Here is a 144179-nt window from a genome sequence, read left to right on the forward strand (position 1 = left end):
CCTCACTCTCTCACACTCCCTCACTCCCTCACTCAAGCACAAGCAAGAAGGCAAGAAACAAGAGAGGAAGAAGAAGAAGCTTTGGCCACACACAAGAATGAGCTTCTCATTCACTTTTGAACTTTATATACATGCCCTACTTTTTGGGCGGTCATCCCCACTTTTTACATGGCTGGCCATTAGCCTAGGCCTCTTTTCATATTTTCCACCGTTCTAACTTATCCCATTCCCATTAATGCATACAATTTGCATAGGAGTGAGCCCGGCACTCTTTTTACAAGGATTCGGGAGCACCTTCATATTTAATGGCGCGCTTTTACTCTTTTCTTTTCTCGAGGTGACACTGAAGCCTTCTGGAGAGGTTGTCATTCAAATTTTCAAGGTCTAACCTCCATCCGGGGTGCCTTTTCCTTCCATTGTCCTATGCCTTTTCGGTTATCTCCTTCTTCCATTTTTCCCGCACTTTTGCTCCATTTTTCGATCCTCTGTGCTGCGGTAAACATCCATCAACATGTTAGCCTACAAAGGTCAACTACATTGACGGATGCTAAAACACATGCTAGATGGTGGAAAGAAGTGCAACTTAGCCAGCAATGATGGAAGGATCTATTCAAAGAATCTCAAATGGAATACCTTGCGAGTACTTCAAGCGGGGTGTCTAAGAACATGTCTTATGTGACCGTTCCCTTGAATCCATTTGCAATGACAAATTCCAATGTGGCACATGTACCTCTAAATCCATATACCTCAATCCCGGCTTACATGATGGACACAAGCATGCCTTCTATGCCTCAGACTCAATCCACTTTAGATGAGGGTAAAGTAACAGAAATTACTGCAAAGTCACTAGGAAAATTAAAAGAGGAAATAATGGGTGCGGTTCAAGCACCATTGGAGGAAATTTATTCAATAACAACACAAGCTGCTAATGCACAACAGCCTTTAAGCAGCTCGACTTCAAATCCACCTAGATCAAATATATGGTGTGGTAAGTGTAATGGTTATGGCAATGTGGCTATTGAATGCCCAATGCCTTCACAATTAATGCTCAATCATCCTCCACTTTGTACCTTTTGTCTTGAAATGGGGCATATTCACACAAATTGTTGGCATAAACTTGGCTAAGAACAATAACAGGCTAGTGCAATGCAAAGAAATTACAATTACATGGATCACAACAACACTACTTACGAGATTGGGCCACCCACTCAACCCTTTAGGCCCTATGGATTGTCTACCCAAGACAAACCTTGAGTGCCACGAAACAATTACAATAGTGATGGAAATCGAGGAAGAAATTCTCCTTTCAGGAGAAACAATGGTAATTTCCATAATTTAATAGGGCAAAGTGGACAACAAAGGCCTAGAGGACCAATAATTTATTATCAATGCCAACAAGAAGGTCATATAGCTACCTACTATCCAAACACCTGTAAAAGTCAAGACTATACCCCTCTTTGTAGGAGGTGTAGGACATTATGGAGAACTGTCCTAAGTGAGAGGATAACAAAACTAAAGACAAAAGTAAACATGAACCTTCAACATCTGCTACAAATTTGGTTGAAATAGGTATGAAAGAGCAAGAGAGTAATTTTAAGTCAAAATTTTTGCATGCTAGGGTGACATTTAAGGTTGACCCCATGATTGCTGTCACTACTAGAGCGCAAAGGCAATAATAAAAGAATGAGCATGGTCTAGAGGAAGAGAGTCCACAATCAAAAGAAACCGTGAAGGATAAATCTAAGGATGTAGATCCGAACATAGAGCTTCTTGAATCGGATTCTCCTCTCAACAATCTTTTGATAATCCATTATTGCCCATGCCCCTAGCAAATCCTAAGTTCCAAGTAGGAGTAGCTCCTTTCCTGAAAGACTCGTGCCTCCAAAAGAAGAGAGCAAAGAGCAAGTGGAAATGGTGAATAATACCTATGATCTTTGGGCAGCATTGGAGGAAATAAACTTAACAATTAACCTGAGGTAGTTGCTTGAAATAGCCCCTATATGTCAAAGGCAGCTTTATCATAAGCTAGTTCAATGTAGGAGGAAAAGGATCAAGACTAACGCTTCTAAAGTAATTGCAAATGCATCCAAAAAGAAAACAACTAAGGAAGTAAAAATTGTAAATCTATTTGTGGATCCATGAGTACCAGTTATAGACACTACCATCAATAGACATTTATAGAATGAAGTACAATTGGATGGTGATTTAGTAGTCAATTTAAGACCAAATGATGCAAGAATTAGGGTTGAAGAATCTAGAACCTACTCATAGTTTTATGCGTGGTTGATCAAAGGAAAGTGACTTCTTTGGGATTACTTTGCAATGTGAAATCTGTAATTGCTCGACTAGAATTTCATGTGGATTACCTAGTAGTTCACTCATTGTCAAATATCTCTTCATATTCTGTGTTGCTAGGTCGACCTTGGTTATACCAAGCAAGGTGCACTCAGGATTGGTATAAAGGTTCAATTGTGATTGGTCCTTGAAATGATAGGGTCAAGATACAAGTTATTACAAAAGCGTTTTTAAGGGAGTTAGGAGATGTAGTTAGTGAGATGGATGAGAAATCCAATAGTGAATTCTATGATTCAAAAGTAGAGAGGACAGATAACGAAAGGCCTTATGCCTGGTTATTTAAAGCACAACGACCAACAAGAGCATAAAAAGTGGGGGTGAATATTGTGCATTAGCCTAACAAAGTAGAACAAGTGGGTATTGGTGAATATGCGGCTAATTTCTCATCAGATAATGACTCTAGTAGTGATATTACTCACTAGTTATCCACCTCAGAAGACACAACCCTAGATTGTTTAATGGTTTTAGCAAAGGAGGATAAAAATCCAGAGGATGTAATCCATGAATTCAATGATTTGAATGATTCATTTTTTGAAGCATGTCTTGGATTTTGTAAAAATGACGAAGAAGGTGATGTTGGGGATGCATTTTTTGCATATAATAGATCGAAAATATATTCCATTAATGACTTAGAAGAGGAGGAGAATGAGGCAAGAGCATCAAACTTAGACAAAGTTTCAATAAGCTCCTCAATAACTATGGAGGAAGCCGATAATGATCATGATGAATTTGAGGAGAGTTTAGTTACAACATTTCCTTATGAGGTAGGTATTCTGCCTTTTGGGTGTTCGAACAACTTCCAGTTGTCACTAAAAGATATTACTATCGTCAACTAGAAAAGAAAGAAAGAGAAGAAACATGGATGGGTGCAAACCTTTACAACATCTGATATTAAATAATGATGGAGATGACCCATCTTCGTTGGCTTTAAATAGATTCACATAGATTTTTAATGAATGTCATGGTAATTATGATAGGATAATCAAACAATTAAACGAGGCTTTGGAAATAGAACGTGAGGTAGCAGTGATAGCCATGAATGAAGCAATGAAGAAAATTACTGAGTTACGAAAAGAAAAGTGAGAATTCCAATTTAGGGAGAGGTGATATCTAGAAGAAATCTCACTTTTAGAGATGTATTTAGAAGAGCAAGAATATAAATTAAATAATGATGTGCAACAAATGGAGCAAATATCACTTATTCCTAGGAAATGCTCAATTGAATATGAGCAAACAAATGAATTTTATAAAAGAAGTAAATCTGTGTCTACTCCCGGAATTGGATTGCAAGAGAAAAATTCTACTACCACTCCTTGGCTATATCATTCCCTTAAGTGCTCTATGAGCAATAGGTAAAAGCCATATTATTATTTTAAAGGGAAGCTAGGGGGATATCATAGAAGGCAATTGAAATCAAGCAAAGCTCACTTGCAAATTATATGTGAGGCAGTATCACCCCATCCCAAAGAAATAGTAATGTATTTTATTGTTTATGGTTGGGGATGGAGAGTAACCAGAGCTTAGAGGATTTGAACCTTTGGCACCTAAGGACTTTCTCGAGCTAAAACATGTTATACACTATTTAGAGTGTTGGATTCAAGGTGAGGAAGATGAAGATTCTAGAATTTAGGGCCATGTAGGCATAGGCTTAGGCTATGGTAGGCAAACACTAGGTGCAACTTATGTTAAACTAAGGTATGCTAGACTACAATATGGCTATGGTAGGCTTAGGCTATGGTAGGTAAACATTGGGTGCAACTTATTCTAAGCTAAGTTATGCTAGGCTTAGGCTTTAACTTAGGCTATGCTAGGCATTTAGTAGTTTGTCAATTTCTTCTTTGAATGCGAGTGCATGTTTAGGATTCATAGCGTACAGTCGTTGTTTGACTAGGACTGCATCTTATACCATGGGAATAGAGAGTAGACTATGATATCCTGTTAGGGTGACCTTGGATGTGAAGTGCTCATGCAATCAAGGATTGGGGCAATGGCTTGATGTTCTTTAGCAATTGCTCAAAAGCAGTAAGAATTGAGATGGACACCTGGAATACCTCATCTATCAACCTGAATGCCATCACAACCTTGCTGAAAGGTGACACAAAAACTGTGCCTAATTATGGCCCACTCACTAAATTCATTTCTTGTCATGATGATGAGCGAGATTAGATGCATATCCTCACAACAATAACTTACCCTTCTCAAATGGTGAGGATAACTATAAACAAGTGGCCAAGGTAGCTAGTAATGTATAAACAAGGGAAAATAATAAAAACCCTAGGCTGCCAAACCTTGTCGACAATTCCAATTTGCATGATGGTAGGAAGCATTGAACCGATTCCTAACATGCCCTACCATGTGCCCACACATAAGCTGGAACTATTCAAGATTTTGGAATTCATGAGAGAAAAGTTGCATGACAACCATGGCATAAACCTGAAACCACTCAAAGAACTATTGGAATCTAGATGATGAAAGTGGACTAAGGTTCAAAAGTTGAACTTGCTATACAATCAAGCCCTCATAAAAAAGAATAGTAAGTTGAAAGAAGGAGTAGTGACCAATGATGCTCGTGACAAATACATGTTTTATTGCTCTCTTTTGGGCTTATCATAACAATCAAAACTATCTCGTGTCTTTCTCTCTAATTGTTCTTTTTTTTTTTTGGGGCAAATGATAGTTTGACATGTCGGCAAATGCCCTTGCACTTTAACCTTAGGGCTCAGTCACACCTAGGGGAGTGGGGGGGACCCTCACCCTCCCCACTCGCCTTGGGTGTGACATGGAAGTGACAAGGGTTATTTGAACCCCAGCTTTCCCCACTAGAATAGATAAAAAACAAAGTTTTAGTAGTGTGGTAGTGGGGTTAACCCTGTCAAATGATTTCTGTTGGTCCCTAAATGCACCTTTTAGCTTTTGGGCTAGTAGCCGGCACTTGTCCACCTAATCGCAAGCTTTGGTTTGACAACTTGCACAGCTTGCGCTAGAGTGTGACCGCTTTGTTTATGGGGCCAAGATAACCTACAAAAATACATTTTGTTAACCTTATGAGCCTTGGCACGACGGGGCCCTCACGTAGATGCTATGTGGAATGAAAGGGTTTAAATAGCCATGATCGAATGCTCGCGCTTTCATAAACAATTGGATTTGGAAAATAGTGGTGCCAGGTGTTAAAAACATTTTAATTAATTTTAAAATTCAGACCCGAGCTGTGACTCCGAAGGAGATTTGCTCTTTTGAACTGCGTCTGGACTGTGATCTCGCTTGGGGACGCGACAATGCAGCAGGTTGGGTGCCTTGTCTCGCAAGGCCAGCAATGGGTTCGTTTCTAGGAACATCTCTAACGCAGTCGTGGTTTGCTTCAGGGTGAAGGGTCGGAAACTGAAGTGACTTGGGAGGATCAGCAGAACATCAACACTTTTGGTCGCTTGAACAACAAATTTCACGAGATCCAAGATGATATCAAAGCGAAAAAGGTGTGTTTTCCATCTTAGATCCAAATTCTGTCAGAATTCCCAGCCCGGGACGTACCGCGTTGTCGTACTGTTTCTGAGCAGACAGGCAGTGAGCATTCGTCCCTTTATTTGTTGCTTTCTCTCTCTCTCTCTCTTACGTGGATGTGTTTTGTGCGTTGTATTTTGCTGCGAGCCATCTTGAGGATGCTCAAGCTGCATCATGTGATAGTGGGGAAAGTAGATGTTGCAGCTAGCTGCTAGCTAACCAGCGAAGTGCATGCTTTAGAGATGTATTTGACGGAGCATCATGTGATTGGTAACGACAATGACCGTGGGCTTGTCCACCTTGAGAGACTAGGAATCATTAAGCGCTTGTTCATCGTCCATATATTGATAGCAATCTCTATAGCATGGCTTTTTTGTTCACAATAATTGCAATTGGGGGGTCCCTTCCTGTGGGAGGAATCAATGCCCTCTACCTCATCCTCATCAAAATAGGCAGAATCAACTGACTGGTGTTTGTTGCTATGGCCATTACCACGCTTCATCCTACATCCCTCTTCATAGACCATAGAAACAAGGGATCCCTTTGACTTGGGGGGGTGGAAGCTACAATCTCCTGTTAAAGCATGATATGGAATACCACCAACTCAAGTAATCTCTTTTGAACCTTGACAGCAGTCTTGGAAGCATGAAAAGAATCTGGCAAATTTTGAAGAATTATAATGCCTTGGTCAGTTGACCCACGAGGTCTATAAGTTGTTGGACCTACTCGATGAAATTTGGGCTCTCCAACTTGAAATTGATCAACTTCTCTTCTAGCTAATAAGGGCGAAGGTGGTCTATACCAGCAAACTTGTCAACAAGGTAATACCATAACAAGGTTAGTTCTAAATGTTTCATCCCAAAATGTATCACCCTTGAGATATTGTGTTTCACCTTGAAAAAAATGTTTCTCCTCTTGTAGGTCCCAAGTGAAACGCTAGCTGAAATGGCTGACTAGTACATGTAAGAGAGTTTTAATACAACAATGAGTTATAGTGTACATATGTCATACCATGCAAATCCTTTAATGTCAACACATGATGTCTTTTCTTGGTGCATGTGTGTGTGCACATGTGGATATTAAAATAGAGTAGAGACCAACATAGACATCAAGCATTAATATGTACAATTCTTGAGACTCTTTTTTTTGGGGGGGAAAGGAGAGGAGGGTTTTGATTTTATAGTAGCGTGTCTACTATGGATGGTTTTGATTCTAGTCGGTAATTAATGATGGTTTTTAAAGTTTCAATACAAGTCAATAGTCTAATTTATAGAATAATGTAACCTTATAAATTAGACATGATGTAACAACGCATATCCTATATATAATTGGCGTAAAAAATTCCCTAAAAAAGGTAAGGAAAACCAATTTTTTTTGTCAAAGATCAAGTCTCATTCAAGTGGTTCACTTGAAGTGTTTAATGTCTTCGGAGTGTTTTTCTTCTTATGCATAAGGTAACCTTGGGAAAATCTATCTAGGCAACAACCATGCATGTGATATTGAAGGAATGGGCACCATACACCTGACTCTTGAAAATGATTAGAAATTGATCATTCATGATGTTAGGTATGTACTTGGCATTAAAAAGAGCTTGCTTTCTGTTAGGCAGCTAGACAGCAAGGATTACTTTACTATCTTTGGTGGTGGAATGTGGAAGATACAGAAAGGGTCTATGCTAATCACTAGAGATGGTAATAAGAGAACTCTATATTATCTCTATTGTAAGGTACTTCTTGGAAAGTTTGTTGTAGTTGCTAAAGTGCAGTCACACATGGAGTTATGGCATAAGTGTTTGGGATACATGAGCCAAAAGGTTTTACAAGCACTTTTTTCACTTGGAAGAGTTGATGTTAAAAACTCAAATCTTGACTTCTGTGATGACTATGTTTTGGAAAAATATATAAAGAGTTCATACTCTCATAGAGTCTCTAGGAAGGCATGTATCTTGGATTTAGTCCCTTCTGACATATGCACTATGCCAATAAAAACTCATAGTGGTTTTTATTATTTTGTGTTTTTAATTGATGACCATTCTAAAAAGCTATATGTTTACTTGCTTAAGCAGAAAAAGGGAGGTATTGGATACCTTTAATAAGTTTTATGCATTTGTTAGTACTCAAAAGGGTTTAAAATTAAAATGCATAAGAACAGACAACGGGGGAGAGTATGTATCTAAAGCATTCAATAAGTTTTGTGATATCAATGGGATTAAACGGGAGCTTAGAACTTCTTATAATCTGTTATTTAATGCTGTGGTTGAGTGAATGAACCGCACGTTATGTGAGAAGATTCGATGCATGTTGTCCACAGCTAATCTCTCGCAATCGTTTTAGGGAGAGGCACTTAAAATTGTGGTGTATATTTGCAATCGATCTCCACACCGTGCACTTGAAAGTGGCATCCTTGAAGGGGTTTGGTTTGGCAAACTTGCTTAATATGACCAATTAAGGGTCTTTGGCTAGGAATGCTATGTATATGTACTTGTTGATATAGCAGAACTAAACTTGACATGAAATTTCATAGAGACATCTTCATGGGTTATAGAGATGAAGGTGAAATGGGCTATAGAGTTTGGGTTCCAAGCATGAAAAGGGTGTTACATAATCAAGATGTGGTATTTAATGAGTCAAAGCTATTGAAAAATGCCACATCTAATGAGTTGGACAAAAAGAAAGTAAAATTTCAGCACGATCAACCACTTCAACAACCATTAGCCACTACTAAAAATACAGCTCCATTTGATGCTAATTATGATAATCAGTGTATCATTATTAAGCCATGTAAAAATGGGCAGCAAAGGGATGTTGAAAATCAGTTTGGGCAACAAAATAAGCATGCTGAAAATGAATTACATCTTGAAAATGCATTATAGCAACCTGAACATGCAGTTCAACAACCAAATAATGAGGTCATTGATATTTCTTTGGATGTGGATCCATTGCCCGATAACACAAATCATTGGATAAGAAGGTCTACATGTGTCAGGAGACCTATATAGAGGTTTGATCTCTCTTTCGATTGCATTTTGCTCACAGACGAGGGTGAGCCTCTTACATATAAAGAAGCATTATCATGTGAGTTAAAGAAAAAGTGGGAGCTAGCTAAGTAGGAAGAAATGAAATCATTGTTTCAGAATGATACTTGGGATTTGGTACCATTACTTGAAGATAGAAAATCTATTCTTAACAAATGGGTCTATAAAATCAAGTATCTGGATGGCAAACCCAAATACAAAGCCGAGCTTGTGGCTAAGGGCTATATACAAAAAGAGGGAATTGACTTTCAAGAAGTCTTTTCACTTGTTAAAATGATCACTCTTCGGGTATTGTTTGCTATCATAGCATCTATGGATTTGAACTTGATCAAATGGATGTTAGAATTGCATTGCTGCATGGTGATTTGGAAAAAGAGTTGTACATGAAGCAGCCAGAAGGCTTTGTTATGCCAGGAAAGAAGCACTTGGTGTGTAAGCTTAAAAGAAGCTTGTATGGTTTGAAACAGGCTCCTAGATAGTGAGTGGTATAAAAAGTTTGATGCCTTCATACTCTCACATGGGTTTAAAAGAAGTAATGTAGATCACTGCTTATATATAAAGAAGGCTGATGATGGAAGCCTTATTATACATGTGCTTTATGTAGATGATATGCTTATTGTTGGTAAGCATAAAAACCAAGTTAATGCATTGAAAAGACAGCTGAATTCAGCCTTCTCCATGAAGGATTTGGGTGCAGCTGAACACCTTTTGGGCATGTGTGTGACAAGAGATAGAGAGCAGCAGCTCTTATTTCTCTCACAAGAAAAGTACATCAACAAAGTACTTGATCATTTTTCTATGGCAAATGTTAAGCCACTCGGTGTTCCTTTACCACCATACCTTAAGTTTAGCAAAGCAGATTGCCCAAAAGATGATAAGGCAGCCAGCTCTATGAAGGTTGTTTCTTATGCTTCAACTTGTGGTTCACTCATGTATGCTATGGTTAACACCAGACTTGACATTGCTCATGTAGGGGTGTTGTGAGCAGATTTATGTCAAATCTTGACAAAGCACATTGGGAAGTAGTGAAATGCATCTTATGGTACCTTAAGGGTACACAAGGAAAATTTATTTGCTATGGAAAGGGTACATTGGATTTGCAGGGGTATTGTGATGCAGACATGGTAGGTGGCTTGGATACTTGCAAGTCTACTAGCGGGTACATATTTACCTTGACTAGTGGGGCAATTTCTTGGTGCTCTAGATTGCAAAAGATAGTAGCACTTTCTACCATTGAGGTTGAATATATTTTAGCCACATTGAAGCTTTGAAAAAAGTTGTTTGGATTGGTAATTTGGTCAAGGATTTTGGGCTGCCCACCAAACCACATGTACTTGGATGTGATAGCTAGAGTGCTATATGCCTGGCTGAGAATGCCATGTTTTATGCATGAAGCAAACATATTGATGTGCGGTATCACTTTATTGGACAGGTTCTAGATGATGGTCTAGTCACACTGACTAACATCAAAACACTGGATAACCTTGTAGATGTTCTCACTAAAAGTCTTGCAAAGGCTCAACATGAGCATTGCATTCGACTAGTGGGAGTTGGCTCGCTTAGGACCTTTAAGTGGGAGGTTGTTGGGTGTAAAGGCTCTTATGCTACTCCCGTGTATATATTACTTTACACACGTGAACACACCCTTGCGGATATAAGTGCACCGTACCCTAAGTATAAATACATTCTTTTATTCTTTGTGTGTACCACATTGGTATACACCCATCCCTCAACTCTTTACTCACTCATTGCATTGAATAGCTGCACGCATCTCAATTGACGTGTACGTTTCTCAAGTGCTTCCTCTTGTATTCTTAAGAGGAGTGTTGGCCTTCTCCTCATTAGGCTCTTGATACACTTGGTGATTCATGGATAGAGGGAGTCCTTGAGGAGTGGCAATCTTAGGATGGTCTGCGGTGATCTTGGAGGAACCAGGTACATTCCACCGAGCTTGTTTGTACTAACTACTATTTGATGACTTGTGCCATGCAGGAAAGGGAGGTCATCTCTATAAAGGAGGCTTTGTAGTTGCAACATTGAAAGAAGGCTATGGAGCAAGAGTGGGATACTATTGAGCAGAATGGCACTTGGGATCTTGTCTCGTCTTGCTCATAGGAAGGTGAATGGCACCAAATGGGTTTTTAAGACCAAATATCATAGTGATGGCACTTGGGATAAGCACAAGGCATGGCTCATTGTTGCAAAGGGCTTTGCCCAACAACCATGGGTGGATTTCCATGACACTGTTGCACCTATATCTGAGATGGCTATCATTATGCCTTTCTTGCCTTAGCCAGCCATAGGAGATGGGAGATTTATCAGTTTGATGTGAAGTTTGCCTTTCTTAATGGTGATTTAAAAGAGGAGATCTATATTGAGCAACCTCTTGGTTTTTCTTTGTTCGATGGACAGATGTACAAGTTGAAGAAGGCCCTTTAAAGGCTCAAACATTCTCCACGTGCTTGGAATGAGAAGATAGACTTGTTCTCCAAGGAAAGTTAGGGTATCAACGTTTTTCTTTCAATCCTCAGTTATATGTCCACATCAACATCCATTAGCATAGGGTTATGATCATCTGTTTCCAATTCCTAGCACTTTACTTTTTAGATAATGCATGTTAGCTATCCACATGTGAATGTTACTTTACACCTTGGTATGTTGTTGGCGAGAGTCCCATCCATTAATATTGTGCCTTACACACCCGCAAGTGTGTACATTTGTCTATCCTAGGATGGTTGTGTTGGGTATCCCCCTCACTCTCCTTGGACATAGAACCCCCATTCCGTTGGCTCCTCAAATGTAGGGATGTCTATCCTCTACTATACTGTGCCACCATTCATTCCGTGGGTCACTTTGATGCAAGGATTTTCATCCTCTGTTTGCAATGTGCCTATCCATCCTCCTTGGGCTAGTCATGTGGCTATCATCCCCATGCCGAGTTAGTCCACACTTATGGATCCAATGCGCACACATCAAGCATCTCTGGTGGACACTTTGGGATTAATTGTCAAGTGTAGTCCTTTTTTCCACCCTACCCACCCTATCCCTCACTTAGCACTATCACTTATGTTGCATGGCTGAGAATGCCTTTATGGACAAGACTCGTTTCAAGGGGTTGCATTTCACTACTTGGTCTAACCTCATGCAACAAATGGTTTGGGATCTAGTAGTTGGCTTAGAACCTATGCCATATGGCCCACCTTGGCCATATCTATCAATGGAGAGCTCACAAAGCTATAGCAAATATTGAGTTAATGTAGGGGTTACTTCTTGAGTTTCACTCCCAATTCTAACATTTTTCCCTAGCATCCGATCATTGGAGTCATCTCCTTGATGGCTATGTGGTGAGCAATCAAACTCGACCTATCAATGTTGATTATGAGCTACAGGAGTTTTCTATTAAAGGAAGGGGTGTCAGAGTGGAACGATGCAGAAATGTAGGACATAGACTGAGAGAGAGTGAACACAGAGAGAAGAGAGAGAGAGAGGAGACAGTGAAACGCAGAAAATCTGCAGTGTAGTATGCTGTATAGGAGTGCAGAAATATGCATGGGTGCAGAGAAAATATCTGCGTGTGTCTCCGCCTTGAAGACCTCGATCTTCGTCAGCCTGCGTGCCGTCAGTCACAACAAGCTGTCTTTGTCAGATCTCAAGATCTAAGATGTGTCCAACTGTTGGACCAGTTTGCTATAAATAGTAGAAAATATCATGAAAAAATAGGTAGAAACAGGTCGACTGCATTTAATGCAGCCGACTGCACAGAAAAATTGGTCGACTGCAAAAAAATCCTGTCCGATTGCTGCTTTGCCATGTGGCACTTGCGCGTGCTGATGTGGCTTCTCTGCACTGTCCGTACTGCTGATGTGGCACTTTGCTGTCCAGGAAATGACTCTCTAACACCCCCTCTCAGATTTTGGATAGGTCAAAAGACTGAGGGATTTGGCATGTCTCCGAAGAAGAGCCTGGGAAAGCACCTTCGCGAACAAATTTGCAAGATTATCCTTTGTCTTGCAATACTCCACATCAATGGTCCCATCCAGAAGCTTCTCCCGAATGAAGTGATACTGGATCTCAATGTGCTTCGTCAGGGCATGGAATACAGGATTCCATACCAAGGCAATGCAACTCTCATTGTCGCACTGCAGAAGAGTAGGATGAGTCTGGGGGCAGCCAAACTTCTACAACAATCTCCGAAGCCACACAACCTTGCATGTGGTGGAAGACACGGCTTGATACTCAGCATTAGTAGAAGAAAGGGCTACCGTGGGCTGCTTCTTGCCACTCCAAGACATAACACTTGTACCCAAGGTAAAACAGTAGCTTGTAGTAAACCTCTAGTGGTCGACATCGCCAGTCCAATCCGAGTCGCTCCAACCTGTAAAAACAAGATCTGAAGCATCTGTACATGCGGGATATGAAATCCCTAAGTCAGAGGTCCCTTTCAAATAGCGAAGAATTCTCAGGGCAGCCTGCCAATGCACCTGTTCGGGTTCACTCATGAACCCCGCCAAAAGACCCACAACAAAACAAAGATCAACATGAGTGTTGAGTAGCCAAATCAAGGATCCAATCAATTGATGGTAGCGGGAAGCATCCGTCAAGGGAGAATCTAAGTGTGAAGTGGCCTTCCAGTTCGGATCCATAGGAGTAGAAATGGTCTGACAAGTCTCCATCTCAAAAGTCACCAAGAGCTCTTGAATGTATCTCTGCTGAGAGATAAAAATCCCCCTTTGAGACTGATAAATCTCGTGACCCAAGAAGAAATGAAGAAGCCCCAAATTTGTCATCTCGAACGTCTGATGTAAAGTTGTCTTGGTCGCTTGGACCTTCTGTACATGATCCCTTGTCAGAATCAAATCATCAATATACAACACAAACAACACACGACCAGCCTTGGAAGTGTGCACATAAAGCTGCGGATCGGCCGTGGAGCATTGATATCCCAACTTTGATTGAAGAAACGAGTTAATCTTCTTGTTCCATGCATGCGGAGCCTGCTTGAGGCCATACAAGGCCTTCTTTAACCTGTAAACTTTCCGAGCCGAGGATCCAAAGCCAGGAGGCTGCTCAACATAGATCTCCTCTTGCAAGTCACCATTGAGAAAGGCCAGCTTCACATCCAACTGATAGACAGGCCATCTTCTATGGCCAGCCAAGGCAAGAACAGCTCAAATAGTTGCCATACGAGCAGTGGGAGCAAAAGTATCATGGAAATCAATGCCTAGGCATTGAGCAAAACCTTTAGCAACAAGGCGAGCCTTGTGCTTGTCCAAAGAACCATTGCTAAGGTACTTGGTCTTGAAAACCCACTTGACGCCAATCACCTTCTTGTGAAAGGGACGAGGCACAAGGGACCAAGTGCCATTCCTCTCAATAGCCTCCAACTCGGCTTCCATAGCCTTCCGCCACTAATCAGACTGCAAGCCTCCTTCACGGAAGTGGGCTCTCAATCTTGCATAACATGAGTCATCAAACAATAGTTAGAGCAAACAAGGTCCGTAGAATGTGCCCGATTCCTTCGTGACCTTCGGGGTCCATCCTGCGGTTTCCACTCCTCGGGGACCCCCTTGATCCTTGAATCTCGGAGTGTGTCATGGGCCCAACGAGGAGGAGGTTGGACCTCTCCTCGTGTCGCTCTCCATCTGCGGAAGACTCGAGAACATCCATTGGTGGAAGCTCCACTGGGGTGGCCGGTGGAAGGGAAGACTCGTGATCAGAAGAAGAATCTTCATCAAGAGGCTCTGGCGCCAAAGGAACTGTCTCGGGAGCCCGACTCTCCCCTATACCTCCAAGGACGGGGTGCTTCTCACCCCCCTCTATGGCCAGAATCTCCACAAACCGTACATCTCGGATCGTGTCGATATCCCGCTTGATGGCATCAAACAGACGATAACCTTGGAACTGGGAGCTGTAGCCAACAAAGACGTGTCGTTGGGAAGCCGCCTCGAACTTGTAACGCTGCGTCTTCGGGATGTGCACATAGGTGTCACACCCAAAGATTCGGAAATAAGAGACATCAGGCTTAGTCCCAAAGTAAGCCTTAAAAGATATCATTCTATCAATGACCGAAGTGGGGGATCGATTGAGGAAGTGAACTGCGTCAATCACTGCCTTGGCCCATAGAAACTGAGGTGTGTGTCGGCGCTCCATCATCGTGCTCGCCATCTCGATTACACTTCGGTTCTTCCGCTCCAAAATGCCATTCTCTTGAGGAGTATGTCAAAAGGTGACGTACCAGCAAGACAGTAGGGTTGGCGGGGAGGAACACGGAGTGAACTCGGCAAACATGGAGAAGAGAAGAGAAGAGAGAAGAAACTCTGATAAATGGAATGGTGAAGTTCTGAATCATGGAGTGAATGTGATACGAGGGAACAAGGGTGTTGTAGCACAAGGAAGATGATGAAGACAGCTACGAACCACGAACCACAATGTCCTCCTAAAGGGGTGTGAGGGTAGTGGAGAGGCTAGAGAGAAGAGGTGACGGACTGAATGAATCAACCGTAAGGAATGAATGAGAGAGTGGCCTATAAATAGGCCCAGCCAGTCTAGGATGGTGCCCCTTTTTGGGGCTGCAAACCCTAAACGCAAAACCCAGAAACGCAAAACCGCAAACTGCGGGTGAAGGGTTTCTCAACACCCCCTCTCAAGCCCAAAAAGGGGAACAAGAGAAGAGTGAGGTGGAGATGCAATGCTACATGCTGAAGAATGCTCATGCAACAGGTGTCACTTGGACAGTGTCCCTCGTGGGGAAATTGTTCACTTGCCCAAGCGCCCTAGTACAAAGATGATGAAAACATGCAATGCAGAGGAATGTCGGACTTTGTGTGGTGTCGAGAACCATAAGGATATGCCCGTACTCGATCTTGGGAGTGCTAGCAGTCAGATCAGATCCTGTTGGACAGATTTGTCCAGGTGCAGTCGGACTGCACAGTCGGACCGCCACGTGGCAGTCCGACCTGTCCTGTCAGTCGGCTGCATTTAATGCAGCCGACAGGTCTTTTTCTGGTGCCCAGATCCTGGCTATTTATAGCCGAGTTTTTCAGCAGTCTCCTATACTTTTCTGCTCGCAGATTACAGACTGATGGCTCGTGTAGATTCCGTCTCTGTTCACATATTTCTGACAGGAGACAGTGCAGACTGCACCGGACTTCGAGGTGAACAGCAGGTTGCATCGTCAAGGTGGAGACACGCAGTCCAGCGCACTGCGCCCGTGTACATATCTGCATATCTTTGTATACAACACACTTTATACAGCAGATCTTCATCTTCCACTGTCTCTCTCTCTCTCTTCTCTCTCTGCGTTCTCTCTCAGTTCTACGCTTCCGCACCGCTACACTCTGACATGGTATCAGAGCAGTGTTGAAGGGCTGATTGAGTGCAGAACCAACCTGAAGAGGAGTTTCTATCGCGACACAAGGCTGCGTTTTCAGTGTTTGAGGGCAGGCAAGAGGGCTGCGCCTCGGAACAAGGCTGAAGCAAGCGTGGGCGCACAGGAAAGGAGTCCAGGTGGTGGATTTGCTGCTGTTTACTGCTGTTTGACGAGGAGGAAGTTTGAGTTTTCAGCTTTCAAGTGCAGGTTTTGCTTTTTCATCGCCTCCGACGGGTAAAGAAGTTTTGGGATGCGGAAGAGTCCTAGCAGGCTAAGTTTTCACAGTCAGAGGGGGCTGCTTTTGCGTTTGTGAAGGCATTACAGGTGAAGATGTCTACAGAGATTGACTTGGAGTTCCAGACGATTATGGACCGGAAGGTGCCTGTCTTACCGGCTCTTCCCGCAGATCAGAAGCTCGATGGCGACAACTACCGCATCTGGCGCGTCATGATGTTGGCCATCCTTGAGTCCTATGATTTGGCGGAGCTTGTACAGGAGGAAATCGACTGGCCCTCAGTGAGAGATGAGTCCAAACTCTCTTCCGATGCTCGTGCGGAGTTGGCCAAGGCACAGTCTCACAGGGACAAATTGAATGCTAGGATTTGTTCCTTTCTTTTTCTGTCTTGTACTACAGTCGTGATAGCTCACATCGAGCACTTGACGGTGGCTCGGGAGATATGGCTGGAGCTTGATCAGATGTATAACCGGATGACCCTCATGAAGCGGGTTTATTTGGAGGTTCAGATGCGGACCTTGTCCGTGAACAAGTCTTCTTCGTTGCGGGAGCACATCAACAAGCGTAGACAACTTCAGATGCAGGTTCAAAATGCGGGGAAGCCGATTTCCTCCGAAGACATGGCGATCACACTCTTGTCCCAGTTGCCGCTACGATTCGGTGCTTTCTACTCCGCCCTTATTGCTTCGGGGCGTGAGTCCACTCTTCGGTGGGAAGAGTTGGTTCCTATGGTCTTGGACCAAGAGGAACAGCTTAAGGAACAGAATGCTTCCAAGTCGGAGGCATTGACAGGTCAAGCCTCTCAGAAGAAGGGGAAGGACCAAAAGAAAAAGAAGGGGGATAACATGTCAAAGAAGGACAAGGACAAGGACAAAGCATCCACATGCTATATTTGTGGAAAGACTGGCCATTGGAAGAAGGATTGCCCTGATAAAGACAAGAAGGACATCAATAAGAAGGACACGAAGGATTCTGGAGCGGTGGCTGCACCCTCATCAGCTGCATTTCTTCATCTAGCTGTCATTGAGGACTCTTCACCGAATGCTTCTGATGCTGCGATGACGGCTCCCCAGGCTCGAGAATGGATCGTTGACAGTGGTGCCTCCCGGCACATGACTCCTTCATCAGATGGTGTTGCCCAGTTGCGACCCTCGCGTGGGCAGATTCTCATTGGAGATAGCTCTTCCGTGTCTATTGTAGGACGGGGTGAGATGTAGCTTATTCCAGATGGACGTGGTGGTATCCATACCTCAGAAGTCTTGCATGTACCAGGTTTAGGGTATCATCTTCTGTCAATTCATAAGATTTGCTCCCTTGGACTTTTGGTGGAGTTTGACAGTGATTCGGTATGAGTCCTTGATCGTGGGTCAAGGAAGGTTCTATCATCCGGATATGAGGAGAACGGCATCTATAAATTGAAGTCTTCCATCGCCCTCTCTACTCTTCTTCTTACCTCTCACACACAGTCAGAGTTATGGCATGCTCGGTTTGGTCACCTCAACAATGATTATCTTCAAAGGGCGTCACGTGGACAGCTTGTTCGAGGGTTGCCGGATATAGTGGTGAGCCAGCAGCCATGTGTCTCCTGCATTCGTGGGAAGCAGCATAGGGATGCCATTCCCCACAAAGCTTCGCGGCGGTCTACTACACCGATGGAGCTTGTATCTACTGATCTTTGTGGCCCTATGAGGAACGAGTCCTTGCGAGGGAGCTCGTACTTTATGTTGATCGTAGATGACTACAGCAGGATGACATGGGCCTATTTCTTGGCATTGAAGTCAGAAGCTTTCTCCCACTTCAAGGATTGGCTTCTCTTTGAGGAGAACCGATCGGGCCGGAGATTGAAGACCTTGCGATCCGACAAGGGTGGTGAATTTGTTTCTAATGAGTTTGCTCGTTTTTGTGCAGATAAAGGTATTCACCAGGAGTTTGCTAATACCAACACTCCTCAAGAAAATGGCATTCTTGAACGGAAGAACCGCAGCGTGATCGAGATGGCGCGCACCATGATGGAGCACCGACAGACACCTCAGTTTCTGTGGGCCGAGGCTGTGGCTACTGCAGTCCACATCCTTAACCGATCCCCCACTTTGGCCGTTGATGGGATGACACCTTTTGAGGCTTACTTTGGGACTAAGCCCGATATTTCTTATTTTAGGGTCTTTGGGTGTGATGCCTATGTTCACATTCCCAAGGCTCATCGTGATAAATTTGAAGCAGCCTCCCGAAGACAGGTATTTGTTGGCTACAGCTCCCAGTCCCAAGGCTATCGTTTGTATGATCCCGTCAAGCGGGATGTGTACACCAGTTGAGATATTCGGTTTGTGGAGGTTCCGGCCATATCAGCGGGTGAGGAGCATCCCGTTCTTGGAGATCCAGGGGAGAGTTGGGCTCCTATTACAGTTCCTCTGGAGCCCGTGCCTTATGATTCAGATTCTGTTTCTGACACAGAGTCTACTGTTCCACCGGTCACCCTCGAGGAGTTACCACCGGTGGATATTCCAGAGTCTTCAGCTCATGGAGAGAGACGAGGAGAGGTCCGGCCTCCTCCTTGTTGGGCTCGTGACACACTCCGTGATTCAGGGATCGAGGGGGTTCCTGAGGAGTGGGGACCACAGGATGGTCCGCGACGGTCACGGCGGCACCAGGCACATTCTACGGAGCTTGTTTGCTCTAACTATTGTTTGATGACTCGTGTTATGCAGGATTGAGAGCCCACCTCCGTGAAGGAGGCTTTACAGTCCGCACCATGGAAGAAAGCTATGGAAGTCGAGTTGGAGGCTATTGAGAGGAATGGCACTTGGTCACTCGTGTCACGCCCCCCGAATAAGAAGGTGATTGGCGTCAAATGGGTCTTCAAGACCAAGTACCTTAGCGATGGTTCTTTGGACAAGCACAAGGCTCGCCTTGTTGCTAAAGGTTTTGCACAGCGCCCAGGGATTGATTGTCATGATACTTTTGCCCCCACTGCTCGTATGGCGACTATTCGAGCTGTTCTTGCCTTGGCTGGCCATAGGCGATGACCTGTCTGCCAGTTGGATGTGAAGTCGGCCTTCCTTAATGGTGATTTGAAGGAGGAGATCTATGTCGAGCAGTCTCCTGGCTTTGGATCTTCAGATGGGAAAGTCTATAGGTTGAAGAAGGCCTTGTATGGCCTCAAGTAGGCTCCGCGTGCATGGAACGAGAAGATTGATTCGTTCCTTCAGTCACAGTTGGGATATCGGCGTTCTAAGGTCGATCCGCAGCTTTATGTTCACACTTCCGAGGATGGTTGTGTGCTTTTTGTGTTGTATGTTGATGATTTGATTGTCACAGGTGATCATGCACAGAAGGTCCAAGAGATGAAGGCAGCTTTACATCGGACGTTCGAGATGACGGACTTGGATCTACTCCATTTCTTTTTGGGCCATGAGATTTATTAGTCTCAGAGGGGGATCTTCATCTCTCAGCAGAGATATGTACAGGAGCTCTTGGTTTCTTTTGCGATGGAGGATTGTCGGACCCTTTCTACTCCTATGGATCCGAATTGGAAGGCCACTTCCCATTCAGCTTCCCCCATGGCGGATGCCTTCCGCTATCGTCAGTTGATTGGATCATTGATTTGGCTCCTCAACACTCGTGTTGATCTTTGTTTTGCTGTTGGGCTCTTGGCAGGGTTCATGAGTGAACCTCAGACGGTGCATTGGCAGGCTACCTAGCGGATACTTCGGTATTTGAGGGGGACGTCTGATTTAGGGATTCATTATCCCGCAGGGACAGATGGTTCAGATCTTGTACTTGCAAGTTGGAGCGACTCGGATTGGGCCGGTGATGTGGACCACAGGCGGTCTACTACAGGTTACTGTTTTACCTTGGGTGCAGGTGTTATATCATGGAGTAGCAAGAAGCTTCCCACGGTAGCCCTTTCGTGTACTGAGGCGGAGTATCGGGCCGCGTCTTCCACCACATGTGAGGCTGTGTGGCTTCGGAGATTGTTGGAGGAGCTTGGCTGCCCCCAGACTCGTCCTACTTTGCTGCAATGCGACAATGAGAGTTGCATTGCCTTGGCACGGAACCCTGTTTTTCATGCCCGGACGAAGCACATAGAGATCCAGTACCACTTCATCAGAGAGAAGCTTCTGGATGAGACCATCACTGTGGAGTACTGCAAGACGGAGGACAATCTTGTATATTTGTTTACGAAGGCACTTCCCCAGGCTCTCCTTCGGAGACATTCCAGATCCCTCAGGCTTCTGCTCCGCCCAGGCTCTGAGAGGGGGTGTTAGCAGTTAGATCAGATCCTGTCGGACAGATTTGTCTAGGTGCAGTCGGACTGCACAGTCGGACTGCCACGTGGCAGTTCGACCTGTCCTGTCAGTCGGCTGCATTTAATGCAGCCGGCAGGTCTTTTTCTGGCGCCCAGATCTTGGCTATTTATAGCCGAGTTTTTCAGCAGTCTCCTATACTTTTCTACTCGCAGATTACAGACTGGTGGCTTGCGCGGATTCCGTCTCTGTTCGCAGATTTCTGACAGGAGATAGTACAGACTGCACCGGACTTCGAGGTGAACAGCAGGTTGCATCGTCGAGATGGAGACACGCAGTCCAGTGCACTGCGCCCGCGTACATATCTGCATATCTTTGTATACAACACACTTTATACAGCAGATCTTCATCTTCCACTGTCTCTCTCTCTCTCTTCTCTCTCTGCGTTCTCTCTCTCTCAGTCCTACGCTTCCGCACCGTTGCACTCTGACAGGGAGTTGGCTCCATGCTGACCAAGTGACTAAAGCAAGAAGAGAAGAGGAGGAGGAAGATGTAGAGGATCCCTAAGATCCAAGATTTCCACCGGAAAGGAAACTTGTAGTAAAGACCAGTAGACAGAGTGATTTGGAGAACCCGAAACACAACCTCGGGAGAGAAGCCACTAGCTCTGTGCATCCATGCTGGAAGGAATACGAAGGCCTTGTCACCAAGTCGTAGCTGAACCTGTGAGGTCTCTATCTAGGTGGTACTTGAAGATCCTGGGTATCGGTAGAAGAGATGATTGGTCGAAGACAGCTACTCCAAGAAAGTAGAGGATGGGTGAAGAACTTCGTGTGGAGTAGGTTTCCCGTCTGAGGTGGGAGGTGGAGGGGCCCCTGTTGAAGTCGAAGAAGAAGTAGATTCTCCCTTTGAGGGCAAAGATATAACATTCCCCTTTGAATGTCCGGAATCCAAAAACTCATGTATCACGGACTCCGAAATGTCTGATGACGAAGGAAGTGCTGCTGGTCGTGTCGAAGAAGGTATCTGGGGTGCCGAAGAGCTCCTAGAGGTAGCATCTCGAACTTGAGTAGTTGAGGGTGGGGAAGGGTGGGGCTCAGAATGAGCAAGAGGTGAGCAACAATCACTGTTTTTCAGTGGAGCAGTCTGGGTAGCCGAAGAAGAGGAAGGAGTCAAGCAACCACTGTCTCTCGAAGGAGTAGACTGATGAGGAGACGGTATCAAACAAGCATTGTCTCTCGATGGAGCCGATTGTAGATCCGTAGGTCGTGGAAGCCACAATACCTGAAAATAAGTGGGAGAAGGCTGTCGTTGGCATTGCGACGATCTCCAAGAGGTCGTAGCACCAATTGATCCTCCATGTGCTTGAAAGGACTTAGTGCGCATCGGATGTGTCTTATTGCCTTGAGCATAGTACTCTGATAACCGATATAGAACGATCTCTGTGGCCCAGAAAGGAGAGGTGGCACAAGGAGTGCTTGGTGGAAGATGCATATACTCTGGCGGGGTGGGGAGCAAAGGTCGAAGTCGGCAAGCATCTGTGGTGTGTCCGGTGATGCCATAGTAGGAGCACCCAGTAGTTTGGTCATTTGTTGGTAAAGAAGCCATGGATACCAGTGTGCCTTGCTAAGGAAGGAAGAGATCAGCCACCATTAACCACGAACCGTAATGTCCGCCTCAAGGGGTGTGAGGGCAGTGTGAAGCACGAACCGCAATGTCCACCTCAAGGGGTGGGAGGGTAGTGAGCTGCTAGTGGGAGGAGGATGTGACCAGGAGTAAGAGATTGCAGCCAATAGAAAAACGCAGGTGAGGAGAGAGAAAGACTAAAAACGTAGGCAAGACAGCTTGTAGGAGAGAAATACTAAAAACGTAGGCAGCAGGGGTGAGAGACTAAAAACGCAGGCAGGACAGCCTACAGGAGAGAGAAAGATTGAAAGCAGGCAACAAGAGAGAGAAAGACTAAAAACGCAGGCAGCAGGATTGTGATGACGTGGCAGGCTGTACAGCAGCAGGTCTGCACAGGAACAACAGTTGCTTGGCTGGAATCAGCTCCAAATTGCGTAAAGAGGGCTGGAAATCAGGTGCCAACTGATGGAGACAGCAATGGACAGCTTCGGCTGAGATGTCCTCTGCGAATGGGGTATGGGCAGCAAGCTGAAACACCTGAAATCTGCACAAACGAGATTGTTTTCTGAATGGAGAGTGATCAGCAACAGTCGCTTTGCTGTAAACAGTTGCAAACTGCGGGTGGAAGGCTGGAAACAAGCGCCAGATTGTAGATGACAGTAAGGGACAGCTGAGACTGCGATGTCCTCCGCGAAAGGGGTGTGGGCAGCAAGCTGAAAACACGTGAAACCTGCAAAAACGAGATTTTGATGCAGTCGAAGAAGAAGAGAAGTGGATGCCAAACCCGCCACCAGTCTTTGCCTTCACTGGAGTGGAGGATCTTTGCAGCTGTTTGAGCAGATCCAGCTCTGATACCATGTCAAAAGATGAGGTACCAGCGAGACAGTAGGGTTGGCGGGGAGGAACACGGAGTGAACTTGGCAAACATGGAGAAGAGAAGAGAAGAGAGAAGAAACTCTGATAAATGGAATGATGAAGTTCTGAATCATGGAGTGAATGTAATATAAGGGAACAAGGGTGTCGTAGCACAAGGAAGATGAAGCAGCCACAAACCACGAACCACAATGTTCTCCTAAAGGGGTGTGAGGGTAGTGGAGAGGCTGGAGAGAAGAGGTGACGGACTGAATGAATCAACCGTAAGGAATGAATGAGAGAGTGGCCTATAAATAGGCCCAGTCAGTCTAGGATGGCGCCCCTTTTTGGGGCTGCAAACCCTAAATGCAAAACGTAGAAATGCAAAAACGCAAATTGCAGGTGAAGGGTTTCTCTATCCTAACACAGAAGCATAAATAGAAACTGTAGGGCAAAGCACAAAGTGATAAAAGAACACAGTTAGGGTTAGGGTTAGGGTAACTCAGAGACAATGAACACAGTTAATAAATGAAATGATATGACTACTAACAATACGATGCTCATGCAGTAAACACACTATGCAGTGAATGAATACTGAACCTCGAACTCCTGTATCTCAAGGATTAGGGCAGGGATAATGAGCTGGAGAGTGTGTCGTACTCCGAAACGGATCTCGAATCACAGCAAGGCAGCCTCCAGATGTCAAACACCAACAAACGTAGCAGTGAGAAGCTGGATTTGATGCAGACAACAGTGAGGAGAGAGAAAGACTCGTAACGCAAGCAATAGGTGAGAGAAAGACTAAAAACGTAGGTAGGACAGCTTGCAGGAGAGAGAAAGACTAAAAATGTAGGCATGACAGTCTATAGGAGAGAGAAAAACTGCAGCGACAACAGCAGGAGAGAAAATTGTCAGGGCGACAGTTGGGGCCTGCAAACGCAGTAGTTTGCTGACGTGGTAGACTGTACGACAGCAATGCAGATAATTAGCAGTCAGTCACCAGGCAGAAACAACAGCAATCAGCGTGTGGAGGGCTAGAAACAGGCGCCAGACTGTAGTGAACAGTGATGGAAAGCAAAGGCTGAGATGTCCTCCGCGAACGGGGTGTGGGCAGCAAGTTGATAACACCTGAAACTTACAAAAACGAGATTCAGGGAAGAGTGGAGGGTTGGCTACCAATTTATAGAAAATTAGGGTTCTAGATCCTCTCCCACTTAACTCTCTCGATCCGCTCCCCGTAGAGCAAACAAGCTTCGTAGAATGTGCCTGATTTCTTCGTGACCTCTACGGTCCATCTTGTGGTTCCCACTCCTTAGGGACCCCCTCGATCCTTGAATCTCGGAGTGTGTCACGGGCCCAACGAGGAGAAGGCTGGACCTCTCTTCGGGTCGCTATCCATCTGCGGAAGACTCGAGAACATCCATTGGCGGAAGCTCCACTGGGGTGGCCGGTGGAAGGGAAGATTCGGAATCAGAAGAAGAATCTCCATTAAGAGGCTCTGGCGTCAAAGGAACTGTCTTGGAAGCCCAACTCTCCCCTAGATCTCCAAGGACGGGGTGCTTCTTACCCCCTTTTGTGGTCGAAACCTCCACAAACCGTACATCTCGGCTCGTGTAGATATCCCGCTTGACGAGATCAAACAGACGATAACCTTGGGATTGGGAGCTGTAGCCAACAAAGACGTGTCGTTGGGAAGCCGCCTCGAACTTGTCATGCTGCGTCTTCGGGATGTGCACATAGGTGTCACACCCAAAGATTCGAAAATAAGAGGCATTAGATTTAGTCCCAAAGTAAGCCTCAAAAGGTGTCATCCTGTCAACGACCGAAGTGGGGGATCGATTGAGGAAGTGAACTGCGGTAGTCACTGCCTTGGCCCACAGAAATTGAGGTGTCTGTCGGCACTCCATCATGGTGCGTGCCATCTTGATCACACTTCGGTTCTTCCGCTCCAAAATGTCATTCTCTTGAGGAGTGTTGGTGTTAGCAAACTCTTGGTGAATGCCCTTATCTGCACAAAAACGAGCAAACTTATTAGACATAAATTCACCGCCCTTGTCTGAATGCAATATCTTTAGTCGTTGGCCAGATCGGTTCTCCTCAAAGAGAAGCCAATTCTTGAAGTGAGAGAAATCCTCCAACTTCAATGTTAAGAAATAGGCCCATGTCATCCTGTTGTAGTCATCTACGATCAATATGAAGTACAAGCTTCCCTTCAGGGACTAGGTCCTCAGACCACAAAGGTCCATAGATACAAGCTCCATAGGTGAAGTAGACCGCCTCAAAGCTTTGTTGGGAATCGCATCTCGGTGCAGTTTCCCACGAATGCAAGAGACACATGACCAATGGCTCACCACTATGTATGGCAAACCTCGGACAAATGATCCTCGCGATGCCTTCCGAAGGTACTCATAGTTCAGGCAGTCAAACCAAGTATGCCATAGCTCGGACCGTGTCTGAGAGGTAAGAAGAAGAGAGGTAAGAGCTGTAGAAGACTTCAATTTGTAGATGCCATTCTCCTCATACCTTGTAGAGAGAACCTTCCTCGGTCCATGATCAAGGACTCGAACAACATTACTGTCAAACTCCACCAAGAGGCCAAGAGAACAAATCTTATGGACCAAAAGCAAATGATATCCCAAGCCTGGCACATGCAACACCTCAGAAGTGTGGGTACCACCACGTCCATTTGGAATTAGCTGTATCTCACTCCGTGCAGCAATAGATACAGAAGAGTTGTCTCTAATGAGAATCTGCCCACGCAAAGGTCGCAAATGGGCAACACCAACGGGAGGAGGAGTCATGTGCCGGAAGGCACCATTGTCCATGATTCACTCTCGAGCCTGGGGAGCTGTCATTGCAACATCAGAAGTCTTTGGTGTAGGGTTCTCAATGACCACTAAGTGTAGAAAAGTAGCTGATGAGGGTGCAGCCATTGCTTCAGAATCCTTCGGGTCCTTCTTCTTGGTGTCCTTCTTGTCTTGGTCAGGGCAATCCTTCTTCCAATGATCAATCTTACCACAAATATGGCAAGTAAGAGATACAGAGAGAATGTTGACATGATGGTTTGATGTAAATATTCACTATCTAATTCAATTATCTTCAAAAAAAGAAGAGAGATATTAACGTCTTCTGAGGCCAAAATCGGCCTATGAGACAAAACTATGTACAATGCTGGACGTCCCTAGATATCAAATTGTGACATGCTGTCCTTCTTGGATTTGTTGTCCTCCTTCTTCTTCTTTTGGTCCTTCCCCTTCTTCTGAGAGGCTTGACCAACCAAAGCCTCCGATCTGGAAGCATACTGTCACTTCAAATGTTCCTCTTGGTTTAAGACCATAGGAACTAACTCTTCCCATCGAAGAGTTGACTCCTGCCATGATGCGATAAGAGCGGAATAAAAGGTACCGAATCGAGGCGGTAACTGGGACAACAAAGTGATTGCCATGTCTTTGGAGAAAATAGGGTTCCCTGCATTTTGAACCTGCATTTGAAGCTGTCGAAGCTTGTTGATGTGTTCTCGAAGCGAAGAAGACTTATTCACGGACAAGGTCCACATTTGCACATCCAAAGAAACCCTCTTCATCAGGGTCATCTGGTTATACATCTGGTCGAGCTCCAGCCATATCTCTCGAGCTACCGTCAAGTGCTCGATGTGAGCTGTCATGGCTATAGTGCAAGATAGAAAAAGAAAAGAACGAATCTTGGCATTTAGTTTGTCCCAATGAGACTGGGCCTTGGTCAACTCCGCACGAGCATTGGAAGAGAGTTTGGACTCATCTCTTATCGAGGGTCTGTTAATCTCCTCCATCACAAGCTTTGCCAAATCATAAGACTCTAGAATGGCCAACATCATCACCTGCCAGATGCGGTAATTGTCACCACCAAGCTTCTGATTTGATGGAAGAGTCGGTAGGACAGGCACATTCTTGTCCATGATCGCATGGAACTCCAAATTAGTATCTGTAGACATGTTCACCTACAATGTCTGCACAATCGCAAAATCATCCTCCTTTGATTGTGTAAATGCAGCGTGTTAGGGCTCTTTCCTCCGCTTCCCGAACCTTCTTCAGCCGCCAGAGGCAATGAAAAGGTAAAATCTGCAGTGGAAGGCCTATCACACAGCCTTCCTCCCCTTCAAACAGCAATAACCTGCAGCAAATTCACCAGCTAGACTCCTTTCTCGCACGCCCACACTCGTTGCAGCCTTGTTCCGATGCGTAGCCCTCCTCCTCGCCCTCAAATGCTGAAAACGTAGTCTTGTGTTGTGTTGAAATCTCCTCTTCAAGTAGGTTCTTCAATCAGTCAGTCCGATTTCACCGCTCTAATACCATGTCAGAGTGTAGTGATGCGGAAGAGTAGGACAAAGACTAAGAGAGAGAAAGGAGACAGTGAAACAGAAAATTTGTAGTGTAGTATGCTGTATAAGAGTGCAGAAATATACATGGGTGCAGAGAAAATATCTACGTGTGTCTCCGCCTTGAGGACCTCGATCTTCATCAGCCCATGTGCTGTCAGTCAGAGCAGACTATCTTTGTCAGATCTCAAGATCCAAGATGTGTCCAAGTGCTGGACCAATCTACTATAAATAGCAGAAAATATCACGAAAAATATGCAGAAACAGGTCGGCTGCATTTAATGAAGCTGACTGCACAAAAAAACTGGCTGACTGCAGAAAAGTCTTGTCCAACGGTTGCTGTGCCACGTGGCACTTGTGGATGTTGACGTGGCTCCTCTGCGCTGTCTGTACTGCTGACGTGGCACTCTGCTGTCCAGGAAATGACTCTAACAAGGGGATGATTTGAAAGTCGAGTTGGTTGAATATAGGCAATTTCTCACCGGCTTTGCCACTACTGGCTCTCCAAAGTCAGACAATGATCAAGCTACTTTTTTTTCTTAAACAAGCTGCTTTCTAAATACTTCCACCTTTTGGAGCATATCATTTTGTTACCCTAATTGCCAACCTTTTATGAGTTCAAATGTTAGTTCTTGCGTTATGTGAGGTTGCATGATCAAGTCCACAAAAATACCTCTTCTCCATTCTCACTTTTAGAGGAAGCTTTGGTAACTACTACTTCAAAGGGGGAATTTGGAGGTGGGAAGAATCCTTTAGATGGGAAGGCAACCCAAAACAAGGGAAACATTGTTAGAGTGTAGTGATTGTGGATGCATATGACCGGACTGAAAAGAGAATAAACATGGAAAGAAAAAAAGAAAGAAAGAAAAAAAAGATGTATTTATGTTTCCAAAAGGCCAAAATGGTCTATGAAACAAAGAAATGAGTACATTTGACCATGTTGTCTAGACTCGAGAATAACAATGAAAATGAAAACAATTAACTATGTTTGCTACAAGTATAGGCTATCATCATGTACAAAATGATCTCTTGATGATCTTGCAGCTAACCTATATGATTCTACCTTAATCAATATGACTTTGTAAGAGCAATGTACCCTCCTTGAGGTAAGAATATCTGTCATGGGTTAGTCCAAGACATCGAGTCCACTAAGGGGAGGTACTCATCTTTGATGGCAAGCAATGATAGCTTGAATCTGCAGAAGGTAAGGATGTTGGGCATGGAGACAGGGTGGTGGGCGTTGTGCTCTATCAAGTGTAGTTGCTTTGGAGCTAGTACTAAAAAACTCTATAAGAATCCGCTGGTTTGTTGACTCTTCCTCTGTTTTTGTCTTGCTTCTTAGCATCTTCTCTTTGTATGTCTAGATCTCTAGTAAGAACAGTCCTAGGCATCTTTGGTTCCCATATCCCATCACCTTCTTGGGGGGGGGGGGGAGGGGTGTGTGTGTGTGTGTGTGTGTAAAGAAATTCTCTTAAACACAAAAAACGCAAAACCAATCGTACGACATAGCACAAACTGATGACACAAAACACAGCTAGGTTTAGGATAACTCAAAGATAGTGAACACAATGAATAAAGAAGTAAATAACTAGTGAATATACAATGCTCATGTAGCAAACACATTGTGTAGTGAGTATTGAATCTCGAACTCTTGTATCTCTAGGATCAAGACAAAGGTTATGAGTTGGAGAGTGTGATGTACTTCGAAGCGGATCTCGAAACATAGCAAGGCAGTTTCGGTGTGTCGAACACTAGCAAACACAGCTAGAGAGGTTGGATTTGATGCAAATAGGCAGCGGGGAGAAAGACTAAAAACGCAGGTACATGAGAGAGGAAAATTGGGCAACAGTTGGAGATTGTAGGTGATTGTGTAGGAAGTGTAGACAACAGTTTGAGGAGAGAGAAACTCAGCAAATGCAAAAGTCTGACAGGGAGCCACAATGTGTGAGTGATGGCGATAGTGCCAGTTGATGACATCAGCAATAAATGCAAGCTCTAGAGTGCAGATGTTAGCTCCAAGGTACTAGTTGATAGCTCCAAGATTAGGTGACAACCAATAGGGTGTAGGTAGAGATTGGAATTAGGTGCTAGATGATGGCATATAGCAAGGGGAAGGTGCGATCGTGATGTCCTCTGTGAACGGGTTGTGGATAGCAAAGAGATGGCTCTTTAACTGCAAAAACTAGATTGAAAGAGAGTGGTGGGTTGCATGCCTATTTATAGAAAGTTTGGGGTACCCACATTAGGGTTTGACATGTGGAACATAGTTACTCTCTAGGATTGCGTTTCTTTTGAAAATAATAAGGTTTCTCCATTCATTAAGCGTGTTTTAGAGTTGTTTAAGTCAGGTTAATGCTTTTTTAGCTTAACATCCCATCTTAGGCCCAAAACTGAGCCATGAGAAATAAACTCGTGTTTATTTTCTTTTATCCCAAGGCATTCCATCCCAAAGCAGCCAGGGCATTGAGCAAAGGATGTGCGGCGGTTGTCGAGTAACCTAGTAAGAGTACAGAGACGATGGTTATTTTACCAAGGGAGCCCAAGTGATCACCCTAGAGAGGCTAGGGTATTGGACCAAGGGTGCTCGTCAGCTGCCCACCAAGGGCCTACCAAATATTGCAAAGGTGGATGGAATTAGCAATGGGTTTTTTTTTTTTTTTTGAGGGCTTTGTTTTAGTTTGTCACAAGATTTAGCATTAAGTGAGGGTTTTAAATCAATATTTGTCCCATTGAGTCATTGTGCCTTAAAGTATGGGAAATAGGGATGGATAAACCCACTACCTTGATAAAACATGCAAAGCAATCCCACACACTACTAGGATAAGTGTCTAGGGATTACCTAAGGATGTGTGTGTGTGCCAATCATATGGAGAATATGTGGAGAGGAGCAATACATTGTGTGAGCAAGCAAGACAAGCATAGCCAGTATGCAAGCATAGGGAAAAATTGCCTTTCGAGATTGCCATGTGTAATGCTACGAGTATGGTGGATCTAGAGTCCACTGCTTCAAGGGTAATCGAAAAGGGATAAATGCGCACAGATACGTGTTTACATGAATAGAATGCCAATGCATGAGGTGATGCAAAGGAAGGTGTAAGTTTTGATACTCATGTAGAATGCGATGTAACATATATTCATAATGTACAATACAAAATAAATAAATGTGTGAGTGAAAAAACTGTAAGTATCATCACTGTCACTATCAAGAGAAGAAAACCGTCCCCTCTTAAACTGGAAGAAGGGAGAGGAAAGCACCTTGTGCTCGTGAATTTGAAGTAGAGGAGAGTGTACCCAAGTAGATCTAAGGTAGAAGATATTGTAGAATCGGCTTGCCTTGGTCAAAAGATTTACAAAATTGTCATTGGACGGCACAAACTCTAGGTGAATAGTGCCTAGCTCAACTTGCTCTTTGGTGAAGTGGAAGTGAATCCACCACGTCGTGTTTTAGGCGTGATGATCGGATTGTCCGCAATAGCAATGACACTCTGGTTATCGCAATAGACAAGTGTAGGCGCCTCACAAGGAAATGGAAGTGATGCTAGCAAGTTCCTTAGATATATATCTCAGTGGTATCATTGAAGAGAGCCCGATACTCTACCTTGGCCATGGAACCAGCCACCTTCTCTTGCTTATTATGGCTAGCCTAAGAGATGGATGTCATGCCTAAGAGATAGCCTCTATGGGAGTGTTGGGTGTTAAGATCTCTCACCTAGTTGAAATCAGTGTACCCATGCAATCATAAACGATGACCATAAGTTAGTCTATAATTATAGGTACACCTTAAATATCTTAACACACGAAGACAAGCAATCCAATGAGACATTCTAGGTATATTAAAATATTGACTAAGCAAACTAACTAGGTATGCAGATGTGGCCTAGTATAAATCAATCAAAGTAGTTTTTCTATAATAGAGTGATAGGTGTGAGCATCAAAAGGCTAACCCTGGGTATCCTTATTGAGATGGACAATGGGATCAAGAGGGGTGGCGATAGGTTGTGTTTGATCAGTGTAAAATTATTCCAGCAGCTGTAGGACATACTTTTATTGTGACAGAAAGATACTTCCCTCAGATCGAACAATCTTTATTTCCAAGAAATAAGACAACAAACTTAAGACAATCATCTCAAATGTAGCGCAAAGCTTTGCCTTGATTTTTGTTATGGCTTCAAAATCTAAGCGAGTGAGGACGTACAATATGATATATTCAACCCCTATGCTTGTGGTGTGCACATATAGATTTGGAACATAGGGGATAGAATGGTATCCATGAGTCTGTAAAAACTGGTCCATCTTGTATGGTACCAAGACCTTGGCACTTGCTTTAGCCCATAAAGAGCTTTTTGCGAGTGAAAGACCTTGTCATTTCAGTCAACGGAAGGAAAGCTGGGGGGTTTCTTCACATAGATTTCCTCCTTCAAATAACCGTTCAGAAAGGCACATTTGATATCCATCTTGTAGATTGGTCAACTTGGTGAGCGGGAGTACAACTAACAAACGAAATGATGTTAATTGAGTGGTAGGTGCGAAGGTTTCTTCATATCAATGCCATGCTTTTATGTGCAATCTTGCACCATAAGGTGAGCCTTGTATTTGTTTAAAGTACCGTCAACCTTTAGCTTGGTTCTAAAAATCCACTTTGTCTTGATGACCAGCTTGTGACGAGGATGATCCACCAAGGTCGAAGTTCCATTTCAGTTGATACTATCAAGTTCCTTCTCCATGGCCTCATGCCACAAAGGGTCTTGAAGAGCCTCTTGCCAACTTTTCAGCTTGGAATGTGCAATGTAATCAGTTGTAAACAACGATGCATATGAAGCTTGAGGGGCGAGCCGAGCATACTTTCTAGGGCCCTCCAAAGTGAAATCTGGTGTAAAGATCCTCGAATCTTGCACAGTCTGTTGGTACTAGCGAGGTAACGGGTCTTGTGGAGGGGCCTTGGAAGCTCAAGTGTCTGTAGGAAGGTCAGGAGTGGATAGTAGACCTAGCTTAGAAAGCACAATCTCATATGTCTTGATGATCGCTTTGTTTGTTCGAGGATCGAACAAACGGTAGGCTTTCACTTTTGTCAAAATAGCCCACAAAGATCAAGAGATCAGCTTGAGGGGTGAGCTTTTCTATCTTGTCATTTGAAGTGTGCGTAAGCACGACTTCTGAAGACTTTGAAGTGCATAGCAGCTAAGAAACACGTTTCTTTGAATTTGAAACTTACGAAACGTTTCTCAAAGTACGAAACGTTTCTGAGAGTAAAAAACGTAGGCGTTTTTAACTTTTTTTATTTTTTTGGTGAGTTGGAACCCAAAACATGGTTTTTTTGACAAAAACTAATGGGCAATGTTAAATATGATGATGATGATGTGTAATGACTCATGAGGGCTTAAGATTTTGGATGAGAGATTGATTTTTTTGGTGATTTTGTTTAGTTATTGGACTTGATCAGTCTAGTATCTATTCTTGTCTTGAGATTTGAATATTATACGACTTTAGTCTCATTTATGAGTTATTTATGATATATTACAATTCATTTTTGATTTTGACAATTTGTCAGTTTGTTTTGAAATGAGAATCATGATGTTGCAACTTGACTCAGTCCATATTATAGATAGACTATTTATATTTTAATTTCAATTTTCTTTGTATGATATATATTAATCATAATGTTTGAGTTCTAAACCATAGTATGGCTTGTCCAAAGACTAACTTTGACATAAGTGACAAGTCAATAATGGATCATGGATATGTAACGTATAATGTATTATTCTCAATTGACTCTATTATCACTTAAGCTCAATTAGCCATTCTTTGTTTAAGACAGAGTTCCATAGAGGTTTAGAACCTCTTTCCCCAGCCAAAACTATTAAAAATCCCTATATTAAAAAACCCGTGTTTCTTATTTTACCCCCTCTTGAAAGAAACTTACGAAACACGTTTTTGACGTTTCTAGTAAATATGCTGAAGTGAAACAATAGGCCAAGAGCCAAAAAATGCCTCGTATGGAGTCTTTTTAGACATCACCTCAATCAGACATCAGTTAAGGATGTACATTGAAGTGTAAACCTCAACTCAAGGGCGCTTAGAGAGCTCTGTCATGAACATCATAGAGCATGCCATATTCATGATTGTTTGGTTCCTACGCTCTACAACTCCATTATGTGTTGGGGAGTTGGTAGAGGTGAGGTGGCATTGCCATGCCCTTCTCCGATAGAAACTCAAAGAACTCGTGGAAAGTAAACTCACCACTAGAATCACTCCTCATAGTACCCACATGATGACCAGTTTGGTTATGAATCAACATCACCCAAGCACTGAAATAAGTGAAGGCATCGGACTTGTGCTTGGAGAAGTATATCCATAGGCTATATGTACCTAGAGAAATCGTCCACTATCAAAAAGTACAGTGTGCCATTCAAGGCAGCAATGGATGTGGAAATACAAAGATAGACTATATGAATGAGCCTAAGGGGTTTCTCAGTATGGGTGGTAGACTGCTGAGGGAAGGGTGTACAATGTTGCTTACCTAGCTGACATGCTTTATAGACCTCTCGAGATAGTTTTAGGCATGGAAGGCCCTTAACCATCCCCTGGTATTATAGACATGTTCTGAGCAAAAATGCCAAAGATACTTAGAGTCCATGGGCTTCCTTGTGGTGGCCAAGATTTTGAAGCGATATGACTTTGAATCATTGGGAACTAGCTCGGTAAAAAAAAAGGGTCATGTGGTAAAGCCCATTAAGCTATGCTTTGCCACAAGCAATCATTAAACTAGTTTGAGAGTCTAGGATCTTGACTGTGGTCACTGTGAGAAAATTGCTCACCCCAATTGGCAAAGCTGCTAAACAGGCAACAAGTTCACCCCAAGTTGGGAGACATGATAGATGTCATCTAGCAACGCTAGATTCGGACCCTAGTCAGTGGGAAAACTGATGTGGCCTTGGGCCTAAATCTTGACCGAGGAGTTATTTCCTATGCGGAATCTCTCGCTTGCAGGGGCTCGGAAATGAAAATGTTCTCTATAGGAGCTGTGTGATGAGTGGCTCCATTGTCCATAAGCCAAATAGGTGCTGATTTGCTTGACTGTGGCGAGTGGGCTTTTGCAGTAACCTCGTTGGGAGGCAACTCATAGATGTGAATGAGGCTTGTATCCAACGGCTCTAAGGAGACGATGTGGGCCTCTGTAGACCAATCAGACAAACCCTTTGGAGCTGAGTAGTTCGCTGAGCTGAGTAGTTCATCGAGTGTGATGGCTGACTGGTGGTAGTGTGGGTCTGGCCTTGCTACTGCCCATACTAGGGGTTACCACCACCCTACTTCCCCTATTGGGGGTTACTTGATTGGGGTGCGGGGGGATTGATTCTTGGAGTTTGGTTGTGTGCCTCTTGCCTCAGATCGACACTCATCGTCATAATGGCCAACCTTTTGATAATGTTGACAATACCTATTCTTCTTAGGTACATTCTACCATCCAAGCTTAAGAGTGTATTGTGTGGTTCCTTGGGACTCACAAGCCTTGTTTTGATTTTGGTTTTTATTTGAATTCTGTTTGCCTTTGCTTTGTTGCCTCTTCTAAGAAGATGCAATGAGAGCCCCTTTTATTGAGGATCTGTCATGAAATTGATCGAACAACCGTGCGTAACACAACATGTTGGGAATAAAGGGCCATCGTGCCTTTCATATGTGCACGGGTGTGAACACATCCTTAGCACATTGTACTTTCATACATATATCTATCTAAAACCTAAAGTGGTACACTTGTCATTGTACCGAAAAAACGTGTTCACTCTCTACTCTGCTCACTCGCACTCTCTCTGTCTTCCTCACTGAGCATAAGGTCTGTCTACCTCTATCTCCATGCCTAATCGATTCCTTCAAATTGGTATCAGAGCGTAAGGTGCTGAGCGTGCTGCAGATGATCGTCAGTCAAGCTGAGGCAGTCGTGAGCTGCAGAAAGCGGACAGGCTGTGGAGAGTGTGTGAGGGTGAGGCTCCGACTGTGCGGCAAGGCTCGGGCGAATGTGGTGGAACTGTAGACGTGCTGCCTTGAGGTGGCAGTGAGACCTCTCGTCATCGGGCGAGCGTGACGGGACCAGCAGGACAGGCAAGGACAGGCCTGACGGGGCGCGCAATGCCAACGGGCAAGGACAGGCCTGACGGGGCGCGCGATGCGTGACGGGACCAGCGGGACAGGTCTGATGGGTCAACAGACCCGTCATCCAAATCTTTTTATAAAATCTTTTTTTTTTAAAACTCCTCTCCTCCGGGCATTCGCGCGCGCAAGCATAGTGTGCAGATTTGTGCAAAATTGAGCCAGAGATTTGGGGCTTTTCCCAGATTTGGGGAATTCGATGCAGGACAAGTAAATCTGTCTCAGAAATTGCAGGAATTTGTGACATTTTGTCCAAGACATTTGGGGCTTTTAATGTACATGTGCAATTTGGGCTGAAATTAACTCAATTTCTCGACATTGAAGCACATTGGATCCCATGCAATTTGGGGCTTTTGCGATTTGGGCAAAATTTGTGCAGCATTTGGTCATTTTATGTACATGCAGGTTGAATTCCGCGAAATTTGGACATCAGCACTTGGTGAAATTTGGGGGTTTTGTTGAAATTACTTTATTTTGGCAAAATTGGACAGTCCTATGCATGACAAAGGAAATGCAGATGTGTGTTTGATGCTTTTGAGCACAAAATTTTGGGGCTTTTGACCGTTCGTGTCAAAAATTATGCCCGTGGGTACACGTACAACAGAAATTGCAGCTGAAATTTTGGGATTTCTCATGTAATGTGATGCACATGCCCTTTGGAACAGCTGTAATCAGTTGGATAATGCTGTAGCACTTGGTTTGGTGCTTCTGAAAACTGAATTACAGATCTGAAATCTGCACTTCTGCGTGGTCATTTATTCCTGATTGGTACATGTTTGTACCTTGGTCACTTGGGTGACAATTTGGGCCTGCATTTACTGGTTTTTTGGTCACTTTTGAGTTGAAAACCATGGCTGGCAGCAATGACAGCAGTAATTTGATGCATATAAAGAAGCTTGAAGGCGCACATAATTTTGCAGTGTGGCAAAAACAGTGCTGCAATATCCTGTTACAAAAGAAGCAGGCAAAGCCGATCAAAACTAAAGGGGCAAAGCCTGCGGACATGGATCAGGACGATTGGGATGAGTTGAATGAGCTTGCACGCTCAACCATAGAGCTATCGATTTCTGATGCCTTGCTCTTCAACATTGAAGGTTTGGATTTTGCATATGCTATATGGACTAGACTGGAAGAATTGTATGCACAGAAGAGCGCTGCAAGTAAAGTGTATTGGTTGAAAAAGCTTATGGATTTGCATATGAAAGAAGGTACAGTAATGTCTACTCGCTTGAGTGAGTTTAACTCCATTTTCAGCTAGTTGGTTGCCTTGAAGTTCATGATTGATGAGGAATTTAAGGCTACTTTTTTGCTTTGCACTCTACCAGAGAGTTGGGATACATTCAGGACTGCTATGAGCAATTCTAATGTGATCCTTTTGTATGCTGATGTAGAGAGTGCTCTACTTATGGAAGAGATGAATCGGTAGAACAATGCATCCAGTAAGTCTTCCAGTGCTTTGCATACTAGGGGCAGATCACAGCAAAAGGGCAAATATGATGGCAAGGGACGCAGTAAATCACGTGGCAAAGATGTTGAATGCCATCATTGTGGCAAGAAGGGTCACTTTAAACATGACTGCTACAAATGGAAGAAAGAGAAAGGAAAAGGCAAGAAGATAGATGATTGCAAGGAAGAAAAGAAGGATAGTCAGCCTAAGAAGAGCAGTGTAAAAATTGAAGAGGTGAATGTAGTCACTCATGACAGTGACAGTGGGAGTGATGTACTCTTTGTCTCTTCATATTTTGGTTCACACGCTCTACTTGCAGATACAGATGATGACATGCATGCTTGGATTCTTGATTCAGGTGCTTCCTTTCATGCCACCCCTCATCGTGAGTGGTTTTCCGCATATACAGGGGGTCGACATGGTGTTGTCCATCTTGGGGATAACTATGCATGTGAGATTGCAGGTATTGACAGTGTGCAGTTACAGTTTCAGTATGGCTCTGTCTTTACACTTTAGCATGTACGGCATGTACCTCAATTCAAGCAGAGCTTGATCAACACAGGGTAGCTAGATGATGATGGTTTTCATACCACCTTTGGTGATGGAAAATGGAAGATCTGTAAGGGATCTAGGGTTATTGCTAGAGGTTGCAAGAGTGATACGTTGTATCCACTTCATGTATCTAGTGTGCGCGACCATATTGTTGCCGTGACCGAGGAGCCAAGTGTTTCTTTGTGGCATGGCCGGTTGGGACACGAGTCAAACAGGAATGAAAGTGCTTTCTCGTTTGGGTTACTTGCCTTGTCTTCATTTTGCTGATTTTGAGCACTGTGACATTGTATTTATGGCAAACATGCACAGACTTCTCACAAAAAGTCTCTTTCTTTGAAATCTTCTCCTCTAGAGTTAGTACATTCGGATGTATGTCAAATGCCAAGATTATCTTTAGGGGAAAAGAAATATATTGTCACCTTTGTCGATGATGTTACACGGAAAGTATGGGTTTACCCTATTCGTAGCAAGGATGAAGTGCTTGATAAGTTTATAAAAAATTCTTGGCATTGGCTGAAAATCGGACAGATAAGACACTTAAGGGTCTTCGCTCTGACAATGGTGGGGAATATGTGTCCAAAGCCTTTCAGGCATTTTGTGACAGCAAAGGGATAAAGAGGGAGCTCACTGCCCCTCATAATCCACCCCAAAATGGAGTTGCAAAGCGTATGAATTGGACCATACAGGATAAGGTTCGTACGATGCTGTCTCATGCTGCATTACCCCATGGTTTTTGGCAGAGGCTGTTATGACAGCCGTTCACTTGATTAATCAGTCACCAAACAGGTCTTTGGGAGGGGGAGTTCCCCAAGAAGCATGGTTGGGCAAACCACCTTCATATGCTCATCTGAAAGTGTTTGGCTGCGAGGCTTTTGTGCACATTTGTAAAGAAAGACGCAGCAAACTTGAGCCAAAGTCCTGTAAATGCATTTTTCTAGGATATGGTGACGAGGGTGAAATGGGGTATAAATTGTGGGATCCCGAGAAAAGGAAAATAGTACGCAGCAATGACATTATCTTCCGGGAAGATCGCATGCACAAACAACCCGAAAAGACTGAGGAGGTCCGTAGGGTTGTATTCCAGGAAGAAATACCTTTTGGACAGCAAAATGTGCCCGATGTACAGCAGCAAATACCTGCTGTAAATGAACCTGTAAATGCAGGAAATGATGCTGGAAATGATCAGCTAGCTATTGCCCATGAAAATGAGCCATTACATGTGCAGGAACAGCTAGGACAGCAATCTATTAATGCTGATTTGCAGGCTGAAATGCCAGGACAGCATGCTGAAAATGGAAATTTGCAGGAACAGCCAGCAAACAATGACCATTGGTTTAGGAGATCGTTTAGGGCTACTTGACAACCTGACAGATTTGTTCCTGGTGCAATTAATGTAGCTGAGTATATCATGTTGACAGATTGTGGTGAACCGTCTTGCTTCAAGGAAGCAATGGACAGACGGGACAGCAAGAAATGTATAAAGCCATGCTGTCAGAGATGGAATCTCTTGAAAAAAATGGCACTTGGGACTTGGTGCAGTTGCCTAAAGGGCAGAAAACCCTGCCATGCAAATGGGTTTACAAAATGAAGGTCACTTCTGGTTCCTTACCTAAGTACAAAGTAAGGTTGGTCGCAAAGAGGTACAAACATGAGCATGGAATTGACTTTGATGAGATTTTCTCTCCTATAGTTAAGATGACTACATTGAGAACCATTTTGGGCTTGGTTGCAGTTGAGGATATGGAGCTCATACAGATGGATGTAAAGATTGCGTTTTTACATGGTGATCTGCATGAAGACATATATATGCAGCAGCTTGAAGGGTTTGTTGAAAAAGGGAAAGAACAAATGGTATGTAAACTCAAAAGGAGTTTGTATGGGCTGAAACAAGTACCAAGAGAATGGTATCATAAGTTTGATACATTCATGCAGTCCCAAGGCTTTCATAGAAGTCAAGTGGATCACTGCTTGTACACCAATAAGGCAGCAGATGACAGCCTGATTATCCTGGTTTTGTATGTTGATGACATGCTGATTGCTGGTAGGGATACTCATGCCTTGGATTCATTGAAGCAAAGTCTTCATGGCAGCTTTGACATGAAGGATTTGGGTGATGCAAATCACATTGTTGGCATGCGAATACTCAGAGATAGATCTAAAGGTTTACTCTATCTATCTCAGCAGGAGTATATCTCCAAAGTTTTGCAGTGTTTCAATATGGAGGGGGGGGAAAACAATTGGGGTTTCATTGCCTCCATATGTGAAACTCGGTGCAGAGGACAGCCCTATATCTGATGATGAGAAGACTGAAATGGCCAAGATACCATATGCTTCAGCTGTTGGCAGTTTGATGTATGCTATGGTTGCTACACGTCCTGACATTGCTTTTGCAGTGGGAGTGGTTAGCAGATACATGGAAACCCCTGGCAAGAAGCATTGGGATGTAGTGAAAGGTATTATGAGATATCTCAAAGGCACAAAGGAATTGTGTATCTGCTTTGGAAAGCAGAAGGCATCTATTGTTGACTTTACGGATGCAGACTATGCTGGTCATGCGGATTGCAGGAAGTCCACTTCTGGGTATCTATTTACTTTCACAGGAGGAGCGGTCTCTTGGATCTCTAGGCTACAAAAGTGTGTTGCATTGTCTACTATAGAGACAGAGTATATAGCTGCCATTGAGGCATGCAAGGAGGCTTTATGGCTTTTACGTCTGGTGGGAGAGCTTGGCATCACAGAGTTACCTGTTCTCCATTGTGATAGTCAGAGTGCTATCATGCTAGCACGGAATCTTGTCTTTCATACAAAGACAAAGCACATACAGGTGAAGTATCACTTCATTAGAGATGTACTTGATAGCAAGAGCATTGAGCTTGTCAAAGTGCATACAGATGATAATCCTGTAGACCTTCTCACGAAGGGTCTTCCAGCAGAGCGGTTTGCTCATTGCTGACAGATGATGGGAGTTGGATAGATATATTTATTGTACATACTTAGACTTAGCTGATTCTTTTCTCCTCTTAAGGCACATTGCCTTTAGGTGGGAGGTTGTTGGGAATAAAGGGCCATTGTGCCTTTCATATGTGCATGGGTGTGAACACACCCTTAGCACATTGTACTTTCATACATATATCTATCTAAAACCTAAAGTGGTACACTCGTCATTGTACCGAAAAAATGTGTTCACTCTCTACTCTGCTTACTCGTACTCTCTCTGTCTCCCTCATTGAGCATAAGGTCTGTCTACCTCTATCTCCGTGCCTAATCGATTCCTTCACAACAATTAACACTCAAACTCATAAAATGTGGACATCTGAGGTTGTGAAATCACATGTTGCACAAAATGGAAATATTTTCTTGGCGGCTTATTAAGGAACAGTGTAACTTGATTGTCAGAAGACTTAGGAGCCCCAGTGGTTGAAAACTTAGCGAGAACATGCCGATACTCAGCCAACTTGACTTTCAAGTCATCTTTGTCTATTAGTTTTAGAGCTCATAATCCAAATTGATGCGATGTGTCCTATCCTGAGTTGCTTAACAGTCAGTCAAGTGTGACCAACTCTCGAATGTGAAGTTGAGAGTGAAACTTAGGCAATAAACCATGCATGAGTTCGACAATAGCGAAGGCGTTATGAGCCTTTCATGAGTGGATGAGCTTGTATGAAACAAATGTAGAATTAGGTTGGCGTTCCAACCCTTGCACTAAATCTCATAGGTTCTGAGAATCTAAGACAGGACTCATCAAATTCTACCAAGTGGTGTAGTTTGACTTGTTGTAATGAGTCTTGTCATTAAAAGCATGCTTGGCGGATGGGAAGCTAGAACCATGAGGTGTCTGTGAAGATGGATAGGTGGGGTAGGATGGAGGATAAGATGGTGGTGGTGGTAGTGGATAAGCAGGAGGAGGGGGGTAATTGTGGATAGACAAAAATAGGCTAATGATGTTCAATGAGTGTTGATTGATGTGGAGGTATCGAAATTGTTATAGTTCCATATGGTACCAAAGGTGGAGGTGGAGGCATTGGGGTATGATAGCCTTGTCCAAATGTTGGATGGGGCACAACATAATGTTTGAATGGTCCATTTGGTAAAGCCATAGAGGTAAACAATGGTACCAAACGATCCACACTCGAGCATGTTTGGGATGCACTTCTAAAGGGATAACCCAAAAGTGTGTGTGTGGGAGGTCGAGCTTTCGTCATAGGTACACCACCCAGAAGCAGATATGTAGAGATCCTAAAGCTGCCTAAGTGTGCAGAACTCTCCTGTGGTATGTGGTGGTAAATGTGGTGCACTTAATGGAAGTGGAAAGGAAGGTGCAGCGGAAGATGAGGGAGTAATTGGTGGGAGCCCAAATGGATTAGTGATAGATGTTGTGGGAAACATGGTGGGTTCCTTTTGTCCATTAAATGCATTAGATGAAGATGTACCTACTTCAAATTGACCATGAGAAACAAAATTGTTGGAAGGAAAAGGAAGGGAAGAAATACTTATAAGTTCTTCTTTCAGCTTTTTAGTTTTGAGTTGATAAAGAAATACATGTTTTTCTCATTACTCAAAAACCAAAGGTTATTTTGAAGAGTCCCTTCTTGATTAGCATCCATCGATCCAATACAAAATACAGAATCAGTTGGCATAGAAATTGACATAATAGGGTTCGTACTGAGATTCTGAAGGTCATGCAAGATCATTAGTTTTGTACACCGAATCTAAAGGAGATAACTCAGGCTTATCTTCAACCTCCTACTGAAACCTATGCATAAGGATGAGATCATACTCAGCGGTAGAAATTTGATATGGCCTTTGGACTCCATGGTAGCGTGATGCTTCTCCGCCCATGTTAGATCGGGCAATAGTAAGTTGGGAGGCCCACTCTTGATCGTTTCTATTCATGTTTGGATGTGGAGATTGGAGTGGTGGTGTGAATGCATTCAAAGCCATTTGACCCTTTTGTCGTTTTTGCTTTTGCAGATGAGCTTTTGGATCAAAGGCCAAGGTTTCTCTGAGAGTATCTAGCTTTGATATCATGTGAAGAAATGCTCTAAACACAGAAAACACAAAACCAATCGTACGACAAAGCATAAATTGATAACATAGAATATAGTTAGGGCTAGGGTGAGTTAGAGACAATGAATACAATGAATAATCAAGTGTATGACTACTCAATATACAATGCTCATGCAACAAACACACTATGCAGTGAATAGTGAACCTTGAACTCTTGTATCTTTGGGATCAAGGTAAAGGTTATGAGCTGGAGAGTGTGTTGTACTCTGAAATAGATCTTGAAAGGTAGCAAGGTAGCCTTCGCCTGTCAAGCATCAACAAATGCAGCTAGAGAGGTTGGATCTGATGCAGATAGGTTGTGAGAAGAGAGAAAGACTAAAAACGTAGGTAGCTGTGGAGAGAGAAAAACAAGGCAATAGTTGCAGACTGTAGGCAATTGTGCAGAAGGTGTGGGCGACAGCTATAGGAGAGAAACTTAGCAAACACAAATGTTTGATAGGTGGTGACGATGTGTGACTAATGGCGACAAATTCAGCTAATGACATTGGCAATAAACACAAGCTACAAAGTGTAGGCGACAACTCTTGGGTACTTGGTGTCATGAGGACATGTATTTTTGAAACCTCACTTAACATGTGGATTATTTTTTAATCAATACGAATGCTCCTGCCACTTTTAATCGGATGATGGATCGTATCTTCAAGCCATATAGATTATTCGTGGGCACTTTCTTTGATGCAATGATTGTCTATTCAAAGAATGAGGCAGAGTCTAGAAAACAATTGGACATTGTGTTCCATGAACTGCGTGACCATAGGCTGGTTGTCAATGACAAGAAAAGTGAATTCTTCTTGTATGAAATCCACTTTTTGGGACATATTGTATCAGCTAATGGTATTCGCATGGACCCTACAAAGGTCAAGGCAATACGATCACAGCCACCTTTGAGGAATGTGCATGAGATCTGCGGCTTCTTGGGTTTAAGTTCTTACTACAAGAAGTATGTACACAGGTTTGCTGAAATTGCATCTCCATTGAATGCCTTGCAGAAGAAGGATGTGCCATTTAGATGGACAGTAGTGGAAACTTCAGCATTTGAAAAGTTGACTTTAGATCTTGTGCTTATGTTGCCCGATCTAAGGAAGTCATTCATAGTTCAATGTGATGCATGTGGTAACAACATTGGGGCTGTTCTTATGCAGGACGGTTGAGTTGTGGCTTATGAGAGCCGAATTCTCCACGGTGCAGAAAAGAATTTGTAGGTCTATGAGAAAAAGCTCTTGGCTATAATTCATGAACTATCTACGTGGAAACATTATTTGTTGGGGGCTGATTTTACAGTGTAGACAGACCATCAAACTTTGAGGTACTTTTTGACGCAGACAAAGTTGTCAGAGAAGCATATGAGATGGGCAAACTTTCTCTCTATGTTTCATTTTAAGATTGTATATATTGATGGTAAAAAGAATGTTGTGACTGATGCACAATCACATAAGTCACAAATTTCAGCCGTTAGCATGGTTTATCACATTGAGTTGGATGCCATGGAAGAGCAATATGCTACTGATTTGGACTTTGCTAATGTTTATGATCAGCTTTGCAAGGGCCAAAGGCATGAACACTTTGTGCTAAGAGATGGATTTTTGATGATGCATGGACGACTATGTATCACAAAGCAGTTAAGGCCTAGAGTTATCTCTGAAAGTCATGTTCCTCTGTATGCAAGACACAGATGTATTGATGCTACGGTCAAGGTAGTGGAGCATTTTTGTTATTGGCCGGCTTTGAGGCACGATGTAGAATAGTTTGTTAAGACATGCATCGTATGCTAGAAGGTAAAGCATGATAGGAAAAAGATGTCGGGTTTATTGCAGCCCTTGCCTACTCCAGATAGGCCTTGATAGAGCATTGCAATGGACTTTATTTTTGAGTTTTCTACGACACCTACAGGAAATGATGGGATATGGACGATCATTTGTAGGTTTAGCAAACAAGCCCATTTCATTCTGGTGAGGAAGAAAATAAAGGCTGATCATATGGCACGATTGTTTTTGCAGCACATCTTTAAGTATGATGGTATGCCAGAGTCCATCATTAGTCATCGAGAACCCTGGATGACCAGTTTATTTTGGAAGGGCTTGTTTGAGAATATAGGTACCACGCTGAAATTCTCATCATCCTTCCATCCGCAGATAGATGGTCAGTCTGAGGAAGCAAATTTCACAGTATTCGATCTTTTGAGGTGCTATGTTTCAGATCACAAGACATAGTGGGAGCAGTATTTGCCCTTGGTTGAGTTTGCTTACAACAACACAGTGCATAGTTCTACGAGCAAAGCTTCATTTAAAGTGGTGGAGGGTGGCAAGAGGGTACCACCTATTCTGCAAACTAAGGATAAAATCTTTGAGGTTGATCGTTATGTGAAAAACTTGGATGTAGCCTATGCAAAGATAAAATATGCACTTTAGAGATTGCAAGAAAAGTAAAAGAGAACAGCTGATTACCACAGACGTGCTTTGCAGTTTGCAGAGGGTGATTATGTATTGCTGCGTTTTGAAAAGGCAAGGTTGAAAAGGATGAAAGGAAGAGAAAGATTGTATCCGAAGTTGAGTATGAGATACTATGGGCCCTTCTAGGTGTTGGAAATGATCAACAATGTGGCATATCGATTGAAATTACCTCCACATTGGCAGATACACAATGGCGGATACACAATGCCTTTCATGTCAGTTTATTGAGGCCTTTTCATGGTGATGTGCTAGAGGATATGTTTGCTGAAATTCAACCTGAGGTTGAGAAGCTAGATGAGATTTTGGTACTTGAGCAGATTTTGGCATATAAGGAAAGAAAGGTCAAAGGTAAAGTTTCCAGGAGATACTTGGTCAAATTTCAGAATTATTCACCAATGGATGCCAAATGAATGGAAGAGGATGACTTGGCAGACCATCCTCAGTTGTTGCAGCTTTACCTAGATGCCTTTTTTAGTTAGAGCCAACTTTAGTTCGGTCTCCGTCAGGTTCAACAAAGCAAGGGTCCGGAGTATTGCTTGATGCTCAAGGGGGAGGAAGCACTTCCCTTTCTCTAGTTAGGGACAACTCTTGTATGTAGTGGATCTCGGATGTATTCAGCATGCATCCAAGGTACTGCGCTGACAGTATGTTTGCCATGAGATCACTACTTAGTGTACTTGAGATGTATGCAGATGAGTATGAGTTTCATCCGGGCACTGGAACTATACTTTTGCATCAGCTTATGATCAATTTAGCATGAATTTTGTCTAAATTTTGAGACAAAAATTCTGATCAGTTTCATTGCTAGTCAGTTTTTGCAATGGGTTTGTGATTAGTTTGGGGTCACATTTGCAGTAGTTTGTGATTAGTTCTCAGATCAGTAGGTGATCAGTTTATGATCGGATTATACTGAGTTTTCAATGGTTTACATCTAGTTTCATGGACAACAACATATGTTATGATGCGATTGATGTTTTAGCCATGGTTTATGCTTGGTTTTCGCTATATTATGGTTTGGTTTTTGCCAAATGAGTTGAGCTCATGAGAAATGGACGTGTCACATGATAACTTGGCAATGTTTTTGAGATTCTTTGTGAGTCTTATGCTATGTTATGTTGGTTGGTAATTTTCAGTATATGTTGGGCATAGAAATGGTTGAACAACAATGTGTAATGTTGTGTTGACTATGATGCCCTATGGAAATTCCAGTGTAGTACTTTGCTTTTGATGTATTTGGCAGTGCAATCAAGGACGATTGCAGGGATTTCAAGGGGGAGGGTTTTCATGAGGACATGTATTTTTGAAACCTCACTTAATATGATGGCAACTTAGGTGAGCCATTTGACGCCTTCTCTAGTGAGCGCAGCTATCCACCTTCTAATGTATCCCGGCTAATGATGAGGAGTCCTCATGAGTCATGAGTCAGTTTGTATTTTGTCATTTTGAGTCCTCTTATGAGCATTGAGTGATAGCATATGCCATGGCAAATGCCCTTTTGTATCTTTTGAAGTACTCAATAGAATATGTTACATGAGTCTAGTTTCAATGCTTATATGGCCTTGTAATTGTTTTCTAAATTCTAATTCATGAAACTTTGGGCTTTCCATTATCGATCTTTAAGTTGTAGATTTTATATGTGTACGATGATTTAATATATAATTTTATGTGTAATTTCTGTTAATGAGAGTACGAAAGAACGTATTTTATTCTTAAATGTTTTTTGTACATTCCATGGACCATACCGTACATATTCACGTACTAAACATATCATACTAAATGTATAAAACCACCTTGGTTAACATGGCTCCTCAATACTCAGATTGTTTTGTGCTTCACTGTCAGTTTGCTTACAAGGTCAATGAGTGAATCCATGCTAGTTCATTGGCAAGCTGCTATGAGGATTTTGCAGTTCTTGAGGGGGACCCCTGACCTAGACATTTATTATCCAATAGGTATAACAGATTTAGCCTTCATTCTACAAAGGTTGGATGGATTCAGACTGGGCTGGAGATGTCAACCCAAGAGGTCAACAACGGGGGTTATTGATTTACTTTGGGTGCAGGTGCTATGTCCTGGGGTGGTAAAAAGCATCCCACAATTGCCCTATCATCTACATAGGGGGAGTATGGAGCGGTATCTTCTACCACTTGAGATAATGTGGCTTTATTGGTTGTTAGGAGAACTTGATTGTCTGCAGATGGGTCCTACTACACTTCATTGTGACAATGAGAATTACATTGCTTTGGCACGGAATCTTATATTCCATGATGGGTTGAAGCACATTGAGATACATTACCGTTTCATTTAGGAGAAGATATTGGATAAGCCTATTGATGTGGTGTATTGTAAAATGGAGGATAACATTGCAAACTTGTTAGTGAAGGCTCTTCCTTAGACCCTTCTTCGACAACGCTCCAAATCCTCAAGCCTTATGCTGCGTCTAGGATTTGAGGGGGAGTGTTAGAGATTTAATTATCCCAGCATATGCAGTCTACACTCAATTTAGGACAGATTTATGCATTTCCACATCAGATCGAATAATTTTGAGCAATGGCTGACTGATCGTAGCACTTTGGTCACATCTTACAGTGCCGGGCAGTGCGGGCAGATTAGGCAATGTGCAATGTAGCAAGGCAGTATTTACAATGCAAGCAATTTATTATTATCTTATTGTTTGTGTGCAGTCATCCTCCTTTGCAGCTATTCAACCAGTTTTTTACTAGCCAACCAAGCATATTTTATTGTTTATTTTCTGCCTATTTGGGCACTTTAGCCTGGGAGTCACACATCATTTAGTCTTCATGTGTCTAGGTTGAGAGAGCTCCAGCGAATACAATCCACAGGCTGTTGCATCAATCTACTCCCTTTATTCAACATTCATTCGCTGTAGATTTCTACGTTCTTCTCTCTTTCTCGCTAAAAATGTGTTAGCCTAACTTAAACAGCCCCAAAAGACTTAATTAATGAAGAAACCTTATTATTTTAAAAAGAAACGCGATCCTAGGAAGTAACTGTGTCCCACAGGTCAAACCCTAATTTGGGTGCCCCAAACTTTCTATAAATAGGCATGCAACCCACCACTCTCCCTTAATCTCGTTTTTGCAAGTTTCAAGGGCCATATCTCTGCTGCCTACATCTCGTTCATGGAGAACATTGTGGTCAAACCTTTCCCTTGTTGTATGCTATCATCTGGCGACTAATTCCAATCTTTGCTTGCACCTTGTTGGCCATCACTTACATCTTGGAGCTATCACCTAGTATAACCATCCTTCCTTCCGTGGATGGGTGGTAAATCCCCGATTACAACTTAATTATAGCAGCAAACAATTAATGCAAATCCGAAAATATAAATTTACCTATTGATCTTGGACAATGCACATCCAATTGGCCCCAAAATTGGCACCCTTTTAGGTATTTCTTTAGCTTTATTGAATAAGAAGTTGATTTACAATGGGATTCTCCCAATCCCTTTTGGTATTCCAACTCCCCTTGCTGTTCATAATCACCAGCAAGTCTTTAATTTGATTTGCCCCTTGATTTGGGCAATCATTGGTCTTCACCCGCTTTGGTGGAGATGGAAAATGCCCCAAATTCAATGGTTGGCTAGTCCTTCACTTGAATTTAGTTGAAATTCACCTTCAACCTTGTTGAATCCAAGTCTTGGAGCTTCCAATTTTTGGCACGTTTCCCAAGGTTGTTGCTAAACCCTAATTTCTGCTGTAAATTAGGATTTATAGCAAAGAAATTTGCAATTTCTCGGTCTCCAAGGGTCCAAATGCTGAGATATTGGGAGCAAGGCTGTGAAATGGCTGGGAGATTAGAAAGAAAGGTGTAGAGAGAGAAAATTTAGAGTTTTGTCGTGAAGAATGACTGAAAATCAGTCAAATGCAGCTGTTGCCCTGCCACAACAGCTTGTAGATGCAAAGAATTGAAGAGAATCAGTTAGTTATTGCTATTGCCCTGTCTCAATAGCCTGTAGATGCTGTCACTTGCTGTTGATTGGTCTTCTCCTGCCCTTGGCTGCCTCAGAAGATCCTCCAATGGCTGCAAATCATACCAATAGCATCTCCTCCCTCTCTCTTGCAGGTTGAATACACTACATATGTCTCTCTCCAGTCTCTAAAGGCTTTTTTCAGTCTTGTATGGGCATTCTTGACAAGTGGCAGCCTTCCCAAATGGTTTTTCCATCATTATCCATAATTAACTATTAATTTTTCAGTCTTTAAATATTGAAAATTAATCTAGTAATTATTTTGGTGCCCTAAAAAAAATCTGACTAGCCAATTATTAAATTGGCTAGACAACTTCCATTCCCAAGTGTCTCTGTGCCATCTTTGACCATTAGATTGGCATTAGGTACCATTAAACGCTACTTCTCTAGTGTCACCAATTGACACTTATGGCCAAATGAATGACCTAGGTCAACAACTGACACCAGATACCACCAAGTACTTGTGCAACATAACTTATAGTAACTTTTGCCTTTGACATCCCGTGATTTTTTCGGGTCCTGGGCTCATAAATTTACTTTAACCCCAATTGCACCTCACATGTGCAACATTTACTTAATCATGTGATTAAAAATTAATCCATACGTTAAGTGAGGTTTCAAAAATACATGTTCTCATGACAGTCCTTCCCCTTGAAATCCTTGCAATCATCCTCAATTGCACTGCCAAATGCATCGAAAGCAAAGTGCTATACTGGAATTTCCATAGGGCATCATAGTCAACATAACATTGTGCACTGCTGTTCAACCATTCCATATGCCCAACATATATTGAAAATTACCAGCCAACATAATAGAAGACTCACAAAGAATCTCAAAAACATTGTCAGATTATCATGTGACATGTCCATTTCTCATGCGCTCAACTCATCTGGCAAAACCAAACCATAGCATAGCATAACTAAGCATAAACCATGGCTAAAACATCAATGGCATCATAACATATGCTATTGTCCATGGAACTAGATGTAAACCATTGAAAACTGAGCATAATCTGATCATAAACTGATCACTTGCTGATTTGAGAATTGATCACAAGTTGTTGTAAATGTGACCCCAAACTGATCACAAACTCATTGCAAAAACTGACCAGCAATCAATGCAAAAACTGATCCAAAAAGTGACCATAAATGGTTCTCAAGCTAATCAAAAACTGAGCTGAAACTGATAAAAAAATTTATCTCAAAATTGAGGCAAAATTCATGCCAAATTGATCATAAGCTGATGCAAAAGTATAGTTTCAATGCTCGGGTAAAACTCATACTCATCTGCATACATCTCACAGTGACTAGTATACTAAGTAGTGATCTCATGGCAAAATTACTGTCAGAAAGTATCTCAAAGTTTGATGGTCTGTCTGCACTGTAAAATGAGTCCCCAACAAATAATGTTTTCACCTAGACAATGCATGAATTACAGCCAAGAGCTCTTTCTCATAGACCTGCAAATTCTTTTCTGCACCGTGGAGAATTCGGCTCTCATAAGCCACAACTCAGCCGTCTTGCAAAGCAGCCCCAATGCTATTACCACATGCATTACATTGAACTATGAGTGACTTCCTTAGATCAGACAACACAAGCACAGGATCTGAAGTCATATTTTCCTTCAACTTTTCAAAAGCTGAAATTTCCACTGTTGTCCATCTAAATGGCACATCCTTCTTCTGCAAGGCATGCAGTGGAGATGCAATATCAGCAAGCTCGCGTATATACTTCCTATAGTAAGAATATAAAACGAAGAAGCGGCGGATCTCATGCACATTCCTCAAAGGTGGCCATGATCGTATTGTCTCAACCTTTGCAGGGTCCATGCGAATACCATCAGCTGATACAATATGCCCCAAAAAGTGGATTTCATGCAAGAAGAAATCACTTTTCTTGTCATTGACAACCAGCCTATGGTCACGCAGTTCATGGAACACAATGTCTAAGCGTTTTCTATGCTTTGCCTCGTTCTTTGAATAGACAATCATGTCATCAAAGAAAGTGCCCACGAATCCTCTATGTGGCTTGAAGATACGATCCATCATCCGATTAAAAGTAGCAGGAGCATTTGTGAGTCCAAAAGGCATAACAAGAAACTCATACAATCCAAAAGATGTCCTAAAAGCTGTCTTAGGCACATCTTCTGGTTTAATACGTATCTAATGATATCTACTTTTCAAATCTATACGGCTAAATATGGCTGCCCCTTGCAATCTATCCATAACATCATTGATCCGAGGAATCGGAAAGCGATTCTTTATTGTGAACTTGTTCAGAGCACGATAATCAATGCAGATACGTCATGAACCATTCTTTTTCTTTGCACCAAAAGCACCGGAGAACAAAAAGGAGATGAGCTGGGTTGAATCAACTCTTTTTCTAACAACTCATTTACCTAACTCATAATCTTCTCCTGTTGGGCTGCATAGACTTTGTAGGGTGGCTTATTAGATGGGCTACTTCCAGGGATAAGATCTATGCCATAATCTTCTAACCTTTCAGGCGGTAGTTGCCCTGGAAGTGACTGAGAGAAGCAATCAACATACATTTTCAGAAATGACATGTGATCCTTCTCTAACTTAGACATGTTTCCAACATTCTCACTATCATCTTTATCCTTAGTAAAAACCAAGTACGTTGAAAGATGATTTTTCATTACTTTGGAGATGGCAGTTGCAGATACAAGAGGGACAGATTCACCTTTCAACTTTACATCAAGTGTGAGTACCTTTCCCTTATGCTGAATAGTGATCTTTTTTGCACGAGAATCAATCACTGTATGCATATGGTGACACCATGGCATACCAAGTAATACATCACAACCCTCAAGTGGAGCAATGAAGAACTCTTCGCTATCCACATATCCTTGTATATGCAATTGAAGTTTTCCAATGAGCGGTGTGACGGGCTCTGCATGGCCTTTACATGCCATTCCAACTCCTCCCATGGGTCCCATCTCATCCTCTTTGATGCCTAGACGGGTCGCCATGTCAACAGAGATGAAGTTGCCTCGTGCACCATTATCAAAGAAAATCAATGCATGCTGATTCCTAATTTTCCCCCATGCTCGACACAACTCAGTAGCATCATCATTGGGCTCATCACTAACAACATCGGGCACCAATCCCATTGATGTTTTGGGCTTCTTTCCTTTAGAATCTCCTTGATTTTCTGAATTTCCAGCTTGCTGTCTATTGGGATAGTCCCTTGCAATGTGACCCTCCTGTTCACAAATAAAACATTTATTTGCATCCTTCAATTCCCTACGTTATGCCAAAGTTTTCGAGTCATTTCTTTGTTGTTTTGGCCTCTTTTCAGGCTGATTTTCAGGTTTGCCTCTTCTTTGAGCTTTAAAATAACTTTTTATTCGGCTTTTCCCCACTGTCTAGGAAGCCCAAATCCTTCCCACGCAGCAAAGCATCGGCTGTAGCAGCAATCTCTATAAGTTGAGATATGCTAGACACGATGGATTTAACAAAAATCCTTGATTCCTTTGGGTAGCCCACAAACATATTTTTCCACTTGCTCATGAAGGGGATGGGGCGATATAAGTAATAGGCAGCAATGCATTTCAAAACTTCTTATTGTATTGCTCCAAATTTTTACATTCCTTAGCATTTAGCTGTCATGATGTCTGCCTCAAAGGTACTTGTCAACCAATTGGATGCAAACATTTGCTTGAATTGTACCCACGTTGACGATGCTCTACCTTGCATCAAAAGAGTGAACCACCACTGTAATGCATTCCCTTTCTGGCTGCCTTTCGAATCTTTGAGGACTCTGTGAAGTTTCTCCCTGAATAGGCTGCATCAAATTGCTGAATGAAAGTCGAAGCTTTTAGCCTATCTTGTACACCGCTGAAGGACTCAAACTTCACTCCTTTTCTACCCTCATCATAGTCTTTTGCTACCCCTTTGGGTGTCAAGTTGTCATACATTGGTTGTTGCGAATAGGGTGCATTTGTTGAATTTACATCAAAACCAACGCCAAACGGAGCATTTGCATGACCAACATTCATTCCTTGAGCCCCATAAGCATTCAGGGGTGCAGATGTAGTACCAAATATACTAATTTGTGTCCCAAGGATCAAGCCAATGCTCCATACATAGGGTTTTGCATATTTCCAGCCATACGCGAATACATTGGGCCTTGCACACCAAGCATTAATTGCTGCATACCATAGGGATTTGTGCCATACATTCCCATATGCAGTCCTTGTTCAACCATAGCATGAAAAATCGTGCTGCTTCCACTAAGATATCCTGGCTGCCCCATCATAGCATGCATGCCCGACTGTCCAAAATCCATTGAATTGGCACTTTCGTGATGGCCTCGCTCCTTGCCCCATAGGTACCAACTGTTTTATTTCATTAGCATCTTTGGGAGCTTCAAATGAAGGGTTTGGCATTATCATCGGTGCATCTTGCTGTCTCGAAGGTGTAGAAGACGTATTCTTCTTCACTGTCCTTCTTTGGAGCATTAAAAAATCAGGTAAATTGAGGATCCTTTGCCAATTCAGCAAAGAGATTTGTTGCTGTCCTCATCCGATTCTTGAATTGGTCATAAAATTCCTCTTCACTTTGCTGGTCATTAGCCTCCTTATGCCCTGAAGGCCGTGCATCTTGCCCAATAGCAACATCTTTAGTTTTCTGTCCATGGTTTGAGCCTTGTCCAAGGTCAGTCATTGCATTTCTTTCATTCTCATGTGACCGTTCATACTGAGAGGCATCATCATTGCTTGAATCCATCTCATTGTATGAAGACATACTGCTGTAATTTCTCAGCTGAGAGTAAAAATCAGCACTAGCATAAAGCTTTGGCTTGTAATTAGGTGCCTTGGGCCCACCTAATCAAGGGATTGAGTGGTGTCCTGGAAACGAAACCATATAACTAGCCTTCCTTCTGTGGATGGGTGGTAAATCCCTGATTATAACTTAATTACAGCAGCAAATAATTAATGCAAATCTGAAAACACAAATTTACCTACTGATCTTGGACAATGCACACTCGATTGGCCCCGAAATTGGTGGCTCTTTCGGTATTTCTTTAGCTTTATTGAAGAAAAAGTCGATTTACAATGGGGTTCTCCCGATCCCCTTCGCAAAATCCAAACTCCCCTTGCTGTCCAAAGTGACCAATAAGTCGTCAATGTGATTTGCCCCTTGATTCGGGCACTTAATTGGCCTTCACCCACTTCATAGATGATGAAAATGCCCCAAATTCAATGGTTGGCTAGTCCTCCATTTGAATTTAGTTGAAATTCACCTTCAACCCTGTTGAATCCAAGTCTCAAAGCTTTCAATTTTTGGCACGCTTCCCAAGGCTGCTGCTAAACCCTGATTTCTGCTGTAAATTAGGGTTTACAGCAGAGAAATTTGCAATTTCTCAGTCTCCAAGGGTCCAAATGTTGAGATCTTCGGAGCAAGGCTGTGAAATGACTGGGAGATGAGAGAGAAAGCTGTAGAGAGAAAATTCAGAGTTTTGTTGTGAGGAATGATTGAAAATCAGTCAAATGCAGTTGTTGCCCTGCCACAACAGCTTGTAGATGTAAAGAATTGAAGAAAATCAGTTAGTTATTGCTGTTGCCCTGTCTCAACAGTCTGTAGATGCTGTCATCTGCTGTTGATTGGTCTTCTCTTACCCTTGGCTGCCTCAGAAAGTCCTCTAATGGCTGCAAATGAGACCAGTAGCATCTCCTTCCTCTCTCTTGCAAGCTTGATACACTAAAAATGCCTCTCTCCAGTCTCTAAAGACGTTTTTCAGTCTTGCATGGGCATTCTTGGTAAGTGGTAGCCTTCCCAAATGGTTTTTCCATCATTATCCATAATTAAATATTAAATTTTAATATTTAAATATTGAAAATTAATCTAATAATTATTTCGGTGCCTTGAAAAATAATCTGACTGGCCAATAATTAAATTGGCTAGACAACTTCCATTCCCAAGTGTCTCTGCGCCATCTTTGACCATCAAATTGACGTTAGGTACCATTAAACGCCACTTCTCTAGTGTCACCAACTGACACTTATGGCCAAATGAATGACCTAGGCCAGCAATTGGCACCAGATACCACCAAGTACCTGTGCGGCATAGCTTGTAGTAACTTTTGCCTTTGACTTCCCGTGATTTCTTTGGGTCTCGGGCTCATAAATTTACTTTAACCCTAGTTGCACCTCACATGAATACAAGACACATGGGGAGTGACTCACCCCAATCTTTAGCAATCATAGTTGCTTGGAGTTTCGGAAATGGTGAAAGGTAAATGTATTTCGGAGTTGTGAAACAGAGTTTTGGCTTGAGACTGAAATGGCAAAATGGGGAAATGGATTTTACGTCTATTAAATATTTCTAGGAATATTTTAATATTAGACATAGATAAAGGGATAATACCATTTATATGTTGGACCTCTACACCAAAACACTTAAAATTCCTCAACAATGTAGAGTATCTATGTAACGTTAGAAGATATTTAACAAGTGGACATGATTCTACCAAAGATTTAAGACAATACGATTATAGAATCACAATCCATGAGTTGTTAGATTTATTTATCCCCATGTGTGAACACACATTATTATGTATAGAAGTGCGTGTTCAAGTGTGAACACCTTTTACACCACTTAGCATTTAATAAGGGTCAAATGTGCATGTGGATACCTCGGCCTATATATTTAGGTCCTATCACTTGTACTTTCATCACAAACTATCACATCAATCTATTCAGCTTGTTGTGTACTTGGAAGAGTTCTTTCTTTTTCTTTTGTAATATGTGCAAGTGTTCTCTCTCTCTCTCTCTCTCCACCATGGAGCTTCACCATCCATAGCCTGCTAGTCTATCTTTACGAGCTCCATACCAAACAATGATATTAGCAGTCCATCTGATCAGTCCCGGTGCTATTCATAATATAGCAGTAGATTGAGGAAGAGCTGAAGCTTGAAGAAGAAGAAGAAGAAGAAGGAGAAGTCTGCCTAGTCTTGAAGAAGAAGAAGAAGAAGAAGCAGCAGCAGCAGCTTACATGGCCTGTCCCACTTGTTCATTTGTGTGCCTTGTGAACATAGTTGCTAGGGGTTTTAGAAACATGAGGTATGAAATGGGTTTCCAAGGTTTCATACGAGTTTCCTAAAACTTAAAAAACGGGTTTCCTTCAAGATCAAAATTATTTAAACTGTTTATACATATAAATATACTTTAAGTACAATGGGCCACAACAAAACACATATTGCACACGATTCAACATTGTGTACAAAATCCAAGCGGACAATCAATAGACCAACTATTTATAGACACAACATACCATATTTCACGATTCATCATGTAAATTTCATAAATATAAAAGAAGCATGATGCCATAGATTAAAAATTGCTTAAACATACAAATTGCAATCAATTAATAATAATCCATGTCTCTATAGGACTTCAAAATGAATCCATGGACCATGTGACATGTCACATGAATCATAAAATTTCTATTAAACATGTTCAAACTTTGAATCCATCTCTCTATAGGCCAGCTTTGACTAGGCAAAAAAGACAATTCGATCCCACATGCAAAATTGGGCCAATTGTAATCTTCACGAATTAGTTTAAATTCAGATGTTTCCTACTTTTCAGAAATGGCTAGATGTTTCTAATGTTTCCTACCTGTAGGAAATGTGTTTCTTGGCAACTATGCTTCCGAAAGCTTCAACTCTGATGTGCTGCCCAGTGATTGTCTGCCATCCCTGGCCATGTGACTGATGCAAGTCACGTGTTGCTTGGTGACAGTGTTGCTTGGACACTTGATCTCTTTCAGCCCTGCTGTGCACACATTTGGATTCATGCTCCTTGACAGATAAATATGTCCTCTGTAGCAATTGCCTTGCTCTTGCCAATCGACACATGCCTTGTCAACAAGTGTTTGACGACTTGCCTGCTGTCTGCTTGTTGACTGCCGACCAGAAATAAGGTTCTGCTTAAAACCTTATTAATTAGAGTTTAAAACTTTTACTTCAAGGGGTAGGTCACGTGCAATGTGGATATTTTCAGCAGTGATAAAACATTCTTCAAATTTCATGCTTTTTCAATTTGAGCCCGAATTCTCAAAATTTCTTCTCCGGACTAAGAGGTAGTTCACACGAAATTGGGGAATATTGATTTTTAATCCAAATTTATCGTCATCCACCCAATAAAACTGGGGCTTTTCAAATTTGAGCTTGCTTTCCTGAAATTCTCCATCAAAATTTGATACTTTTTCAATTTGAGCTCTCTCCATGGCATCTACCATTGGGATGTTGAGATATGGCATCACAATTGAAAAATTCTTGGGCATTGGGTTTTCCATCTGGAAGATAAAGATCCAGAGAGGGTGCATGGAGAATCCTCTGCACTAATGAGCCGGAGCACGTTCGGGGCAATACACAACTTCATCAAGAATGGCTTGAGAAGAGTGAAAGTACACTCGCCATCATTGGGCTCGGCCTCTCTGACAACCATCTTCATCACCTTGATCTTACAAAAACGGCAAAAGAGGTACGAGATGGCCTTCAAACCACATTTGGAGGAGATATTAATAATTCCAAATTATTTGTAAAGACTCAGCCTATATATTCAGGCCATAGCACTTGTACTTTCATCACAAACTATCACATCAATCTATTCAGCTTGTTGTGTAATTGCAAGAGTTCTCTCTCTCTCTCTCTCCACCATGGAGCTTCACCCTCCATAGCTTGTTGGTCTATCTTCATGAGCTCCATACCCAACACGAGTTTCAAAAACGTTCAAGATCAAGATTTAGAACTCAATATAAGAGACTGCAATATGCCATGGTCCATGAATGATGATTACAATGTTAGCAGTCATGTTTGTTATGCTTTGTCATCTCCTGCTTGTGAGCCTCAGTCTGAGTCAGACGAGGACTTTTGGAGCTCTGACAGGTTTGTCATGTGTTTTGATGGGGGAGGCTACTCATTCTAAAGTGGCTATTTGGGTGCATCTCTTTTGTTTGTCGGGTTCCAATGTGTTTTCCATGGGCAATTCTTGCATTTCTCATGTTGTCCACACTTGTTGGACATTGTGCTTACCAGTCGGATTTTTTGGTGGCCATTTGGCATTTTTAGGCATTTATTATGCCATGACCAGCATTAAATGCTGGTCAGCCAGCATTTATGGCATTTCCAGATTTCAGTAGGCTAGTTTAGGGGTTTTGTGGCTATTTATAACCATTCCCCACTTGGCAGCATTCAGATCATCATCATCATCCTTTTTCCCTAGCAGGTGCACACTTCGACTCCCTCATCTTCCTTCGTCTCAGGTATTGCCGTCATCGTCAGCCTGATTTGGTGCCCTCAGTGATGTTGTGGGCTGCATGCAAGGATTGATCGGTCCTCCTTTTGTATTCAGCATTTGTTCCTTGTTTAGTGCAGGTTTCTCTTCTTCTCTTACAAATTGTCTCTCTCTCTTCCTTTGTGTTCGAGTTCCTTCTTCCATTGTGCACTCTCACATGGTATTAGAGTCAAAAGAGAGGACACAGAGCTGTGGGGAGCTGCAGCACACCATTTATTGCTGAGACGACCACTCCAGAGTGTAGGTGACCATCCTAGACTGCTCCTGACACCTCCCAAATCTGCGTTTTGCTGTCATGTAGCTAGTTCCCTTGTAGGCGGCCTGTTTTCTCCCCTCTTTTCCTGTGTTTTGCTGCCAGCTATTGTCTGCATTAGCGTTTTGCGTGAAGGGATCAGTTATTTTCCTTTAGGTGGATCCTCTACATTGAATCCTTCGAGATCTTGTAGCTGTTTTTCATTGTTCGAGGGCTTATGTCATCCAAATGTAGTTTTTGTGGGTGTTTTTGTTGTAGGATATCGAAGATGTCTTATCACTAGTTCTTTGCTAATTCAGAGGATGAGGTCTTTGTCCCTTCCTCTAAGAGATGGAGAGATTTTCGTGCTAGTTCATGCGACGAACGGAGGTCACTAGGCCCATCTGTTTAAGAATCCTCTTTTCCCCATTCTCTCCATGTTTCATAGAAGGCCTGTTTTGCTTGCCTTCACATGGCATTCATGGCACCCTCGATAAAGGTGCATGTACTCCCTTGTTTGCCTAAAGAAGACCAGCTTGATGGTTCCAACTAATCGCTTTGGTCGTGTAAAGTGGAGTGTATCCTTGATACCTTCGATCTTTGGGAGTTTGTTACCCACCCTATTCCGTGTCGAGTGGAGTATCCCATAGTTGGATCATCAATGGATCGTGTAGCCTTATGGGATCGGCTTAACTCTAGAGCTAGATCTTTTCTCTTTATAAGCTTGTAGGATTCCATCCTAGTGCATGTGTGCAAGTTGTGAAAAGCAACGGAAGTGTGGACAAAGCTTGCTTCTTTGTATCATCAGAAGACATTTGCACATCAGATTACTCTCGAGAAGAAATTACGGATGCTCCCTGTTGATGGTTCTCCTTCCATGAAGTTTCATATCAACAGGTTGGAGGACATGAGGGATGAGCTTCCATTCCTGGGCAGGATGATCTCTTTAGAGAATATGGCTATGATTCTTTTGGGTCAGCTACCATCACCCCAGTTTGATGTCTTCTACACCAACCTTCTTACATCGAGGACCCGTGAGAAGCTTCTATGGGAGGAGCTTGCCCTGCTTGTTTTGGAGCATTATAAGCACCCCAAAAAGATAGCTAGTGGATCCACCTCCACCAAAGCTTTTGTTGCAGGTTCGGGAGGGGGAAGAAGAAGAAAGAGAAGTCAAAGGCTACAAGATAGGAGAGTTTTTTAGGCTTTGACTCCAACTTGGAGAAGCCTAAATGCCCATATTGTGGGAAAGGGACACATCCAAAGAAGAAATATTGGAAGAAGTACCTTCATCTTCGTCCAAAAGCGAATGATGGAGCTAAAATATTCAAGCCTTCTACCTCTACTCTAGTAGTTACCCATGAGTCAGTGTTTCTTCATATTGTTGATTTGGAGGAGCCTTCTTTTGTGGTTGCCTCATCTTTTGAGAGGCCTTGGTTGGTTGATAGTATAGCTTCTAGTCATATGATTCCACAAGGTGATTTGTTGTAGTTTCTATGCCCTTTTGAGGGTTCAGTCACTATTGGTGCCACTGTTTTGATGTCTATTTGTGGTGTTGGCACTTTGCCTTTATTTCTTGACTGCGCGTTGAGCTCCCTTTCACAGGCCCTTGTCATTCCACTTCTCTTTATAGCCTTACTAGGCTTTATACTTGGGTTGTCTTCACCAAGTAGGCCGTTTGTATTGAGGATTCTACTATAAGGGCTATTATTGTGACAGGTTGGCAAGAGAGTGGGCTTTACAGGGTCCATTCCCTTGCTCTTATGTAGGGTTCTCCGAGGTAGTTATCTATTGCTACACTTGTTCCCACTTGTGCACCATCTTTTCCACAGGTTCCTTTCCATTCCCCACCCCCTCCTTCGGTGGTTTCCTCGTACCCCCAATCCCTTTCAGAGGGGGACGATCCCAGTGGTGCGGCTGTGGATTTCCTTGCCCCTAGTGTTTCGAAGGGGGTTTTCCAAAATCATGAGGAGCTTCTTCATCGGCAGTCTTCATAGATAGACTTCATCGACATTGGCATTCCTCTTGCCACCCCAGCATCTGTTTCTTCTTTGGCCTTCAACCACATCCAGGATCTGAGAGGGGATGTTAATAGTCATGTTTGTCATGCCTTGTCATCTCCTGTGTGTGAGCCTCAGTTTAAGTCAAACAAGGATTTTTGGAGCTCTAATAGGTCTGTCATGTGTTTTGATGGGGGAGGCTACTCATTCTAGAGTGGCTATCTAGGTGCATTTCTTTTGTTTATTGGGTTCCATTGTGTTTTCCATGGGCAATTTCTGCATTTTCTAGGTTGTCCACACTGGTTGGACATTGTCCTTACCAGTCGGATTTTTTGGTGTCCATTTGGCATTTTAAGGCATTTATATTTTGCCATGACCAGCATTAAATGCTGGCCATCTAGCATTTATGGTATTTCCAGATTTCAGTAGGCCAATTTAGGGGTTTTGTGGCTATTTATAGCCATTCCCGACTCGGCAGTCATTCAGATTATCATCATCGTTCTTCTGTAGCAGGTGCACACTTCGACTCTGTCATCTTTCTCCGTCTCCGGTGTTGCTATCATCACTAGTTTGATCTGGTGCCCTTAGTGATGCTGTGGGCTGCGTGCAGGGACTGATCGGTCCTCTTGTATTCAGCATTTGTTCATTGTTTAGTGTAGGTTTCTCTTCTTTTTCTCTTGCAGATTGCCTCTCTTTCTTTGTGTTGGAGTTCCTTCTTCCATTGCACACTCTCACAGACATGCCATGACTCACGATTGAAGACTCAATGGTGAATAACTATAGACTCATATTATGTCACGTGGTCTCAAAAAAGAGAGTAGTCAATAAACAGTGCATGAAAAATAAATATAACTATGATGTATCATGTATTAGTGTCAAGACTCAAGTGATTACAATATCTTGTCCAAATGCCAATGAACCATGAACAATGAACATGATCAACTAACAAGTCTTCAAAGCAAAGAAGAGAAGAATAGCCCTCCAAACTTGCACTTCTCAAATGAGAGAAAAAGACACCAACTAGCTAGGATCAAATTTTTAAATGATTACCTAGTTGCTCCTTAATCTAATCTCGTTTTTGATTAAGGGACAATTGGTGACTTAGTCATTAATTATAAGTGAGTTGCTTATTGAATCAAACTTAAGCTTAGGGCTTGGTCTATAACTTTAGTGAGCTGCTTATTGAGTGAAACTTTCAAATGATCAGTAAACCTAAGTTGTAAACTTTCAATTAATGAAAGTTTCACATGGTACATTGTTCCTTTTGCCCTATCCTTGTGCCACAGTTTTTATACTTGTCTATTGCATGCCTCGGTGTCAAATCCTTCACTATTAGTGCAATGGTCACCATGCCAAAAGCTAGGGGTACCAAGGCTAGAATTCATTTTTGATTAAATCATTAAGTTCATTTCTCATTCTGGTGACGTTGTTCCTTCTTTCTCTTGCATTTCTTTCAATCCCCTTCTCTATTTGCTTCGTGTTCCCTTTCCATTCCATTGTGCACTCTCACACTTTCTCTATTCTTTATCTAGGTATTGCACAATTAAATTCGAATGTTGTTGTACATTTAGCGTCTCTCTTTGTGGCCCTAGCAATTCTTTATACCTTACGACTCACTTTTCCATTCAATCAAGTACTTGGATCATCAACAAAGTCGCAAAGGAGGGGGACCCTTGCTTTTGATGAACTAGGGAGGGTGATATAGTGTGTTGGAGGGTGATGACTCACATAACTAGACTGGAGGATAACACTACTCTTGTGGGTAACTTGGGAGGTGCATTGTGCACGGGTGTGCATTCTTGGTATTGAAGCACTAGGATGTGATGTGGTATACATATCATAATGTGATTTTCAGCAACCTGTTGATCATAAGAATCAAGCCTATAAAGGCCTTTAGTTAGGGTACAGGTCAAATACAAATGCAAGAAAAACTCAGCACGTAATAAGCCAACAAATGAAGAGAGAGAATACAAAATCTAGAAAGGGGTGCTGAACCACTTGCACTGATAGCTTGCTGCCGGCTTGTGTAGCTGAGTGGAATAAAAATTTATGCCTTTCTCTTGCTGTTCAAAAGCAATGAAGAGAAAGAAAGTGTGCTGAAATTAAAAATTTAAATTAATGTATTTTGCATGGGGTTGTCGATGGATGAGGAGAGTCTGAAATTAAATAATTCAATGCTGAAGTTTTTCTGAAATATAATAGCAGTAGATGTTGTTGCAAATTGCCAAATAAGTATGCCTCAATGTAATAATTTGAGTTGAATGTGTCAGAGTGCAGCGGTGCAGAAGCGTAGGACTGAGAGAGAGAGAACGCAGAGAGAGAGAAGAGAGAGAAAGAGACAGTGGAAGATGAAGATCTGCTGTATAAAGTGTGCTGTATACAAAGATATGCAGATATGTACACGGGCGCAGTGCGCTGGACTGCGTGTCTCCACCTCGACGATGCAACCTGCTGTTCACCTCGAAGTCCACTGCAGTCTGCACAGTCTCCTGTCTGAAATCTGCGAATAGAGATGGAATCTGCGCGAGCCACTAGTCTATAATCTATGAGCAGAAAAGTGTATGAAGACTGCTGGAAAATCAGCTATAAATAGCTAGAAAATAGGCGCCAGAAATAGGTAGGTCGGCTGCATTAAATGCAGTCGACTGTACTGCAGTCAGTCGGACTGCCACGTGGCAGTCCAACTGTACAGTCCGACTGGACTGTGCAGTCCGACCAGGGCGATGATCTCTAACACCCCCTCTCAGAGCCTGGGCGGGGCAGAAGCCTGAGGGATCTGGAATGTCTCCGAAGTAGAGCATGGGAAAGTGCCTTCGTAAACAAATCTGCAAGATTGTCCTCCGTCTTGCAGTACTCCACGGTGATGGTCTCATCCAGAAGCTTCTCTCTGATGAAGTGGTACTAGATCTCTATGTGCTTCGTCCGGGCATGAAAAACAAGATTCCGTGCCAAGGCAATGCAACTCTCATTGTCGCATTGCAGCAAAGTAGGACGAGTTTGGGGGCAGCCAAGCTCCTTCAACAACCTCCGAAGCCACACAGCCTCACATGTGGTGGAAGATGCGGCCCGATACTCCATCTCAGTAGACGAAAGGGCTACCGTGGGCTGCTTCTTGCTACTCCATGAGATAACACCTGCACCCAAGGTAAAACAGTAATCTGTAGTAGACCGCCTGTGGTCCAGATCACTGGCCCAATCCGAGTCGCTCCAACCTGCAAGAACAAGATCTGAACCATCTGTGCCTGCGGGATAATGAATCCCTAAATCAGATGTCCCCCTCAAATACCGAAGTATCCTCTGAGCAGCCTGCCAATGCATCGTCTGAGGTTCACTCATAAACCCTGCCAAGAGCCCAACAGCAAAACAAAGATCAACACGAGTGTTGAGGAGCCAAATCAAGGATCCAATCAACTGACGATAGCGGGAAGCATCCGCCATGGGAGAAGCTATGCCTTCCAGTTCAGATCCATAGGAGTAGAAAGGGTCCGACAATCCTCCATCGCAAAAGAAACCAAGAGCTCTTGTACATATCTCTGCTGAGAGATAAAGATCCCCCTTTGAGACTGATAAATCTTATGGCCCAAAAAGAAATGGAGTAGACCCAAGTCCGTCGTCTCGAACGTCCGATGTAAAGCTGCCTTCGTCTCTTGGGCCTTCTGTGCATGATCACCTGTGACAATCAAATCATCAACATACAACACAAAAAGCACACAACTATCCTCGGAAGTGTGTACATAAAGCTGCGGATCGGCCTTAGAATGCCGATATCCCAACTGTGTGACTGAAGAAACGAATCAATCTTTTCGTTCCATGCACGCGGAGCCTGCTTGAGGCCATACAAGGCCTTCTTCAACCGGTAGACTTTCCCATCTGAAGATCCAAAGCGAGGAGGCTGCTCGACATAGATCTTCTTCTTCAGATCACCATTGAGGAAGACCGACTTCACATCCAACTGGTAGACAGGCCATCTCTTATGGCCAGCCAAGGCAAGAACAGCTCGAATAGTCGCCATATGAGCAGTGGGGGCAAAAGTATCATGACAATCAATCCCTGGGCGCTGTGCAAAACCTTTAGCAACAAGGCGAGCCTTGTGCTTGTCCAAAGAACCATCGCTAAGGTACTTGGTCTTGAAGATCCATTTGACGCCAATCACCTTCTTATGCGGGGGCGTGGCATGAGTGACCAAGTGCCATTCCTCTCAATAGCCTCCAACTCGGCTTCCATAGCTTTCTTCCATGGTGCGGACTGTAAAGCCTCCTTCACGGAGGTGGGCTCTCGATCCTGCATAACACGGGTCATCAAACAATAGTTAGAGCAAACAAGCTCCGTAGAATGTGCCTGGTGCCTTCGTGACCGCCGCGGACCATCCTGCGGTCCCCACTCCTCAGGAACCCCCTCGATCCTTGACTCACGGAGTGTGTCACGGGCCCAACGAGGAGGAGGCCGGACCTCTCCTCGTCTCTCTCCATCAGTGGAAGACTTTGGGATATCCACCGGTGTTAACTCCTCGAGGGTGACCGGTGGAACAGTAGACTCTGTGTCAGAAACAGAATCAGAATCAAAAGGCACGGGCTCCAAAGGAACTGTAGTAGGAGCCCAACTCTCCCCTGGATCTCCAAGAACGGGATGCTCCTCACCTGCTGGTATGCCGAAACCTCCACAAACCGCACATCTCGACTAGTGTATACATCTCGCTTGACGGGATCATACAAACGATAGCCTTGGGACTGGGAGCTGTAGCCAACAAATACTTGTCTTCGGGAAGCTGCTTCAAATTTATCACGATGAGCCTTGGGAATGTGAACATAGGCATCACACCCAAAGACCCTAAAATAAGAAATATCGGGCTTAGTCCCAAAGTAAGCCTCAAAAGGTGCCATCCCATCAACGGCCGAAGTGGGGGATCGATTAAGGATGTGGACTGCAGTAGCCACAGCCTCGGCCCACAAAAACTGAGGTGTCTGTCGGTGCTCCATCATGGTGCGTGCCATCTCGATCACACTGCGGTTTTTCCGTTCAAGAATGCCATTTTCTTGAGGAGTGTTGGTATTAACAAACTCTTGGTGAATATCTTTATCTGCACAAAAACGAGCAAACTCATTAGAAACAAATTCACCACCCTTGTCGGATCGCAAGGTCTTCAATCTCCGGCCCGATCGGTTCTTCTCAAAGAGAAGCCAATCCTTAAAGTGGGAAAAAGCTTCTGACTTCAATGCCAAGAAATAGGCCCATGTCATCCTACTGTAGTCATCTACGATCAACATGAAGTATGAGCTCCCTCGCAAGGACTCGTTCCTCATAGGGCCACAAAGATCCGTAGATACAAGCTCCATCGGTGAAGTAGACCGCCGCGAAGCTTTGTGGGGAATGGCATCCCTATGCTGCTTTCTACGAATGCAGGAGACGCATGGCTGCTGGCTCACTACTATATCCGGTAACCCTCGAACAAGTTGTCGACGTGACGCCCTCCGAAGATAATCATAGTTGAGGTGACCAAACCGAGCATGCCATAGCTCTGACTGTGTCTGAGAGGTAAGAAGAAGAGTAGAGAGGGCGGTGGAAGACTTCAATTTATAGATGCCGTTCTCCTCATATTCGGATGAGAGAACCTTCCTTGACCCACGATCAAGGACTCGCACCGAATCACTGTCAAACTCCACCAAAAGTCCAAGGGAGCAAATCTTATGAACTGACAGTAGATGATACCCTAAACCTGGTACATGCAAGACCTTTGAGGTATGGATACCACCACGTCCATTTGGAATAAGCTGCATCTTACCCCATCCTGCAATAGATACGGAAGAGCTATCTCCAATGAGAATCTGCCCACGCGAGGGTCGCAACTGGGCAACACCATTTGATGAAGGAGTCATGTGCCGGGAGGCACCACTGTCAACGATCCACTCTCGAGCCTGGGGAGCCGTCATCGCAGCATCAGAAGCATTCGGTGTAGAGTCCTCAATGACAGCTAGATGAAGAAATGCAGCTGATGAGGGTGCAGCCACCGCTCCAGAATCCTTCGTGTCCTTCTTGTTGGTGTCCTTCTTGTCTTTGTCAGGGCAATCCTTCTTCCAATGGCCAGTCTTTCCACAAATATGGCATGTGGATTCTTTGTCCTTGTCCTTCTTTGACTTGTTATCCCCCTTCTTCTTCTTTTGGTCCTTCCCCTTCTTCTGAGAGGCTTGACCTGTCAGTGCCTCCGACTTGGAAGCATTCTGTCCCTTTAGTTGTTCCTCTTGGTCCAAGACCATAGGAACCAACTCTTCCTACTGAAGAGTGGACTCCCGCCCCTAAGCAATGAGAGCGGAGTAGAAAGCACCGAATCGTGGCGGCAACTGGGACAAGAGTGTGATCGCCATGTCTTTGGAGGAAATCGGCTTCCCCGCATTCTGAACCTGCATTTGAAGCTGTCTAAGCTTGTTGATGTGCTCCCGTAACGAAGAAGACTTGTTCACCGACAAGGTCCGCATCTGTATCTCCAAAGAAACCCTCTTCATAAGGGTCATCCGGTTATACATTTGATCAAGCTCCAGCCATATCTCCCGAGCCACCGTTAAGTACTCGATGTGAGCTATCACGGCTGTAGTACAAGATAGAAAAAGAAAGGAACGAATCCTGGCATTCGGTTTGTCCCAGTGAGACTGTGCCTTGGCCAACTCCGCACGAGCATCGGAAGAGAGTTTGGACTCATCTCTCACCGAGGGCCGGTCGATCTCCTCCTGTATAAGCTCCGCCAAATCATAGGACTCAAGGAAGGCCAACATCATGACGCGCCAGATGCGGTAGTTGTCGCCATCGAGCTTCTGATCTGCGGGAAGAGCCGGTAAGACAGGCACCTTCCGGTCCATAATCGTCTGGAACTCCAAGTCAATCTCGGTAGATATCGTCACCTGTAATACCTTCACAAACGCAAAAGCAGCACCCTCTGACTGTGATAACTCAGCCTTCTAGGGCTCTTCCGCGTCCTGAAACTTCTTCACCCGCCGGAGGCAATGAAAAAGAAAAACCTGCACTTGAAAGCTGAAAACTCAAACTTCCTCCTCGTCAAACAGCAGTAAACAGCAGCAAATCCACCACCTGGACTCCTTTCCCGCGCGCCCACGCTCGCTTCAGCCTTGTTCCGAGGCGCAGCCCTCCTGCCTGCCCTCAAACGCTGAAAACACAGCCTTGTGTCGCGATAGAAACTCCTCTTCAGGTTGGTTCTGCACTCAGTCAGCCCTATAACACTGCTCTGATACCACGTCAGAGTGCAGCAGTGCGGAAGCGTAGGACTGAGAGAGAGAGAACGTAGAGAGAGAGAAGAGAGAGAAAGAGACAATGGAAGATGAAGATCTGCTGTATAAAGTGTGCTGTATACAAAGATATGCAGATATGTACACGGGTGCAGTGCGCTGGACTGCGTGTCTCCACCTCGACGATGCAACCTGCTGTTCACCTCGAAGTCTGCTGCAGTCTGCACTGTCTCCTGTCTGAAATCTGCGAACAGAGACGGAATTTGCGCGAGCCACCAGTCTGTAATCTGCGAGCAGAAAAGTGTATGAAGACTGCTGGAAAATCGGCTATAAATAGCCAGAAAACAGGCGCCAGAAATAGGCAGGTCGGCTGCATTAAATGCAGCCGACTGTACTGCAGTTAGTCGGACTGCCATGTGGCAGTCAGACCAGGGCGATGATCTCTAACAGAATGTTGCCTTGAATCAGCTTGAACAGGCCTAGGGATGATGTCCTCAATGTGTGGAGGCCAAAAAAGAGATTTGGAGCAAAAGCCTCAAATTTTGGTGAGCGTAGTGTGGGCAATCGTGAGGACAGTGTTAGGATGGGTAGTTCGGAGTCTCAGAAAGTGAAGTTGGGCAAAAGTTGAGTGTGGGGAATCATGAGGACAGTTTTGGGATGGGTGGTTCAGAGTTTGAGAAAGTGGAGTCGGGCAAAAGCCCTAATTTTAACTCCAAACTGAAGAAAAATTTAATTGAATTTGTGCTAGATGTCACTTGATGTTGGGGGAATTCACAAATTGAACTCTGATCATAGCTTCAATCATATTGGTATGGTTGGTTGAACTGGACATGAGAAATTAGTGATTTCATATCCATATTGTCTTAATCGTTATTATTGGGGTCCAAGCATTAAAAATATGCCACTTTTTGCAAAAATCTCTCTTATGCATGACGTTTAAGCTTCGATAACTCTTGGGATAACCTATATTTCCTTGTTTATTTTTGTAATAAGTTAGGGTCACATACGATTCTACCCCTTGGGTGAAATCATACTCCAATCATACTTCCATGTATGTATACATTGGCCGTAGGGAAGAAACTATGACCATGAATTCAGTGAATTTCTCTGAGATTGATGAGAGCCCCTATGTTGGTGGTGAAATCAACAGTGATCTGAAAATGTGAAAACGACCTGCTGTAGATGAAAACACAGATCAAGCTCATGCAAAAATGAAAAAAGGCAGCAGCTGGAGTAGGTATGATGACATGGTAGTCAGGGTTGCCTGATCAACAGTCTCAGAGTGAACCAACAGCTAGGTGATGATGAGCAGGGGTGCTGGAAAAAGCAAACACAGCCTGATTGGATGATGGTGAGAGATTGCAGCAGTGACCAGCAAGCAGGGTGCCAGCAAAGCAATGAAAGTGCTGGTGTAGAAGTTCTCCAGAAGCTGGTGACGACAGGTTGGTGACAGCAAGTGCAGTGGGTTGGATGAATATATCAGCAGTTGAGAGTGACAACTTCAGTGTGTCAAACGAGTGTTGAACTAGTTGTGCAGGCTGAAGTTGATTATGATGGAGAATACTAGGAGCTGAACAGTGTGTCGAACAAGTGTTGAACTAGTTGTGCAGGCTGAAGTTGATGATGATGGAGAATACTAGGAGCTGAAGATTCATTGAGTGGTACGAGTGGGGGTGCAAAAAAGGATACCAAGCACATTAGTGACTTAACACACTCTCTATTTTTAGAGATGGAATGAACCAAAGTTTAGTGTTTTGCTAATGGGACACTGATGTACACTTGTGGATTTGAGTTTTGAGGTTTAATGAGCTTAATGAAGGTTTAATGTGTAACACATTAGTTTTAGCTTAACAAAAAGAGCAGAGTGTGGCAACTTGCAAGAAATGGCAGTACTGTAGGTTTTAACTCAGAACGTGCAGGGTGGTGTCAGTAGGTTCAGGGAAGTAGGTAAGGCGGCACTATCCTTGGTGGTGTTGGAAGCTTTGCTGGTTGCAACAGCTACTGAAGCGGCAGGAATGGGCTTCGAGGCAGTGTTTTGGATTGATGTAGATGGCCCTCAACTCCTGCTGGTGGAAATGGTTGTATAGGTAGCAATTGCTGTGAATCATTGAGAAATGACAAATTGGTTGCCAAGAAAGATGAAAGCTGGCAGAGTGGCAATGGCTTTGAGTGGTAGCCAGCTGTGGTGTGTCACTTGATGCCAATGGCTGTGAGGTGGGTGGTTGAGAGCAATGACTATGGTGGAAATCGGATCTGATACCATTGTTGGCGTATGTGTGGAGTAGAGAGAGAAAATTGTAGCACAATGATACTTGATCACATTGGACATTAACATAATCAATTTATAAATGAAAGTATAATTGTCAGATGACCACAATGGATAAGGATCACATTGATGTGCTAAAAATGCACAGAATGGGTATCAATAGAAAACCCTAGGACTAAGCATCTTAACCGTCATAATAAACCCTAGCCCTAAAGGGCCAAGGCTAATTGTGCAAGGTTTCCTAACTGATAGATTAGGCTAGTGAGGAGGCCCAAACTAGGGGATAGAGGGCATTGATGCGGAGGCTTTGAGATGGCCAACACTAGCAGCAAAAATGCAGTAACCTGAGAGAAGATTTGTGAGTAGGGGATTTGTAGTAATGAAGTCAATGTTGGATAGCAACATGGAACCAAAAACACAGTTTGTAGATGTTGGGGATGATTGATGACAACAGTTAGAAATGGTATGGAGGGCTGAGAACCAAACACAGGCAACAAATGGTCCTTTTGGTGCAGGGTGGCAGAAGTAGGTGGCTGGTGGGAACACTGGCAGCAAGGTGAAGAGCGGCACTACTAGTAGTTGGGCAGCAGTACTAGCTGACTGCCAGAACCTCGAAGAGGCTAGCGACAACTCTCGTAGTAGGGGCAGAACCTTGACGTGAGGAATGATGATGGAGAGCTTAGGACGGCATGGATGTGATAATGGATGAACAAGGATAATGATGGATGCCGACATGTCCTAAGTCCTTACATAGGGGATTTTTGGGTGTGTTCTACTGCCAAAATAAAATGCCGTTTTGATGAATAGATCTTTTTGGGACTGTTTATGTGGAGCTAAATTAGACTAAATGCATGGCAATTTTGTGTTAATTTAGTGGCTCAACATATGGTAGTCATTAGTATTGACACAAATCTTGTTGCATAGTCCAACCTAGGCTTTTGGGCAAATCTCTTGATAATGAGCTGATGTTTTGTCAGTCCAAGATCCCAGCAACCATGCACTTGGTATTATAGACCCGTCTAACACCAATGAGCTTGATGGAGTGTATTCAAGAAAGAAAATGCTTTAACTACAGTGGGAAAAGGCATTTTCTCTTTCAGATATTGCAAATCCCAGCTTGACCCTCCAAAAGCTCGACATGTGAAGGCGGTTAGTGGTGGATAGATTTAGATCAAGGATACTGGTGGTCAACCAAAGAATGGTTGAATGATGGGAATTGTTGGAAGATCAAGAATCATCAAGCTTCGATTCTCTTAGATTCTGCTGCTTCACACAATATACCTTCTCCAAAGATTGCTAACCTTGGGTATTCTTGTAGTGCTAGAAAATCTTGGTTGTGCAGATGTCACAGCATAGAAGAATCTAGGCTATCGAGATGACCCCTTGGCAACATGGGCTTTGTGCTTGTCTAAGGCCCCATTACCCATGTTTTTTATTTTAGACATCAAATGGATACAAATTACCTTGCACCTCAGCCATTACGTCACATATTTTAAAACAAGGTAGATGTGACCACATGAGCACTGAGGATGAAACCAGAATTTGGAGACAGCAGCCAGAATGTGAGTGAGCACAGGTGGCTATCTAGCCTTTGTGGCTCCAGACGTGCACGCAGGTATGCACACATGCATGAACACTTAATTGCATGCATGCTTGCTTGTTGAAGTGGAAGTTGATCACAGACGTGGAAAGCTGCTCAAGCAGATATGAAAGGATATTCTGAAGGTCAAAAAAGCCAACGTAAGGGACTGACCTGCAAATTTGTATGGTGAACATTCACTAATTGGCATCTAAATTGCTTAAGCTAGAAGAATTTTTCCAAATTTGCATGCCTGATTTAACAGCCAGATCCAGGTAGTTGTGGATTTGAAGTCCATTGGGTAATGTCTGTCTAGCCCAGGATCCATTTGGGTCAAAAACTTGGTTCGTAAATTTGTTTAGTATTTACTCACTTGTGATTCTTCCATGTTTATGGTCTTCTATGTTTGTATATTAACTATTGATATTAGATGTAAGACAGATTTTCGGTTTCATGTGCTGGGTAACGTTTCTTTTGATGTCTCATCGAGTTGTGGCTAAATCTTGTACTTCTGACAGACCAAGCACATAGTAGCTGAAACAAAATCAAAATCATTTATCTGATATCTGGGGAAAACGGCATCTCTGAGCCAAAGCATTTTGCCAAACCTTTCAGATCAGTTACAGATTTGTATTCACATATATATCCAGGGTATACATGCTAACCAGTGGGACTCTGCATCATGCAATAGGTTGGGTACTTCTTGGTACAACTGTTACAAAAGCAACTACACATTAAGTTGTAATGTTCTGTGTTTTTTTGATAGAAATTTTAACATTGGATTATTGTATGAAATTGAGTTGGCGTTGGGGTGGATGTTATCTGTTAGTTTATTACTGGATGTGTATCTTGCTGCCAATTCTGCTTCTTTCTTGTGTTGAAGATCCTTTTCATGACCATTGTAGGAGATGCTGGAGAACTTGGAGGATGCAAGCAATGAGTTAATCTTATCAGATGAAGATGTCATCAGATACCAGCTTGGTGAGGTGTTCGGTCATATGGACAGAGATGAAGTTGAAGGCAGACTAGAGGCATTAAAAGAGGAGAATCAGAAGGTGCTTGAACAATTGGAGGAAGAAAAAGATGCAGTCCTTGCTCAGATGGCAAATCTCAAGAAGATCTTGTATGGAAAGTTCAAGGATTCAATCAATTTGGAAGAAGATTAAGACATTCTTTGAATTGTATCTTGTGATCTCACCTTTTCTCCCAATCTCTACTTCGTTGCTTGAAAGAAATACAAAACTATACTTCATATTCTCCTTCCATGCGAAAGTTTCTAGTCTAAATTTGTAAGGAGCTAAGCTTCTGACATTATTGAAGCTTCCAAAAAGATTAGTAATAAAAGATCCCAGTTAGTGTATCTGATCCAGCTGACAACTCCAAAAATAGGAGTAGAAATCCGAAAGAAGAGAGTTACAGCTTGCTTTGTCCGAGGAACTTTTGCATGCTGTGGTTTTATGGAAGTATATCATAGCAAGAAGTTTTCAAACCGTCAAAATCCATTTGTTGAACCTTAGTCCCTGATCATGGTAAGGGATGGAAGTTCTGGCAACTTTTATCTTATCGTGATTTACAGCACCTTCAAGGCCACGTGAATCATGGACAGGAATGAAGAATTTGTTTACTACATTAATTTAGTCCAATGCTAATGTTTGTTCACAAGAATGACCCTAGAGTCATTTTTTGTTAGTGTTGTCTTCACCTGAAAAACTGATTAATCTGGAGTATGAAAGTGCTGCATTGCGGTTTTAGTTGTGGGGTATGAAGTTGCTGCATTGTGGTTTAGTTTCTATTGTTGTGCTGCATTGTTGTTTAGTCATGTGGTATGGAAGTGTTGCATTGTGGCTGAGTAGTGGATGTTTCTGTGTGAGTGGGGATTTTGGATATCCAAATTTATCCATCTAGTTGATCTCCCATTGAGCAGGGTCAGGGTATGGAGAATCTAGAGATAGTCATAGATGTGCCATATTGATGAATAAGATGGGGTATAGTTGAACTAAGGGAGGAGGAGGGGTGGTTTCTCTCAATGGGTTGAAGTGTAAAGGAGTGGCAACATTAATTGGAGGTAATTCTTGCTTGGAAAATGATGATGTGAATTGGCTAGAGAGGGTTCATGTAGTGATGTTGGGGATTCAAATGTTTGAGAGGTTGTGGTGGTGTGTGCTCACATGAGAGAGGATATAAATATTCAAGGTAAATGACACTTGGCAAAATGTAAATTTCTTGTTGGTGGGATAATGAAACTGGTGGGTCTTCATATAGAAGCTATCCTCGTAGCCAATAAACATTTGAGGTTGAGATTTGTAGTCATGCTTTTTCTTGTTATTTAATCTGTTAGTATTAATTTTGGGATCAAACATACATTGAGAGAATTTAGATTAATTTTATCACATCCTAACTAGATAAAAACAGGGGAAGACAATCTAATTAGTGAAAAGCTCTCATTTTCTTTGAGCTTATGGAACATTTGCAAGGGTTAAATAAGACTTTCTCATTGCTACATGTCTCTCTCTGTCTTAAGATTTTTTGGCTCTCTCCTTTCTCTTTTTATGTAAATATATGCACTATTGGAAGAAGCTTGGCATGTCAATTGGATTGGAGGAATCAAGAAATGTGTTATCTCAATTCGAATGCTAAGGCCACATTTTTTGTGTTTACACTTGTCTCATAAACATACCTTTGAATGTTGTTGTCTCTCTCTATTTCACATACACTTTTCATTTCAAGTGACGTAGATAAAGTTTCAGCCAAAAAGAGGAGTATGTATTCATATAGCAATGGAAGAATTGTATTTTACATGAAGAGGAAAGAACCACAAGCTTCACAGAATATTTATATACATTGGTAATCTATGATGCATTGCAAAAGTTCAAACTCATAGATGCTTAATCTATTTGTAGAAAATCATGGTTATTAAGCCTTTACAACTACCTTTCGAGTTATGCAAGTTACGCGATGTGAAGTATGACTTCGTCCTAATGATGTCCATGCTTTATTGTTTGGTTCAAAGTACTAGACATGATAGCGGTGCGTGGTTTTGGAGTGTCCCGTTGATCAAGTTGAATGTTAAGAGATGAAAGTTAGAAGCACATTGATATATTGTAGATTGAGGGTTATATCCAATAGATCAGTTAGTAGGTCAACTATCCAAAATTTAGGTGATTCTTGATACACTTAGGTTTATTAGACATGGAAACAATGAGTTGTTGGGATGTTGTAATTGTTTGCACGCTCAACATGAATAAGAAGTCCATAAAATGAGACATGATTCATCAAAACCACTTTGTTGAAGAGGCAAAATATATACAAGAAGCAAATAGATTAGTTAATGTAGAGATAGAGTTGTAATTAGTGAAGGAGGAATTAGGGAAGCTATAAAAGAAAAAGATAAAGAAAAATAATTGATTGGCTAAGTTGAAAGTCTCATGAACTTTGCTAGATTTAAGGTTGAAATAAAGGTAATCTATATATATTGATATTTTTTCACCAAAGGGTGGGAGTTTTAGGCAAAGAATAAAGAATTGTACGACATGAGTTGACTTTAAAAAAATTTACTTTAGGAAGTGAATAGTAAGCCAAAATAGAGCAAAACATTATCAACTTCATGAATAATCCAACTTCGTTCAATAGAAAATGGTATAGGGCAATTAGAAAAGTGGTGGTGAAGAATCTCTGTAAACATTGTCTATGGGATTTTGTTCTTTCTTGATTGTACACCATTGCAAAAGAGAGGTAAAGCACAATCTAGCAATCACAAAGCTTTTGGGTATCTATAGGTACCTTAAAGATTTAGTGACATTTGCAAAGGTGAATATGCTTGCTTTTGGGCAAATTGAATTCAATAGTGTTTGGGTGGATCATATGAGGGTGAAAGTTACAATGGCGCATGCTTATAATACAACTCTAGGGAGTATGGATAGGAGACTTAACTTTACATTAAAATTGAATGAGATGGAAATATCAAAACACCAGAAAATAAAATGTGTTAATATTGCATTCACAAACAAATCTCTACAACATGCAAGAGATTTTTCATTCTAGAGAGAGGCTTCACATATTTGAGACTTACTTACTTGGATAGATTTTTCATTCTTGTCCGAAGATGACTTATGGTGGATAGATGTAGCATTAGTTCCCAGCAAAAATCCTTAGCGAGATGTTTAACACCTTTTGCAAAAGATAACTTCGATGTAAGAATATCCAAATGCTGTTTGATATGAAGATTCTCATTAGTATAAAGAGAGCTTGTATAATACATGTGGTATGGAGAAGTCAATCAAGCAACCTTTTCTGTTTGAGTGATTTGATTTTGTACATATATACGATTTCATTTACATGATTTTGTAGATAAGTCAATTAAAAAGCATGATATTTTTACAGATTTTTATTTTCCCTTCCTCATCTTTCTTTTTTTCTTCAAGCAAGAGAGCATTCCCTTTATTGTGCATGAGATATATTTGTGTGTTGTGGCCTTGCGATGGAGGGTTTTTCATAGGAGAAGAAGGCAAGGCATAAGCATTGAGGGGCAGCTACCATGACCCATCATAGATAGTTGATTATTCTACGCACATACTTTGATCAATGTCATGAGTATTGCATAGCAATGAATCCTCAAAAGTGTGTATTTGGGATGCCTCATGGTTTGCTATTGGGTCATGTTGTGAGTGCGGCTGGTATTGCCACCAACCCTGAAAAGGTGGTTGTTATTGTGGCCCTATGCCCACGCACTTGCCCTAGGGAAGTTCACAATTTTGTTTCATCCGTAGGGTACTATCGGTGATCATTAATGTATTGGCTGAACGTTCGTTACCCTTGACGAATCTTTTATCTCACAGCCATATTTTTGAATGAACAAAAGCATGCAAAGTGGTGTTTGAAGATGTTAAAATGGAATTATCCAAAGCGTTGGTTGCAGGCTTTGTTATATCAAGAGGTAGGGAAGAAGAGGATGAAAGCGCTACATGACCTTCGTGCTAAAAGATATAAATTTGTGAAGGGTCAGTTGGCCCTATATTATGATACACGTCGCGAGTTATTTCCAAGCAAGTTAGAACCCACTTCTTGAACCTTTGAATCCTGTAGCAACATAGCCAAATATCCTAATAACAACATACTTTTTGATAAGTATAATTTTGTTTCTATTTAGAGGCATGTGCAAAATCCTAAAAATTTTAAAAAAGTTTAGAGAACATTTAATAGAGCAATATCAACTTATTTGGATACTTTATATGATACGTTAAAGTGGAGCTTATGCTTGACCGTCAAGACCCACAGACCGCTTATTATTTCAAGTGTTTCAAGCGAGCGACTAATGGCTATCTCTCACCTAGCCGTACACGCTCTCAATCCTACGAGTGTATTGAGCTTACCTTGATGCCCGATTGAGTAGCCTCCTCTCTCAAGTACTCCGGTAGTGCCACGATTCGAGATACAAGCTCAAGCAAGCTCAATCCTCTACCTTCATGCTCTATCCTCCATAGTCATGAACGCTAAACAAGAGAAGAGAACAGAAGAAGAGAGGAGAAGATGGAGAGCTTCTCCATCACAGTCCCTCACCCTCACACACTTACTTCCTCACACTCTCACACTGCCTCTCTCAAACACAAGCACAAGTAGCACAAGCAAGGAGAAGAGAAGAAGAAAGCCACTTTAGCCACACACCAAGAATTAGCTCGTCCATTCACTTTTTGGTTTTCATACATGCCCTTATCCCTTTGGGTGCCCATCCCCCTTTTATGTGACTGGGCATCTTGCCAAGGTCATCTTTTCTTATTCCCTTCTATTTACATTAAACCTTCACCTATGCTCGTCTACTCCTTATAATTTGCATAGGAGGGATCCTGATGCTCTTTTACAAAATTTGGGGGTGCCTTTGCATTTTAAAATGCGCCTTTCCCCTTTGCCTTCTTTGAGGTTGCCTTTGTGCCTTTTGCCTTTTCTTCTCTTATTTCCTCTGTCGGGTCTAGATTTTTGAAATTTCTTGGATTTATTTTTGCTTCCTTTTTCCTTGTCTTGGATTGGGGTTAACATTACCTCCCTCATAGTTGAGTGCTTGTCCCATGGCACTTGTGGGTCTTTGTTGGTGAGGGCTTGATGATTGAAGGGTTGTCATGTGGTTGATGATGGGGCTCTTGCGGCGGGGATTTGACATGGAAGAGAAGCATGCTAGAACAATCGAGGCTTTGGAGATCGAGGGTATAATGAGTGGTTTTGACGAGGGCCTTCGAGGTTAGTGGTTGGTCACATTCCTAGTTATCTGAAAAGGAAAAGAACAGTGCATTGCCTAGGGGGTGTGTCTAGCTTATCGTGTGGCGCATTGTGTCCGTGCTAGTGGAGCTAGGAGCTGGGTCGATGCGAACCGCATACAAACTTGGGGTGTTGTCCCACAATTGAGGACCCAGTTTGTGCATAGGGGAGATGCGGTGGTGGGTGTAGCTCAGGGAGACAGATCTAGGTGAGCGTGAACTCCCTAGTTATGTCTTGCTCTTGATGTTCCCTTAGTGTGAAGTGAGGAACAAAAGGGGCTAGGGGTTAGACATAGAACCGGTCAACTGAGGCCACTAGACGTGCCTAGCTTGAGGACCCCTAGGTGCAGTGATTGTGACGCTTAACAAAAATGAGATGTATTGTTTTCTTTTTTGCTGTTTTGTTTTTTTTCTTTTGTATTTTCCTTCTCTTTTCTTTTTAATTTTTTTAAAAATAAAAATAATAAGTATGCAGAGAACCAGTTCTTATGATCATGGTCATGGGAGGAGGAGGCTGGGGACTTAAGGGACTTGCCAAGAAAGTACTTGCCCTACATGTATCCTTTTGAGTTTGTATGTATGTTGAGAGGGGTAGTGTACAGGAATGGGTGGTTGCATTTAGTGAAGCAGCTGCCATTCATGTCCTATAAGAAGGCCATGCAAAAGGATGGAAGGAGGGCGGCTCACATCATTAACCTAGCCATGGAGTAACTATCTATGTCGGCATTTAGATTAAAAAAATAGGAGCGGAAGGTGGTATTCTTGTGATGTAGGCTACTGTTTAAGTAGTACTCTAAGAAGCCTAATATAGTTACAAGTTATGATGAAGGTGGGATCTAGGTAAGAAGAAAACTCACTAAGAAAATGGGCAATTGAGGTCCATAAGTCATCCTTGGAAAAGGTAAGGGCTTCCTTCGACTTAGTGGCATTTCACCCATGCTTCGGCCTCCTGTTTTATCTCCTCTAGGCTCTCACTCTGCCTTTGGGCTAAGGCCGCTATCATTGGCTCTTGGTCTCTCCACTTTTAGGTAAGTTTTTCCTTCTCCTCCAAGTACTCGATTTCTCTTTCCAGCCTTCCTTGCTCCTCTATCTCCATTAGCAATCTATACCTCATTTCCGCCATCTCTCTTTGATGGTCTTGACAATCTCTCTACTTCTCTCGCTTGCAAGCTGATCCATGGCTTCTTGAACTCTTCTCATCTACCCTATTAGGTCATGTTGCATGATTAGTAGCTTGTATTGTCTTTGTAAGCCAATTAGCTCTTGCATTTCTTCTACAAGCCTTTCTTGCCTTTTGTCTTGGTCTCTTTCTTTGGCCTTGAGCTTTGCTTTCAGCTCACTTATCTCTTTTTGATAATTGGCCACTTGGCAAGTCCTCTCCAGTTAAAAGGCTACCAATGTTTTTCAACTTCCAACTCTGCCACTGTTGTTTTATTTTCTTCCTTATCCCTCTCTAGCAATGAAAGGAGCTCTTTGATGTACTCATCATAGCCCAGGGATGGCGGAATTGCTTTAGGGATGGGCATTGTGGATGCCTTTGTTTTTTTCTTCTTTGAGTCTTTTCTTGATTCACCATTTGCAGTAGTTGATGTTCTAGTTGTTGGGGCTTCTCCGCTTGAATTTGGAGCTACCTCTTGCGCTTTATTTACTAGGAATTGCACCCAATCCATGAGATTGCTCGCATCCATCGTGGTTGAGGTGCCTTGGATGGGTGTGATAGTTGGGGTAGTAGGCACGGGAACATATGTAATTGGATGTAATGGGCTCTTGCCCTTGCCTTTTGCCATTGTTTGTTAGGAGTTAGTCCTTGTTCATGTTGAGCATGGCATAGACATCTCTCTTTGGTGTCCTCTCCACCTTTTGTGCTAACCCCAGTGCCTTCTCCACCAAGGCCTTGCTTAGCTCTACGAGCACCTATTTGGCCTCTTCGCCTCTTCCCACAAACATCTCAACGTACTTTGCTAGGTTGCACTGTTCTATGATTCTTCTGGTTGCTTCCTCCTTGGCCACCACCTTGTCGACATTATGAATGGTCTTGAACTTTAGCTGATTATAGGCTTGGTTCTCAAGGAGGGCGATGTTGTATCGTCTTCTCTCTTATTCTATGAACAGAAGTTGATGGCGCGGTCTTGTTGTCCTGCCATTTCTAGCTTCTGTCGTAGCACAACAAGCTTCCATTAGTTCATTTGCAAGATCATTTTCTCCCCAAGAAGACAAAGGGATTGCAACACAATTTTCACTTCAAGGAATTCATTTATTCCAAGCAAGCATTTCCTCCTTATTCTTTTTAAGTATAAAATCACTTTTCTCTTATTTTTGCTTTTACGTTTTAGTTTTGAGGTTTTCTTACTGTTTCTTTTTCCTTTTCGTACTTGTTTTGTTTGCTTTTTGGTGTTTTGATTTCCAATTGATTTCCACCTTATCCCCTCCCCCTCAGGAATGATGTGAATCCTTTTGAGGATTATAGGTTGAAGGGTTAAGGGCATTCAACGCAAGCTCAAGGTGCTTTACTTTCTCATGAGCCAAGCATAGAACTGTAGATTATACTCCAAGTTAGCATAGCGGACTCTCCACCATTATCTAACCTCAAACATTTTATGTAGCATCCAAACTACTTTTCAACCATAGATTTAAATTCCAAGAACTTTTCAAATGCTTCACTTTTATGTTGCATAAAGTAAACCCAAGTCACTTTGCTAAAATCATCAATGAAAGTGATATAGAATCTACATCTTCTGCTCATGGAAACATTCTGACATGGGCCCCAAATATCTGAGTGTACCATTTCCAAAGGATAGCTGCTTATTCTCCCCCTCTTTGGAAATGGCAATCTGGACTACTTTGCCAAATTGACAAGCCTCACATACATGATCAAAATTCACATGTCCAAAATGCGGTAGACCATGAACTATCTATCTTGATTACATTTGCTTCAATATTTGCAAATTGACATGACCAATCCTCCTATGCCATAATTCCACATCCTTATCGTGCCCATGCCCTCTCTCAACAAACATAGAGTTTTGAATCATTGGAGTACTTGCATCCAAAGCAAACAATCTCCCTTTCTTTTTACCACAATCTCAATCGATGCTAAGTTCTTAGCTATTGTGGGCACATAAAGTACATCACCAAGCTTATTCTCAGTACCATATTTAGTAACAAGTGGCACACTACCAATATGAGTAATTTTATGTAAAGTATCATCACCAATGGCAACATATTCCTCATTCTGCATCTACTCCTTGTTATCAAACCACTTAGCATGATGAGTCATGTGGTTTGTAGCTCCTGAATCCAAAAACCAGTCATTCTCACGAGGAGAGTGAGTCATGCTCCCAAGCACATGCTCCATAGCAAATAGGTGATCTCTAGGCGATCCACCTCTAGGTCCATAACCTGTATTACCATAAGTGCCTGCATAGTGGCCATATTGGGTCCTTCCATGACCCCTAGACATGGCATTATATTTGTGATAACAATCCCTCTCAAAATGACCAAATTGGCATTATATTTGTGATAACAATCCCTCTCAAAATGACCAAATTGGCATTATATTTGTGATAACAATCCCTCTCAAAATAACCATATTGGGTCCTTCCACGACCCCTAGACATGGCATTATATTTGTGATAACAATTTCTCTCAAAATGACCAAATTGCCCACAATAATGACAAGTGCCATCTCTCTGTGAAGGACTAGATCGTTCTCTACCTCTAGGGAAAGATCTCCCCCTGCCTCTATGCATGAAGTCACCACGACCAAAGTTACCTCTTCCACAAGCAAAATCATCATTACCATGACCAAGTAAAGAGCCTCTCACTCTAGATGAGCTGCCATGACCTCTATGGTGATAGAAAACACTGACTCCACCTGCATTTTTGCCACTGCTAGATGCATTCAATCCCAACTTGATTTCTTCTGTAAAAAGTAGCAATCCAATAAGCTCCTCAAAGTCAGGCATAGAGCCTCCTTTAACTAAAATAGAGGTATCCAAAGATTTGAAAGTTGGTCCAAGTCCATTTAGTGTCACTGACACTAAATCATCATCATCAACAGGTGCATTAATGGATGCAAGGTCTTCTGCAATTTGCTTGATTTCTACCACATAGTCACTAATACCGAGATTTCCTCTCCATGCACCATGTAATCTCTGCTTGAGTTGTATCTTACGAGCCTCTATACATGTTCCATATATTTTTTCTATGATTTCCCATGCCTCCTTACAAGTACTTGCCTTTTTGATATGAGGAATCAAGGTTTCTAAAATACATATGGAGATCCAATGTAAAACCTTCCTGTTCTTCCCTATCCAATCCTTGTACGCTTTCTTTTGCTCTTTAGTTGGATGTTTAGGAACTTGTGGACATTCATCATCAGCTGTTATGAGGTCCCATAGACCTCTACCCACCATCAAAAAATTCTCCATCTTGTAAGACCAAACACTATAATTGTCTTTGGTCAATTTGTCTCCCACAATTTGAGTGATCTGTGTCATGTCAAACATTATGGCTACTGCAAATTTAGAAAAAATAGCAATAGAAATTGTCCACAAATGGTATTCAGCAGCATGCCCAAATCCGGAACATCAATGGTCCAATCCGAGACTAAAAAGCATAAAAAATAGCCCAAAAATGCATGTAAAAATAGCTTCCAACAATATGACTGTCATACATGTGTCCAAGAATTATCATATGCATCCATCCATGATGCGAACATGTCATAAATTCAATTCCCAATAAGAAACATCCAAATTGGATCCCAAACGATCTTCGTATGACCTAAAATGCATCAAAACACGGGTCTAAAATTGACCATTTTTCCTGCAATTTTTATGCAGTTTTTTGTGCCAAGCTAGAAGTACATATCAAGCTGAAGCTAGAAAAATTTTTCCAAAATTTTTTTTGAGCAAAAATATGCCTCCAAATAACCTCCTGTAAGTTACATAGAAACTGCTGTTGACTTCTACAAATTCCCAGAACAGATGTTGAGTAGATTCTTCATGCATTTACAATCTTGGCTTTATTATAGGAGCCATATCTATGGGGTGCATGTGGACTATGGTCTCCAGCAAAAATGCAACCGCCTTCATGATCTGGTTGCTTTTTATAGGAGTGCCTCATAATAACACGAGCACTCTCCTTTCTACACTCTGCTGTGCTACTTGGACAAACCTTCTTCCATCAAAAACAACAATCACCCTGGTTGCTTTGTAATTCACCCTAATCAGAAACCATGCCACTTCTTAAAGTGGCATGTTTTGAATATCTCCCACTCTTTCTTCTTCACCTTCTCCATACGATCTTTGTTGATCCCCAAAGCAGCTACAAGTGAACGATTCTTTGGCATGATCTGTATCACTTCTCTCTCTTAGCAGTGTTACCTCGAATGAATCAACAAAGACTTTGTAGTAACATTTTATCAATGCGCATTTTCTTAACCTGTGTAAGTCCACTATCAAGGCTTGGTTACGAGTCAAGGCAACTGGAGAAGATGAAGGGATAAGAATCCAAGGATGAGATGTGGATGGACTGGTAATGGCGATAGCTCTAAACTTCAAAAGCACAGAAATGTTCAATCAGAAACAAAGGCTGCTTCTTCTCCTTGTCCTTCACATTGACTATGTGGTAATCTTGTCTTCTTCTCCTCAACACCATAAGAGATGCTCCAAGCCCTGCAAAATGATTTCATTTTCTTCACTAGATATCCAAAATGGCCCCTTTAGTAGCCGTTATTCTGCTGCCCTCTCTTTGAGTAGCTCACAAGGCACTTTGTGCAGTGACTTTGACTCAGCTCCCCAGCTCCTCTTTACGTGATAAGGCTACTTTTAGCCTGCTTATCTCTCAGCCCTGCTCCACAATTAGCCTACAACCTCTTGATGATTTGCGGAAGGCTACCCCCCAATAGTCTCGAGCTTATCTCTCAGCTCTGATACCAACTGAAATAGAGGGGGAGAGATGCGCAACGGAGAGTGACAACATCCGATATGGAGGCTCTCATGTTCATCTTCTTCTCTTTTTTTCTTCTTCGATTCTCATTGTCTACTACAAGTGGTATCCTCCAATGATAGATACCATCAACTTAGGGACACTTTACATATGCTTCTACTTTAGATACATACAACCATAGGATATGACTTAGGATATGTCATATTTATCAACAACCCCAAGTTTGGAGTACTGCATGGCTTAGCACACTCACTCATACCCCCGTTTCTATGATTCTCTTTCTAGTGACACCCCCTAGGGCTAAGACTAGCAGGGTTGCATGCATTTCTATGCCTTCCCAAAAGGCATTAATGTGCAAGGATTTAGGTATGGAGTGCAGCGTCAGAATCGGTATTTGAATTTTTGCATCGTGCTCAGGAAAGTCTATGGTAATTGGCTCATTTGGTTCTTCAACCCACTATTTCAGCTCTAGCCATAGAGTTGGATGCTGCCTAAGTAGGTCGCCTAAGCTTAGAGTTACAAGGGTGGTCACCAATGTATTGAGGAGGTTGGTAGTCACTTGCCTCTCTCCTAATTCTACGGTTCTTGGCCAATGGCCCTATTTGATTTGTTGGCCCGAAGCATTTAGACTTTGTTTAGGTGGCCCAACTTGTGGTGCCATCACCTCCCTTGATCTTGGTCATGGGAGAGAGATTGGCATGCTTATGCTTGTCGATCTCGTCTTCTAGTATGGGGTCAATGTCCTTTAGGTGCTTTTGGGCCTCCTTCACCCACTCTTTCACCTTCTTGATGGCTTCGAGTTGGCACTTCAAGGTACTCCCCGACCTTAGCACTTCCCAAAGTTTTGATTTTTCATCCTCTGGGGTCGATGTTTCTTCCTCTGTGTCAATGACTTTCCTTCCAACCAGTAGTGTTGTGGCACTTTTGATTTTGAGGGTGACCTTAGTGTCTGGTCTTTTCTTCCTTTGCCTCTAGCTCTTCTTTCCAACTGAGGTTACGTCAAGGTTGCTAGGCTCTAGCAATGATATGCCAGCTTGCTTCTTCTGTGCGCAGGTCATGACATGCAATGGGATAGGCGTGGCCTTCCCATCGAGTGTCTCGACACCAAATAACCCCAATGGAACCAATGGCTCATTTGTTGAACCAGAAGATGGCCTCCACTTAGGGCAATCGACAAAGAGATAAGTGATTCCACACTTAGCGCATCATCTCAGTTCAGCCTTATCTCTATTTGCTTGCTCCCTCTCGAGGCAGCACGAAGAAATGTGTCTTGGGTGACCGCAAGTCCAACACATGATTGCCTCTTGGGTCTGTGCTCCTAGGCCTCTGCCTCTCCCTCTTCTTAATGCCATCACCGGTATTGGTCGATAGTCAATAAGGATTGAATTTCCTTTCTCATTGTATGACACGTATCGCTGCTTTCTTAAGGCTATAAAGACTCTTTCTCAACTTACACACTAGGTGTTCCTTGACTTTTTCTTCAAAGATCTTACAGTGTTGCATATAAATCTCATCATGCAAGTCTCCATGTAAGAAAAATGTCTTGACATTTATTTGATAGAGGTCCAAATTGAGTTGTGCAATCAAAGCCAAATTCAAGCATAGGGTAGTCATCTTGATGAATAGAGAGAAGATTTCATCAAAGTCAATACCATGCTTCTGCTTAAAACCCTTAGCAATCAATCTGGCCTTATAAATTGGCTTGGAGCATCTAGGGGTACTCTTCAACTTGTACACCCACTTGCTTGAAAAAGCATGTTTTTCACCAATGAGGCTACTTTGACTGCATAGCGCTCTTCCAAGAGTAAGTATTACCTCTACACATGGCCTTATCATATGTAAGAGGCTTATCAGCATCTGTCACCATAGGATAATCCATAGAGGGTGCAAACCGATCAGGTTGATATCTATCTTTAATAGACCATTGCAAAACAAGTTGAGGGGCTTGTACATCTTGTTTAACATCATGGTTCTGGGCATTTGGAGCATCGACTACTATAGATTGTCTAGCTGACTATATAGTAATAGGAGGCTCCTCCTAAAATATCACTCTATGTACCTCAACGGCTTGCTTAGGCTGCTTACACATTTTCTTCTCATGAAAACCAACATCATAGCTATGGATAATCTTTTGAGTCTATGGATCCCATAGGTGATAGCCCATCTCACTTATATTCCCATAGCCAAGAAAAATGCATTTCATGGACTTAGGATCCGAATTATTACACTTATCCTTGGAAACATAGCAGAAAGCCTCACAATGGAAGATACGCAAATGACCATATGATAGAGGTTTTCCAGATCATACCTCCTCTGCAATCTGATAGTCAAGAGCAGTGCATGGAGATTTATTAATTAAATGTATGACAATAGTAACTACCTCACTCTAAAAGTGCTATGGTAAGATTGCCTAGCTAAGCATACTATGAATTCACTCTTGAATTGTCCTATTCATGTGCTTAGTCTCATACCATTTTGGGGTGGTTGTATAAGGGATTCAACTGACGCTTAATATCCCTCTCATCACAAAACTGATCAAATGCTTTAGAAACATACTCACCCCCATTGCTAGATCTTAGGTGTTTCAACCTCCTGTACGCAAATTGGTTCTCAACAAAAGCAAGCCAATACTAAAATTTAGCCAAGACTTTCTATTTGTGCTTTATGGAGTATGCCCAAATCTTATCTAAGTAATCGTCAATGAAAGTAATCAAATATTTTGTGCCACCTAAAGACTTGCAAGGCATAGGTCCACAAATATCAGAATGAACAAGAGCTAAAGGCTCACCCATACACGTAGTGCTTGTGAATTACGAGTCTGCTAGCTATAAAGATAATGATCACAAGAATCAAAACACTTATAATCAAGGGGCGAAAGATATCGCAAACAAGTAAGCGTTTTCATTCTTTTTAATGGCATGTGTCCAAAGCAATAATACCATAATGATACATGTGGTATTGCAACCACTACCAAAACATGATCAATATCTAGATACAAGAAAGGGGTAAAGAGTGCCAAACTTGACACCTCATGTAAGGACAATATTCTTGTGGGTAAGCTTCCATGAAAAATCACCAAAAGAGATAGCATAACCTGCATCATCCAACTGTCCAACTGAAAATAGGCTTTTAATAGCCAGAGTCAAAACATGGCATACATCATGTAAAGTAAACATACTACCTGAAGAAAATTGTACCTGGATATCTCCAATACCAATGATATCCAATGCCAAGTCATTACCCAATCTAACAGATCTTGTCATGCTATAGTAGGAGTGGAACCACTCTTGGTGAGAAGTGGTATGAAATGAAGCCCCTCAATCAAGCAACTAACACTAAGCATAGGTAGATGATGCATTAGTCAACTACGAAACATTAAGAGGAAAAGCTGTAAGTATGTAATCATCATCAGAATCAGTTTGCATGACATTAATCTCTTCAATCTTGACATTGGACTTGCTAGGGATCATTTTGTGATCATCTTTATTTTCCTACACTTTATCGTTTCCCTTTTCTTTGTGCTTCTCATTATGCATTTTATTCCTAAATCCCATCAGGTTTTGTTAATGCTTAGCAAATTAACATCCATAGCTATTTGCCAATATTGTATAGTAATCATGTCGGTGTAATGTTTATGATATCCTTAACTTTCTCAACAATATTTGATGCAAAGGATTTGTAACTAGTGGCATTAGGAGCCACCTCCACGCTAGGTTTTACAATCTATAATGGGATTGGTGGTTGGAGAGATCCTTGGTTCATGATGGGACATTTCCTGTTTCTCATAGTGTTAACCTCAATTCGAGATGGCGGAAAAATGAAGGAAAAAGTGAAAAAAGGATGGAAAAAGAGGAAAGGCGTAGAGGCGGCCCCTAAAGCTAAGCTGAGGCAAAAATCACAATTTTAAATGAAAGGCCCCTCAAAAAACTCAAAAAACTCTTGTAAAAGAGCGCTAGGCTCCCTCTTGTGCCATTTGTAAAAGAATAGATGGGTATAGGCTTAGGGCATGAAGCAAGAAGAGGGAATTAGTAAAAGGAACCTTGCCACAATGGCCGGTCATGTAGAAAGGGACGGGTGTCCATGGGATTTTAGGATTTTGTATATAAAGTTGAAAAGTGAATGAGAAGCTCATTCTTTGGTGTGTGGCTAACAAGAGTCCTCTCTTCTTCTCTTCTTCTCTTCACCTTGCTTGTGTGTGTGCTCTTGAGAGAGGGAGTGTGAGAGTGTGAGGGAGTGAGTGAGTGTGTGGGAGTGAGGGATCAAGACGGTGAAGCTCTTCACCATCTTCTCTTCTCTCTTCTCTTCTCTTCTCTTTTCTCACGTGCGCGGCTATGGTGGATGGAGCTTGGAGATGGAGGAGGCTTGAGCTAGCATCTAGAATCATGGAGCTACTGGCGTGTGCGAGAGAGGAGGCAACTCATTTTGGCATCATGGTAAGCTCACTATATCCCGAGAGGATCGATGGCGTGTTGACTAGGTGAGAGGTAGCCATGAGAGCTTGCTTGAAACGCTTGAAACAATAAGCTGTCCGTGGGTCTTGGTGGTTGAGTGTGAGCTCCCACTATATTTTGGTTCCGTTGTGTCAGGACCAACAGATTCAAGCTTGAGCACTTGCACGCTTTATATCGAGCATCGAAGTAAGGGATTTATCCCTGAAACGGAGCTTGAGATAGGTAGGAAGTTTGGGTTTTTTGATCTTCAAAACAAGTAAGTATTTTGGGTTATTTGTTGGTTTGATGATTGGAAAAGATGGAGAAATCATTTTAGTTTTTTGCCTTCGACCTTTGTTGCATTTAGCGTAGGTTAGGATTAGGAAATCATATAGGAAAGCATAGGGTTTGCTGCTGTAAAACATGGCAAAACAGGGCACAAATCATGCAAAAATGGGAAAAAAGAGTGCTTGGGATGTTTAATGTTTGTAAGTAACTGATTGGGGACATCAAAAACTTACAGGGGAAGGGGTTTAAGAGTCAAGAGGTCAAGGAAGAGCTCATTTCATACCCTCACATTGAGAGAGAGAGAGACAAAGAGAGAGAGAGAGAGAGAGAGAGAGAGAGAGAGAGAGAGAGAGAGAGAGAGAGAGAGAGAGAGAGAGAGAGAGAGAGAGAGAGAGAGAGAGAGAGCTCTTGGAGATTCCATTCCATCTTGCCGCTAGGGAGTCTACCGCCCATTCCAAGTATATCAAGCCCTTCCCCTTATGCCTTGGTACTGATATGGAAGCTCTTGTGTGATATGATTGCATGTGTCGTAAGATTTGAGAAAATTACTGACTTCGCTGCTGTCATCGCATGCCGGTCGGCCCGTCCGAGTGGCCGGTTTCTGGGTCGAGTCCCAGAATTGGCCCTCGGTCCACTTACACTCGACAGACTTGGCCCATTAGTCGATTCGGCCCGTCTGAGCATATCACTTGACCCACTTGCGACTCGGACCTCGGCCAATCTACCCCATTCGGCCCTCGGCCCTGTGTCTGAACGAACCCACTTGGCCAAAAGTTCACTCAGCCATATCGAAACTCGGCCCTCGGCCCGTGTGCCTCGACCTGTTCGAATAGACCCCCTCAACCTGTCCGAGTGAATCTCCTTGGCCCTTCCAAATCACCCCGTCCGAGTCACCCTATCCAAGCTTCCCATTCGGCCCTCGGCCACGACAACTTGGCCCATCCGAGCGACACATTCGGCCCACAATTTCCATTCAGCCCTTAGCCTGCCCAAATCCATCACTTGGCCCTTGCAATTCAGACGAGTTGGGCCGAGTCAGGATTTTTCCAAATTTTCAAGAAATTAGAATAGACCCGGCAGTGTAAACCTTCGTGAGTCCTCCAGATGCACAGAACTCAATTCTGATGCGGGGAATAGACAAATTCGTAGGACATAGCCACTTAGAAGATCGAGTAGGCTATTGCGAGATCCAGAGTCCTAGTGACAGCCAGTTGAGCCAAAGACCCTGAACAAACCTAAAATGGGTAAGACAACGCAGCGAGAAACCCTAAAACCTAACAAGACGGCCAGAAGTGGGTCAACAAGCCTATCAAGCCTAAAACAAAGCGAGAGTGCATAAGTGGCTTAGATACTTATTTTCCACGCTCACCCTGAATTTTTGCACTTAAAGTACACTTAAGGACAGCTGAAAGCCTGATTAAGCACAAGTGCACGGGAAAGCACACACACACACACTGAGTAGAGATAAATTGAGGATTGGATGCAATAAGTCAAGGAACTCACTCAGATAAACACCTCAAGGAACTCACCAATAGGAGAAGATCCCAAGACATAGAGGAATGACCAAAGCACAGAGTAGGACCAAGCAAGCGATGCTAGAGAAGTAGGTCTGACCAACTTGCTCAGCCTGATCGACAGCTTGGTGGAGCATGAGGATGTGATCATGACAGAGAAAACCTCAGACTGTTGGCCGAACGAGAAACTCGACTTAGGAGTTTTTCCAGAGGCAATTCAATAGCTAGTGAGAAGCTACAATGCGCACACTCGGTATGAGCACCGCGATAGAACGACAGAGGCCATCATAACAGACTTGAAAGAGGAATGGAAGCTAGCCCACAAGGCGCTGCAAGGCATAGTGAAATACAACCAAGACCAGCATGCTAGGAGCTTAAGGAAGAACACAGAATCGTGCGAGGTATAGCGGGTGCTGAACCTAGTAGGTGGAAATCGGACCGCGATCATGAGAGAGCCCTAGAAGGAGACTTGACATTGAGTGAGCTTCTCATGAAGGGATTGCTTGACAACACAACAGCGGAGCAGAGTGCTGCAGCACTAGCGACATCATTACTAGTAGGATTAGGAGCAAACCAAGGCTCTAACGGCCAATCTAAAATCCCAACTGTTGCAAAGCAACTGGACAAGTACCAACCCCACAACGATCCATACAGCTTTGTAGAGCAATTCGAGCAAGTCTACGAGGCCAACGGCCTGACCGACTTGACTCAACGCTCTCAAGCATTGAGGCTTTGCTTAGGCAACAAGGGTAGGACTTTGTACATGAGTCTAGATGCTGGAGAACAAGCGGACTTTAACGACCTCAAAAACCTCTTCATCAAGAGATTCTTCCAGCCCGGATACTCTGAAAATTTGCTAGTAAGTCTGATGAATGTCAAGCAGAAAGAGAAAGAGGACATCTGTGACTATGCCACCCACGTGAGGAGCCTCTTCAAGAGAATCCCCATGGGCGAACGACCTACCGAAAGAGCGGTGTCCACCGTGCTTATCAGTGGAATATAGAGTGAGAAGTTGTATAAGGCCTTGGCAGGCAACTTGAGCTTGCATCGAGACTCACTAGCTAGGGTGTTTGAAGAGGCCATTCGAGTAGATGACCAGCTGAAAGAGTGGAGCTCCAGGATCTCAAATTCAAAAGAGACCAACTTGTAGAGTTTAGAGAGAGCATCTGCCTCTAGTGAACAATCAAGTCCAATGGCCCAGGACAAAGGGAAAGCCATTGAGACAAACTAAGACTTGGCTGAGGTAAAAATGGAGATAGCTAAACTGCAGGATATATTGAGACGAACAACGCGCCCACACATCCAATGCGTGTATTGTGGCAGAAACCACTTGTTGATCGAGTGTCAATAGCCTAGGTCACGACCTTGCGCTAATTGTGGTAGATTCGGTCACGACATCGCACATTGCAGATTACCGAGAAGACTTCCATACTCACAACCATACAACCAGCCATATCTAGCGAGTAGACCCCAACAATTCTTCGGAAGGGGAGCGCCATTGGCCCTTCATGCACCTAACGACATTAAACCGACTGTTCCTAGAATGGACATAAACCCTACAAGCATACCTAGACCTCCTGGTCCCTATGTGACCCATCCACCAAGTGATGCTCCAGTCCACTATGTGAAGGAGCCAAATGAGGAAGAGACTTACGTATACCCATACATCCTGCATGATGATGAGGGCAACACAGTCCCTATGGACTATCGACCAGTACCGGTGATGATGTTAGGAAGAGGCCGAGGTAGAGGCATAGGAGGGCAAACGTAGGATCCAATCATGTGTTGGACTTGCGGTCATCCAGGGCATGTCTCATCATGTTGTCCTAAAAGGGAGTGACCAAATAGAGACAAGGCAAACCTAAGGTGCCCTAAGTGCGGAATCACTCATCTCTTCATTGACTCTCCCAAAGCGAAAACCATCCTCAAGTTCAGCCAACGTGCCATCTATCCCATTGGGGATGCTCGACGTTGAGAACCTTGATGGGGAGGCCACACCTATCCCATTGCGTGTCATGACCCGAGTACAGAAGAAGCAGACCTGCCAGGTCCTAGCAACCTCGATGCAACCTTAATCGGGAAGAAGAGCTGTAGACGGAGAAAGAAGAAACCCGAAGCTAAGATCATGCTGAAAACTGAGAGTGCCACGACTCTACCTGCTGGAAAGAAGGTCACTAACACAGAGGCAGAAACCTCAGCTCCTAAGATATCCGAAAAGGGAAGTGCTAAGGTAGGGGAATACTCGCATTCGAAGTGCCAACTAGAGGCTATTGAGAAAGTGAAGGAATGGGTAAAAGAGGCCCAAGAGCACCTAAAAAATGTTGAGCCCATCCTAGAGGATGAGATCGAAGATCTCTCCAGCATAAGCACGCCAGTCTCACCCCCTCGACCAAAATCGAGAGATGTGATTGCGCCACAAGCGGTACTGCTTAGGCAAAGCCTTGACGCTACAGGCCAACAAATCAGCCACGACCATTGGCCATGGAATAGGAGAAAGACGAGCAGCCAATGACCTCCTTACCATGCTAGTAACCACCCTTATGACGCTAAGCCTGGGAGACCTGCTTAGGCAGCATTCCACCCTATGGCAAGACCTAAAGCAGTGGGTTGAAGGATCACGAGAGCAAGTTGCTGCAGACCTGCATGACTATGATGCAGAGACACAAATACCGAGTCTGACGCTGCACTCTGTGCCTAAGTCCTTGCACGTTAATGCTTTCTAGGAATCAAGATGCATGCGATCTCACCTGTCTTAGCCCTAGGTGACACAATGAGAAAGGGGATCATAGACACAGGAGTGGGGGTTAGTGTACTGAGCCACGCAGTGCTTCAGACTTGGGGAAACCCACCTGTTGAGACTGCCAGGTTCAATGTCACACTACCAAACGGTATGAGAGTGAAACCATTCGAGGTACTTAAAAATTGGCTGGTGAAAATTGCAGACGTCCAGTTCTCAGTTGAATTTATAGTCATGAAGGAACTGGACTATAATATTCTATTAGGCCAACCTTGGATGCGCAATGCCAGAGTCATCGAAGATTGGGGTAACGACTTAATATTCCTTGGCAATAGAACGGAAGCTGTGAGGGTAGAGATGGACACTTGGAAGACCTCATCAGTCGACTTGGATGCCATCTCTGCGATGCTTAAAGGTAATGCTCAAGTCAAGAAGTCCTATGGGCCCTTGACGAAGTATATCCCATGCTCGGAGGATGAGCGAGACTAGATGCATGTCCTTGCTACGATCGACTTGCCATTCTTAGATCATGAGGCATATGAGCAAGCCATCAAGACAATTGGCAAGTCAAAAGACACACCCTTAGTCTACATGATGGCAAGAACCCTTCGTGGGTGACCTAAACCTATCACATTCCAAGTGCCAAATAACAAGAGGGAACTCCAAGAGATTCTGGGGTATTTGACTAGCAAGCTAGCTGCCAATCCAGTAGCAAACTTCAAGCCACTCCAAGCTTTGTTAGACGAACCAAGATGGCAATGGACTAGGGTGCATGACTTAAACCTCATGTGCAATTGGGCCCTATCAGAGACAAGAGATTTACCAAAACCTAGGAGATGATGAGCAGTCAGACGAAGATGACTCCAACGATGAGTACGAAGACTATCGTTCTTTCAGTGAACGAAAGTGAGGGTGAGATAGACACGGTGGAATACGGCACTGAGGGACTTAAACCTCATATGCAATTGGGCCCTATCAGAGACAAGAGATATACCAAAACCTAGGAGATGATGAGTAGTCAGACGAAGATGACTCCAATGATGAGTACGAAGACTATCGTTCTTTCAGTGATGAAAGTGAGGGTGAGATAGACAAGGTGGAATACTACACTGAGGGACGAGAAATAGAACAGATACGAGTGGACTCCAAGCCACAAAAAAGAGTGTCTTTCAGATAGAGGGAGGGGTCATGCGCATGGATTGTAACCGCGCTTGGTTGGAACACATAGGAGCCATATATTTTGAATAAGCAGGCCTAACCCAACCAGGTACAACACTAGTGCTTAGAATAGAGTCGCCCTCTAAGCTGTGACCGCCAGGAGAAACCACCTCTTCTAGAGAAAAAGGTGAGTTAGATTCTGAGTTGGAAGTAAGCTCAGATAGCGACCCATAAATACTTAGACCAATCCAAGATCAAACGCACCAAGGGGGACCTATTCGTCCACCTGAGATGCAAACGGTTGAAGGAAGAAAGGGAAAAAAAGCCTAGGGACACACAAACAGAAGAGAAAAGAAAGCCACAGGATCTCCCGAAGAGATTTACAAAATTCAAGAAGGGTGACAGGGTAGTAACCCTCTTGGGTGCCAAACGTCAAGGGCAAACGAGTAAACCCATCGAGGGACCAGCCAAGGTCAAGGAGGTGAACCTAGCACAAGAAGGGAAGACACCCCGACCAGTCTTTATTGTCAATGACTTGAATGAGGAAGAGGAGACGAGTCTTGTTGCTCTCTTGCGAGAGTATATAGATGTGTTCGCTTGGTCCTTAGAAGAGCTTAAGGGGGTAGATCTGAGTGTAGTGACTCATAACATACCCATGACGTCAGACGCAACGCCGGTCAAGTAGCCACTATACCCGATGAATCCAAAACATGCTCATGTAGTCAAAGAGGAGATTGACAAGCTGATGAGAGCAGGATTCATTTATGAAATTGAGTACACAAACTGGGTGTCACCCATAGTCATAGTGATGAAGAAAAACGGAGAGATTAGAGTGTGCGTCAATTACAAGAAGGTGAATGCTGTCACTAAAAGAGACAACTACCCATTGCCATACACCGAGCACATGCTTAAAAGAGTGGTGGACAAAGAGGCCTACAGCTTTTTGGACGGCTTCTTTGGATACAATCAGGTGCAAGTGCATCCTGCCGCAGGCATAAGACTGCCTTCGCCACTGAGTGGGGTGTCTTTGCTTAGATAGTCATGCCCTTTGTTGACTAATACCCTAGCCACCTTTCAATGCCTCATGTACACCATATTTGAGGACATGCTAGCATTATGTCCTACAATAAGCGTGTGACTTCTTCCATGACTGACAAAGAAGTAGAGGAGTTGAAAGCATTAGCTAACACCGACTCCAAATTTTTACGAAACTGGTACAGTCTACGATTGTAGTGGGAACTTGAAGGATGTAAAATCATGACCAACGCTGAGCAACGCCGCGCAATCAAGACATCGGAGTATGACCCAACCTATATCGCACCCACCTCATATAGAGTGTTGACCACTCTTTGTGGCCGACCCATGGAAGGGCACATCAAAGGACACCCATATCTTGATCATCTCCTGATCGAAGAAGAGCTACACATCACTAGCAGCATCGATTCCGGCGATTTCCTAACGGATGTCCTCACTTACATCACACACGTAAGTAGCCGACCCTTCGATTTGGACCATGAGGCTTAGCTGGAGTATAACCCAAAATTCTATACTTGGATCATGCTCAAGTAACCCTTATATTTGAAAGCTGAATGCCCTTGACCTCCTAACCTTCAATCCTAGGAAGGTTTCTTCTCAATTTGGAAGGGGAGGGGGTAAGGTGAATCAAATTAAAACCAATCAAGATCAAGCAAACACATAAACACATAAGAAACTGATGATGTAGGAGGAATGTCACAAAAGCTTTGAAATAAAAGGCAAAAAGTCTAAAGGAAAGAATCTATGTTGGATCTTAATGCTTTCATTCAACAAATATAAAGTCTTTCTTTTCAGCAAATTATTGTTTTTAAAATCACTAATGGGAATTATGGTTCATGATATGAATGAAAGATGTCGCAACAAGACGTGACCCAGTATGACATCTCCTTGGAAAGCCGTGCCTACAATCAACTAAAATTTCAAACCATCCATAACATCGAGGAAGTAATGGCCAAGGAGGAAGCAGCCAAGAGGGTTGTAGAGCACTACAACCTCGCTAAGTACCTTGAGAAGGTCGCACAAGAGCCTGACCACACAAAGTGTGTGGAATTCCTCAGAACTTACAACCTAGATTAGGAATGTGGAACTGTAACAGTGGAAAGGGGGGAGAAGGCCAAACAGGTACATGTACCCTTGAACCCAGCCTTGGTGGACAAGATACTGGGGTTAGAGCCTAAGGTGGAGAAGAAGTAAAAAAGAGACGTCTATGCCATGCTTAAGATGAAGAGGGAAGAGGTGCTGACCAATGATGGCATCAGCATCCAGGATATCCCTGATGCTGAAGCCTGCATGTATGCAAAACTAGTGCACTCACTGTTCTCTAGCCAGTGCTACAATTCCCTCATGCACCGGATAAGTGTGCATGTGCTAGAGAACATAGCAGCTCACACCCTAGATGAGGTTGAGTGGAATGGCTATGTGCGCAAGACCATAGACCAGGCAGCAAAAGCACTAGCCTTGGGAAGTAAGACAACAGGTGGGGAGTCCCCAGCCTCCAAAAGCACTGAGAGGAAGAAAGCCTCATCCAAAGCCTCTTTCATCGGCTATGGAAGTGTTTTGACTACCCTCATCCAGGAGGCAGTAAAAGAGGCATAGGATATAGAGGAAGGAGAAGGAGAAACACCTGACAGATCGCCCCCTCAGTAGGACCAAGAGTTGTCTAGCGACATGACCAAAAGTGACAAAGAAGGGGGAGAACAGAAGGAACATTCAAGTAAAAAGCAAGAAAAGAAACCTAAGAAGAGGACAACACAAAAGAAGAAGTAGGACGAAGGTCGGAAAAAGGAGAAGGAGGACTTAGAAAGAGAAAAAAGAGAATCCCTCAAAGAGGCGGAAGAGAGGGAGAAGAAGAAGAAATAGGAAGCAGAAAAGTCGAAGGAAGAAGCCAAGAAAGCCAAGAAGGTGTCAAACTAGGAGGCCGAAGAGAGGAAGAAGAAAGAAAAAGAAGAAGCAGATAAATTGGAGGAAGAATCTAGGAAGGCAGAAGAAGAGAGGGAGAGAAGGGCTACTGAGGAAGAGGAGGAGCTGAGAAGGAAGGAGGAGGAAGACATGGCCGAAGCCACACATGGGTCTATAGAGCAACAAAGTAGGGTAGATGACCTAGGATCTCTGAGCCCGCCGAGAGGAGGGGCAAGCTCAAGTAGTCAAGTGCAAGAGATCATACTGTCAGCCGTCATTGAAGGCAAGGGTAAAGCCCCCATCCATCCTATCCGGACCCTCCTGGTGCCTACCACCAAAGCAGCCACCCTCACCCCAAGCATCCCCACTAGTGACGACGTCTCCAACTTTGTGGCCTGAATGCAATATTTCATCAATAAATAGGAGAGGAAGATAGTTGTGGCCGAGTTAGCTACGGAAAAAGAGTTGGTAGCTGCTTTTCAGCTTGAAAAGACCTGACAGATAGCCATGCAACAAAAGGAGATCTTTGATCTCAAACATGAGCTGAAGGCTAAGGACGACAGGGAGGAAAGCTAGAGGCAGTGGTTGGAAGATGAGAATCAAGAGTTGGTAAAAATACAGAGGGAGTATAAAATCTTCATCATGCAACATGAAGACCTAACCACAAAGATTGATAAGATTGAATGAGGCATGGAGGAGTTTGCTGCCACAAAGAAGAGGAAAGGAAATAAGAGGAAGAACAACATCACAAGGAGATGGAGACCATGACTGAGAAGCTGAACTTAGAAATAAAAGAGCAAGAGAGAATGAGCAAAGAATTGAAAGACCGGAAGCAAAGACTCATAGCTCTGGTGCAAAGGCAGGGGGAAGGCATGGAGAACATGAAGAAGAGAGCCGAAGGATGGGCGGGACTGAATGAATGGAGGATGAAGACCTTGGTGCGTCGCTTAGCTCTCATGGAAAAAGAGAAAATCCTCGCAAAGAGCAAAGAAGAGGCCACCCAAATAGCCTTCAACACTCAACAAAAAGCCTTCTTGAATACACTAATGGATACCACCCACTCAGAGGAAGGGGAGTCCCTCGAGGTGGCAAAGAAGAAACTAAGCATAGCCCGTAGGGCCCTACAAGCAAGAGTGCACATGCCACCCCAACCCGATGTCATGGGGCTGAGCCTTGATGATCAACGGAAGTACTTATTGATGGCCGGCCTAAACCCCCAGGAGGTTGATGCACTAGGCTTTGAAGAGGAAACACAGCAAGCAGACTAACAAAGGGATGAAGCTGAACTCCAATATGATATGAGCAGATTTAAAGAAGAGGTGATCCCACAACCCCCCTCGCCACATTCCCAAGAGCAGCCATCAATTGACACATTTGCAGAAAGACAAGCCGCCCTCAAGGAAAGGAGAAAGAAACTGGTATAAGAAACCAAGAAACAAATGAGAGCCAAGCCAATCGTGCAACCATCCGCACCCCTACCACCATGCCCCTAGATGACCTCCCAACAGGTTTCCATGCTAAATTAATAGTTTGGGAGAGATAGGAAAGGGACAAAAAACCCTTCTCCTTTAGCTTCCTTCTACCCAATAGCTTGAGGAGAGTCATGCCACTTAAATTAGTGGAGGAAGTGATTGAGATTGGAAGCCGACTAGGCCAGCAATGGCTGGAAGAGAGAGAAAAGAATCCCACTCTTTGGGGGACCGAAGAGGCTGAGTTTTGGCAGAATAAGGTCTTTGAAGTGCCACATTCTGTAAAAGGCTATAACTGCTAGCCCATGTGAAGGAGATGGGTGTGCAACATTAGCATGCTTGCCTGGATGGCCTTTTGCAACACCTTACCCTACTAGAGGAACAACCCTACATTTATGGCGTACCCTCGCAGGGTAGGAGTGGATTTTGATGCTACCCTCCATGGACGTTATGACTTTCCCATTATCTATAATCCTAACTGTGCCTCTTTTGAAAAAGCTCTGATCTTCATCTTTGAAAGCCTAGACATTTCCATGACCTGCTTCCTCGCCGACTTTTCCTCTTGTCCCGATCCAGCCTTCATAACCACATGTAACTACCTTAGGCTTCTTAAACTCTTACTTAAGTAGGACCCTACCCCACAAGAACGTGGCCTCCCACCCCTCGTTTTTTATCCTAACGCCATCGATAGCTACGCCATGATGCGCTTGATGATGAGAGCTAGCCTTCTACCTTCTTTTTTCTTAGCTCTTCTTGAAGATATGAACAATAGCCAGTTCACCCGATGTAACCACCCCTTCCTCTCCACCACTTCACTCCATGTTCGCATGAATCTCAAGGGATGCATGCAGAGTTGGCAGTTTTTGAGCAAATCTATCTGGCCCCCTTCTCCACCTCACTTTGACGATGAAAGTTAGAAACTGGCTATCATCTTGGCTTAATAAAAATTTAAAAAAAGAGAGAAAAAGAAAAAGAAAAGAAAAGAAAAATAAAAGAAAGAAAGAAAGGCAAGAAAACACAACACAAAAAGAAAAAGACATGGAAAGAAAGACTCACATGAAGACACAACCAGGACCACATAGGACACAATCACTGCACCTAGGGGTCCTCAAGTTAGACGTGTCTGGTGGTTTCGGTCAGTCGGCTCCACTCCTAACCCCCTAGCCCCTTTTTGATTGCCCACTTCACGCTTAGGGCACATCAAGGGCAAAACATACCTAGGGAGGTAACACTCGCCTATGGTTAGACTTGTCACCCTCTACGCTACACACACCGCACCTCCCTACCACACGAACAGGGTCCTCAAGTGTGGGACATCACCTAGGCCTACTTGTGGTTAGACCTAGCTCCCCATTCCACCAACATGAGCACAATGTACCACACAGTAAGGTAGGCACTCCCCTTAGGTAGAGCACCGCACCTTCTCCTTTCAGGTACTACAAAATGCGGCAAACCACTAACTTCGGAGGCCCCATCAACAACTTGACATCTGATTGGCTTCTTCGTCAACCATCATTGCCAAAGATTCCAAAGCATTTGAGTCCACATGTGTCCCTACTATCACTTGATCAACAACTTGCCAACCGCCTACCCTTTCTGAACAAACAACTAGAAGTGCCATTGGACTGGCACACATCTCGGAGGGGGGGGTAATGTTAACCTCAATTTTGAGATGGCGGAAAAATGAAGGAAAAAATGAAAAAATGATGGAAAAAGAGCAAAGACATAGAGGCGGCCCCTAAAGATAAACCGAGGCAAAAAACACAATTTTAAATGAAAGGCGCCTCAAAAAACTCTTGTAAAAGAGCGCCATGCTCCCTCTTGTGCCATTTGTAAAAGAATAGACGGGTATAGGCTTAGGGCATGAAGCAAGAAGAGGGAATTAGAAAAAGGAACCTTGCCACAATGGTCAATCATGTAAAAAGGGATGGGAGCCCATGGGACATTAAGGTTTTGTATATAAAGTTGAAAAGTGAATGAGAAGCTCATTATTTGGTGTGTGACTAACAAGAGTCCTCTCTTCTTCTCTTCTTCTCTTCACCTTGCTTGTGTGTGTGCTCTTGAGAGAGGGAGTGTGAGAGTGTGAGGGAGTGAGGGATCAAGAGGGTGAATCTCTTCACCATCTCCTCTTCTCTCTTCTCTTCTCTTCTCTTTTCTCGCGTGCACAGCTATTGTGGATGGAGCTTGGAGATGGAGGAGGCTTGAGAATGCTTGAGCCAGCATCTAGAATCGTGGAGCTACCAACGTGTGCGAGAGAGGAGGCAACTCATTTTGGCATCAAGGTAAGCTCACTACATCCCGAGAGGATTGATGGCACGTTAGCTAGGTGAGAGATAGCCATGAGAGCTCGCTTGAAACGCTTGAAACAATAAGCGGTCCGTGGGTCTTGGCGGTTGAGCGTGAGCTCCCACTACACATAGAGATTGTGGGTCTTGGTTGGGCAACATTCGATCCTACACAGGTGCAGGCAATCCTCTTAAGAAGAATTGTAAAGGGGAGTTATCTCCCCTTTTCAAGGGAGAACTCTCTATAAAAATGCAGTATAGAATCCTTGCATAATGGCAATCGAATTTGTTGCAAGTCAATAGAACCATTGGGCTATATTTCCCTTCAAAGTCATGCTCAAAAGCATTAAATGATGTGCTTTCTTGTCGACTTGATAGTTAAAAATAAGTTTCTAGAGGTCTTTTATATGTAATTATACATCTTCATTTGGACTTCCACTAAAGATAAGCAATGGATACCGTAAAGTGAGTAGAGTTAGTATACCCTACCACTCGGATTTATATTGGTTGGAGGGGTATTAATGGTAGTTGTGCCATCGCTATAGATATAGAAATAGGCTTAGGAGGAACAACTATAGTGCAGATCATGGCACCACTAAATGGTGGTATTGATCCATCACTTCAACTCGTTCGAGAAGAAGTTGACCACCTAGCTTTAGGTTTTAAGGGTAGACTACCACTTTTACATGTGTTGGGATTGCTCTTACTATGACGGGCTCTAACCCAACAACTTTAAGGGATACTGGACTAGTATGGTTCAAGGAGTATTTGTGGAATTTTTTTGTACATTTCCTTACCCAGTATTCATGTTGCTCTTGTTGAATTTGAGAGGTCCCTAGCATGTACTCATGTTGTTGTCTAAATAGCTCTTTCTATGCTTCTAAGCAAAGAGTCATACACTTAAGGACCAAGTCTTAGGCCCTTATGGGAATCCTAAAGACTCTTAGTAAATGTACCACCTATTAGAACCTAAAACAAGCTCAACATTAGCTCTGACGACTGTAGTTGTCGGGCTCCTAAACATGTAAAAATGATTCCACATAGTCTCGCAACCAAAAGCATCTTAGTAGTACAAATAACTTTTCTAATTTTTGTATTTGTAGTTGCAATTTTTGATTGTAGTCCAACAAATTATCCTTTTGGACTCCAAGCAAAGGATTTTCCCAACCATACATAGGTGATTGACTATCTATTGTTGCGGCCTCCCAACCAACTATTGTGGCCTCCATAACTCTCCTATCCCCTAGGGATTGGCCCCAAGATGCATAATTTGAAACATATAAAAAATTGTAATAGACTCCTCTCTTGATATTTATCATTATAAGAGACTTTTTATATCCTTACATAATCTTTCTCCCAAGAATAAACACACTAACCTATGATTAGGGATCCCATTCCACTCGACATGAGTCAATAGGTTTTCAAGTAATTGCTATGCATCCAAGACATTTATTCTAATACCATGCCTTTATACTATTTCTATGCGAGGTGGAATGCTTTGAAGTAAACAAAGGAAAAATTTTACCTATTCCATTTGCACAACTACATCCTTTCATAACTTTTTACCATATGTATTGCAATGATGTAGAAGACAGCACCAAGAAAACCCATGTTGCTATCTTTCTTATACTAAAAAATCTCGACCTATATACATATAAAAATGATAAAAAAATCAGCACATTTAATCTCATTTTCCCCTTCTCACCACTCCCAATTGCGACAGATTTTGGAAGTGGTGTCATATTCTTTAGTATGTAGTGAAATGAGGAAAACTACATAGGAATGCACTTTAACACACAATATGAGGCCATGCTGAAGCAATATCCATGCCGTGGAACCCATAGAAACATTGCACAAATATACATTTATTATTTTGGAACATTGGGATCCATCTAATCATTCAATTTTGCTCAAATTCCTCTTTTTCACAATTTTTCGCAAATGAACGTTTTTAAAAACCTAATTATTACTAGAAAAACCACATTGATCAAGCATTTAGAAAACACATTTCTAATTTTCACTCAACAAGAATGCTTTATACATACATATATTATTTAGTTTTTTCCATTTTCAAATAAAAAGAGACTTATTGTAAAATAATCAATAAAACCGCTTTATTTTTTATGATTTTGGGATTGCTTAGGTAGCCCATTGATGCTCCACATAGTTGCTAATAGCCACCTTCATGCTCCTTTGCTCTATTGCTTGTATCGTATTAGGTTTTGACACCAGTTTTCCCTATACATCTCAGCCCATATGAATAGTCATTATGGCGAGAGAGAAAGCAGAGAGGAAAATACTAAAAATTGATCTTTTGATAGAATGCATAATTGTCATTGATTTCTATGGTGATTCAAAGCAAAGAATTGCTAGAATTCATAACCAAGAGCATTCCTTATGAATCAGATAGCAAAAAAACTCAATTTTTGTGCCATGAAGGCGTGCACTAAAAAAATGCATCCCCCCCCGAATCATAAGTGTTCTCTTATTTTTGAGCTCTCTTAAGCTTAATTACAAAACATCCAATTTAGTCCTTGTGTTTGCACTACTTGCAAATGGTTCCACTAAAATTGGAGGTCCAAACAAACTTGTATTCAGGATTTGAAAGCATGGCCGCATTTGGTGTTGTTTTCTATTGAGTTGGCCTCATGGATAGTTTTTTTGGCTTCTGAATTAGGTAGCTTCTTCGTGATGCAAAAGTTGCACCTCTTTAATTGGGTAGTCTAACAAACTATAATTGAGGAACATATGCTTCCAAGGCATTCCAAGACACCCGCTTTTGCTTAGAAACTCCAGTGCCTCTTTATATTTACTGCAAATGCTTTATCTTTTGCTTCAATTTGGTCACATCTCTTAGTGATATTTGAGAAACCCAAGGGATTTACAACCCGAGCCCCCCTAATAGCTTGGTCTCCTTCTAGAGTAATATCCTCCTTACAAAGAGACATCTTGTATTTGGGTCCAGTCTTAATCTTTAGCATGGTCAAACAGTCCCTTGGTGAAGGGCTCCCACTGCTAACCTTGGGGGAGATTTAGTGCATAACTAGAAATCTGCTCATGAGGGCATAAGAAGTTTGTATAAATACACAATCAAAAAATCATCTTAATATCAAAAGCTAAGAACACATCCCTTTTCCATGATATCAACCAATCAATCATATTGAATATTCCATTAAATGACTTATCTTGGCTAGCAAGTCCATCTCTTTCCAAAACAATCAAATTTTCATTAATAATATATATTTAGCAAACCAAAACCACTTCCTTTGGATATTCCACTAGAACAACTCATTCTTCTTTCTTACAAATGCAATTACATAAGGCTCCTCTTCAAGTAAATCATGCTATTTAGGGAGTTTGTGCTACTAGTCTAATCTTTCCTTTTACCAAATCCTAGCTTATCTTCAACTACTAGATCACTTATCCTTTTAAGGAAGTTCAACTTTATAAAAGACACCTAGAAGACTTCTGATGCAAATGGAATGGATATCATTGTAGCAATTCAGTGTTTCTTGTTGGAGGTGTTCCTCTTCAGAGCCATCATACATCTCAAGCTCTGTTTCTCTTCCTTTAAACTTCAACAATACTTGGGCTTATCTTTAGCTTCAAGGTTTGAGGCCTTGCTTCTTCTCATATGTTGTGGGTCTCAACAATCCACTTTGAGTTGATGGAGATCAGAATCAAGTATTCATCGTCCATTTGGTGTGAGTAGTACCACACTTCCTCAATTTCTCTCTTTCCCCTTATTTCTTTCAATCCCACTTTCTCACTCTATCTCTCTCAATCTCTATCCTTCTCTCTCTTTCTATCTCTCTCTCTACTCATCTCTACCTCGTATCTATTTCTTTCTCATTCCCTCTCTATGCTCCTCCTCTTCTCTTCTCCTTCTCTCTCTTCTATTTTCTCTCTCTTTTTCTCCCAAGCTTCTCCCCAAGATATTTTCTTCTACTTTTTCTTCTCTTCTCTCTCTCTCTCTCTCTCTCTCTCTCTCTCTCTCCCCTTCTTTCTTACCTCCCCTTATCCCTCTCTTTATCCCTTCTTATTAGGCTCCTCGTCTTCCCTTATTCTTCTCCTCCTATCCTATTAATTTATTCTTCTCTCCCTACCAATCTCTCCTCTCTCTCTCTCTCTCTCTCTCTCTCTCTCTCTCTCTCTCTCTCTCTTTCTAAGGCTATTCGTAGCCCTTAATCATGGCTATTATTGTTGCCATGCTGAGGCTTCCTCTCTCACTCTCTCTTAATGATCTTCCAGAGGATAAATCTCAATCAAACACGTGTGTGGAGTTTGCCATGGCCAAGGCAACATGGCATTTTCTACACTACAAAAGTCCAACTAAGAGAAAGGTGGGAGGTTGAAGGAGATGCTCCATCTTTGTTTTAAGAGAAAGTGTAAACAAGAATGGATTGGTTGTATTAATAAAGATCAAGAAGGTCAAAGTCTTGTTGACAAGGAAGATATTCTAAATGCCTTTAAAGAGCATTTTGCATACATTGTAAGTCAACCCTACCCTGGACACTAGGATTGTGAAAGCAAGGTTTGAAGCTTCTTTGATGGCTTTGAATATCTCTCGCTTGACATTGTACATCAATGGAAATGGGTTAACAAGCATGTCATGAGCACCTTTGCCGACTCACTACCTCAAGGGGTACCTATATAAAAAATCATCTATATAATGTGCTCTCAAATCATTTTAAGAAAAACCATTTCTTTACATGCTACAAGGCCATAAAATGACCCCTTTTACTAAACTAAACTTACGAATTTGTTTCAAATTCTAATTGAAAAACCCCTTTCATAAACATAATCCTGCAAATTTTACTAAATAAAATCCTTTTTTTTGAACTCACGTGGTATCTTACATGTTCTACAAGGTGCACCCTATTGAGCGCACTACACATGGGGGTCATCTCCCTGGTTCTCAATTTATATCCATGCCATTGTCTTGGTTGATGCACTGATGCACCATTGTGCAGCACTTCCAAGGCATGTGGCTTGCTACATAGATATAGAATTAGATACATTGCACATGTGAGGAGAGAGCACATCTCAGTATGCACGCATTGTTCCTTGCACATACATATGGGATAATTTGCCACATGTTATGAACCCCGAGGTGAGAGTGTGAGAAGGATGGGTTACTTGAGGATCACGAATGGTGCCATTAGTTGCAAGAATGGGCACTCCCTCTTGGTCATCATCAAACAACCATTTTTTTGTCATAAGTTGTGTGAGTTTTGGGAGTGGAGTGCAATCATTTTTCTTTGTTGAGAGACAAGGCTTGAGTGTAAAGGACTTTAACTCTTAATCAAAGAATCTCTTTGTGTTTTACTAATTGCATACAACACCATGCATGGTAGCTATGCTAGGCGCATAGCCAAGCTACACATGACTTTTTTCAATGCATTCATTCTTTCCATGTGTTGCATCATGTGCTTAAGCTGAGTGGCATTGAATTGAACTTCTTTGATGACCTTGTATGGTTGAGCAAATTATTCATTTTTGAAGCGTACTTTTTTCTATGCGCACAACATATTCAATAGAAACATCCAAAGACAAACAATTATATGACCTGCAAAGTGCCTATGATGCGATTGTGTCCTTCTTGAAGGTTTTTAAAGTATTTGAGCACTGGCACGTTAGCAACACTCTTGACATGGCTCAATAAACATATGGAATTGGGAAGGATCCAAGATGGCACAAAAAGAACTAATGAGACATCAAATTATGAACATTGTGAAAATTGTTATGGAAAGTTCCTCATCATAGCATACTATGGGTTTTATTGATTGAATGGTGTGAGCATCTGCTCTTGGGCTAGTCATTTCTTGAAAAAGTGGAAAATTGTTTACTTATTTGTTTTATCTTTGTGGGAAAAAAGCTAAAGTAAAAATCCAAAAGCTAAGCTAAAGAAAGAAAATGTTTATGAAAGCAGGCTAAGGACCATATATAAAGATAAGGCTATGATATTTGCAAGGTATCCCCTTTGCTTGGTGTTTGTTTTGCTGATGTGTGATGATCTAATAAAAAAGGAGGAGGTGGTAGGTAGATTATTTCCCTAGTCTGGCTGTTGGACAGAGTGGTTCCAACTATTACTATAATGACCTTCTCAATGTGAATAAGGAGAGCTAGATGCTAGAGGCCAATGCAACACAATGGATAGATATGTTTTCTTGAACTCTATACCCATGCATATCTCTAGGATCAAGACAGACACAAGCATGACATTGAACATTATTCTAAGCAATGCGCAGGGACCTTGTATACTTCTTCAATTCAATATGCTTTCATGTCAATGGGTTGATGCACTTATATGCACCTTTACAATGCATTGCACTATATGAGGTATGTTGGGGCTATATTCAACAAAATATAAATGTACATGGATATGAGAGAATACCTTCATTGAGTACACACCTTCTTGCACTACACATTGAGAAACTTTGCCACAAGTTAGGGACCATTGGCCTAAGAGGGAAATGAGGTAGGGTGAGTGGAGGGCCATGAGAGGACAACATCAATTAAAAGGTAGACTTTTTGTTGATCAACACTATCATCATGAGAGTTTGAGAATGGTAGGGTTGAGAAGAGTTCCAGCATCAATTAAGAGGTGAGGCGTTGAGTGTTAAAGGATAAAATAATCAAGAATTTCTATATGCATCTTACATTAGGCTCTGAAAAGCACAAAATAGACACAAATCCTTAGCTGCATACATATCTTTTGTGGAAGAATTGAATGTTTGCAATGTATGCCATGATATTTTACTGCATATCTTCATCACAACATCAAATTGTTCCTAAAACTGCATAAGCATGCCTTTTTCAATGGTACATAAAGGATCATGCAAGAGCCCCTAACAATGGGCCTAATATGAAGCATGGGTCTCTTCTAACAACATCACATTGAGATGAAGAGCAAACTAGGGTGAGACTAGTTATTTCACCAATGGAGAGATGAGAAAGAGGAGATTATTTATGTTTACATGTGTATATGTGTTTTTGTCATATTGTATGGTCTCGTGTATTTTTGAAGGAGAGGTTTGTCTATATGTATGTATGTGTTTGAAGATGTGTTCATATATGCTTTGATGCCTAGTATTGTGTTTTGAAATGTATGAAAGAGTCCTTGTATGTATAAGCATATGTTATCTACTTGTGTTTGTGTATGTGCGTTGATGCCTATTATTATTTGTTGAAATGTATGAAATAGTCATTGTATGCATAAGCATATGTTATCTACTTGTGTTTGTGTATGTGGTAGTGGTAATATGGATATCTAAGTGTAAGTCTAAATAAATGCCACGTTTAAGTAAGAGTGTTTATGTATATGTATATATACTAGCTTATATGACTGCATGCACATTTATATGCTCACACTTGTTTTTCTATGTGTGTGTGGTCATTTGTGAATGGCATTGTGAATGAGATGATATGTGTGCATGCTTGTGTGCGTCTATGTGTGAACATGTACGTGTAATGCCTAAAGGTGCTTCTATATTCATATTCTTGCCTTTGCATGTGAAAAGGGTCTTGAGGGGCCTTATCCTAAAGGCCTCATGAAATGTACATGGAGAATAACATATTAGAAAGTGGTGGAAGGAGTTGAAGAAAGGGGTTGTCGTCTCCTAAACAAAGGGAGAGGGAGCATACGGGTTTTCTTCAACTCCTTAGTATCCTCAATCGTGTATGTTTCTATGGGTCTTCTCTAGCAATTGAGCATTCGTGAGTGGTTTGAATGATCTTAACATTGAAAGCCTCACCAAAATTTACCAATAAGATGGAAAACTTATTTTTGATTTTCATGGGAAAAAGGGAGAGGATCCTCAAAGGTTGCTAGATATAGAATTGGGTTGTATCATGCAAAGACTTATTAAACCATCTATCAAGATTCAAATCTTGAAGTTCAAACTTTTGAGTGAGGGTAGAAACTGGTTAGGGACCTATAAGGAGGCTAGAGACTATTTAGAGACTTATGAGAGACAATTGAATTGAAGAAACCCTCCAACCTAGTTGGAGCATGAAGCTACAAAACAAGCTTTAGATAATTTTTGATAGTTGAGGCTCCGTAAGAACTAGGAAAAAGGATAGTGACATGCTATAGGAAATATTAAGATCAAATAGCGATATCAGCACTATGCTATAGAATATTATTTAAAATGTGGCTATGGCTAGCCCAAAACCAAAGATAAGATTAAGCTTGTGCTTAGCAGTGCACTTAAGTAAATCTTTCCAACCTAAAGAACTAACTTATATGAAGTTCCTTTAGGCAAGAAAGTGGAAGCAAGATCAGATTGCTTAAGAGAAGCTAGTGAACAAAGAATAGATCGATAGAAAATAAGTGATTCTAACTGAGAATTGAGATAAGAAAATACTCAAAAACATGATGATAATGAAGAAAAACAAATGAAACTGAACCCAGAGTTTACTCAAACTAAACAATGAGCTAACTCACTATAACTATACAATGTAGCTCAAATAGACTAATAAGCTCTATGGATATTAGAAAGATCTCCAGATTCTCTCTATGAGCTCTTGACTTACTATTCATTATATTAGGGATATGTAGAGATGATTCAACCATGAGAAAATAAGTCTTTCCTAAATTTTAGCTAACTAATAGCCCTAAGTAGATAAACTAGATATCCTAATTTACAGGAGCCATGACTTGTGGCACAGAACTCCAATTTGGGTGACCAAGTAGTCTAAATCTATTTATGTGAACTAAACTTTCAAAATAAATAATAATAGTAACATTTTGAGATTGTCACAAAAATTGCTTATAGTTCAAGAAAAATCAAATTGTTTATTAATACTAGCTCACATGCTAGTTGAATTTCACTTTTGATACTTCAATATTTTCCCTCAAAATAAATTTCATATTCTGCTTAGTAGCTAACAAAGATATCAATAATTGATTTTCCCCCTTATAAGTTTTGTATTTGACTCCAACATTGAGTCTATGCTGCTTGAAGATTTATCCTACAAGTGGCTTTGGGAAGATGTCTGCAATACAATTGTTGGAGAAGACATCTTTCAAAATTGCTTCGTGAGAGAGAACCTTTTCTCTAATGAAGTGACATGCCACTTCAATATGTATTGATCTTGCATGGCAAAAAAGATTGTATACCAATGCTTGAGTTGACTGATTGTCATTGAAGTTTATTGTGGGAGTCTTCTCATCCTACATTCCAACTTCAACAAGTAATCTTTGTAGCCATAAAGCCTATTTTTTTCTAAGCGTAAGAGCCTCATATTCAACTTCATTAGGAGAGAGAGATGGTACCTTGCTTCTTTAAAAGCCAAGAGATTGCATCATTTGCTAGAAATAAGGCATAACCTAGTACTGGACTTGCAGCCCATTACATCATGAGCATAATCAAAATCAAAGAATCTTCTTAAACATAGATTCTTACCTTTGTACCTAATGCCATAACTATGTGTTCCTTGGATATATTTTAGAACTCTTTTAGCTATAGTACAATGGATTTTTTGTAGGTGCATGCATGAAATGACTTAGCTTACCAACTACATAGCTAATGTCTGGCCTTGCGATAGTAAGATAGATGAGACTCCTAATTAGCTTTCTATATAATGCTACATCCATTAAGGGATTTTAATTAGTTTCATTTTTAGCTTTGCAATTGATTTCCATTGGTTTCACAGTTGACTTATATTTTTCCATTCAAAACTTCTTCAACAAAGAAGGAGCAAAGAAGTAGTATATTTTTCTTTAGATATAAAAGTAGATTCTTTGCTTCTTCATACTTCTATTCCTAAAATATAGTGAAGAGCTCCTAAGTCCTTCATCTCAAATTTTGAACTTAAGTCTCTTTTTATACCATTCAAGAACTTATCATTAGTTTTGGTTAGTACCAGAAAATCCACATAAAGTAAAATGAAATAGATATTTCAACCATCCTGCTTGCAGTAGAGACTAGGATCATATTCGCTTCTTATAAGACTCATTATTTTTGGTAGTACCATAACTTCCACATAAAGTAAAATGATAGAGATATTTTAACCATCATGCTTGTAGTAGAGACTAGGATCATACTCACTTCTTATTAAGACTCATGTGCAACCTTGAACACTAGCTCATTGGATCTTGCTTTAGCCCATATATGCTCCTCTTTAACTTGCAAACCATATTTTCTTTACCTTTTACAATGAAACCATTAGACCTCTCCATGTATACTTCCTCATCTAGGAAGCCATTCAAAACTACATTTGTAACATCCATTTGTTAGATTTTCCAATTTTTATTGTAGCCATAGATATGAGAGTCCCAAGAGTAGTCATTTTTCCTACTAGAGAAAAGGTTTCATTGTAATCTATTCCATACTACTGGGAGTAGCCTTTGACTACTAGCCTTTCTTTTGATTTGATCAATGGTACCATCAAAATTGTACTCAAGCTTATAAATCAATTTGCATCCAATTGTGTTATTTCCTTCCAATAACTCGACAAGTTTCCAAGTACTATTTTTCACAAGAGCTACATACTCTTTGTTCATGGCATCAAACCACTCTATTTTATTGATTGCATCTTCATAGAACAAAGGTTGCTCTTTCAACATGATAGAGGTAATGAAGGAAAAGTTAGATTGTTGAAATCCATCTCTTCATTCTTGGCATGTATAAGCCTCTTGGAAGGCTTAAATTCTCTTTGAGCTTTTCTCAAAGTGGGTGTTTGGATAGATTCTTCAAAGTAGTACCTTCATTGTTATCCTAAATTTCTTCTTGACAACTCCATGTGAGTTGGAGCTTCATGAGCTTGTTTTCTAGCTATAGAACCATTATCATCGAGTTGAAGGCTTTGCTATTCATTAAAGAAGACATATCTATTGACCAAAAATAATTTCTTTTCTAGATCATAAATTCTGTCTTTTCTTATTACTATAGCCAATAAATATGCATTTTCTTGATTTCACTACTACTTTTTATTTGTCTTTCTAGTAATATAAGCATGGCATATACATCCAAAAACTTTGAAATGATGAATTTTTTGTTTCTTATTGAAAAGTACCTAGTAAGCTAGCTGACTCAGACTCTTTCTTTTTGTGGAAGTTGTATTATTTGCACCTCCAATGGGAACAAGTGGGCTGCCAAATCATGACCAATGTCAAGCAGAGATGCGTAATCAAAACCGTTGAGTACGACCCTACCTATGTGGCTTCTACCTTGCTCCAAGTCTTGGCCATCACGTGCAAATGACCTCTAGAGGAATATGTCATGGCCCACCCCTATTTTGATCGAATCCTAACCGAGGAAGAACTACATGTTGCTAGTAGGATGAACTCCGGTGACTTCCTGACAGATGTTCTAATCTACATTGTAACAAGCGGGATACACACCGACTAGGGTTTAGACACCCCGTCACACTAACCAGGGTATTTAAGGTGTAAGAGCCCTAGATTAGGGCAATCGGTTATTATCAAGATCACACTCTTCATCTTCATCTCTAGCTTCCATGGCTTCCTTCTCCTTCCTCTCCTCTTTTCTCTCTTTCTCTCTCCTCTTCTAGTTTTCTTCCTTCTTCTTCTTGTTCTCTTTATCTCTCCTCAACTCTCTTTCTCTCTCCCCTCAGCTTCTTTCATTACAAGTAGTATCAGAGCTTCAAGCTTTGGTCCTTTTCCTCTTTCTCCTTTCGTCCTTTTCAAATCTCAAAAACCCTAGTTACTCAGCTTACAGGTACAGGTATAGCAAGAAGGACTGCAGTTAACTCCAGCTTTTTGGAGCAAGCAGGAGCTATGGCTGGAGACTCAAACATATCTAGAGGTAAAACAGTTAAAGTAGCAGATTGTCACTTCTTTTCATGCAAATTTTAGGAGTCCCAGGGCAAGTTGGGGTTTCAATAGTTTAGAGAAGGGAAAATCCACACTTACTTTCTCTTCCCCATCAAGCTGTTCCCTCAAGCTCCCATGGTGGAATGCCCCTAAATCCCTTCCTCTTGCTACACCCAGGCGTCAACCTCAGCACTCAGCCCTCCCACAAGCTCCCTAGGGCCATTTCCTACCTGGCAAGCACCCTGGTGCCCACCTTCAGCCCATAGGGACAACAGGCAGCAGCCCGCAAAATGCGGGGCATTTTGCGCTGAGCTGCCTGCCTCCGCCTGCACCCCTGCCCACCTTCTCCTCCTGCTTCTCCACCTCCCTAGCACTCCTGGGCATTGATCCATCATACCCCTCCCTCTTCCCCTTGGCATTTTGACCCGGGAACCATCTTCCATGGTGGACAGCAGCTGGGGACTATTTTAAACAGTTTGGGGCAGCCATGGATTCTCCTAACTGAAGCTTCCTCTGACCTGGAGAGCTCAACCCCACAACCCCTTCAGCCCGTGAAGGATTCCTCTTGCCGGATGAAGCCATTGAGCTCAGCATGCATGGGAGCTTTGGGGCAGCCATGAAAGCTTCACTTGAAGCTTCCCGTCCTTGAAGCTCAAGCTCGGGGACAAGCTTGGGAACCTTCTTCATCAGCAAGAGCACTCGAAGGCTGAAGCACTCTTCCACGGATGCCCAACCAACAACCAGACTTCATCAATGGAGCAAGCGGCATCATGACGATTTGGGCTTCAACAGTCATCACAAGCATTAAAGAGGTATGCCACTCTGATCTTAATCTCTCAATTTAGCCAGTTGTTGAGCTTAATCCATTGTTAGAGAGATTCAAGATTGCATACAAGCATCATACCTCTTCCCGGGATTTCATTGTAATGGCTGAAATTAACCCCTACTTGTCTTATGATCTTGGAAGAATATTAGCCATTGTAAATTGGGTAAGTAGCAGCCAGGGAGTCACTAGACTGCCAAGGTAACCCCTACCCCAACCCTCATCATTCCTTGCATCTCATGAAAAGGCCCAATGTCTTCTTTTCAATGCATCTCATGCTGATTGCTAATTAAAAATATCTGCCATGTATACTCCGGCTGAGGAAAAAGGCCGATGCCAAGCGAGGTGGTAAGACAAAAGAGAAGTAACCCTCCCTTACCACTTAAGACCCTGAAGGGGTGCACAACCCAGCTCGGGGGGAACTTTGCCCACCTCCCAGTGATCCGAAGCCCAATACTTGTTTGTAGGTGCAGGTACTTCCATAAGCCACACTTCCCTACCCCAATGATCCCTCTTGAATACCTCACAATGACAATGGCACCCATGTATGCCACTTGAGGTACATGCAGTCAATGGAGATGTATGGCAGTGAATGTACTTATGCATGAATGGCAGAGTTGATGGGTATGCAATGATGCTCGGGATTATGCTCAGTATGCTCAAGATGCTATTGAGGTGTTAGATCAGGCCCCTTGATCTATGCTCTATCCATGTCAGACATTAGCACTAAGGGATAGATAGTGGACTGTCACAAAGATCCAATTGCAAAAAGTCCTTGATCTATGCTCTGTCCATGTCAGACATTGGCACTAAGGGATAGAGAGTGTTTTTGGTCACAGTCCTATAGGTCTATCACAAAGATCCAATTGCAAAAAATTCTATCCTAAATCTAGGGGTAAACCCTATAGCTCATCTCAAAGAGGGCTTTGTCCCCTCCAGTTTGAATAAAAAATCTCCCCAATCGGAGTTACGGTGTGAAAGTTATGCCCATTTTGTGCACTAGGGTCACTGTGGACAGGTTGCAGGCCGCTCCAAGACAGCCACTGTAAAACCCCTACAGAAAATTCTGATCATTTTCTGTCATAAAGGTTAATAGATCATCTTGAAGAGGTCGTCATCCCCTCTGACTTGAGCCCAAAACCTTAGCAATTCGAGTTTCTTATTAAGAGTTACGCCCTTTTTATTGACAACAAGTCCTGTGGACTACATCCAGATGGCTGGCCAGAAAGGAAAAAGCAAGGCCCAAGAGGAACTCCAAAGGGAGATTAGAGACTCCCGGACCTCCATGAATGAGGAACCAAGCTCAGTGCAAGATTACCATGGTGATATACAGGAAGACATGCCTGAAAACAGATTTGTATACCCTTCTTAATCACACCCTCTATCAACATGAGCTCCATTATATGGAACGCCACAATGATATGGTCACCAACCACCGCCAGATGATGTATAAGTTTGATGAAGCAATTGAGCACATAGCCATTTCAAACTCAAAGACCCAACAAACCTTGGAACAGCTCACTGCTATTGTTGCTCAATTAGCGACCGCTTCATCCCAAGAGAAGACTAATGACTCTGGACATGAGTCTAGACGCCCTCCACATCAGGAACCGTCGCATGACCACAGGATATAGTTGGCGCTAAGGGAATTTCCCCTTCTAAATTATGAGATCAGGGAACCCTCTCACATGCATGATGAGCCCCTATTGAATTCCCCTGTCCACCATGCTGGCAACATTCACTTGAGGCCTTCCCCTACCTTGGGTCAAATTTCACCCATTCTACCTAGGAGCCCCCATGCACCACATATGAATCAGCCCCATCAAGGACAATATGGTACAAATGGCTAGCCTAGAAATCATGGACAGCATGGCTATAATGGACAACATGGGCTAAATGCACCACACGGGATGTATGGACAGCAGGGCATGTATGGCCGCTACGGGATGCATGGACAATAAGGATTTCATGGGCAGCATGGCCCCTATGATTTGCATGACAAGGTCATTCTCACAAAGTACAATGGGCAATCCCCCTCACCATCTGGCCTGGAAGAATGGACATCCAAGTTGGAGTCCTACTTCAACATCTACCCCCTCACTAATGAGCAGAAAATACTTTTTGCTTCTCTCCACTTGGAAGGTTTTGCCCACACTTGGTGGCACTATATCAATCGAGAGAATCAACAATTCATTGGTTGGGAAGACTTCAAAATGCATATGGTCCAAGTTTTTGTGTCCCCTGTGGAAAAAGAATGGTTGGCAAGAAGATGGTACACTCTTGACCAACGTAACCTCACTGTACGTGACTACACCAATCAATTCATGAACTTAACCATGTATGTGGAAAGCATTAGTGATGATGCTAAATTGCACAATTACATTTATGGGTTGGAAGCGAGTCTATCAGCTGATGTCATGGCCCAAAAACCCACTACACTGTTTGATGCAATCGAACTGGCTGAGAGATATGCAAGAAAGTACCGTAAGAATGAGCATTTTCAGCAAGGTGTTGGACCTCCCCGCATTCCTTCATGATCAGCCCCATATGGAGGTGGCTTCCAAGGCTCTTTTATGCCTAATAACAGCCCCAAAATACCCACTTACCCTGCCTTCCATGCTGAAAAAAAAATGGGCACTTTTGGGACATCATCGGGCTCTATGGCTGAAAATCGGTATGCTGAAAATAAACAGTCCACTGCATCACCTTCCCATGGACCCAGTAGTCAATGGTTCATCTCCCAGATGTTGTCAAGGAACGGAAAGAAAAGGGCCTATGCTTTAAATGTGGAGATAAGTACACTGCTGATCATGCCTCCAAATGCCCCTACAAGTCAGCTAAGGTCAAAGTTCATAGCATGCATGTCATGGAAGATTGGCACAATGAGGAGGATGACCTCCAGACTGAGCCCGCGGAGGATGTTGATCATGAGCAGTTCTATGGCCTAGAGGATGGGTTTCCCTTTGACCTTGGTGGCGCGCCCTCACAGATACTTGATTTAACATCCCACCTACCTCCCACTTCCCTTTGCTCGATCTCCTTGGATGCTTGGATAGGTTCACGTAGCCCCAGTACCCTTCGCATTCAAGGCAATATCAATGGGAAGCATGCTTTTATCCTTGTGGATAGCGGAAGCACAAACAGTTTTATCAATAAATCAGCCGTTGATTGGTTGAAATGTATTCCTATGGCATTACACCACCCCTTGAAGGTCCAAGTAGCAAACGGAGAAGAAGAAATCAACACACATGTATGTCCCGCAGTTCCCTTATGCTTGGCTGAAAATTATGTGGCACTGGTTGATCTGATTGCCCTAGATATGGGCCCCATTGATGTTGTCTTGGGATGTGATTGGCTAAAAAAATTGGGGAAAATTTCTATGGACTTCTCTCAGCTTTACATGGAGTTTATGATGCATGGACAGCCTATCCACCTAGAGGGAGTTCGAGACCATGCTGATTTTCAGCTCATTACACCAAAGCAACTCAAATGGGAGTTTAAGAAATGCTCCCAGATCTTTGTTTTGCAATTAAATAAGGATAATTCTGATCAGCCCTCCACAGTATCATATGACTCTGCCTTGCAGGCCTTACTTGAGGAATACAATGACTTATTTCAGATGCCTATATCCCTCCCTCCCAAGAGACAAGTGGACCACCCTCTTGACCTAGAGCCCCATTTCAAGCCAGTGAACAAACCCCCCTATAGACTCTCCAAGTGTGAGCGTGAAGAGGTTGCGAAGCAAATCAAGGAGTTGCTGGAGATGGGTTTCATCGAACCGAGTTCTTTCCCCTATGCATCCCCTATCCTCTTAGTCAAAAAGAAAGATGGCTCCTTCCGCATGTGTATTGAATACATAGATTTAAACAAAATTATAGTGAAGAAACGCTACCCCATCCCACGGATTGATGATTTGCTGGATGAGTTGAAAGGGGCATGTTGAAAGGGGCATGCTTTTTCACTAAGATTGACTTGCGCTCTGGCTACCATCAGATTCATATGCGGGCAGGAGATGAGGTCAAAACGGCCTTCAGGACTGATCGTGGACTTTACCATTTTCTTGTGATGCCTTTTGGGTTGACTAACACCCCTGCCACCTTTCAAAGTCTCATGAACAAAATCTTACAGCCCTTTTTGTTCAAGTTCGTGTTTGTCTTCTTTGATGACATCCTCATTTACAGCAAGTCATCTATGGAGCACTTGACACATGTTCAGAGGGTGTTTTCCATACTGAGAGAGAATCGACTCTTTGCTAAGGAGAGCAAATGTATATTCATGCAGACATCTGTGGAGTAATTGGGACACATTGTGAGCAAAAATGGTATACAGGCTGACCCCAAAAAGGTGCAATGTGTTAAGGATTGGCCCACTCCTTCCACCACCACCACCTCCTTGCATGGCTTTCCTTGGTCTCTCTTCATTCTACAGATGCTTCATTAAGCATTATGACACCATTGCAACACCTTTGACTGATCGCTTGAAAAAAGAGTCATTCTTTTGGGATGCCACTGCAGATAATAGCTTCAAACAGTTAAAGGACACGCTTACTTCAGCCCCCATCCTTGTTTGCCCCGACTTCTCTAAGCTCTTTACCATTCATTGCGATGCCAGTGGCCGGGGTATTGGTGCAGTATTGTTGCAAGAGCATGGTGTGATTGCATTTGAAAGCCACAAGCTTGATGAGAAGGAGATGCAAATGAATGTATACGACCAAGAGATGTTGGCCATCCTCCATGCCATCAAGAAATGACACCACTATTTGTATGGAAGCCGCTTCCAAGTGAAAAGCGATCCCCGAGTCCTCCAATACTTCTTGACTCAGTCTACTTTGACTCCTAAGCAAAGGCGATGGGTGGCAACCTTAGGGAACTATGACTTTGATATTTTACACACGCGGGGCAAGGATAATATTGTGGCTGATTCTCTCTCTCAAATGTGGGCATGCAGAGTGTCATATATCTCAGAATTGCACAGTGATTGGGTTGAAGAGCTCCAGGAGGCTTACTTGTTAGATGACCATTTCAGCCACATATTTCAGAAATTATAGTATGGGGTTATGGCTGAAAACTCCCAATATCAGCTCAAGCATGGCCTTATTTGGTCCCGTGGCAAGATTATCATCCCACACACTTCCCCCTTCATGCAACTTCTACAAAGCCCTTAGGCTGCTCCATATAAATCTCATCATGCAAGTCCCCATGAAAGAAAGCCGTCTTGACATCCATCTGGTATAAATCCAAGTCAAGCTGAGCAACCAAAGCCAAGACTAAGCACATGGTGGTCATCTTAACCACAGGAGAAAAGACCTCGTCAAAGTCCACACCATGCTCCTGCTTAAAACCCTTTTCTACCAATCTAGCCTTGTATGCCGGCTTGGGGTGTCCAGGGGTACTTTTTAGCTTGTACAGCCACTTGCATGGCAAAGCCTTCTTGCCCATAGGCAAGGAAACCAAATCCCAAGTGTCATTCTTATGCAAGGAGTCTACCTTAGACTGCATAGCCCTCTGCCAGGAGTGATTGTCATCCCTGCGCATAGCCTCATCATAAGTGAAAGGCTCTCCTGCATATGTAACCAAGACATAATGCATCAAGGACTGAAATCTATCAGGTGGACGTCTGTCTCTAGTAGACCGTCTCATGGTAGGCTCTGCTGCCTGGCCAGCTGCCTGTCCAACACCCTGACCATGAGCATCAGGTTGTCCAACTGGCTGTGCGGGAGCTCTCGGCTCCTCCTGAAATATGACCCTGCGGATCTCAACAACTTTCTCAGGCTGCCTATGCATTTTGTCTTCACGGAAGACTACATCATGACTGCGGATGACTTTCCGTGCCTACGGATCCCAGAGATGGTAACCCATCTTGCCTACATCCCCATAACCAAGGAAAATGCATTTGACACTCTTGGGATCCAGCTTACTTCTCTTGTCCCTGGGAACATGGCAAAATGCCTCACATCCAAAGACACAAAGATGTGCATAAAAGGGAGGCTTTCTAGTCCATACCTCCTCTGCAACCTAGAAATCCAAACCACTAGAGGGTGATCTATTTATGACATGCACAGCTGTACTAACTACCTCAGCCCAAAAGCTCTGTGGTAGGCCTACATGGCTAAGCATACTACGTACACGCTCCTGGATGGTTCTATTTATCCACTCAGCCAAACCATTCTGGGGGGCTGTAAGGGGCGGTCAACTGATGCTTAATACCCCTGTCATCACATAACTGCTCAAAAGAACATGAGACATACTCACTCCCATTATCTGTCCTTAGGAATTTTAGCCTATACCCAGACTGGTTCTCAACCAATGCAAGCCATCTCTGAAACACAACCAAGACATCAGATTTCAACTTAATGGGATAAGCCCAAAATTTCCGTGAAAAATCATCTATGAACGTAACAAAATAGTTTGCACCACCCATAGACTGACAAGGCATGGGCCCACAGACATCCGAATGTACCAATGCCAAGGGCTCACTCAACTTAATGGGATAAGCCCAAACTTTCTGTGAAAAATCATCTATGAACGTAACAAAATACTTTGCACCACCCATAGACTGACAAAGCATGGGCCCACAGACATCCGAATGTACCAATGCCAAGGGCTCACTCATGCGTGGCCTACCAGACTTCTTATGCGTAGACTTAGTCTGCCTGCCATAAAGACAATGCTCACATGAATCAAAACATGCATAATCAAGGGGCGGTAAGTACTGCAATCCAGAAAGCATTTTCATTCCCTTCAAAGACATATGGCCCAAACGGGCATGTCAAAGAGATACATGTAGGATAGAACCCACAGACAAAACATGATCAAGGGAAGAAGCTGATACAATCAAGGGGTAGAGACTGCCAGCCTTGGCACCTCTTGCAATCACAAGTCTGCCACCACGAGTGATCTTCCATGCAAAGTCTCCAAAACATACATGATATCCTGCGTCATCAAGTTGTCCAGCTGACATGAGACTGCGTGTCAAAGCAGGTACATGACGTACATCCTGCATAATAAAACTGCTGCCAGAAGGAAACTGCAGCCTAACATCACCAATGCCCACAATATCAAGAGAGCTGTCATCACCCAAGCGCACAGAATTCGAAACAGTACGGTATGAATGAAACCACTCTCGGCAAGGTGTCACATGAAAGGACGCACTTGAGTCCAAGAGCCAACACTCTGCATACATAGAGTGTATCTCTGTCATCTGCGAAGCACTAGAAGAAGCTGCTAAGATATAATCATCATTATCAATATTCTTAGGCTACATAACATTGATCTCTTCAATTTTAACACTAGTCAAGACTGCTTGCTGTTTACTGTAGAAAATGACAAAAAAATCACCAAAATTGAGGAAAAATGGCAAAGAAAGTGAAACCAAAGCTGCTGCCCACCAGGTATTAGTGAAAGTACATCATTTCAAAGTGTTTTAGCATGAAAAATCCATGTCAATCCATACATATATGCTTGCTGTAATAAATTTTAGATTTCAGTAAAAGAGAGCTAACAGTGCCAAAATCGGATCCCAAGGCAATCAGATACTACCAAGACCAAAGCCGGCATCATGTGGGCATAGCATAAGCATATGACGGTCCATAAGCATGAATCCAACACCTAAGTATGTCATACAAACATCTGCCAGTGAGTAGGCACACCCCCCCAGGCAACGGGGCAAAGTGTTCTTGCCACTACCAAAACTTGACACAAGTAGGTGTCAGTTCACAAACATACGGATCCAAAACTGAGACTTAGCTCATAAGAATACAGTGAACCAAGACATATGATGTATCATCCCAAAAGGTAAGAAGTCCCAAAGTCTTAAGTGTCTGTAACTGCTCAATAGCATGTAACAGCTCAATGCATAAAAGTACCACCTGCTCAATGTTTGATAAGCATTCAAGAATGCTCCCACTGGCACAAAAGCCGTATGTATGAGCTCAAGAGTTAAAGACAAGGCAAGACAAAGTGCCAATGACATAAGTCCAAGACAATACATCAATAGTACATCTCGAACATGTAGACGGTAGAGCATCCGTATGTAGCATCCATAAGCATGTAAGAGATCAAGTACATCCCAAGATACAACTCTGGCAAGCCAATAAATAGCTCAAGTAAGCTTTGAGAATCCAAGGTCAACAAGCCAAGACCGAGCTCCAGTAGCAATAGGCTCCAAACAATATAACTAGCATGTAGTAATGGCATATGTTAAGCATGTCAAAACCGGTCAGACATAAGCAACATACATGCCATAAGTACATCCAAGACGGAGCATCCAAATGCTTTGCAAAGTGAGCTCAAGATCAACCAACGATCTCGAATCAAAACCAAGCTCTATGTCGAGCCCCAAGTGTCAATACATCACCATATATGCCCGAAAAGCATAGGCATAAGTATACATGAGTATAATGACTTCAGCCCAACTGTGTACAGCATTTACTATTCAAAATTGAGAACTTCAGCACCAAAATCAGCTCCAAATGGTTGACAAACAATAGGCATACATTCCCCTAACATCCGGGCATCAAAGGGGACCAACCGGGCATGAAATGACAATGCCAAACAAGCAGTAGCATCAAATGTTAGTGTAACACAGTCATAAACTGCATGTGGACTGTTATGACAGTTCCAAAATAGTGTTAAATTAGTCCAAATGATATGCCAACACATCAACCATCAAAACCAAGCATCAAAGCATGTTCATATGCCCGAAATGGAGCCTTTCCAAGTGCTAATGGAGGGGGAGAGCTACTGTTGTGACTGTCAATGCTAAAGACACATATGGGAGGGCTGCGTGATTCTGCCAACTATAAATGCTGGTCCTGGGGCTGCAAAAAATGGTGGCCAAGCTTCGGAGGGGTCCGATTAAAGCCAAGGAAGGCCTCAAACAAGCTCCAGCAAGTCTTGTTCAAAGGCAAGTGAGATATGAAGCAAGGGAGCTTCAATGGTGGCTGCCCCAATCTTGTTTATAGCCTATGAGACCTGAGAACTGAAGTAATGCCCTGAAGGTGCCCAACAATGCCGGGAAGGTGCTCGAGGAGTCAAATATGGCTGTCGGGAAGGAGACCCAATGCAAGTAGGGAGTCGATGGGATGCTGAGAATGCCACGAACCAAGCTCAAGAGTCAGAAAGCAAAGCTCTGATACCAATTAAAAGGGAGTGACGGATCGAAGGTTGGACTCGAGAGCTATGGCGGGAGAGCAAGAGCAACAAAGAGAGAGACTAGAAATGGGAACTCCAACAGTCACAATGTGTGACCGAGCCTTCCTTTATTTAAACTGTCACTAAAAGAATAAAGAATAAAGTGACGGTGATGGGCGCCTGTCACTTGCAGTATGCAGTGGTGGTGACTGTCAGTGTAGTAATACACAGGCGGCTAGGCAGAGGCGCCTTTACCCCCAATAGGATGCTCCAATACACTCTTTTTCTATCTATGAATGTCCTACTAGGTCATAGAATATGGATGTTACTATGGAAGAAAAGCGAAAGAGAGATGATGGCAATCCTTGTACATCTAAGAGGGTCAAGGGAGAAGAAGATCTAACTTATATCAAACACTATTATAGAAGATATACAAGAAAATATATAGAAGATGAAGGCAAGAAGCAATAGGAAAATAAGAAATAGAAGAAACCCAACTATAGCTTGTACCTATTGCAATAGAGCTTTGGCTCAGTTCTTGTATAGCATATACATCCACTTAGTATAGACAATAGTTGTGAGGTTACGACTTAGAAAAAACCCAAATTAAATCAGCCCAAAAGATTCATAAGTGCTATAGACAAGCTTAAGCACAAAGCAATGTATATATGACCCAAAATCAAGCTCCAAACATGCATACAATAGTCAGGATGCAAAATAGTCCATAAATAGCAAAATACCCTATCCTGAAGGTTCAAAAAGACTCTTTTCTCAGCAAAGATTTTCTATTTTGATTCATTTACAACAAAGCAATAGGTAAATCTCAAATATGTCCATAATATGTCTTTATTTAAGATAATCCAATGTAATATATTGCACTTGAATCAATTTAAAACTCCCTATGTAAGCAATGAACAATAGTGAATAGCCTATTATTGGGAGCTCACACTCAACCGCCAAAACCCACGGACCGTTTATTCCTTCAAGCGTTTCAAGTGAGCACTAATGACTATCTCTCAGATAGCCAATCCGCTATCCCTCTCTATGAGTGTAGTGAGCTTATCTTGATGCCTGATTGAGTTGCTTCCTCTCTCAAGCACTCTGATAGCTCCACTCACTTATGCTCCCTCCCTTAAGCACTCACAAGAAAGCAAGCAAGAGAAGAGAAGGAGAGAAGAAGAAGAGTCCACTTTTCCACACACCAAAGAATGAGCTTCTCATTCACTTTTCAACTTTATAATTTACATGGGTGAGAGCCTGACACTCTTAAAATAAATCATGGTGTGCCTTGCGCTCTTTTACAAAAGTATTGACTTGCACTTTTCTTGTGCACCTTTCTTCTTGATTTAGGAATTTTCTACACTTCTTGTGTTTCCATATTTTTATTGGTGCACCTTTGTCTTCCATTTCACATTTTCCTTAGTTTTGTCTTCTACTTTATATTTTCTAGCTTGTTCATATGAGGATTAACATTACCCCCTTCCTAGACGAGTGCCAGTCCCATGGAATTGATGCGGAGTGGTTGGAAGGAGGGATGGGTGTAGCAAGATGGCTTTTTTGAGTTTGCATACAAGCCCTTGCGGGGGACGGTGTTCAATGGACTGGCCCTTGAAATTGAAGATGTAGTTGGGGTGGGTCCTTTTTGCTACTGGTGTTGAGGGAATTTGTCCTTTGAAATTGAAGATAAAGTTGGATGGATCCTTGTGTGGAGAGAGGTGGATGGGCGGATCCATCTTTAAGATTGAATATGGTGTTGGATGGATTCTTTCTTGGAGGATGGCGAGTAGACGAATCCATGTTTGAAATTTAAGATAGTGTTAAATGGATCCGTCTTTTGGCTCTCCGTGGGTGGCTGCCTTCTCCTACGCTGTTCTAAATGAGCTTTTTCATTCACTTTTTGACTAGAGCTACCTCAATCTACCTCTGTCTTGGTTTGCCTGCATGGGAACGTTGTCGCATAAGATGGCCCCTCTCTTAGGCGGGTGCTAGTTTTGAGACACTTGCGGTTTTGAGCTGATGAAGGTTCAGTGAGAAAGGGCGGATGTGTGAGTCGATGATGATAGGGCCACAGAGGAAATGGGCTTGGGAAGAAATGGGTCACTTGGTTAAGGTGGTGGAGGATAGGAGCGCATTGCATGGATGATGGGCCCCCCAAAGCTTGGGTTTGAAGCCTTTGTTTGTATCTAAAAAGAAAAGAAGGTGCACTTCTTGGGGGTATGTGGTGTGGTGCATTGTGACCATGCTAGTGGGACTGGGAGTTGGGTCAAAAGCCTGGGCATTGCCCCACACTTGAGGTTCCAATTTGTGCATAAGGGAGTTGCGGTGTACATGGCTTAGGGTGACATGTCTATAGGTGAGTGTTACCTCCCTCGGTGTGTCCTACCCTTGATGTGACCTAAGCGTGAAGTGGGGAATCAAAATGAGGCTAGGGGGTTAGGGGCGGAGCCAACCAACTGAGGCCATTGAACGCACCTAACTTGAGAACCCCTAGGTGTAGGGATTGTGGCCCATGTGGGGTAGATTGTTGTTCGTTGTGATTTCTTCGTTTTTCATCTTTGCTTTCTTTTTCTTTCATACTTCCCTTATTTTTTTGAGAAATTACATAGGCAAGACGAGAGCTAAGCTTCGTCGTTCAAGTGGAGTGGAGAAGGGGGCCTAAGGGACTTATTTAGGAATTGCAGACTTTGCAACTACCCTGAGAGTGGAGTTTTGAGCTCAAGATGTGCCTAACATTTGCGAAAAATCCCGAAATTTAGGGAAAAAATATTCAACATCGAAGGTGGCGGCTCCAGCTAGGACGATTTTAAGCACCAAGTGAAATACCACTCTTAAAAGGCGCTCGAGCGACACTCGTTGATTTTTGATAATTTTTCAGAATGTTGTGCAGGTTGTCAGGAGTTGCCAGCCAATGCAGGATGTCAAGCCGGATGCCTAGGATTTTTCAGAGCTCGATTTGGAGCCCGGACGGGGAAATGACCACAAAATGGTCAAGATATGAAAAGGTGGACACTTGGGAGGCCAAAATTAGGCATGCCTTTTGAGTTTGGACACCCCCCCTTCAAAATTTTAAGCATACAAGATGAAAAAACGTGGAGAGAGAAGATGAAGAAGGAGGAGATGGAGGCAGCAACATCACGCCCGAATTTTGCGCCCTCTCTCCTCTCTCTCATGATTGGGGGTTGCATACAACCATGGAACAGATCTTGGGCCTTGATTTCCCCTATGAGCTGGTCTTATCGCCTGTCTTCGCCCATGAAATGGCTGTGGGAATGAAGAGATGAAAATCTAGTCTTTCTCTCTCCTCCCTCTCTCTCCCTTAAGGGGCTGTTCTTGTGTGCAAGAGGAAAATGAAGAATGGTGGAGGAAAGCTTGTCCGAATGAGACCGGATTGCTTCCGGATCGATGAAGACATGAAGATTCCTGATTTTGAAGGTGCTGGACATTGAATGAGGGCTGACCCGTAGTCCTGTACCAAAACCGAGATCCCGAGACACAAAGCCTAAGCGGTAATTCAATTTTTATGAAGAAAAAATGAGTTTTTATGCTATTTGGTTGATGAAATATTGTTCCCATGGGCTGAATATGCATTATGATGTTGTTTGCTATGATTTTTATCAGTTTATGCTCTAAAAATCAGAAAATCATAAGTGATATGGCTCAAATTAGTGGTATAAAACCCATAAAACACGCGTTTAAGGGGTAAAATGGGATTTTTTGCAAAATAAAGGGGAAATATGAGGTTTAATATCAATAAAACCTGAAATTTTGCTGTCAAGGAATCTAAGGGCCACAACCCACAATCAATCTTCATTTCTAGTCATTGTTTATTGAAGAAAATAGAGAAAAAATACCAAAAAATGGTGAAAAATGGGTTTTAAATGGGAGAAAATTAGGAAACGATAATTTTTTTTTCCAAAAATTACGTAAGTGTTTGTGCAATGTATAATGAAGGTAGAGCACGAGGTTGGCCTCAGTTTATCCTCGTTTCTATGTTTCTGTCCATATTTATTGCTTTCTTTATAAAGAAATACACATAAAACGACCCTTTCACCTATTAACGATTGCAAAATATTAAACGGTAGGGTGAGAGGGGAGTTTGAGCGTCGAAGTATAATCCTAAATCTGATTTATGTGTTGCATCATGCCTATAGGAGGTGGTTTTAAAATAAAGGGAAAGGCAGCATGAGCGTAAGGCTTGGTGTCTCTCCTCGTTTCAATACATAAGCGTTAGCATGGAAATCATGGAAAGATTGGTTTCGCCTGATGCACAATGCTGATTTTCTTTTGTTTGTGCACTAAACCATTCACATTATGCACTACGCATGGTTCATGGTATCAAAGGAAAATCTCTTGGACTGCATAGCAATTGTTTTCTTAGGACTTTGACCCACGATTGAGAGTGTGAGGTTATCCCTTGCCGTAGGATAGAGGGTCGGGGTCCTAAGGGAAAAGTGTAGTGAGGAAGCATGGCATATCTCCTGGAAATACGAAAGATATAAAAGAGAGGAGTTTGTGTTCGTATGTGTTATATGTTTAGCAGCGCATCAAAGGGCCAATCCCTGCGATGTAGGAGAGCTGCAGTGGGGCCGCGGTGTTTCTGCCATGAGGTTGCCTCCATATGTGTGTGATCGTGGCATTGCCAATGTGTAAGGGTTCTCCCTCCGAGGAGTTTTAGGGAAACATTGGACTATAAACTATAAACACATGAATTAAGCTTTAGGACAGTTTGTCCTTTCGCATTAGATTGACGCTCTTGGTCCGCGAGGCTGTGAGGGTGTTCGCGTGTCATGAGCATGAGGTCCAGGTAGTGCCATAGCCAGTGCTGGCCCATTTCAGGGCCCATCAGTGGTGCGTCTGCCGGGAGCTGCCTATAAGTGGTGGTTTTCGAATCTAGGGTTTCAAGGGATCCTAAATTATCCATAAAGTGGGGTTTGTTCAAGGATGGAAAAACTTGGCTTTCCCCATACAAAACTTACTAATGGACTTAGTTAGTTATGTAGAGCATGAGTCCTCTGCAGAAGATAATTTATGTGATGAAAAGAGTAGCCCATTAGTGGTTACCCCATCCTCTAATACGATGGCATGGGCCGAGGTTTGCCTTGGTGTGGTCTCTACACAAGAGAAATCATGTTTAATCATCCATCAACCTAGAGGGCATGGAACAAGTATGTTGGAAACTAGGGTAGTTATGGCATCAACAGGTCATCAGGCTAAAGCCATAATGCCATGGGAAAGTGCTGATGTTAGAAGCCCTAGCTGTCAAGGGAAAACCGTTGCTTAAAAGGCACGGTTCCCAAGTTTTAAGAAGTGGTAATGATAAATCTGCTTTAAAAAATGACCAAAAGCTCTTATATAAACCCGTTATGGACTTTCCTTTTAAAGGGAAAGGTATGGAAGACCCTCTAAGAGGGGATCAAAAGGACATGTTGAAATTTATAGGACTCCCTAGACCACTCAGTGAGTTAGCAGAAAGGGATGTCAATGAGGATATTAACCCCCCTACACCGGAAAGGGTGGGGATGGAAGAGGTTAAAGATCCTAAGAGGCTGGACCTAGATCATGGTGAATATGAAGATTTTAATGACCCGGTGTTGATCCCAAAAGGAACGACTAAATGTCCTCCTCTTTATAGGGATCTCCCAGTGTTTTATGGGTTGCCAAATGAGGATCCGATGATTCATTTAAGAGAATATGACCTAACTTGCATTGCAAGTGGGTTCGACGATATACATCGGATGCTCGTATTTCCAAGTATCCTAAAGGGAGAGGCAAGGAAATGGTACTAGAGCCTCCCAAGAGGGTCAATCAAATCATTTGAGGAGTCTTGTGATAGATTACAAGATGCTAGAGCCTTTGATAGTACTCTTAGGCTTTGGTCAAGAAGAGCCAGTGCACGACCAGATGATGTGCTATGTGAGCTCTTTCTGAATGGTTTAGAGATTAATACGCAAATCCAAGTGGAAATGCGGAATCTTAAGTCGTTAAGGGAAGCAAAAATGCATGCCATTGATTATGAGGGTCATATTCAGAGATGTTGGGAAAACTTTTGGAGTTTTCCCCGCTCAGTACAAGTGCATCCTAGCTTCCAACCATTTCTACAAGAAGACAGCTCACTTGTTGATACCAAGGCAACCGATGAGGGGAACCTTGGTGGCCAAAATCTCAAAGCAATAAATGGCCATCCTATGAGTAGTAATGACATGCCTTCTCAGTGAAAAGGTTCCAAGCCATGTAACTCCCATTAGGGCTTACAACACTTCCACGAGAGGTAGTTGTGATAGCAACATGGATAGAACCAATGGGCCTATGAGTGCTGATAAGCATTCTGTGTGTGGTTCTAATTTTGTTGCTAGTAAGGCTCTTGAGAGACCTTTGGTGTCAGAATCATGCTTCCGGGTGGATGTTGTTCCCTTCAGTGAAAGCATGGTTCTTATGGAAGAAAATTTGCAGTATGGACGTAAACAAGTAAAAACATCTTTTGTAAAGAGGATGCAAAATGTTAAAAGTCCACTTGTGCTTCACAAAGGTCACAAGGATGTGAGGCTATTTGGCCATAGGGATAAGTTTGCATTGAGTTCGTTAGACCAGTGTAGCAAATCGAGGGAATGCAAGAATATTAAGGGAAATGTGAGATGGGTTTGGAGACCCAAAATCTTCAAAAGTATGGTAGGAGTGTCAGATGAGAGGCCAAGGATCCCATCTAGATATATTTTGTCAAACCCCCAAGAGGATAAGACTGGATATACATCTGACAATATACACTGCCTTGGGATACACCCATGTGATGTGCCTAGGCTTGAAGCTCTACCTAGTTTAGGTCGCAGCACTGATTTATGTGAAAACCCAAATAGGGGAGGTTCGGGTGAGTACAAAGCTATGATTTTTTTCTCCCAAAGGAGCCACTTAGTCACTTGAACGACCAATTTATTCGGATTACAATAAATGTGGGACATGCGAGCCCATTGAGGCCGTTCATTCAGCTCATAGTGCCCAAGAAGGGATCGGCCTTATTGATGAGTTATTTGTGGAAAGGCTTGGACTTGTAGCTCTACAAAAAAAAAAAAACCTAAGATCAAAAAATACAAGATCAAGCTTTTAGCTAATTTGCATGAGTAGCATGGGGTTAGTCGACCTATGATATGCTATCCTTGGCACCCTGGGTAGTCTGATAGGGTGTGATGTACATGCCAAGGATATTAGTATTACGTGGACTAAAATGACCTATCTAGTTTTAAGCTAGGAAGGCTAGCTGCTTTGGATATTACGTCCAGTTTTCATTAGGCCAAGAGGGCCAGTTGTCTGTTAGTACAGGTGCGGTTAATGGTTTCTTGTTAAAGTTTTGTACTAGACAGGGTCAAAGAAGAGCTTGGAAGAAGCCTTTTGTTGCGCTGAAGCTTCTCGTGGCCCTATCCAGGTGATATCTCTCTTTTATGAGTACCGTGTTTTTATGCTATATGTGTTTGTGTACTTGTTGGGGGATTTTTCTTTTCTTGTTGGGGATCGGCAACCAAGGCATGGAGTCCTAGGTTTAGGTTTAGTATGTTTGAGGGAGGTCTGAGTAGTTGTTGCCTCCTGTAAAGACATTGCCCAGCACCAAAAGACCCGTTTTAGAAGGGAGTTCTAGTGACCCTGTTCTGCTAGCCTGCTAGGCAGCCGTTCTAGGAGTTCTTGATAGTTGTGAGGCAGTTAGAGAAGCCTGCCAGAAGGAAAATAATGATGATAAGGAAAGAGAAACCCTGAATATCTTAAAGGAAAATAAATATATACAAAGGTGTGTAAAAAGGGGTTCTAACCCCCTATAAAAATAGAAAAGAAAAGAAATGAAAATTTATAAGGAGTTGATCATCGCCTAGCGAAGGCCTAGTAGGTTCCTAGGGATGAGTCAGACCCGGGCTAATGCCTTGTCTTCCTAGGGGTGGCATCTTGCTAGAAAAGAAGAAATTAAGGAAGGTTGGAGCAAAAATAAAAGTGAGCGTAAAAAAATGATTAAGTGTCGCCTTGCGAGGGCTTGTAGGTTCTTGGGTACCGAGACAGGACCTGAGGCCAATGCCCTGTTCTCCTTGGGTCACTACGCTCAGCTCCCTCCTTTTTACATGCCCGAGTATGAAAATAAAACCCTAAAAGAAGAAATGTGCTGAAAGAAAATACTTCCTGATCAGGCTATAGGAGTCCTCGCCTAGTAAGAGCTCCTGGTTGTGCTGTCCTTAGTTAGGTAGGTAGTTCAGACCACCACTTAGGGCAACCTCTTTGATAGTTCTTTTTAGTTTGGCCATGTTGGAGCAGTCGGTTAGTGACTAGCTTCGGACCTTCTATCGGATTATGCCAGGCCTACTCCTTGTGGATGTCATGCCTTGGTTTTGTCAGGGGGTAGGGTGAGCATTGTGCTGTGTTTTAGTATATGTCTATTTTGTATAAGCTTGATGCTTCCTTTGGTTGTTTTGTGCAAATCTGTTGTGGGATTCGACGGGCTGAGTCGCCCTATCCCGTGGTCACCAATGAGAGTGAATTTTTGAGCTCTGGATGTGCCTAAAATTTACCAAAAATCTCGAACTTTAGGGGGAAAATATTCAACATCGAAGGCGGCGGCTCCAGCTAGGACGATTTTAAGCACCAAGTGAAATACCACTCTTAAAAGGCGCCCGAGCGACACTCGTTGATTTTTGATAATTTTTTAGACTGTCATGCGGGTTGTCAGGAGATGCCAGACAATGCAGGATGTCAAGCCAGATGCCTAGAATTTTTCAGAGCTCGATTTGGAGCCCGGACGGGGAAATGGCCACAAAATGGTCAAGATATGATAAGGTGGACACTTGGGAGGCCAAAATTGGGCATGCCTTTTGAGTTTGGACCCCCCCTTCAAAATTTTAAGCATATAAGATGAAAAAACGTGGAGAGAGAAGATGAAGAAGGAGAAGATGGAGGCAGCAACATCACGCCCGAATTTTGCGCCCTCTCTCCTCTCTCTCATGATTGGGGGGTTGCATATAACCCATGGAACAGATCTTGAGCCTTGATTCCCCCCTGTGGGCCGGTCTTATCGCCTGTCTTCGCCCATGAAATGGCTGTGGGAATGAAGAGATGAAAATCTAGTCTTTCTCTCTCCTCCCTCTCTCTCCCTTAAGGGGCTGTTCTTGTGTGCAAGAGGAAAATGAAGAATGGTGGAGGAAAGCTTATCCGCATGAGACCGGATTGCTTTCGGATCAATGAACACATGAAGATTCCTGATTTTGAAGGTGTTGAATATTGAATGAGGGCTGATCCGTAGTCCCGTACCAAAACCGAGATCCCGAGACACAAAGCCTAAGCGATAATTCAATTTTTATGAAGAAAAAATGAGTTTTTATGCTATTTGGTTGATGAAATATTGTTCCCATGGGCTGAATATGCATTATGATGTTGTTTGCTATGAGTTTTATCAGTTTATGCTCTGAAAATCAGAAAATCATAAGTGATATGGCTGAAATTAGTGGTATAAAACCCATAAAACACGCGTTTAAGGGGTAAAATGGGATTTTTTGCAAAATAAAGGGAAATATGAGGTTTAATATCAATAAAGCCTGAAATTTTTCTGTCAAGGAACCTAAGGGCCACAACCCACAATCAATCTTAATTTTTAGTCATTTTTTATTGAAGAAAATAAAGAAAAAATACCAAAAAATGGTGAAAAATATGGGAGAAAATTAGGAAACGATAAAAAGAAAATTCCAAAAAATTACATAAGTGTTTGCGCAATGTATAATGAAGGTAGAGCATGAGGTTGGCCTCGGTTTACCCTCGTTTCTATGTTTCTGTCCGTATTTATCGCTTTCTTTATAAAGAAATACACATAAAACGACCCTTTCACCTATTAACGATTGCAAAACATTAAACGATAGGGTGAGAGGGGAGTTTGAGCGTCGAAGTATAATCCTAAATCAGATTTATGTGTTGCATCATGCCTATAGGAGGTGGTTTTAAAATAAAGGGAAAGGCAGCATGAGCGTAAGGCTCGGTGTCTCTCCTCGTTTCAATACATAAACGTTAGCATGGAAATCATGGAAAGATTGGTTTCGCCTGATGCACAATGCTGATTTTCTTTTGTTTGTGCACTAAACCATTCACATTATGCACTATGCATGGTTCATGGTATCAAAGGAAAATCTCTTGGACTGCATAGCAATTGTTTTCTTAGGACTTTGACCCACGATTGAGAGTGTGAGGTTATCCCTTGCCATAGGATAGAGGGTCGGGGTCCTAAGGGGAAAGTGTAGTGAGGAAGCATGGTATATCTCCTAGAAATACGAAAGATATAAAAGAGAGGAGTTTGTGTTCGTATGTGTTATATGTTTAGCTGCGCATCAAAGGACCAATCCCTGCGATGTAGGAGAGCTGCAGTGGGGCCGCGGTGTTTCTGCCATGAGGTTGCCTCCATATGTGTGTGATCGTGGCATTGCCAATGTGTAAGGGTTCTCCCTCCGAGGAGTTTTAGGGAAACATTGGACTATAAACTATAAACACATGAATTAAGCTTTAGGACAGTTTGTCCTTTAGCATTAGATTGACGCTCCTGGTCCACGAGGCCGTGAGGGTGTTTGCGTGTCATGAGCATGAGGTCTGCTTAGTGCCATAGCCAGTGCCGGCCCATTTCAGGTCCCATCATACCCCTTGAGGTTTAGGTAGACTTGCAAAGTGGTGGTAGAGAGAAATGGATAATTGCAACACGTAAAGAAGCTATCATTCATATATTCTAGAATTGATAAACAAAACAAGGGGAGAAAAGTGGTGTGCATTATTAGCCGAAGCCATGGCGCAGCTGTCTATGGTATTCAGATCAAAGAAAAGGGGTTGCATTCTTGTGGGATAGGATTTTGCCTAAGTAGGATCCTAAGTAGCCTAAGGTAATTACATGTAGTAATGAATACGGGGTCAAGGCACGAGGAGAATTCATTGACAAAATAGACTATAGAGTCACCTAGATTTTTGAGGGTGAAGCAAAGGGCCTCCTTCGACGTGGTACAATTTGCATTGTAGATTATGGGAAAGTCGTACTAGCCTTGGGTATTGGGGTCAAAATCCACTCCCATTGTGCAGGGGTATGGCATGAATATTGGGTTGTTGTGCTTGAATGGGAGGGTGTTGCAAAACGCCACCCAACTGTCCATATTTATGTCACAGAGGCGCCTTCTCCATGTAGGCTGGCACTTGTAGCCCGTCATTGATCTTGGGACCTCAAAAAAATTTTCCTGCCAGAATTCTGCATCCTCTATGCCCTAGAGGGTGGCATTCTGCTAACTCTCCGCCATCCATTTTTCCTCGAGCTTGCTGTCGATCTTGATCACCTCTTCCACCATTGACTAGTAAAACCCCACGCAAGTTAGCAGGGAACTAGAAGTTCAAGTCAAAGGGTTTCTAGAGGTCTCATGGTGTTCCAAGATCACCAAATTGGCATGGAAGCTTGCTAGGACAGTATCCTGGCTCAGTGGAATAGGCGCGGGTGGTAGTTGTATGGGTTTGGGGGCCTTCAGCCTTCTCCTTACATCCTCCACCATCTGCTTCCTTTTTTCCTTGAGTGCAGCTCTTCTTTCTTTGGAAGTGTCCACATGCTACTAGTCGTTTGGCTGTGGTGGGGAGGGAGGTTGTGGGACTAATTCCTCTTCATGAGGCCCCATCTCAAAGTTCAATCTAGCCTCTTCCTCGTGTTGGGCTTCTTGCTATGTCCCTTCGGCAAACCCTAATGCATCCACCTCTTGTGGGGCCAGGCATGCTTGCAATAGATACTTTCTTTGTTCTTTGGGGGTTAGGCAGACTCCCACTAGTGGTGCCGGCATCTGTAGTCTTGCCTTCAGGGCCCTATGTGCAATCCCAAGCTTCTTCTTAATCATCTCAAAGGCCTCCCCTTCCTCTGACTGAGTGACATTGAGTAGCATATTAAGGAAGGCACATTGCTGGGCCTCGAAACTCATATGGACAACCATTGCTCTGCTTTCCACCAATGTTTTGTCTTTGTCCACCCGAGCTGGACAGTGTGCCAAGGTTTTAACTCTTTTTTCATTCTGGTTGGCCCATTTTTGTGCTCTCCTTTTCATGTCTTTGAGGCTTTCCCTCTGCCTCTGAGCTAGCACTATCAGCCTTCCTTCTTGATTTTCCATTTCTCCCCTTGGATTTTGCTGCTCTTCTTGTGTCGAGGCAACCTCTTGGGTTAATATTTCCACCTCTGTTTCATACCTGCAAGCTCTTTCCTCCCTCAGCTCCTTCAGTTCTTCTATGGCTTTAGTGATTTTCTCCATTTTAGCTTGCAGATCTTCATAGAGCCCCACAACCTCTTCATTGTGCCGCTGTAGGCATTGTATGGCCTTGGTTTCTTCGTCCAATTGCACTTGCCATTAACTTCCCTTTGGCCATGGCTATTTGGCATGTTTTCTCCAACTCAGATGCAACCATGGCCTCATTTTTTACTTCTAGCTTGCTACTGCGATTTTTTTTCTCCTCCTTGGCTTTCTCTAGTTGAGAGAGAAGCTCCTTGACATATTCATCGTATTCTCTAGGTGGCCTCTCTATTGTAGGAACAGAGGTTGTGGAGGCTGCCACCTTTTGCCTCTCTGGGTCTTGCCTTGACTCAGTGTCTAGTGTAGCTGGCCTTTTGGTTCCTACCAGAGGGGTTCCTTCTCTTGCTCCTTGGCTCATTTCTTTAGGTTGTTGGCCTTTTGGTTCCTACCAGAGGGGTTCCTTCTCTTGCTCCTTGGCTCATTAGGTTGCTGGTGTCCACTTGGGTCGTAGAACTGGTTGTGGACATGGTGGTGGTGGCGGCGGGCGCCAGAGGAGTGAGAGTGAGGGTGATTGGGGCCTTGTCATTGCCTTCTCGCACCGCAGGTGGCACAAACTTTGGCATGTGGGCGCTTGAGCTCGACCCTTCATCTTTAAGCGGGCTCACGGGTTTTGGCAGCTTGTCCTGCCTGGATTGCTACTCAATGGACCTGCGCATTGCTTGTCTTCCTCCTCCTTTCTTCTCAACTCCCCCTCCTCTTCTTGCTTTCTCCTTCTTTCCTCCTTGGCCTTTTTGGACTCCCTGTGAGCCTTTTGCAAGTCCGCTTTCTCTTTTTTCCTCCTCTTCTCTTTCTGCTTTTCTTGTGCAATTTTCTTCTTCATCTTCTTAGCCTTTCCATGGCTTCTGCTCCTCTTGTTCTGTGTTTTCTTCTTCCTCACTCAGCGTCTTTTCATTGGATTTTTCCTCCTGTTCTTGGTGAGGTGGTGACCCCATCAAATCCAATGGGTGAGGCCTTTGAGGATGAAGCTTTCCTTTTATCCTTGGTGGCAGGGGATTCTCCTCCCATGGGTTGTCCTCCCATTGCCAAAGCCTTGCTGAGGTCTCAATCGTTCACCTCATCTAGCAACCATGCTGCAATGCTCTCTAATAGGAAGACATTAATGTGGCTCATGATGGTGTTGTACCTCTGACTAGAAAACAATGCATGCACCATCTTGGCTTGGGTTGAATCTCAGGATCCGAAATATCCGCCAAGCTGATGCCGTCGTTGGTGTGGACCTCACCTTGCCCATTCCTAGCAAGGCATATACATCTCTCTTTGACTTCCTCTCTACTTTGTTTTCCAAGCTCAATGCTTTTTCCACCAGCTTTGGGGTCAATTGCTGTGGTTCCTATGGAAAGTTTGCAAAAACTCTGCATAGTGAATGTAGTCTAGCCCCTGGCCTACTATTTCCATGTATTTCTACAGATTGCATTGCTCAATGATTTGTCTCCAACCAAGCCTTTCTTCGATGGCCATGTCTTCTAGGTTGAAGATATGCCAGTGGAACTTAAACTAGTTGAAGACTCATGTTTCCACCAAAAGACTATATTTTGCCTATTTTTCTTCTGAAAAAGGCAATTTGCCAGCCTTTTCTTGGCCTGGCATGATGGGTGCATGTCATGAAACCATATTCGCCATTAGTGTTATTCATAATAGTCACAAGCAAAAGGAAACAACTACATATTTTCTGAACTGAATTGCTTGAGTGCAGAAGTTGACTTTTCTTCCAATTAGTCTATTGATTTCAAATTTTATTGACCTTTTCTGCACACACAAGTTGTTTTGTCCTACCATTGAGGTTTCCAACGTGTGCCTTTCCTTTATTGTTTTCCTTATGTGTTTGGTTTGATTTACCTTACCCTTACCTTACCCCCTCCCCCTTGGAATTGAGAAGAATCCTTTCTAGGATTGAAGGCTAGAGTGTAGAGGGCGTTTCGCGCATGGGTATAGTGCTTTGCTTTGGCATGAGCCAAGCATAGAAGTTTGGATTATATTCCATGTGAGCACACCGGTCCATGTCAAACAGTTGGATGTCAGATGATCTAAGTAAGGACATCAAGCAAGAAGTCGCTGGAGTCCATGCGCCTAGCAATGTGCAATTCCTCCTCTCGGTGAGGATGCGATCTAAGTAGGGGTGTCCTTGAATGACTGTTAATACTCTATAAGAGGTTGGAGCAACATAATTTGGATCGGACTCTGATGTTTTGATTGCGCATCATTTCTCGGCCTTTGACATGACCTGACATCCCTCAAGCTCCCATTAGAGGTGAAGAGTGTACCATTTTTTCAAGAAAGGGGAGTTGTTGGCTACAAGGTGTTTCAAGTCTTCTATCTCTTGATCATTGGGATAAGTTGTGCACTTGTCATATGAGGTGATGAGGCATTGTTGCTGCACTTGTTCATGGGAAACCTCGGTGGCAATCAGCTCCGCAGCTACCTCGGAAGCCTTGATAAACACAAATTCCTATTCTTCCCACCAAGAATAAGGGAGTGTCAGTACTTCCATCACTATAGGTTCATCCAAGAGTCCCAAGTCTAAGCGGTCATAGCTTTTAGCAAGCGACATGAAAGTCACGTCCAAGTGTCTAAGGCAAGCAACCAAGTCACCCCCCGTATTTTTAGCTAAGTGTGTAGCCAAGGTTGGAATTGATCACCGCTCATAAGAGAGTCTAAGGCCAGTAGTAGCTCATTAAAGGTTGACAGAACTAGAGAGTTCGGCAGTTAATGGTCACAGCTTGGTTTGCTCCTTAGGTTGTAGCTTCAATGGATTTGGTTGTAGTTGTGGTTGTCATGCTACTAGATGCTTTTGAGGTTGAGGGGCACCATTAGCACTAGATTTGGGCAGTTTGTTAGTAGTAGGCTATGGTTTTGGGCAATAGATTGGTTTAGGCCCTACTGATCTAGGCTTTGGAGGTTCTATGGACTTGGTAGCTTGATTCTCTTGTGGCTCGAGTGTCTTTGGCTCAATGTTTCGTGTGGCCAAGATCGAGGGTGGTGTTTGAGTAGGATCTTTGGTTGTTTTGGCTATAGGTAGCCAAATCCAGGTGTTACCCTCATAGTAGCCTTGCACTTGCAATAAGGTCTTGGGGACCCATCGCGGCTTGACCATAAGTCAATGTTTATAGTTTTGTCTTGGCCTCCTAGGTTTTGAGTGTGGGTCCTAAGCTTTGCAAGGGTGTGGGTGCCTGCTTCTAGGTGGTAGTCCTTGATGTTTAGGTACCCATTTGAACTGGGTTTCATGGACTTTAGTGTTGGGTTTAGAGGGTTGTTGGCATTAAGGTTTGACGGGTTGTGATGAGTCACGACCCCCCTCCTTAGACTTGGTAGTGGGGTTCTCTACCGGTGGCTTTACACGGACTTGGAAGGAGTCACGCTACCCTTGTTGAAAGTTGTAACTATACTACGGACGTTGCCCATGGCTAGGTGGATATGTTGCGACTCGTAGTCAACATTAAAATGAGCTTGCTTCTTAAAGGTTTGTCCTAACATCGACTCCGTGCCTACATCTTTAGTGTTGGATAGGACATAGAAAATTATCAGCATGCTTTCAATCTCGATAGAAATTACGACCTTGCACTTTCCCAAGAGTGTGTATGATCGGTCCCCATATGGGATGAGCTTAGCATTAGTGGGCTATAACTGCAGTTTGCCAATTTGGGTCAATGATCATGAGTCAAGACATTAAAGTCAGCTCCCTCATTGATTAATGCATTGATGGTGCATGTGTGCTTGGCAGTGATTGTTATGCTTAGATAAGTTGGTTCTACAACTTCCTCATCCTCATCATTCATTTTAGTGATAGTGGCTACTCATATTTTGACAAGGGATGCTAGCATTGGTGGCTCATGCAGTGGGTGTGTGGGAGGGAAGTAATTCTCTATGCAGCTTCCATTGAAGAAGCCTATGCCCTCACCTTCTAGGGTTTTGAGTTCTACATTGCCAGCTTGGTTGATGGTTTGAACTCTGAAAGGACCTATCCCCCGAAACTTCATTTTCTATTTATGTCCCTTGACTAAGTACAACAGTACTAAGTCGCCTTGTTCAAAGTTTCGCTGCTTGACATGGTTGTCAAACAAGCTTTTGCATCTTGCCTTCTCGCATATTAGCACATGAGTGGCTAGAAGTCGAGTTTTTAATAAGCGTTTGAACTCAACTAGGTGTTCTTTCCATGCCTCCTTCCCATCCTATCTCTCTTGAAAAACTATCCTGAGGCTAAGAACAAAGAACTCTAAGGGTAGAATTGCCTCAGTTCCATACATATTTGACCCACAACCGTTTTATAAGCTATGTGGTAGGCCCACAAGGCGGCCATCAACTTGTTATCCCATTCATTATGTAAAGTAGAGACTACCTTGGTTAGGACATTCACCAAGATTTTATTTATGGATTCACATTGGCCGTTTGCTTGAGGGTAATAAGGTGAAGATTTCTAATGGATGATTAAGAAGGTGGATAAGAGATGAGCGATCACTTCGTTGATGAAGTGTGTGCCTTGGTCACTAACAAGTTTGATGGGGCAATCGAATAGAGAGATCACTTGTTCCCATAAGAACTTGGCAATGGTCTGAGTGTCATTTCTTCTCATAGCGTTTGTTTCTGCCCATTTTGTTAGGTAATTGGTGGTGACAATGATGTATTTAGTTTGTGAATATTGTGCGATGGGACTAATGGGTTAGATGAAGTCAATTTTCCATTTCTCAAAGGGTTGTCGTGCAATGATTGGGGTTAGCTCCATGTGACCCTTACAAATAGGGACCTTAGTCCATTGGCACTCATCACAATGCCTTATGAATCGTGTTGCATCTCAAAAAAGAGTTGGCCACCACAGTTGGGACTGTAGTACCCTGCGAGCTATCATGTCTCCATTGAAATGTCCTCTTGTGATTCCACCGTGTGTTTGTGAGGATGTCATGCATTTCATGTTCACACACACATCTGCGTAACAACATGTCTTGCCCCAACCTGTAGAGTTGGCTTGCTATTAGCTGATAGGGTTGGATCTTGAGGATGAGCCACCTAAGTCGGGCCTTTTCTATTGGTCATTCAGGTAGTCCATACTCAAGCACTTGGACTATGTCATCTACCCAATACGGTGTCATGTCGGTCCTAAACGAATCTTTTTCACTGGGCAAGCGGAATAGATGTGTGTCGGACAGTTCATCCACAATGTCTTGTCCAACAGCTTCTCCCGTGGGGATGCGAGACATATGGTCAGCCATGTAGTGTTGCCTCCCTTTACATACCACCACAGACAAGTCAAATTCTAAAAGCAGAAGTAGCCATCAAGCGATGTGTCTTGCAGCATTGGGTTTATTAACAAGATATAACAAGGCTTGGTGGTTAGTAAAGAAGGTAAATGGCATACCCAAAAGATAATGCCGAGATTTCTTTACAGCAAATACCATGGCCCTCTCTCTCTCTCTCTCTCTCTCTGTTGTTGAGTAATTCATTTCAATCTTAGTGAGTTGTCTGCTAGCAAAGCTCACCGGGTATTCTAGGTTGTGTTCAACAAGTTGGCACAACACAACTCCTACGACAAATTTCAAAGCGTCAATGTGCACATGGAATGTGAGTGTCCAATCTGGGGTTCACAGAATTGGTGCCATGGTCAGAGCCTTTTTTAGTTCCTCATATGCACGTTGGCATTCCTCGGTCCACTCGAATATGATCAACAATTTGTATAGAGGTCTAGAAATCAATGCATAGTTCAACATGAATCATTGATAATATCCTGTATGGCCAAAGAAGCACTGAACGCCCTTGTAATAAGTTGGGGGTGGAAGATCGACAATGACCACGTGTCCTAGGTTGCATCCATGCTTCACCCAAAACTAGTACTTCAAGGGGCTCAATGAGAGACGATATAGTCGACACCATTCAAAGATTGCTCACAGTCTGTCTAAGTGTTCTCTCTAAGTAGAGTGAACACACAAGTCATCCACGAAGACCTCTAACTCCTTCCTAAGCATGTCTTTGAATGTCATGCACATCAGTCGTTGGAAGGTGGTTGGCGTGCAAGTCAACCCAAAAGGCATGACTATGTAGGCAAAGATGCCCCATTCAGTAGCAAATGCGGTCTTATGCCTATCATTAGGATGCACTTGCACCTGATTGAATCCAGAGAAGCCATCCAAAAAACTGTGGGCTTCTTTGCCAGCCACTCTCTCCATCATGTGCTCGGTGTATGGCAATGGGCAATTATCTCTCTTCGTAGTTGCGTTTACCTTCTTGTAATTGACACACACTCTATCTTTCCATTCTTCTTTAATACTATGACTATGGGCGAAACCCAGTTTGTGTGCTCAATTTTGTAGATGAATCATGCTCTCATTAGCTTGTCAATTTATTCCTTGATGGTGTGGGTGTGCTTTGGATTCATGGGATACGATCGCTTCTTTGACTGGCATTGCGTCAGGTGTCATGGGTATGTTGTGAGTCACTATACTTGGGTCTACCCCTTTCAGCTCTTCTAGGGACCAAGCAAAGAAGTCAATATACACTAGCAAGAGAGCAATGAGACATGCTTTATCTTCCTTAGTCAAGTCATTGGCTATAAAGATGGGTCGTGGTGTCTCCCCTTCCCTGGCTAAATTGACCTCTTCAACCTTGGCGGGTGCTTCGATTGGTTCACTTGCTTGCCCTTGTCGTTTGGCTCCTAGCAAGATCACCACCCTATATTCTAACAGTTGTATTTTGTTTTCTTTGCAGCACTCCATTACAAACCATGACCCCATCAGCCTAGAGACTCGATATACAGAGAGACACAATCTCACAGGATTGATCGATAGATTGTATACACGTGGCGGCTTAGTAAGTCACTCATCTTTCTTGTCCATAGTTAATATTTTTATTAAAATGCATTATGTATGGTGAATTGATGTGTCAATTTTTTTGTAGACTCCATTTGATACTCCTTTGCGTCAAGAAGAGCTTTTGGATAGCGAGGATCTATAGCTTGTGCTTGGATTCATGGAGCGCACATCCGAGTCTTCCTTTTTGGTCCTGTGATTTATGCATGCATTTTCTATGGATGAGGCAACAACCATTGGATTCGAGGGGTCCTCACTGCAATCATTAGGGAAGCCTTGGGGCAAGGGCAAGAAGAAGGAGGAGAAGGGGTGGATGAAACACCAAGTAGGTCGCCATCTCACTAAGAACAAGAGGACAGTCCAACGAAAGGGCACTGAGTGAGAAAGAAGAAGACATGGAACAACAAGACCAAACTAGCCAGGGACAAACTAGGAAGACAAAGAAGAAAATTGCACAAGGACAACAGGAAGAGGAGAGGAGGAAATAAGAAAAGGTAGATTTGCAAAAGGCTCATAGAGAGTCCAAAAAGACAAAGGAGGAAAGAAAGAGAAAGTAGGAAGAGGAGGAGGAGTTGAGAAAAAAGGAGGAGGAAGACATAGCCCTTGCCACGTGCAAGTCCATTGAGCAGCAGTCAAGGCATGATGAGCCAGAACCCACGAGCCCAATTGGAAATGAAGGGCCAAGCTCAAGCGCCCAAGTGCCAGAATTTATGCCACCTACGGTGCAAGAAGGCAAGGGCAAAGCCCCAATCACCCCCATTCCCACTCTTGTAACACCCGCCATCACCACCACCATCTCCACTCCCAGTTCTACGACCTAGGTGGATTCCATCAACCTAATGGCTTGGGTCCAATACTTTTTGAATAAAGAAATGGGCCAAGGAGAAGGAGAAGGAACCCCCCTTGTAGGAACCAAAAGGCCACCGATTGCGGTAGGCACCGAGTTGATGCGAGACCCTAAGAGGCAAAAGGTGGCAGACTCTACAACCTCCATCCTCGCAATAGAGAGGCCTCCCAGAGAATACGACAAGTACATCAAGGAGCTCCTCTCTCAATTAGAGACATCCAAGAAGGAGAAGAGAACCATAGTAGTAGAGCTCAAAGCAAAAAAGGAGGCATCCCAGTTGGAGAGAATATGTGTGGAAATGTGCGGGATCTAGGACATGGCAGTGAGCTATGGTGGATGGAAGAAGAAGAATGGACTCATGATGACAGAGACACTGAAATTTACTGTTACACAAGTGAATTAGGTTCCAATATGGAAGCTTGGACTCATAAACACAATCTTGTGTAGGACTCACAAAGTCAAGACACTTAACTGAAAGTACAAAGCATCATGACATTGTATTCATTCTATATCAAAACTGGTAGTCAAGTATGTTGAGAGTGGAAAAAGACTAAATTTTTGACTGATTTTTGATGTTTTTGAGGTCTGAATGATTGATTTTTGATGGATTTAGAGTGATGTATGGTTGTTAGTGGAAGTGTTTGAGAGTGTTTTGGATGATATTGATTCTATTTTGGAAGTTCATGATGATTTTCAATAGAGATATGAAGCTCTTTGATGTTTTGATAGGTTCTGTTAAGGTTCCGATTGGTTCTGTATACCTTCTGTATAGCTTTTGTTTTGTTCTGATTGTCTTCTGTATGAAGCATGGATTGATGATTGATGAAGATTGAGATATTTTGAAAGCCTATTGAATAGTTTTTGATAGTTTGGAATGGTTTGAGTATGAGTTATGAGGTTTTGATGACCTTCTGTAACCCTCTATAGACCTGTCTCTACTCTGTTTCTACTCTGTCTCTACTCTGTAACTGTACTAAAGCTGCTTTGGTACTGTAGTGTACTATTATGTAGACCTTTTGTAAGTGTTCTGTATAATGTATGTGTGACTTTGGGAAATTTTTCTAACTTTTTGAAAGGATGAATCTACGTTTAAAAGAGCTAAAACAAATGGAAGAAGCAATTGCTGAAGACTGAAGAGAAGACTAAGTGACAGTGATAGTAGTGAGCTGTGAAAAGACACTGTAGTGGCTCTGGTGACTCTTCATATTAGACATATCTCTTGGGAGGTGCATCCACGACCTAAAAAGGATTATTGAGAGTTATTATGAGAGTATTGTAGTGAGGAGATGTTGTACTATTGATAGAGAGAGAGAGAGAGAGAGAGAGAGAGAGAGAGAGAGTGTGTGTGTGTGTGTGATAGCCAATTCTATCAAAACAGTGTACCTGTATATGAGAGTGAGAGAGAAAACTATGAAAACATTGAAGATGAATACTATGTGATTGTTTTCCATTCAAAAGATGGTGTATTATTTTGTGTTCTTTGTTCTATTTATGGATTATATGAAGATGTTGAAGATTATGGTTGATTCTATCAAATTCGTGGGAGATATCTACTATGATGATGCATGAAGATTTGATGTTTCCTTTGTTTTGATGATCAAAAGAATGAAAGAAAAGCTTGTTGATGTTACAAGATAGATTTTCT

The 144179-nt window shown here is 42.7% G+C and overlaps 1 protein-coding gene across 1 annotated transcript; it reads left to right on the forward strand.

The window, feature by feature from the left end:
• Nucleotides 1-5483: 5483 nt before the first annotated feature.
• On the forward strand, nucleotides 5484-73111 carry AIP3 (ABI3-interacting protein 3). The gene is made up of 3 exons (XM_087678300.1): nucleotides 5484-5639; nucleotides 5718-5828; nucleotides 72752-73111. Exons 1-3 carry the CDS (start codon nucleotides 5631-5633, stop codon nucleotides 73010-73012), a joined length of 381 nt encoding a protein of 126 aa, XP_087534426.1. The 5' UTR covers nucleotides 5484-5630; the 3' UTR covers nucleotides 73013-73111.
• The last annotated feature ends 71068 nt before the right edge of the window (nucleotides 73112-144179 follow it).

Source organism: Lygodium microphyllum, chromosome 5 (genome assembly GCF_053477565.2).
Source record: "Lygodium microphyllum isolate KBCC chromosome 5, Lygodium_microphyllum_v1.1.10, whole genome shotgun sequence".
Classification (NCBI taxonomy): Eukaryota; Viridiplantae; Streptophyta; class Polypodiopsida; order Schizaeales; family Lygodiaceae; genus Lygodium; species Lygodium microphyllum.

Bases quoted from the DNA above. Each gene is read 5' to 3' on its own strand.
- AIP3 (XM_087678300.1), top strand. The intron at 5,829-72,751 runs GTGTGTTTTCCA...TGACCATTGTAG, and splicing joins ATGATATCAAAGCGAAAAAG to GAGATGCTGGAGAACTTGGA.